This window comes from Xiphias gladius, chromosome 3 (genome assembly GCF_016859285.1).
Source record: "Xiphias gladius isolate SHS-SW01 ecotype Sanya breed wild chromosome 3, ASM1685928v1, whole genome shotgun sequence".
Taxonomy (NCBI): Eukaryota; Metazoa; Chordata; class Actinopteri; order Istiophoriformes; family Xiphiidae; genus Xiphias; species Xiphias gladius.
The window spans coordinates 6,498,337-6,612,202 of NC_053402.1; the positions used below are offsets into that span (position 1 = coordinate 6,498,337).

Genomic DNA, 113,866 nt, shown 5'->3' on the forward strand with positions numbered 1-113,866 from the left:
ATAGTCATCAGGGATCTGGACACAGGTTACAAGGTTATTTATCTGTATTTGCATTAGCATCATCACCATATTCTGTGGGGGATATATGTATACTCTGTCTTGCACACACATTGCAGAAGAGAATACACGATATATGATAATGGTCCATTAATGAGGTTCTTTTACATTGCCTGTGCATCCTTCTATACATGTTTCCTGTCAGTGAGTCCAGAAGCAACCTGCATGTTAATGATATGCTGTGCTGGCATGTTGTGCTCTTTAGGGAGTCCATGTTGTGCAAAACAGCCACGCTGGCATGTGCTAACCTGTATCTGCCTGGTATTCATTCACACATGCCACTGTTTGTGAGATAATAATATTTGCGTTATTAGAGTTTGAACTGTAATGCATGGTAATTCCTCTGGTGCATTTTGAAGCCACTTGTGCTAAGAGGGGTTTGATTTGTGAATATCTCTACAAAAAGATGGCGACTGTGTCTGATGTGATGGGTGTGTCTCTCTGACTAGCAGGAGATTCAGACCTCTGTACAATCTGACTGTACATAATGAGACAAAGAGAGCATGCCTGTATCTGCTGCTACTTAAATAACTAACGTTTTGTGTAAGAGTTTGTCAAAGGTAGAAGACCCCTGACTGGAGGCCAGGTTTTGTGGCTTGACTGAGTGCCAGCCCTTTTGTGCTGTGGCTACCCCAGCTGGACTGTGGGCCAAGGGGAAAAAACAATGAGATAAATAACACAGGAACTGTGCAGCGGGGTACACAGCTCTGCCCCTTCCTGTCTCCGCTGCCACGCACCACCGCCTGTGTGAAAAAACACCTTCCTCTCTTTGTTGTGCCTAGTTGACCATGCCAATACGTCCATCAGCATCAGGCCAGCAGGCATCGAACTCTCCGGAGTCCCCACCCTCTTCCTGGTCTCCTTCCATGTCTTTCACACACACCTGCATGCATACTGCATGATCATGTTTACACAATGAAATCCACTCACAGCTACAGTGCAGTATGTGGGTGTCATTTTTATATTTGAATAACTTGATTATATTTTAATAACTTGTTTAATCCTGCAGATATTCATGTGGGTATGACTTGACCTTCCATTATGATTCACCAGCAAGACAAGTGGAATTGTTGAACAGCACTGAGCAATAGGAAGAATTAATTGATGGGAGGTGCAGCCTTCTAAGCTGACAGACAGAGTAGTCTGAAGTCAGTCCAATTCAGAGAAGCACAAGCAAAACTACCTATGGAAATCTGACCAAGAGAGATAAAGAGAAACCAAGAGATAATATGTTTTTTTTCCCAGTCAGGTGCATATGTGGTATATGTTTTCAGTTTTGCACCATATATTTCCACACTGAGCTCAGACAAGTATTGCAGGGCCAAATCTCCCCTCTCCACCATTTGGAAAGGGAAGAGTGCACCACAGACTCGAAATGAAAAGAAGCCCATCCAGAACAGACCAGTACACAAAAGCCTGGCTCATGTAGACAGGGGCAGGCGGCTGATGGGAGCTGAGCAGCAGCGCAGCAGACAGACAGGCAGACAGGCAGCATGCCCACCCAGACTATCTCTGATGAAAAGCCCCGTTCTGGTGAGGAGCATGGCACACAGAAACAAAAGCTTTTAAGCCATGAAACAACGCCCCTCAGTGTCTATTTGTGACTGAGTGAAAACACACAACTTAACCAAAAGGCTCGCATACTTTATCTGCTACTCCTTGCTGTCTTAATTTCTTGCTGGCAAGCACACGCTTTTCAATTACTTTCTTCATATTTCAGCTCTGTTCACTCATCTCTGTGACAGACTGAACTTGCAGGCAGGTGTACATGTTAACCTTCGTCCATTCTAAACAGCCTTTAAGGTTTGATGCTTGCAGGAAATTTGAATGTTTAGACTAATAAACAAAAAAATGTGCAAGGCCCTCAATCTTATATACATATTACTAGCACAATTACATCCTAATTTTGAAATAACTTGTCAAAAATAACATCAAAATAATCATAATTACAATGTTGCAATCAACAGGTCTGAAATGTCCTGAGAGATATTAAATTCTTGATGCAACAGTCACTTTGAAGGCAGACAATGCCGGCAAAATGATGCATGTGGGGCAGCAGTAATGCACCGTTTAAGTATGTGTGTGTGTGTGTGTGTGTGTGTGTGTGTGTGTGTGTGTGTGTGTGTGTGTGTGTGTGTGTGTGTGTGTGTGCAGTCGTGCATGGAGAAACGAAGAAAGGGGTTTGAAGAGGAGAGAAAGAGGGGTGAAGGGGCCTAAGAGGGAGGGCAACAGACAACCAGGAGAAACGCGGGCAAGAAAGTAGGGTGTCTTGCAAGAGGTGACATCATCCTTAATTTGAATAATCCCCCAGCCTGCGAGGTGATTGGCTGCTCTTAGAGAAAGCAGAGTTCCCCTGCTATTCGCTATTCACCCCTTTCAATTTCAGCATGGCACGCTGTGGTGGTGAATGTTGCCTTCATGGACTCGTAGCAAGCTCCTATTTCTGAAGTTGGAATTAGTAACGAAAAAAAATAAGGTATTTTTTCTTTATTTTCCCTCAGAATATGTAGTATGAGGGTGTGCTAGGCAATATTACACCAGGCATAACCGAACCACCATTCATCCATCCATTTATTTACTTTAAAAAGACTGGTGGGGAAGATAAAGGGCGTAGGAAACAACCTTAATTAACATTATGAAAATTATTGCAGTGTTTGCGCATCTTACTGGAATAACAAAATTTGGTTTGTTTTTAATCATGCCTCTGTTAAAAATGAAATCGATCTCGATTTATTTTTCAGTATTTTTAAACCCAGGACTGACCAGCTTTCCAGGGCGGATCTAGACATCATACAAAGAGATCTATAAAGGCTGAAAATTAGACCTGTCAAACAGGTGTAACCGATAATATAATTTAATAACAGCTGCATAGCTGCTTGGCAGTACATATTCCTAAACAAATTTGCAATTAAAGAGGAACTCTGCAAGTAACGAACTCTGTCTCTCACAAGTGCCCCAACTTTATGGGAGTAGGACACTAAATTCCTGGAGTACACCTTTAATTATGATATCACAAACCAACTGACCAGGGCTGCAACTAATGATTATTTTAATGATTAAACTGCTGAATATTTTCTCAATCAACCATTTAATTGTTTGGTCATTAAAATGTAGGAGAATAGTGAAAATGTACATGACTCTCTCTTGGCTGGGACCACTACCTTCCTGCAGTCTGCGCTTGATGTCTGTCAGCCAAGAAGTAGTCTGGTACATAATCCGAGTAAGACTTTGAATAGTCGTTTTTACGTTTGGACAGAGCCAGTTTAGTCGTTTCCCCGGTTTAAATTCTTTATGCCAGGCTAGGCTAAGATAATTACCTGTATCTTCATATTTAGATTAATGTTACTTTACAGCTATGAATATTGAATTAATCTTATCATCTAGTGTTAACTTTTGCCAGGAAAGAGACTATGCATAAATTTTCATGGGTCTTTCGTGTGTAGACCTTTCATTATTCCGACATTTCCAGCAGCACCTGAAGGCAGCGGCAGTCCTCTTCTCTCCTCCGCCTGTCCATCCATCCGTTCACCGGTGTATTATCGTGTATGTGTGTGTGTTGAGTGGGGACTGAAGCGTCATTTTCCTCCTTTCTTCCTTTCAGTGAACGCGCATCACTTGTGAAAAACGGCACTTCAGACCCAGAAGTTTATTGTCACTTCGCTCGGCTCGCTACGCTCTCCCGCGATTTTCTTCCGTACTTCCCGGTTTCATTTTTATACTCGTCTCACTTTCTGTTTTTTTTTTTTTTTTCTGACTCGAAGATTCAGTCGGGGCGTACTGGCTAACACTGGGCGTAGCTGGAGAGGATTTTAGCTCGCCGCTGCACCAACTGGTAAGGGTGAGATTGTTTTAGCTGTAGCTAGCATGCTAGCGTCAGTTTGTAACTACTGTTTGGCTAATTAACCTTTATTAAAACTGACTCTTAAAATTATAGTTAAATCTTTCGTCCGTTATAGACGTTCGAGTCTCAGTTGTATTTACCATGTTATTACTTGGGATTCTTAATTTTAACACCAAACGTTGCATCGGAATTATGGTGGCTTTTTGTGTAAATGAATTTTCCTGCTAAACATGCAGTTTAAGCTGTTTTGTTTTAGTGTCGCTGCATCGTTTTGTCGATGAGCCACCGTGCTTCAGATTCACTTTGATTCCTATGGAAAGGGGTTGATGGGGCGGTGGCAGACTGCATGGTAGCTGGAAGTGCCCAGCCGATCTGTTATCTAAAACAGTTACATTGTTTTAATTAATGCTTGTTTTCGTTTATTGGACGTTTTCCCTCTTTGTGTGACCATTTTGTCTGCCTTTCCCCTCCCTACACTTTTAATTCATACCTCCCCTCTTTCTCTATCCTCCATCGCTGATGCCCATTGTTCTGCGATGGGCCAAGTGGAGTGTGAGCGCTGAGAAATTTTTCAGTCGCCTAATAATTTTGCAGATGTCCACTTAGTTTTCTTGTCAACTAAATAAAATAACATCGAGGCATTTTTGGCATGTTACAGCAATAATTTCCTCAGACCTTCGAGGGAGTGTGTAAAGCTGAAATATCTTTGAGAAGGTTGTGAACAGACTCAAGCTGGCATGTTATCAGATGTGATTAATGTCACCCCCAAACGTGATCAGCTATTGTGGTGTGAGAGTTGAGGCTGGAGGGGCCTGTAGCTGCTCCTTCACTGAGTCTTTTCGGAAAGTGAGTGCAACAAGACAGATTACAATCCCCTCTGTAGAACAATGGGGAGGAGAAAACACTGCCAGTTCCCAAAGCCTGGCCAAGAGCATTTAATAACGATGAACATGCAAGCACTGAAAATCTTTATCCTTAGCCCACAACACTGTTCTCTTCCCATGACGCAGACAGCGACACAAATTGTATAAAGCTTTGTGGCCACAGTGGGCAAGGGTTGGTCAATAACGTGTGGTGATTGACCATGACTTATAGATGTCATCCTGAGTAAATTGCATCCCAGGGCGACTAATATGAGCACTTGTAAGGCGCTGCCATGCAGGGCTTGGAGACACTCCAGGACTCTTAAATCAGAGGTGGGCTAAGCCATCAACTAGTCCACCCCACCCCCAGCCCCCCTGGTGCATGGATGAGAGAATGGCTGACTAACAGTGTTGGTGGATGAGGCAGTGAAATGGAGGACAGTCAGGCAGTCTAATGCAATCATGTGAAATTAAATTTAGCTGCTATTAAAACCACACTCTGTTTTATGAAGTTATTTTAGATGGTCTTAAAAAGATTATTAGATGGAGGATGAAGATTACTGCCAGAGGCATTCTGTGTGTGGTTAGGATTTGTCTGAAACTATACTTGAATAAATGAAGCTGATTATTGTAACTGAAAGAAATATATATACAAAATGCGCACAATAATCTCCTTTCCATTGTGGAGTGGACTGCAGTTAGTTTCGTCTTTGCTACTGTGGGGTTTTATTAGGATGTATTAGCAGACCTGCGCTCTGTTGGAAGGGTTAGAATCAAGGATGTGAGTGTTTACAGTGTTAGCTGCTCCGTGTAACAAGCCTGAGAGTGCACTGCCAGTGTCTGAAACAATCCTCCTTACACAGAGGGGCTATACATTTATAAATATAACAACTTGTGCTGAAATTGTGATTAAATTAATTTAATGAATGGCTTGACAAACTATTAATCAGTTGCAATTTTAAAATGATTAATTATCAATTGTAAAGTAGATTTAATTAATGATATTCAGAGTAATAATATCTAATAACAAGCTCGTAAACGCAAAGTGTTGTTTGATTTTCTTTGTTTTATATAATTTTGAACTGATATTTTGGTTGTTAAAGCATCAGTTTGGGCTCTGCTAACTTAAAATCACCATTTTCCATCATTTTTGAGATTGACATTTATGTTCCCAGTGATTTATTAATCATTAATAGTCAGTTAGTGGTTTCAGTCATTTTTCATGCAAAAATGCCGCACATTCAATGGTTTCGGCTTCTAAAATGTATTTTCTGCTTTTCCTTGTCATTTATAATAGTAAACCGAATTTTTTTGTGGTTTTGGACTGTTGGTTGGTTAACACAAGCAATTCGAATATGCGACTTTGATCTCTGGGAAATATTGATAAGGCGTTTTTGACTATTTTCTGACATTTTATAAACAAAATGATTAATTGATTAATCAAGAAAAGGATTTGCAGATTACTCAATAATGAAAATAAGTTTCAGCCCAAATTCAATAAGTTAATAATGATGACAATCCTTAGTTGCAGTTCTAATGGCTGCACAAGGATGAGAGCCACCATAATAATTCAGATGTCCATTTAAAGTACACCAGCAACATGCCTCTTCTGTTGTGATTATTCTATGCAAAACATACTTGCTTATAATTTTCACAGAATAATTACACATAGAATGTCTTTCATAAGCTCGTGTTTTAGGACAATTTAAATTTTAGTGACCTATTTTGCTCCTAGTTGGCCACTCAACCAATGCCTCCTGAGAGGGGACATGATTGTAGCATTAATAAACTTGTGTGTCAGCTTGCCCTTAGCCTAAGGACTGGTGTTGGGGTGGGTGTTTGACTCAGTATGAAATCCCCTCCCGAGCTCTGAACTTCTTAATTGTGACAAGGGCAAGCCTGTGCCTCTGGTCATCCTCGGGCTGGCCCCATGACCCTTGCACTTTTTGGCGTCATTAAAAATTGCAGCCATCATCTCTAGCCCTGGTTTAAGCCATGGCAACAACTGGACAATAGTTTCTTGTGTTGAGATTATCAAAACACCAACAGAAACTGTGTGTTTGGATGAATTTCCTCCTCTGTTTTCTGGGTGATTGAGGCTTGAGGAAGCTGCCAGGGGCACCACAGTGAATTTGCACAGTGAAGATAAAGCAGAGATAAACTTTGCTGTTGCCTGTGCTCCCAGTCATGATAGTAGCCTCGGCTGGTGGTGTCACAGTTGTCAGGGCATGCAGTTGGCAACTGGCGACGCAGTTTTGAGGCTGTATTTGCCAGCAGCTGCAGTAATTTGCTGTGTTTGGACGCTCTGAATTCCTCTAGTGGGAAGCTGGATAATGGACGTGGTTCATAGCCCTGTTGCTAGGCTTCAACACCAAATTTTTCATGGCACAGTGTGTTTGCAGTGCCTGATTATTTGGTGTAACGCAACCTCGGAGATGGTAAAAATGGGGCAAAAAATTACATTTGCTATGTCAGTCATTATCTTTGCTCTACCACCTCAAGCCCAAAGATATTGATGTCAACGGGTCTCTCTTTACCTTGGCATCGGTTTATGTTTGCTGTTCTGGCCCTGTGGCTGATGTGGCCAAGATGAATCCAGAGGCTACCGAGTCTACCCTCACCATAGCCGTGTGTGGAATGATAAGCAGACTCCCTTAGACTCCCTTTACCATAGGCAGCTGTAGGGGCTAATTTGTTTCTCTGTCATATCCATTTCTGCTGGTGACAGTTAAATCTCACTGTGCCTTGTCTCAGTGGATTTGTTTGCTGCTGTAAAGATACATCATCAACTCTTTGTGAAGTGCTAAATGTATGTCTTTTAGGGTGTTGTGGATGTGGTCAAAGAGTGGCGTTTGTAAGACTAGTTCTCTGGTGTGTGGTTTAGTTCTTAGAAAGCTGTAGTTAGTAGATCCTGGTGTGGTCAACCATCCAACCTATCAGCCATCGTGCGAGGGATCAGATTCCATCTTGAACATGCCTTGTTCTACTTCAAACAGGAGGACATAATCCTCTTACGGACACAGTCGTTCCACTTGTACTTTGCATGCGTGTGTCCTTGTACCTCGTGCAAAATCCAGAGAGAGCGCCAGAGCCTCTCGGGTGTGTTTCTGCCATCCTGTCCAGATGCCTCGGTTCTGCCCTCTTCCTCTATCTCTGTATCTGCTCTATCTAGTGTCAATGATTCAGGCCACCAGCTGGTCCTGGGCTGGCCTGATCTCATTTACCCCCAGAGAGGAGCTTGTTTGTGGGCATACGGCCCATTATGGAAATTATCCAACAGCTCTTCAAGTTAAAAATTAGCCTCAGTTTCTCTGTAGAGTCCTCTATCTTGCCTCTTTTCTTGCTGTTTCTTACTTGTTTGCCCTATCTCTAACCCACACCACCCCACCCCCACCTTGTCTTCTGTCTTTAGTCCCAAGGGGGGGGGACTACCTGCATCAGAGGAACCTACCTTATTAATGCACTTCCTCTGTTTGTCGGTGTGTTTTTCTGTCCTCCCCATCTGTGGAGCTGCTAGCTTCTCTACCCACTTTCTCCTGTGTGATCAATATCAACACAGTTTAGCTCAGTGAGGCTCAGCCAGGCTGTAGTAGGGCCCTCGCTGATGGGGCCTTGTTCGTAGTCACGCTCTATCTCAGCTCTAATTGTTTTGGGGCTGATGGATCCTCTAGCCCTGCCTTCCCACAGTATTGTCTAGTTTCGGGGACATACTGAGGCCACTGTTACTGCTGCGTATTCCTCCCTGATTCTTTCTTGCCTTCCTTGGGCTTTTCTCTGTTCCTTTTTCTCTCGCTCCCTGTAGCTGTGTCTATGTACTTTTTGAGGACAGTCGTTGCCGACTGTACAAGATTATCATCTCTCTTTGTCCAGGGTTAACAAACTCTGTCATGTGTTAATCTGCCCATCCCCAGGGGGCCGAGTTTCTCTGAGATTGAACGCACCATGGGAAAGACAGGGTTTGAGTATTGTATGTGTGTGATGTGTGCATCAGCTCAGTTTGTTGGAAGGAGGGGAGTGGTGTGAATTCAGACAATGTACAAGCCTAAACTGTGATGGGCATTGGAATTCTCTATCATCTGTGGTGGACCGACTTTTTTTTTTGTTGTTTCTTTTTTCCCAATACAATGGGAAACTTAATTAACAAAGAGGTATGTTTTTATATATGTCTTGTTATCCCTTCATTTCAGTTGAGGACATTGTAAAATCTTAGTGTGAATCTCCAAAGAGTCCTTAGGATTAGTGCCGACCTTTCTGATCGCGTTTGTGTGATGCAGGTGTCTGTCACACAATCTGCTGCTCTCTATCACACACGTCAGCAGCCAAGTAAACAAGACATAAACAGAAAAAAACTTGTTCCTTCCTCTCAGCAGGGCCTTTATTCGGCCCAAGTTTGTCTTATTGAGCATCCCAGTAGCCAACTGACCCACTGGAAATCATTGGGTAGGAATGACTGTTAAGGAGTTCACTGAAGAATCAGCAGGGGAGGAGACTGCTGTGTGTGCTTGTTGTGGCCTCACTGTCTGTAAGAGGTAGGTCTGGATAACTAATGGCACTGGCGAACATATTTTTACAGGTTTGTCTTTAGGTCTTCATCCCCAAGTAAGTTTCCATCCAGTTGTTTTATATGTATTTGAATTTGAACATAAGAAGACCTGATTGGAATTGTCAGTACAATGCTAAAATATCACAATTTTTATGCTTAGCTAAGGTGTAAACTTGTCATAAAGAGAAAATGCAAAATAGTGTGACAGAAACCCACTGTTTTGGTTACGATGACAAGGGCATCCTTTCCACTGCGGATCGCGTTGACATGTCCCCCTCATTTTAACCTCTTCTGCTTGTTTTGTAGGGAAAAAAATCATTAAACCTGTATGATTTGTCACAGTTAATATTTTTCTAAATGGATGCTAGAATAAAACATAAATCCGAGATAAGTCAGCAAAGCACAGGGCTCTTTTTAGTAAAGATGCAAATACACATTAGCAGAAACCTCTCTATCAAGAAATTTAACATGATTTTAAGTAAAGATAGTGCGTTAACAATACAACAGAGGTTTATATAGCATTTGTATTTTCCTTATACTATCATTAAAAGCACAATAACAATTTTAATCATAATTTCTTATTTGCTAAATTGATTTAAATGCAACTAAAAATACAGTTTAAATGATGTATATTTTTACCCCAAAACATGCTACGGAAAGTAGATAAGGCAGGAATAATGTACCTTGATATTACAGTCAAAGTAACGACAATACAAAAGTTGCAGCAATCTCAGTGTCGAAAAGGGCACAGGGTTGCAATATAAGCCAGATTTTTGACATTTGCTCAAAACACTGCACAGTATTTTGATCGAGGCCTACTTTCTGTCTCTCTCTCTGTCTCTCTTTCCCTCTTGGTTTCTTCTTCACTCTCTCGCACTTGCTTGCTCAGCCCTCCCACTTTCTTTGGGGAATGCCATAGAGACCAGCGGGCTTTGTTTTGAGTTTATTTGTATGCAGGACAGAGGCAGTTTCCTGACATCAGGCCGGAGGTGTTTGGGGAATGCGTGAGCTGCGAGTAGCATCAAGTTGATGGAGGCAGCGGCAGATCTGGTAACCACCGGCTACATTTAACTGGGAGTCATGTACCTTCAGCACCCCTCATCTGACCTCCATATATAAACCCAGCATTTCTCTTCCTCCATCCCTACGCACAGGTTCAGTAAACCTCTTTTCTCATGGCTGGCTCGTAGATGCTTCCTGTGGAGATCAGCAGTGAGCCATGATAAAGTGTCTTGAAGCTGAGGAAGAGACGGTGACCTTCTTCAGCAACTTTTTATTTCTTGTTCTCTGCCTTTTCAAACAGTGCATGCCTGTCACTGATGGTAGATTTGCCTGAGAGTAAATGAAACATGTTGCGGTGGGGAGTGGTAGCTGTACATCATTACATTTGTAATAACATTTATGCCCTTCTGCAAGCCATCTTCCTTAATACCGTTCTAGTTGCTGATACTGTACTTTTTTGAAAGATCTGTAGAGCTGCAACAATTAGTAAAGTGATTAGTCGATCGACAGAAGGTTGATCAGCACATATTTTGATAATCAGTTAATCATTTAAGTAAATTTTCATGTAAAATTGCCAAAAATTTGATAGTTTCAGGTTCACAAATTGAGAATTTGCTGCTTTTCTTGGTCTTACATTATAATAAATGGAATATTAGTGGGCTTTGAACTGTTGGTTGGTCATTTGATGACATCAACTTGGGTTTAGCGTTTTTGTGATGGTATTTTTAAAAGTTTTCTAATGTTTTTAGACCAATCGATTCATTGAAAATAAATCAAAACTAGTTGCATTTTAAATATATTTTTATATTTTTAATATATATAATTTTTGCTTATTTTTATCTGGAGTTGCATTATATTCAGTTAATAAAATTGAACCTATGGGTCTAAATAGGTCTAAATGGGGTGGAAAATTGACTGAGAGTTGACTGTTGTGATTTAGAGTAGGTTGAATAGACAATCTAAGGCCCCGTGCCAGCGCGTGGCGTCTTAAATATGACATTCTTCCCTTGCATAGAGGGGGAGTGATATACACACATGAAAATATACAGTACATTCCACTTATTTTGTAATATTTGGTCACAGTCACAAGTAAAGCTGCATCAAATCTGAGGCCACTTGCATCAGCCCACTTACCCATGAGCAGTGATGCCACAAGCAAGAGAGCAATAAATTATTGAGTTGAGAATTGTGCTTCTCGCAAAGACAAGTTCGGAGCTGTTGTGCTACTTTAAGAGAATATGAATCAAGACATTTTTCTAAATAAGGACTTTATCAATTTATTACTGACTATTGAATGAAATGAATATTCACACAAAGAGAATTAGAAAAATCTCACCTTTAGTCTTTTATGGTTTGATTGATGACAAATAAATAGAGATTTTACCCATTGCTGGAGTCACAGCGGGCACACTTTAGTGTCTTGTTGTATGAAACCAATATTCCTGTATAAATTTGAAAAATAAAGGAACACCTGTTAATGCAAAGACGGTGAAGACAGTGCTTGCATTTTCCAGCTTTGACATTTGTTACTCTACATTATGAGACGTGCTTTGTAAATCCAACCTTGGCTGTGTCAGAGTAAGGAGGACAGTTTATTAGCAGTGTCAGAGAGCAAACACAGCAGCTCAGTATCTTGTGTTTGCTGCTTGTGGAGATGAAAGCATGTCAATTACAGGGTCAGAGGCCAGTGAATGCTCATTAAAAGTGCCTTCAAAACCAGACCCGACAAACTAACATCCTCTCTCCTCACTGCTGCTGTCTCTGCTCAAACCTTCTATCCCCTTATGGAGGCATTAGATATGTCCAAAGTAATTCTATCGAGCTTAGAGTTCATGTGAGCATTAGCTGAGGGTTACATCAGCCACAAAAGCTCACTTTCTTTTTGCATCTTTTCTGCCATCTCCCCTACCCCTACCCCACTGCCACCATGGCTTCCTTCCCCCACAATCCCTCTCTTTGACTTCTATTTAGAGTAGGCCCCGGGGATAGAAGAAGGCTCACAGAATGCATATGTGTGTGAGTACACAGTTGTGTACTGTGAAAGCAGAGCTGACTTTCTACCACAGCAATTCATACATGCTCTTAAACGGTTGGTTGACTAAAGTGAGGTAGTGAGTGGGGATACTTTGATTCAGGTCTTTGTGTAGAGAAGGCAGAGAGTCTTGTTTCTAAATGATAGTGGTTGTCATTAGACAGGAACACACACCACAGCCCAAGAACAGATTTGACATTAACATTTAGCTTAATAACCAGCATTGTAGCTTCTTAATTTAAATCTGCATAATGAATCACAGCTACTCATTGGACTATTTTTTAAAAAAGGGTGTAGAAATTTGGAATTTTCCTGTGAGCAGTTCTTTAAAGTAAACTCCTGCTGTATTCAAAAAAGACATTGTTAATGCATGGGCACCCCCCTACACACACACACACAGAAGTAGTAGGGGATCAAAGTACCACTTTTCTGTTTAAATATGCTGATGACCTGATTATTCAAAAACACCATGTTAGTGTCTAGACAGTCAGAAAAGCTTGGATCCCCAGCGGAGGTGGATGCCTTCCAGTTATTGACAGTATTGGCCTAAACACTAGTGTGCCAGGGATACACATAAACATTTGAGCGCACACACATTTTGTTTATGTCTTAGTGTGGCTAGTAAGAAGGGATGAAGCCTAGGAGGATGATCTCACCTTGCAGTGCTGGCTTTCCCATCATTAGCTTACTGCTTGAGGCCTATTAAGTGTAATTATAATGACAACAACAAAAAGAGGAATAAACTACACAGCATTTGGCTGAAAGTAAACTTTGCAAAATGTCTTACATGTAGAATCTGTGTAATGATAAAGATATAAACACAACATTAAAGGCACCTTATCTATAATAAAAAACAACAATAAAAAAATGTAAACTGTATACTGTACTTGTATATACACAAATAACACACAAAATAATTATGAGAATTAAAAACTAGAAACTAGAAACCAAGGCTGTTACATTAAATCTAGTCAATAAAGTGAATTTAAGATATTAGACCAGATCTAGCTGAGGTTTAAACATGATCAACTGATGCATATGACTGATGAATAATCGTACAAAGAATGTAAAAGTGTGTGTGTCTGTGGAGGTTGAGGATGAGCCTGTGCTCAATTTGTGTGGGTTTCCTTTGTTCTCAGTTACTGTGTAGCTCATCATTGAGGCTTGCAGGGAATTTGGAGTGGGATGCTGCTTGGAAGCTGCAACCACAATACTTGGACACACTGTGAAGGCCAATAAACACGTTTTTGCAAAGTCAACTACATTCAGATGTTAACAGTGAAAAATCTGCCAAACCTAGAGAATACCAGGGCAAAACTCCCACTCTACTCCTATACAACTCTGTTCTATTCCCAGCTATTGTTTTTAGCTGAATACTGAGGATAAAAATCCCATCCTGTTAAAGTAGTTATTCTGCTACAGATCCTTTGTATGCATCTATGTGTTGCTCAAGCCACAGGAGGTCAGGACAGCTGATAGATACTGTCTAGCTGCTTGGTCTGAGGTAGGCTGACCAAAAAATCTCTTCAGATTAAACCCTTTTATGCGGTAGACATTTCACACAGTGCAGGGTGCCCACAATTAAACATGTTTTGAAATGAACTTAATGTAGCTGACATAGTCATATGTCTTGAATCTGTTCTGGAAATGTGCACTAACTCACAGACCATTATGTCTCAGGTCATTGAATTCATTTTGCCCCTTATGGGTTGAAAATGTCCGTTTATGTATTACAGCCTGGGTTGTAGCTTTGGCAGGACCAAAGAATGTTGTTAGAGAGGATTTCCCAGTGCCCATCTGGGTTTTTCCTTGGTTCTCAGAGGAAAGCCTAAGTGTCAAGACAGTTGGATGTAGAGTGATTTTACCTGGAAAATGATGAGTTTAATGCCATAGCCACACTTCATTCTGCCATATATTTTAGGATTATTCATTTCAGATTGGTAGACTACATTTGAAATGCATGGACTGTATTGTTTCCCTCTGGTCCTGCTGAAAAAAAAAATTGCAGAGTGCCTTAGCAATGTAACCCCAATGTAATGTTACATATTTTAACGTAATCCCATTGTAACCCCTTTTGAGTAATGTAAAACCACCTGCAACAGCTATAGTTGAGGTGCCAATGCACCAGTGAAACATTTTATCTCCAGTTGATTTATTGAATCAGCTTTGTCATTAATAAAGAAAGCTTGCAAAAACTTTGCTTATGTTGAATTTGCCAAAAAGCTCTATATCCAGATGTGTGTAACTATGAATGTGACACGGGAAAGAAAAAAGGAGGATTTCTCTGCAAAATCATCCGTAGATATGATTATTGAAGAATTAAACTTGCTACTTTAACTTTTGTAGCCAGTTCTTAGAAAACATGGTTCAGCTTTGCAGTGTTTAGTAACATTGCCACTGAAGGCAATCATTTTACAGCCTGAAAATATGCTTATCTATAACTCACAAAAAGTGTGCCCTTGTAGCAACAGCCCAGTCAGTCAGTTTGAAAATGAGTAATTACATTCAATCTGTGGGTTGAAGATGTTTCAGTTGGGAGTGCCGCAGTAATTAGGGATGAAATTCAAGATAATATAAAGCTGCTGCGACACACCAGATTACCGTGCGATAAAGAATTATATGTCAGTCCAAAGCCTTACAAAAGGGAAAATATACATTGTAGATAATAAATTAGTTCAGATTTCTTTTTGTTGTTCAAAACACTGAAGCCCAAGTGTTTAGTAAGTAGGAGATTGGTAGGGAAAAGATGGAAAATTTAAAAACGGGTCTCTGGATTATACTATAATAGTGAAATAGTGAAATTATCTCGATTTATTTTAGAGCCCCCTCATCTTCAGTTTCTGTAGAGAGGAGATGAAAAAGTATAATGCTGCCCTGGTTTCTGGCTTGTTTATGCTTACTACGTACTGATGGTCCTAGTGACGTAGGGCTGGCTAAATGAGCAATAGAGCCAGAGAGAGAAGTACAATCTCACAGCTGTCTGGAGACTTGCAGGAGAGAGAGAAATGTTCCTCTGGCAGTGGCTGTGCAATCAGGATTTATCACTCTCTCCAACACACATGTACACACACACACGTACACACACACACACACACAAGCACAGACACACCACTAATGCAGGGTACTTTGGAGAGGAGCAGTGAAATGAGCAGCCTAGACAGATGCTTTAGTCTACTGTGGGAAGACAAAAACACCAGAGTCTGAAAGATAGAGGAGGGAATGTTGATTGGACACGGTCTTGTTTCCTGGTTCACTGCATGGTCGAATTAGGTCACACTGTTGATAGCTATAATGGGTCTTAGTCAAACAGTGTTGTGCTTTTATTAGAGAAATTGGAGTATCAAGTAGGTGGAGTTTGATGTGTAAAAACTTAGAAACCTTTATTCAGTTGTCACAAAGACAACATCTGGTGCTATGTAGCAGTTTGCTCTATGCATTGTGTGCTGAAAGTTAGCTTAAACTAACAACCATTATTTGACCTGATTTTGGCTGTAGGAGTATTGGAGGCAAAGAATGAATAATTTTCAGGACATTTTAAGAATATATTAAGTGAGAAGATTGTTACCACTCTCATGGCTATATAGTAAATATGTTCTAATCTAACTCTCTGCAAGAAAGTATATACTGTATGTATAGTTCCTAAAATGTTGAACTTTTCCTTTAAGTGAAATAACAGTGCAGAAGATTAATAAAACGCAGTCTCAACCACAGGTTGATCTGAAACAAAACTAAAAACTGTGTGGTACTCAAACAAATCTTTTACTTTCCATCTTACTTTCTCTATTCTTCCCTCCTCACTCCCACCAGTGCCCACCCTGTCCCTCTCCTAAAAGCTGTGACTGGCTGTAACATAATCAAACCAACTGTCCCCATTATGTAGCCACACTGGCATTTTAAAACCTCTTGTGACTGATGGGTGCGGCATGAGTTGTTTCTCACAGCTACCCGTCGCCTCCTTTTCAGCCTCTTCGGTTGCTTTGGATGGCGGCCTGTTGCACTAGCTGTCTGTATCTGTTCTTATGTGTTGTTTGGGATGCATGGATTTTTTTTTCTCAGTCTCTCTACCCCCCCAGCCCCCCCCCCAGCCCTACTCAGCTGCTCCGGCCATCTGTTCAAAGGCAAACAGAGAACAGAGGGATGGAAGGAGAATGGGAGCTGTGGAGGAGGAAAGAAATCGAGGAGGGGGAAATGGTTTTGAGAAAGGGAGAATAAGTAGAAAATGAAAGGCCTTTTGACATGTGAGGTTTAGTTTAGAGAATGAGTAAAGGGTGACCAAAGAGGAAAAGAAAGAAGAGGAATTGCCTCCGGGAAGCTAGCAGCATAGAGATGATGTCTGTCATCTTCTAGAAATAGAACAGTGAGTATGTACGTACAAGTTTAGGTCAGTGGAAACTAGGATTACTAGTGATGTCTGGATTGTAAAGTTTGACCAGCAATCGTCAGCCAGTCGTGAGCTCATTTTACATCTTGTTTTTTCTCTGTCTCTTTTTCTCCCCCTCTGTCCCTCTCTCTCCCACCATCTCTTTCTGTTCCCATGCTCCACAGGCCAAGCCTCTTCCTCTGGGCTTGCCTGTGCGTTGCCTCAGAGTTTCTTTCACCACTTAGCCTCCTGCACAGCCGGCCCTTTGCTCTGTTTGTAAACTTTGACAGACCAGTTTCCTGCTACTCCCCCCACTTCCCCATCTACTTCTCTCAAACTTGTAAAAAAAAAAAAAAAAAAAAAAGGTCCTTTCCTCCCATCCTTTCATTTGAAAGTCACTGAGGTATTAGAATAAGGGAAAGTTGTGTAATATCGATGCAGAAAATGTATGACTATTTATGACAGATGGTTGCCCTTTATCATGCCTCATATGCCTCACGTCCCCATCTCTTTTCCTCAGGTGCTCATATCTCTGAATGCTCTGTTTAGGACCCATGAGTCAAACTGTCTCCCTCTCTTTGGGTTTATTGTTCATGCCTTGACATACTTTTCAAATACACCCAAGCTTGTTTCCCACCTCACCTTACTTTTCCTTTCTATACCCATTACAGTCTAAGAGTTAAGAGTGCGTTTGGTAACATTATTAGATGCATGTGTGTGTGTATAGTTTGCTTGCTAAAGCTTTTTGCACTCCCTTAAGTTTAATATAAGAAAACGAGTCTTCCACACTAGTGACTCTCATGCTATTTTGTACCAAGGAAAAAAAAGAAGCCAACCCGTAGCTATTACACTGGTCAAATGTGTCACTGAGCTTTTTAGTGTCACAGAGGGGACCATTTGCCATTGCACTACCGTTGGCATTGAAATTGATGAAGGGTATTTGTAGAATATTTTGTTCCACACATTCAACTGATCATGAAATTTATTGATCTAATTGTTTATTTTGAGGTTTCCTTCCGAGCATGACTTATGAAGCTGTGATCTATTTTCTTATATGGGCGCCTGTCTTTTTATGTGTGCTTATGTCTTTCTCTATTTGTTATATTGTCCTATATACACGTCAGTCCCCTCTTGGGTTTATACAGCAGTTCAGTCTCCTATACATTATTATGACACATCCTACACTAAATGGGCTTGTTAACTCTTACATGCTTATATAAAAATATTTCTGGTGTGTTTGTGATGCTGAAGCTGCAAGAAGATAGAAGCCATTGGTTTATCTGATTCCTTTGGCTAACAACATTCCTGGGGCTCTATCTGCTGATAGCAGAGACAGCAAACTGCTTTTCATGTCTGGTCTTGCTTTTGAATAACTGTGTTGTACTGTATATTATCCTGTCTCTTTACAGACCAGACCTTGCTGTCTCCAGAAAGCCTGTAGACCTGGGGCCATCTTGTAAAATTTAAGTCAATCAGCCCTGCCCTGCAGAGACGCAAATACCACTCTAGTGGAGATGAAGCCGGATGGGGTTGCCACGGCAGCGTTGGAGCCAATGGAAACACTGGAATCCAATCCAGGAAATGAGGCAGCACCAGCTGTGGGACAGGAGCCCAACCAGGCAGCCAGTCCTGTGGAAGAGGAGATGCCACAGCAGGCTGTAGGAGAGACAGGCCAGGTTGAACCCCAACCACAACAGGCCAAGGAAACCGAAGCTGCCAAGACCAGCAACACGATCTCAGGAGACGCCAAAGCCAAGACTACCAACAAGGGCACAGCCAAGACAAAACCTACCACCACCAGCCCAACCAAGACCACATCTGGCTCACGGTCCAACACATCCCAGAGCCGCCTCTCAAATGGCGTGTCTAAGCCTCAGACCAATGGAGTGGCTAAGAAATCCACACCTGCTCTAGACAAAAAGAACACCTCGACCTCAGCTTCCTCCAAAAAACCAACGGGCACGGCTGGAGCCCCAGCCTCCAAGAGCAAAGTGGGTGAGAAGAAAGCCACAGGAGCTGCCCCGACCACCAATGGAGCAAAGTCGACGACTGGACCAACAGCAGCCAAGAAGACACCATCCACAACTGCTAATGGTGTCAAAACCAGCATCACTGCAGCTGCTGCTAAAAAGCCCCCAGGTTGGTGAAAATGTCCTCACAAAACAACTATTTGACGTCAGTGCAAAAGTATAATTCAGACTGTATGGTGTATGGTGTTTGAGACAAACACTTTCACAGTAAGTCTAGCATAAAATGTTTTCACAGCTCTAACTGTAATGAGAAGTATTCATTGTATTGTGATGACATATGGATAGATGTACATAGGATGGATTCTGCACATATGTTAGACATGCCAGAGTGACTGTTGCTGATCTAGAAATGCATTTGCCCTAGATCCTTATGACATACTGTATGAAACAAATATGTGCCTTTATCTATGATACAGTATATGTTACTACTTATGTTACTACTATATAATACAGTACTTATCGTCTCACATATTTCTTTAATTTTCTCTCCCTCCTTTCCTCTTCTCTCCTCTCCTCCAGCTCCCAAAGCTGCCTCTGCAACTCCCACCAAGCCTAGTTCTGCTGCCTCACCTAAACCTGAGAAGCCCCCTATTTCCAAGACAACCAGGTAGGTGTGACATTTGTATAGAGCTGAGGCCTAGCCTTTGCTGGACTCTGAAAGAGATTTTCGGTGTGTGTGTAGATAGCAAATGCAGCTGTCTATAAGTGGTCCTGTTCTCAGGCACCCTCCGGGAAAAATGTTCTAACTGGGCTCCTTCTATTAAAAACCTTTCCAGTGCTTTGCTAGCAAATCAGCACATTTACAGCAGCAAATCCAAATAACTTCGTTCAGCATTATAAAGCTCCTCGGTGCAAAGTGAGATGCAGTTGGTTCAAAAGGCTTCACTTGGCTACAGGTTCAAAGAAGACCCTGTTAAAGGAAAACACCCTGAAGGAATGAGGGACAATGATCCCCCACATAGAGGCTTGGAAGGGCCGGGCATAAGTAGGGCAACAACCAGCGAATGTCAGAACAAGCCTTAGAGGAATGCCTCGCAGGGTTCCACCAGAGCAAAATTATACAGTATTATTAATAAAACAAGTTTTAAGAAGGAGTAGTTGTTAATGAGTAGAGGAGAGGCAGTTGGAAGAATTAACTGAGACAAATAGTGGGATATTAATTTTTTGTTTCTTTAGAGTGAGTGCTTGTCTGCGTGTGTGTACACCAGAGTGTCTGTTTGTGTGCATTCAGGTCAGCATGTGTTCCTAGCCTGAGTCACACTGGGTGCATGGTGTTGGGCCCTGAGGTGACTTGGTGATAGACTAGGGGAGGAGGCTGAAGGAGGCCTTTGTCTGAGACAGTGAAGATCATGATCACATAGAGTCTGACTGTTCTTTCAACAGAATGTTATCCTTTAGCCTCTTCTTCTTGTTTATTTGTTTGGGCAATAGCCTCTTTCTTCTTTACTTTGTTGCTTCCATAGTGTATGGTATGATGTGTTATGTCACCATGTTGGCAATTCTGTATGTAAACACATTGTTCACACAGACACACGCTCAGATTGGACCATTTGTAGCCAAATTGTCTTAAGAAACCAAGAGAAGAAGCACATACTATAGGCAGTCCGAGGGAGATGCTTTAAAGGATATTTTGACATTTTTAGGAAATTGGCTTTACATACAGTATGAAGGTACCACCAGCAGCTGGTTAGCTTAGCTTATCTTAAAGTCTGGAAACAGGGGGAAACAGCTAGCCTAACTCTGTCCAAAGGTAATTGCCATGCCAAATTAGCTGGCTTCTAGCAGTAGCTTCATATTTAGCATACACACATAAGAGTGGTATCAATATTATTATCTGTTCTTGGCAGGAAAGCAAGTAAGTGTATTTACAAACTTCTTCTTTAAGACAGATCTAAAGCACATACTGTGGTAGTAAAATTAAAATGAAGGTTTCTGCATAGTTTCTCTGTTGCAAATTTCATTTTTAGGGATGAACTTTCAGTCAAGGACCCTCTTGAGAGCATGGGAAACACCCAGTGCTTATACATTTGTATTGGGTGGAAAAGGCTCTGCTGTTGTTGTTCACCAGACAATTACAAGAGATTAGGCAGGGAGAAAAGAATCCATTACTCCATCCACAGTAGAGCTAGGCTGGTGTTTGTTAGTTTATGGCAGATATATCAGTGTCAGCATATACATACTGTATAAGATGTTGGAGGTCATTTATAAACCGTGTCGCAGTTACATAATTTGTCCACCTGAGAGCTCTGACAAGCCAAAACCAAATGATGCTGATATGTTGTTACCAGATTCTCTTAACTCTCAAATACCAAAATTTGTATTAGCCTCAAAAATTCTGTATTTGCTGGGCTCCAGCTCACAGGAAAAGAGCAGAGCAGGAATGGAACCTACATACATACATAACTTTTTAGCATGTCGGCCTGTTTTCTCCTCTAGTTATTGTCAATAGACTAATATGACAAACACACCAAGTTGCCGGCAGTTACATGTCACAGGTAGCAGGTGGACCTTAGAGATTAACCTCAGAGTACAGTTTTATACAATGGTTGATGTGCAAACATCTCATTAAAATGTATAACAAGGGCATGCTGATAATCGCCAGTAAGGTACAGAACGCTCATTGTGCAATCTTTATGAATTGTCATGGTGATTCCATTCATAGTTTCTGACAACCATTACACCTTCATGATCACCTAGCTTTCTGTTGAACATCAATTCTCACCCCTTCTTTGCATATAAAATACCTCACAGCAAAATCAGCAAACACAAATTGAAAGTATCAGAGTCAAGTTCCAACACACAAAAGTGTCTATATGGGTCCACAGTCTTAACATTTTGTGTGTTGATATTATAACACTGTAATAGAGTAATTATTGACTCTGTGTAGTTTAAATTTAACATTCCTCAACACTTACCAGTGATAGCTGTTCTCAACACTAGTATGCAGTAGGAACTGAAGTCTCTCACAATGTCATTGTTAACTATACAGGTATTTCCTCCATATTAAGACTGTTAGGTCTAAATATGGTTATATACAAATATCTCTTATATACCATGTATTATGGGTATACAAATATTAGGAATTGGTTCATCCAGATAAACAGGTGGTTGCGCTAATTCAACAATCAGGCACCATTAAACCATTGCAGAAGAAGAGGGCGCAATGAGATGATGTACTTAAAATGGCACTAGTAAAACCTCAGATGATGGAAAACCATGTGAAAAACGAGATGGAATTATAGCATATTGTCTATATGTCAACATCAATGATGTATTCAGTGAACACCTTTACACATGCTGTATTATTCACCGTGTTTGCTAAACACCGATTTTGAATCCAAACATGTAGCAGGCTGCACTGCATGTAGCCAGGCTTTTAAATAACAAACTTATTGGGCTAAGTAGGAAACATGGTTGAATTTATCAAAAGACTGAGCTGAAATCTAGCTGAAGCTATTACTGTAATCAGGTTAAGATCAGATTATTAGTGAGTATCTAAGTGCACCTAAATTGCAGTATTCTTCGTGAGTGTATGAGTCAGTAAAATGTTTTTCATACAGTGGATGTGTAGCCCAGAGAAGGATTTTGCTGCACTAGACCTACATATCAATCCCCATGAGAGTGGTATAACCATTACTGACAATAAGCTTATCTGACAGCACCTTGTATCCTTGTAGGAATACTTTGTTAAGTGTGTGTGCGTGCACGTCAGCATCTGTATATGTGATGTGCTTTTAGGGCCATAAATTTCTACTTTAATTAGACTTTGCCCTTTTCCTACCTCACTCAATCCTTAATTCAGGCCTGCTATCTGCAGAGTGGTGGAGAGCTTGACGGACACATTCATTGCCACATCAGACATCCCCTGCTTCCCCTGTTGCTGTCATGCACACACACACACACCTGCATTGGGTCTATAATTTTACTCAGTGTTTTACTCAGTCTTCTATTCAGCCAGAGGTTATATCAAAATTAAATTAGGTTTTTTAGTTGTTCCTGCTATAGTGGCTGTTACAGCTCATTCTTTTGCTGTTTTTGGGACATTCTGCACAGCCAAACTTTGAAAACAGACTTTTGACTGGTCTGAAAGCTCAAGTGCATAATATTAAAACTTCAGTTGTTCACTCTAAGTGGAAAGAAAGATATCTTTTCCTGTGTAGAAGAGTCTGACTGTCACAGTTTTTCACTACCCAAGAATCAGGCTCCCTATACACTGCACTTTACCTGTCTACACAAACAGCAACGGGTCAGTGAGGGTGTAGAACCTGAGTCGATGGTGATATGTTGTTTATGCACCATAGGTTATGATTGTGAAAGTAAAGTGTGTGTACAACTAAAGTGAAGATGTTGGTGTGTATATGTGTAGAATGTAAGGATATATTTGTGTGCGTGCAACATGCACGGAAATGCCTATACTAGTTCCCTTTACAGTATGTTAATTTTTTTCCAGTATTAATGCATTTTTTCATGGGTAGGTTGTATCTTTGTGTTCGTTTTGCTTGCATTGGCACTCTTGTTTTCTTTATGAAGTGTGTATGTGTGTGCATGTTCACCTACTGTTTGAAGCTGATTGCCCACAGCACACAGCCTACGACAGGAGACATTAGAGCCAGATTAGTGTGCAAATGGAGAAAGTAGAAGTCATTATGGGTTGCTTGAACATCGTGTCTATGCATGTTGAAATGTATGCTAATAGTTTATGTGTCAACTTCTTTGCATGAATATGTACCAGTTTTTGGCATTCTTGGGCAGCTGCAAAGATGATTCGTGTCCAGTTTTGCATTGATAATTGGGGACTGGTATGCTGCATCCAACCTGCTCAACAGGATTGTGCATATGCTATATAGGTGCTTCAGTGTGTGCAGGTACTGTATGTGTTGCTCCTGAATGCCTGCATAGTAGGAGCAGCATGTAATTAGAATGCAGAGCATGCGTTCATTTGCCCGTATATTACTCAGTATGATGTGAAGGTAAAGGGGGAAGGGAGGCATACATGCTGGCTTGATGGATACATGGTACATGCACACATACCACTGAGCTGTTTTCTCCTTCTGGCTTTGCTGTCTGCGGATGAAGCAGAGTGAAGTAAACCAAAAACGGCGGCAGTGGAGTATGGAAGCTACATGGCTGAATAAGTCATGTGTTCATACTGAGCTCTGATAACTGCTGCCAGAGATACATGATGAGTGTGAGGGCTTTGCTTGCAGAGAGTGTGAGTTGTCTGCATGATGTGTGTGTGTGTGTGTGTGTGTGTCTGTGTGTGTGTGCGTGCGTGCGTGCGCATGCGCGCGTGTGTGTGTGAGAGAGACAGAGAGAGGTAGAGCTGGAGAGAAAGCGTTATCGGGGTATCTCTGCATGAAACAGAGGGAAATATTGCCCTTTTGTGGATCAGAGGACAGAGTAAAGGTATTCGGTCCTTATTGTACAAATTCAGAAGAGAAAATGAGACAAGCTCACTGTTTGTTGATCAGTTTTCTATTTTTCCTGCCATCAACACAGCCTCTCATTTTCCCACATTAGTCATACTGTTTTCCTCATTGACGGTCCAACAGGGAGGATACATTTTTACTGCAGTGGGTTGAATGCAACCCTCTTCATGATCAAACAAATTACTGCTGATGAAATGGTCCACAGCACTGGTCTGTGTGGCAAGCAGTAGTCAGGGTCCTTGCCCCAGACACTGTTCAGCTGTCCAGCATGAAGCAGACAACATGTTGCGCAGGCTGTAAATCTTCTGTTCTGCTCTGGGTGTGGTCGATGACTCTGTGATGCGGTCTTCTGCTGCCATGATTTTATTGCCGCAAGAATGAAGCTGCAGAGCCAATTATCAAATGGATTTAGTGGGAATGAGTCGGAGGGAGGGAATGGGAGAAGGACAGAAGCAGGTGTATATGTCTGAGTGTGGCGGATGTAATAGATATATTACATCTGCTCTTTGTGGAAATTGGGGTTTTTTCTCTGTACCAGAACCACATATTAACCACTGTATTTTCAAACATCGCTATGAGCGTAAAAAATAGTTATTCTCCTGATACTGAGGCAACCTTTCTTGAAAAATCCCTATTTTTAATGTCTCTACTCCTCCTTCTCTAACTAATTTAGTTCATTGTATGTACATCACTTCCTTTGTGACTGATGTAGATTTAATAGGGATAATTACTGGATTACAATTGTAATGTCCTCAATACTTTGTACAGTATATAGAGACAGCTCTGCTGATACTAAAGCCTTATTTTCTGCCCTCTGTTTTGTTCTACCAAACAGAACCAGTTGAAAGAATGTGACAAATTTTTAAAAAAGTCAGAAGATCTGAGGGCTTTTAACATTTTAAAAAAACTAGATCCTGTTAGTATATTATTACATTTAGTTCATAGATTTTCCTTTGGTAGTGGAGGGACAGAAATGATAGATAGAGAGATGTGAAATTTGAACCTATTGCATTATATCTAAGTTTAAACCATAGAGCCCGAGGGTCCACACATCCTGCTTTGCTCCTGCTTCAGAGCAGTAAGACAGGCAGGCAGGCAGACACCACTGTGACTTAAGGCTACCACAGTGAGACCCAAGGGGTCGCTATTGTCCCATAAAGATATCTGGGAAAGGGAGAACAACAGTTGTGATAACATTTAGAGAAGTGAGTTCTGATCAGGTTAATTTTACAGTAAAATTTCCAAAGCACCCTCAGTCACATGACTGCATCCTTCCTGAAGTGGCTGAGATCACTTTGACCAGGATAAAGATCCCGCCTCAACATTTCTGCAACTTAATTAACACAGCATCATTTTTAATTTACTTACTTACTTAATTTACTTACTTGTCTTAAGAAGAGAGAGGTCCTTCTACCATAGATTGTCGCCTTTGCTGCAGGCAAGATGTTTGCCTGCATTCTTGGTTAGCTCCTGCTAACTCCTTTGCCCATTTCATGGTGCATCTTATTATTTAAATCAAAACTTAATTCTCGTTGTATCTTAATAAAGCAGCACCGGCAGGCAATCATGTTTTTATACACAGTAACCCTTTCTCAGCTGCAAAGATTGAGAAAATGTGTAGCTGCAATAAAGCTAAGGTGAACTTTACGTATTTTGCTGTGTACATCAGTGCGCTTGTAGCAACAAGCCATCAGTGATCTGACTTTTCAGCTATAGTGCATTTCTGGGTTATCTGTTGAACATTTGCTTTAACCCCAGTTTATAGTGTTATTTCTCTCAGCAATGCCTGTGGTGAAATATGAACAATGAACATGTTTTTTTTTTCCTTTGATACAAGCTGCACATTGAGGTAAATATAGACGCGAAGTGGCTTCGTTTAAATACTCCAATAACCAATAACCAATAACAGTCTTCTCTGTCATTCAGAATGAATGCGAGCTTAAAATAATTCAAGCATCAATGCATCACTCTATTCAGACATTGTCACCATAGCAAAGTGTTGTAAAACAATATCTAATCTCAGAACACACAAGATCTCATTGTATTGTGGCCCAGTTTCTTCAATACTGAGATAGTAATAATTTCACCTGTGTAGACTGCCTTCTCCAATAAGACACTAATATAAGATAATGTGTAATCAGATGAATATTATTTGCCTCCCCTTTCCCATCTCTCTCCCTCTTGCATGGTCTCTATCTCCCTCTTGCCTCTTTCTTTCTCAGAGGCCTGGTTCATTTCCAGTGCTGTTTAAAGTACTCCTGCCGTTTTGAATGATCCATATTTATTTTATCAGACAGATTATTGTGAGTACTCTCTCTGAATATCCCCTCAGCATACTCCATCTCTAATGTTAGTCTCTGTATCATTTAATTCTCCTAATTTTCCTTTACTGTAATTTCTCTTTATCTTTTACTCTCTATTTCAAGCACCACAGAACTTATTCTCATTTCACATTTTGACATCTTGTTTACAATTTTAAGCATAAAATCTTAGCATCTCAGTCACTATTTCCCAATTTAAATTTAGGAGATAAAGATTTGTGGTAGAGCATGTCAGGAAAAGGAATTTTAGATTCAATTTATTTGCTCAGACTAAACTTTCCTCAGCCAGCTCTGCAGTTCAGACAAGGATTTAGTGCAGCCTTTTCTTACATTTTATCACTACTTAAGCACATTTACTCACAAATTTCTTCATCAGCATTTTCTGATTTTCAAGTAGACACAGTCTCCCACAAACAGTCAATGCATCACACGAGTCTATAAGTGGTTTTGTATAGCCGGAAGGGTTTCATATTAGTAATACTGACATGATCCAACAATGTCAATATCAGTAACACACTTTTTACTACCCAAAATAATGTGGATCAACTGTAAAAGCTTGTTTGAACTTCTGACATGACCACACCCCTATTGTGTTGCCACCCGTTGCTCCCTGGTTTTAATCTTATTTCATGTTATGAAACTGTATTCCATTAAATTTGCCAGGTATGGATAGCACGCACTACTTCACAAAAGTTATTTTTATTCTCCTTTCAGTCTTAAAGATTAACATGGTCCTAGCCATCTTCACTCTCCATCTACCTCTCTCTCGTCGACTGTTCTCTTTCTGCCAGTACTAACTCAATTCTTTATTTAGAAACAGGAAGTTAGTGTAGCACAGGCCCAGGAGATTGAACACCACAGCCTTGTCAGAACTACTAGATGTAGATTACTTTGCTCAGACGTTACATAGAAGTGAGATTCTGGGCCAGGCAGGCTGCCAGAGCAGCCAGGCTGATGCATACTGCCCGGAGTGTCATTCCCTTGTGGGGACAGGGTATATGAGATCAGGGACAGGGTTGACTTGGGTTGGGACGCCTCACTGGGATCCTCTGTGACTCACCTTCAAAACTGCATCACTTCATAGGTCCTCATGGGAGTTTTTCATGAGGTTGTTGAAGACTGAGCTGGGCATGGCCCTGATGTTACCAGTGTTTCAGATACTGATACACTAAGGGCCAGGTTATGCTAGAAAAGAACTAGTATGTACGACGTGTTGTCCAAACAAGTCTGAAGGCAAAATAAATTTATAGCTGTTCTGATCAGCCATGCTGGAAGGCAGGGTGTCATACAGAGGGGCGAGACGTAGATGTGAGCTGATGCCGCATCAGTGGAAAGTTATTTAGGTCAGGGCCTTGCCTGCTCATTTACCCATTAAGAACGGTCTGCACTCTCCTTATGAGGTGGAAAACATACATGCCCATGTATTGTTTTAGTCCTGCAATCTTTACAAACTGTGCTGTTTCTTAGAGTATCTTCTGGCAGTGACTAACAAGTGAGACGTCACAGTCTTGGTCCCTGTCTTGCTAACTCTGAGACACTTACAGCACAGAGCTGACCAGCACAAAGTTGGGGTGAGATTTGATGTTTCCCCCTACCTGTGAGTGGCTTGACAACTCAAACGCTTGATTCACCCTCAATTAATCTTCATCCCTTGTATTTTGTAAAAAGGGAAATCATTTAAATATGTCCGTCTCACAGGGATTTTAAATTATCATACAAGTAAGCCTAGAGTGGACCAGCATAGAGAAATCCATGATTTAAAAGAACAAATACACATTTAGCCGCCTTTGTTTCTCAGACCCAGAAGTCTATGCTATACTATGTCTCTCTTAAGCATGTTCTTTGTCTTGTTTCTTCAGGCCCACTACTGGCACATCAGCATCATCTCGTCCAGCAACAGGCTCAAACCGGGCACCCACTACCAACACAACCAAGAGCTCCCCAGCTACAGCCAAACCTGCTACCCCTAAAACCCCTTCCAACACTGCCAAGCCTGCTGCCTCCAAACTAACCTCCACTACCCCCTCTGGTGGCAAACCGCCGGCATCACAAACATCCAGAAACTCAACCCCTGTGAAAAAAGGTTTAAAAAATAAATAGATAAATAATATCATGAGCAGGAATGCACAAGCACATGTATCGCATTTTAAAATTATGGATTATAAAACTCTACGTTTCAAATCTATGTTTTCATATTTAATGTGAAAGCAGTTACATATTACTACAGAGAACTTAAATGTTAAGTTTTGGTCTTTTGTGTGGATTATAATATGCTGTTTTATTTTCATTATAACATTGTTTAACTATTCCTTGTGCTCTGTTTTCCTACAGATGTTACCAAACCAGCTACCCCAGCAGCCAAAAAGTCAGTAGATTCTGCCCTTACCCGCCCTTCATCCGCAACAAAGTCAGCAAAACCTGAGACCCCCAAATCAGCTTCAAAATCAGACGTCACTGCCAAAAAGCCTACTACTATTACTAAGGCTGCAGACACAAAAATACCTAACCGGTCCAAAACACAAGAGAGTAAGCCCACACCTTCCAAGGATGCTTCCAAAACACTTGGCTCCAAAGCAGCTGTAGCCAAGACCTCCAGCCCCAAGAAAACTGTGGGCAGCAGCACTCCAACTCCTGTGAAACGTGGCCCCAAAGCTGCAACAGCTGCTGAACCTGGAAAGGAAATAGCCGCTGCTTTAGCTGCAGCAGCAGCTATCGCTACTGCAGCAGCTGCCATTGCCGGGCCAGAGGAACGAGAACCTCCTGCAGAAGTACCTGTGGAGCCACCCGCTGGAACTCTTGAAGCAGTACAAGAAAAAACTTCAGAGCCCACACCAGAACCAGTCTCTGCACCAGCATCAGAATCAGTGCAAGAACCAACACCAGAACCCATAAGTGAACCAAGACCAGAACCCACACAGGAACCAATGCCGGAACCTATACGGGAACCAACTCCAGAACCCATACGTGAACCAACGCCAGAACCCATACGTGAACCAACGCCAGAACCCGTGCGACAACCGACACCAGAGCCTGTACGTGAACCAACGCCAGAACAAATACTAGAACCAACACCTGAGCCTGTACGTGAACCAACGCCAGAACCCATACGAGAACCGACACCAGAGCCTGTACGTGAACCACTACAAAAACCAACACCAGAACCTGTACAGGAACCAAGTTCAGACCAAGTGCAAGAAACATCTCCAGAACCCCCTGTAGAACCACTGTCTCAGCAGTCAGCAGAGCCAGAAGTAGGAGCTGAACCAGTCCATGAACCAGCCTCCAATGTTCAGATGTCAGCCCAGCTCAACCTTTTCAAATTCGAGGAGTCTGCGAACGACTCAGTTCCTTCCCTGGGAACTACTGTCATGTCTCCTCCTTGTTCCCCACCAGGCCCTGTTTCTCCGGTTAGAGAGCAAGAGAATGCCTCCTGTCTGCTGGAGATGCATATCCAGGCTGATCCCTGGGACAGGAACGTGCCCCTGGCATCATATGATATTGCTTTCCAGAGTGCAGTCAATATGATGAACTTCCAGACAGAAGAGGAAAAGGAGAATAAAGAACACTTTGAGGCACAGGGATTGAGGGAGGAGGAAGAGGAGGAGGAGGTAGAGAAAGAGAACCTCTATATGCCTACTTCTGCAGCTCCATCTGAAGAGGCCTTTAATATGATGAAACAACCTCACTTGTTGGGTGCCTCATCCATGGATAATTTCATCCCCAGGGACCCGATCTCCCCTCATGAAAAGGAGGAGGCTGTGGAAAAGGCTGATGAAGAGATCAATGAGGATGATGAAGAGGAGGAAGAGGATGAAGATGAGGAGCAGAGGAGACTAGGCCATCGGCCTTCATCCATGATCACTGACATGAGCAAGTCTCAGCCCTCTGAGGAGTTCCAAGTAAGGTCCTCAACCTTTGGCATTTCTGTAGGATGGCATGGTGACGAACTGCTGTCTGGGATGGACTCGGATGTGAGCAGCTGCACTAGCAGTCAGCAGCAGGGAGTCTTTGACCTCAGGAGCACCCAGCACACCGCAATATTGGAGGGCACCCAGAGCTCAGACGCCCTGGTCAACTCAAGCCTCCATGGCTCTGAGGGCGATGGTAATCTCACGGGTTCTCCCAACGTGGAAACCCTGGCCAACGAAGAAGAGAAGGACGAGAATGAAGAGGATGAGCGGGTGGACGATATGGACTTGAGTTCAGAGAGAGTAGAGGAGCATCACAAGGTGTTCCAGCAGCAGGAACAAGATGAGGAGGATGATGAAGATGTAGAGATGCACAGTGAAGGTGTGACAGAGAGCTGTGGGAATGTAGATGAAGATGACTTCAATGAGGAGGAGCGTTTAGACAACCTCAATCGCTCTGTTCCTCCGCCTTGCATGCCCCCAGCCTCCTCCTGGGGCCAGACCAACCCCTTCTCTGATACCTGGGGTCAACCAGCCTCGCTGCTCTCTGTCTCCTCCCCCAGCCCAGTGTCTGACCATGATTTAGCTGAATCTGAAACACCAACTCAGTCAGCTGCCCAGGCATGTTTGGACAGCAGTGCCCCTTCCTTTGCTCCTCAGTCAGAGCAAGAGCTCCAGCAGCACCAATCAGTCCATGAGGAGATGAGGGGTTCAACCGAGGACGTTCATGTCCTACTTGCTGCTCCAGCTGTAGGCATGTCTCAGTCCAGCACTCTGAGTGGCACAGGTCTGAATGCCCACAGCAGCAGCGAGACAAGCACACCAGAGGAACTACGAGACTACGACAGCAGCTCTGGGGTGGAGTCCCGTTCGGACAAGCAGCAGACCCCAGTGCCTGCTTCAGTCCAGCCTGACATGGAGCAGGACCTGGGTATCCACTTGGAGAAAGGCGATGGAGAAGAGGAGGAGGCTGAGACACTCCCTGCCGATGAGGTCCTGGGAACAGGACCCCCAACTGCTCCAGCATCCGCTCCATCTTCCCCTTCCACCTCAGGAGATGAGGCCAGTGATACAGAGGGTGAGATGCAAATAAACGACCCAGATAATCCAATGATGATGGATGAGAGTGCTGGATTTGAAAGCCCTCCTCCCACCTGTAATCTGCCTGCTCTTGAGGAGGATGAGGAGGCAGCAGACACACCCGCCGGTGAGGGTGAAGAGGACGGAGGCGGAGCCACCCCTCAGTCAGCCAACTCTGTGGCATCTTACGGCTTCGACTGCACCACATCCAACTCCAACGCCCACTCCATGGCCGAGAGCTGCGGAAAGAGCCCAGGGATCTTCTCCCTAGAGAATGAGGAACAGCTGCCTGAGGAGGCCAAGGACCCGTCCCTCATCAAGGAGCTGACCCTGCCATCAGCTGCTGCTGCTGCCCAGGCAGAGGACCTGCTGGGTAGACCTGTGGACCTGATGCCTTTGGGCCTCCCGGGAGACATCCAGCCCAGTCTAGATGAGCATCACTACATGCTAGGGGGAAAGGTTGCAGCAGACCACCTGGGGGAAGTCGATCCGTTGGAGCCCAGTCATCACCTTGGTGCTCAGGGATCTGGAGACACCAGTGACAGCCAGCCACCATACTACTCAACCATTTGTGATAAGACTGATAGTTTTCTGGCAGGTAACGTATAAGTCCCTCCTATTACCCCCAGAATGCACCTTTTCCCTGAAACCCTCCCCTTTTACCTGTTGTTTGTTTTCTCTCCAGTTGGGTTAGATGGGATTCAAAGAAAAAAAAAGGAGAGCAAGGAGAGCAAGATTGTAGGGAAAGATTTTAAAAAATGAACAAAGGAGACTGGAAAAATGACTGTAGCAAGCCTCCCTCTTTCATACTGTTATAGTCAAGTTTATGAGTGTATGGCTTAAACTCCTTTATGTACAATAGCTACTACCATTTTCTAGTAGAATGTTCTTTTTAAGTAACACTGCATATTTGTAGCTCCTGATGGGGTATTGACTGATTGGTCCAATGTGACTGAGCTTTTAAACCGAAAAATCCAAAAAAAACACACAAAAAAACAGATGGAATGAAATGGACTTATTGTGTATTTATCCTACTGTTTTTACCGAACAAATGTCAATGATTTTTTTCTTTTGTTTTGTATTTGCTTATTTGTTGTTTTTTTGTTTGTTTTTTGTTTTTTTTTTCTGTTGAAACCTGGTCCTTCCTACCCTGTGTACAAATGCTTCATGTTCAACAGCACAATAGCAATAGTCACATGCTCCTTTTTAAAAGGTTGTGTTCTTGTTTCAAGACTTTTAGCTATCAAAATAAAGGCTAGATATTAACACGGCTGTTTGGCCCTTACAGATTTGTTGAGGTAGGTATGGAAATATTAGATTGCAGTTGGTGAAGTTTTTACTGTGTGCTTCAAGAGGTTCTGCGCTCTTTGCATAGGTCGTCAAGGTATATAACGTGCAGTCACGTACAGTATGTGTTTCAGGCGTTTGGTTTTAAGTGGCTAAGCTTCAAGCCTCAGTTAGCTGATCATTTGTGTTCCAGAAGAGAATAACAACTAGCCTATTATTTGTGATGAGATCCTGCATTGTCCTACATCACTATCACAGCTTTACACTCGCTGAAACGTTTTCATAGTGGGCGTTTGGTTTACTATTTCAACAGTATATTGCATGTTTAACTAACAAAAAGACTGTGTACTACCTTGAATTTGAAACAGCTCTACACTGGACATGTTCATAAATGAATGGTTCACACTAGGTTATCTTTCAAAATTCCATTAAAACATCATTGCAAGGCATTTTGTTCCTGTTTCTTATTTTCCCTATGGATCCAGCATGCCTGAACTTACCGTCCCTGTGTTTGACTTGCTCTGTATTTGTATGTTTGCACAACGAATTTCCCATGGCATCTCCCATTTTTCACCATGGGAATAACTGGTAAACAGTTACTGATTCAACATTGTACAATGTTGTATCTAAAATAGAATTTTGGTCGAAATCAAAGAGGTAATCCAAATGGTGTCCCAGTGCCCTGTTTTCCAGCATGCTTATGCCTTTATGAAATGTTTCAGATTCAGCACTAGTTGAATAACATCACATTGAAAACACATGCTTGGTAGGTGAGGCTCACTTAAAGGTGCCCGGTGGAGTTTTCGTGTGTAGAAAAACATGTTTACAGTCAGTGTTTTTTAGCAAAACACAGTATGTGTATCCTTGAGCTCTAACAAACGTGTTGAGGTATTTACCTTCTCACAAAACATTTACAAAGCCGAATATTTGAAATTCTACATTGTTTACATCCACGTTTGCTAGCTAGCAGTCTTCTTCTTCACCATTGTTGACACATTGCTACATTTGTTCGTGCATTGTCACCACCAACTGTCAATTTAGAATCACGTAAAACCTGCAGCCCACATACTGGTACAAACAAAATAGGGACCCAATAGTAAAAATACTACTCCATAGCACTTCTACTGGTCCAAAACTTTACAGGGTACCTTTATCAGCAATCAGGCAGGTAATGCACCATACATCTTACTTGCTTTGTTCAAGATTTGTATGCACAGGTTCCTCAAACACTCAAACAAGGTGGAACCTGCTCAGATCTGTCTGCATCCTCCTGAATGTTCCACTCACACATTCAGCACATAGACAAACACGACACAGACATACTGGACCATCTCCGCTCTGTACAAGCCACATAAATGCATCTGAATGTTGAAACTCAAGAAGACCAAACTCTGTTCTCCCTTTCATGCCTTTTTCCTCAGACCTTCCCACTCCTATTCATCAAAACCCTAACATGGAATCACTCCAAACCCCTGTATCAAAATCACACACACCCCTCTATCTGAAACTTCTCTAATTGTGCAGCTTTGATTGTTTTCTAAATGGTAATATACTGTATTCACGACAATGATGTAAACAAAAACCTGAAACAGGGCTTACACCAGTAAGCCCTGTTTTAGGTTTGTGTTTTGGGACATAATTTCTTGCCCTTTGAAAATACACAGTTACATAGGGGCACCCAAAATAAGGTGAATCAGCTGCATCATTTTCATGGCGTCGTGATTATGCATGGCACAAGACTAGTTATTCAAACAGGTGTAAGGTACATTATCATATTTTTATTAACATAGTATAGTCAATTCTGTGTGATTTTTCTGTCTTTTTTATTTCCTATGTGTTCAATTTTCCCTTCAAATACCTGTGGTCTGTAGTGTACTGTGTACTTATGACTGCTGTCTTGCACAATAGCCAATGTATACCAAGAGCACAAAGCCAAAGAGTTTTGTACCTATGTACTGTAGTTTACGTTATTAAATCAATCACAGCGAAACATGGTTATATTAAAGGAAATGCAACTTTAGAGGGAAAACATTTTGCAGTAACTACCTTATGATGTGTTCCTGTTTCATGGTTTGTTGATACAGTATACAGTATTCCTGTGTCATGGATGTCACTTTATTTTGAGAACCCCTTTCTTTTTGTGTCATACATTCGCCCTCTTGTCAGATCTCTCCTGAACCCTCTTCTTCCTGGCCCCTGTTGTTACACCCGTTCTGTTTGATGCATGCATCTCTAATGGATGCACCAAGTGATCTTAACTGTCTCGCAGGAGACGAGAAGAGAGATGAAGTGGATGGAGACCACAAGCTGCAAACAAACTCACAGGAAGACAACCAGAACCAGAATCACACTACCACTGTTTCTATAGCCAATGGACACTACTTGGCATTGGTTCCAGGCAACAGGAGACCCATTAATGTGACTCTTGCAGCACATTTTGCTAAGATTGCACCCCCCCCTCCTTTGATAGAGACCAGCGTCAACAGTCACACTGGTGGAGAGCAGCTCAGGAAGCTGGAGCATCACCAACAGAAGCTGAGAGAGATGCAGCACCGTAAAGAGCAGGAGAGGCAGAAGAGGCAGTGGCTGGACGAGGAGCGGTTGAGGCTGGAGCAGCAGAAGCAGCTGGAGAAGCAGCGCAGGGAGCTCCTCCGGCTGCAGCTGCAGCAGCAGCAGCAGGAGCACTGGCAACGCAGGCAGGTTCTGCAGTGGCAGCTGGAGCTGGAACAGCAGTACCGTATGCAGCAGAAACAGATCCAACAGCAGCAGCAGCTGAGGAGGAGCCCGACTGGAGTCATACTCTCCCTATCCTCAGGGCTCTGCACCATCTATGAAGCCATGGAGACCAGCGATGAGGAGGAAAACGCCAAAGGAGAGCAGAACAGGAACAAACGAGTAGTAGGGAAGAGGGTGCCATCCTCCCAGCGCGTCACACAGGATTTCCACAGGCATCTGTGTCCAGTGCCACCACAGGAACTGGAATGGAACAAGAAGTTGGAAATGGGGCAGCAGCTCATCAACCAAACCTTAATGCTGTCTGGAGATGGGGGGTGCCCACCTCTCCTCCTCCTCCCTCTTGGGAAAGGAGGCACCCTAAGCTCTTTGGAGAGCAGCATGTGGCCTAACATGCTGCCACAGTTCAGCCCTCCTGCCGCTACAGTCACCTCCGTCAGCAGCTATTCCCCGGACAGTCGGGGCAGTTCCCCACCTGGACACTGGACCGTGGTGGAGGTGGAGACCCAGCACTGAAGACAACCCACCAACAGATTTATCAACAAGACATTTTGGGAAATACGCTTTTTCGCTTTCTGGTAGAGAATTAGATGAGAAGAATGATACCACTCTCATGAATGTACACTTAGTATGAATCTACTGCCAGCAGCTAGTTAACTTTGCTTAGCATTCAGACTGGAAACGGGGGGATAGCTAGCCTGGCTCTGTCTAGAGGTAACAGCATACGCCTACCAGCCCCTCTAAATCTCACCAATTAATATTTTATATCTTGTTTGTTTCAGCCTTACAAAAACAACAAGTGCCCATTATATTGGGGGGGTGCTTATCTAATAATGTATTGGCCAAGAAGTAGTTGGGCACATAACCCCCCATAAAACATGAAGTTACACTTATGTTTTCATACAGATTAAGAAATAAGATAAAATGTGTTAATTTGTGAGTGTTAGAGGAGGTTGTTTTTTGTTACCTTAAGACAGATCAACACTAACTGTTTCCCCATTTCCAGTCATTATGCTAAACTAACAGGCAGTTATGAGAGTTGGATTGATTTTCTCACCTAAGTCTCCACCAGAAAGCCAATAAGCATAGTCTCAAAAATGAAGAGCCATTCCTTTAATTGTAAATATGCAATCCACCCTAAGACTGAAATTGGTGACAGATTTGTATCTATACTTAAAACAATTACAAAAAAACATTACTGTAAAACATATCACACAACGCAGTCATATCTTAGGCCATACAGGGATTTCAATGATAAGAATAGTTATCACTTCATAAAGTTTTTAATCCAATCACTAATTCAATCCAGTCAGATAATCATATGACCACACCAATCTGACTTCCAGTTGATCCAGGACCAACATCCTTATTATTAGAACAAATACACTGTAGATACACTGTGTCATTGATTACTGTTACCAATGCAGATCACATAGCCTACTGTAACCTCGCATTAGAGCGTGTTTCCTTACCAGAGGCACTTAAAAGCACTGTCTTACTCTGAAATGCACTGTAACTGCTTTAGAAACACTGTTGTCATGTGTTGTGTGGAGCAGCGCTCCACTGTTAGTCTCTTTTATATAACATGTGACACAACCAGATCCTGAGACCAAATATTGGTCACCCTCTTAAAAGAGGGATTGAGCTATGACAAATTGCACTTTTTTTTTTCTTATATTTTCTGTGTGGGCCAAAGAGTTTAATCAGGTAAGTGGCAGTACCGTTAACAGAGTTACAGTTTGTGGACTCATAAACCCAAAATCCTCATGGTGAAGTGTGAAACAACCTATTGAGTGTGTAGTGTGGTAAGCCTGTGGGAAGATGATGCTGTGATATAACCCCCCTTATCACCCAGTCTCCGGTCAGTACATTTGACTGTGACTTCACTGGACAACCAGGTTTTGATGGACTAATAGAGATGTCAGTCATGGAGGAAGAGGGGGGCCATGACGGACAAGAAGACCTTCCTTGTTCTGCTGCAAAGCGAGGGAGAAGGGAGAGAAGGCGAGGAGGGTGCTGGACTGGTGGGGGTGAGGGCGCTGGTCAAGGGGGTGGCGCTGGTGGTGCATTTGTTGTCTTCCCTTTCACATTCCAAAGTTTTAATCTCATTTCCTGGGTCGGCCAGTATTCAGGGAGTCTCCGAGGTTACCAATGATGTCATGGTGGGAGAGAAAGGAAGATGTCTGAGAGGAGACAATGTGCCAAGCTGGAAAGGCAGTTGGTAGGGGTTAAGGGGATTGGGCAGGTGGAGGGTGGAGGGGGGTAGTCAAGTACCAACAATCAGCCCATGTTTAATACTTAATATATGTTCACGATAATATATGACTGTTAAGAGTTTCTGCATAGTCCATATATTTTGCTGTTTTGTGATTTTCGCAATATATCAGAAAGATGTTTGATACTCGTAACAGTAAAAATCAGGTAACCAGCACATATCAGGATATCTTACATCAGTCACTATGATTTTAAATGTCTTGTGTGTAGAGAAAAAGCACCTATGTATTTCTTTGTGTCTGTACAAGGTAAGTGAGGTCGGTCTGAGATCCTAGAAAAAAAAACACTGCCACCTGTTGGCTGCATGAGTGAGATACTGACCTTATGCTCATTTTACAATGTCACAATGATGTTGATTTACAATAAATCATTAGATCTATGTGTTTTGTACTCAGATCTATAATCTAATACCTTTTACTTTTATTTACTGCTACTATTAGTAAAATGCACATTTTAAATGAATCTGAAGAGTTACATGAATCCCAAATGAATATTTATGACATTTGAAAGCAGCATGTGCAAAATACATTTTCCTACATTATTTATACTGCAGCTACACTATTCATGTTCCATCAAAATATGTTTGTGTAAAAACAATCAATGTAGGCACTGCTGTTCTATGCTGCTATATTATCATATCTAAAAGTTTTTACTAATTTATTAGGAGGTATATCATTATATGGAAGCAAACAAACCCATTCATCCATTACCTATACCGCTTGTCCTGTGAGGGCTGCAGCCAATCCCAGCTGACATTGGAGTCAGGTCACCAGTCTATCACAGGGCTGAGCAAAAACATCTACCAATAATAATGCTTGCATTTATGAGTTTGGACCTATACAGTATGTGAACCTATATTGTTTTATATAGTCTGTGGTGCCTCAAGTTCCTTTACATTGATATTTTTTATTTAACTTTGCAATTCATTTTCATTAAATACAATTAGTATACAATATGAGTGTTTACATCATTAATATTTTAATTTTTGTTTTGTAAATGTTTGCCAGCATCTTCTCCTGTATTGCAGCAATTTTTGGTGTGGTGTTGTGCCAGTTCCCAAATTATTTTCAGTGTTAAATATGAAAAATCATTGCAAAGTGTATGAAATAAAATTGTTTGAAATCTGTTGTCGATGGTGGTGTTACAGTATTTTAGACTATTAATGCACACTTAACTGGGAAAAATAAGGGAGGAAGAGCTCCAGAAACATTTTTTCCGTCTGCTTCATAGAGAGTATCATTTGAGTATTAAAGCAGTGTTAATAAAGAGCTTCATGGAAGAATAGTCAGAATAAAATAAATAGTAGTACCAGTCCTTCTACTGTCAGGACTAATGCCATACATACACAGAGAATAATATAGACATGTTAAGATTTAAAGAAACACCAAGTGGCAACAGCAACTAACTGCACATGTTTTTTTCACACTACCTAACATAAAGAAAGGAAAAGGTGACACTCTATAGATTTTTTTGCTGCTGGTTAAAATATTTCTGGAAAGTTATACTAATGATGGGAGTTTGTTTTAGATATATTGCAGGAAATTGGGGCCAAACTCAGACAGTTCTCAATGGTGAACTGTGAACTGAGTGACAAGTAAAGTACATGATAATTCGAAACTGGTCTCCTGCAGCGATGTGTCTCAGATGTTGAGCAGCTCAGATGATGCTCCGTGCTTTCTGAGTGGCTGAGTACCTTTACATGCATTCCTCCAATGACACATACCTGTCCTCCTGATACACCTCTGAGTAACAGTCATCAGCTCCTTAAACACTGTTTTTCAAAAAAAAAAAAAAGCCCAAATCCTCTCTCAGGAGTATCCAAAATTAGACTATTTGAGCTTGGTCTGTTTAACCAGTGCAAGAAAGTAACTAAGTACTTTATTCACTCAAGTACTAAGTACAATTTACACTTCTTTATACTTCTACTCCACTACATTTCAGATAAAATACTGCACTTTTTATATTCCACCACATTTATCTGACAGCTATAGTTTCAAGTTACTGTTCAGATTAATATATTACACAAAAAACATAAATTCAGTTTATAAAATACAAAGCATTGTTTAAAATTAAATCAATAGCTCCCAACCTTTTTGGCCTGTGACTCCTTACAAAAAGTAGGGTTAATAACTGCTCAGTCACAGGAGCATTTTTTCTGCAGAACCAGTGGTTCTACTTTTGAAACTGTAAGTGGGCTACATTTTATGAAAATATTTCTGTACTTTTTCTTAAGTAGGATTTTGAAGACAGGACATTTACTTACAATGGAGTATTTTTATATTGTTGTATTGGTAATGTACTCAAGAGAAGGATCTGCAAACATACTCTACCACTGTGTTGAACAAATTACAACTTTATTTGCATTTGGATACTGACACCTTTACATTCAGACATTTGGTGAAAATATACCGGTAATGATGCTGCTGCACAGTACTGACCCTCTGACAGATCATCAACCTCTAATGCACACTACAAAAACCTAAGATGGTATATGATAGATTTGACAGCATCTAGTAGTATCTACCTTATGGGGTCAGAGGTCAATCAAATGCAAGATCCCATGTATCTCAGTTGAATTCAGTTGAATACTTTGTTGTTGGATACGGGAAATTTAGTTTGTAGAGAGCATGACCATGGACCAGAAAAACACACAATACACCAAAAAGCAGAAAAACATAAACAGCATAGAGAAATCACATCAAACTTTGTCAAACTAATTTTGTTAATAGTGTTAAAGGGTGAGAAATGTGGCATCTTCAAGCTGCTCCTAAATGACAAATACTGTCAATATGTGGCTTTCTTGGCAAAAGTCTGTTTTGGTTTACTGACAGTGTAATGAATGGATGTTAGTGGGTGATTCAGTGAATTTCCTCTCCCTGCATATGTTTTGGGGCATGTCTCCCTTACGTCTGAGAGAATCCGGTGATACAGTGGTCATATTGTTGCTGCAGGCATCTTATGCATGGCAAATTGCTCTTGTGGCAATAAGGCTTTCATTCATCCATCCACTGTAGTAATGTGCAGTGCAGGCTGGTTGAGTTTCCTCTCTCGTGCTGATTTACTGATCGCAGTTGAGCGCCATCTGACACTGCAGAAGAGAACAAATGCAAGAGTCTGATATTTAAATGTTATGACAGCAGACAGGAAAGATTTATCTGCCATTAGTAAACACCAAACCCCCAAAGAGAAAGTGTTCAGCCTGTGGAAGTTCTCTTGAATAGAACAACTTACCTTATGACATCTTAAAGGGGCACTCCATCAACTTTAAACATGAAGGGGGCCCCTGTGTGGGTTCATCTGGCCCAGTTCTTTCTCATTCATTAAAAAAAAAAAAAACAGGAAATTTATTCCCTTGAATGTTTACTTTGAAATTAAATTGTGCCTTTTAAAATATACATGAGTAAGCTGAACAATACAGTAAACTGACACCCTCTTTAGTAGCAGTGAAGCTAAAACATTCGCTAGCTTTCGTCGTTTGCTTTCTCAACAGGCCAATATACTGTACGGTTATGTTCAAATGCGATCAACAGGTCTCAGGTTGAAGCAGGAGGGCGCTCGGCTGCCGCAGAGATCTGCGTCCATTTACATGTATCCCATCTAAATCAAGCTACCTACAGAGAGCCGCAATAACAGCACGGGAAGAAGTATATTGGTTTCAAAATAAGAGTATTAAGTCCACCTGCCAAATAAAAGAATAGGCTTTATGGGTTGTTATAGCACAAATAATGGCCAAACTCCTATAAGACATCCAGAGAAGTCAATTACACTAAGTACAAAAACATTAATGCTGTTAATTGTGTAGAGCTGCAGAAGTTTACATAGTCTGCACAAATTTGCAAAAGCCAAAATTATCTTATTGCATAATTCAGACACAGCAAAGATACTGAGAGTGCATCTATGTAGTCTTTTAATCCAAAACACAATTAAAGTTTGAATCTCATTCACCCATTCTCAGACCACGTCTTCCCTAAGGACTCTGGACCGGAAGCGCTAGGGGTTCAACCGCTAACCCTGAGAATAGTGGACCGTGAGTCCACGAAGAGGGGTATGAGTGTGATGCTGGTAATAGAGTCAGCCTAATTCCACTTGTCAATAAGTATATTTCATTTACTTTTACTCACTAATTTGCATGACATACATTATGTAATGGGTTGTAAAGAGTTTGTATACTAATTTCCACACCGTCTGTTTGTGTTTAACATTGCTGCCTTCTAGCAGGGCCCCTGCAGACTTCAATGGTGTGACCCAAACTGTATCACCAGTCTGCTATAATGTTATATCGTCCCTGTTGTAGGATGAACTGTAGTTTAGTTCTGTCAAAAATACTGTAACCATTTTTTTTAAGTTGAAATGTGTTATGTATGTTCGAATGACCACAAAAAAAAGCTCCAGTCAGTAGCTGTTTATCATGTGAGTATTTGTTGTAGTGGATGAGCACCCAACAGTTTCGTGGACTTTGCTAACTTGAGCCTTATGACTCACATAATGTTAGCTCATAAGAACTGTGTGTGCCGTAGCTTGCTAAGCAGCAATTTGCCAACAGTTAGCATTAAAATATTTTTTTTCTGGAGCTTACTGTGTTAATTTCATGTTAACTGGATAAAAGTATGGTCATAGGTAAAAATGTGGTTTGTGCCCACACCAGAGATCATACACAGCTAGACCTATGCGTCTATTACTGGACTACCGGTATATCATATATAGCCCTATGGTGAAGGTTTTTTTTACTTTGAAGGTTAGAACCGGAAGTCGCATTTTTTATTCTTAAACTAACATGACACTTTTTCCCTCCTACCCAGCAGCATCACCCACCGGCTCTCAGCTCCCCGTAGAGCCGAGCAGGAGTGTACCGCCGCGGGGAAAATGGCCTTAGTTTCCCCTAACAGTCAGGGGAGAGTCTGTTCGTGAGTCCTAGTGGGTTTCGGGTTTCCTCACAGTGTTTTCCACAACTGAGGATGAGAAGACAGCCTGCAGCAGCGATCGCTCTCACACTACTACAGGACACAGTGCACTGTGTGATGCAGATCAGAGTCCAAGAGTTGAAATCCTGCTTTCAGGAGGTGATGGTCTCCTCCTCTCTCCTCTGCTCACCTGCCCCTCCGTCGTATCTGCAAACGTCACGATGTTAACATTTTATTCATTTGCTCTTCCTGCAACTCGGTACATCACAGTCTGCCTTCACCGGGACAGTTGAATGTTTTTTTGTAATTATTATTTTTCAGGACATTCATCCTTGTATTTGACCACTGGATGACTTTAGCTGTAATTTCTACAATGATCCGACGGCCGTAAAGTGAGACATACATTGATAGAAGTCATCTGGATTCGCCATCTAATTGGCTGTCTGCGAAGCACATGATGGCTAATAACGAGCTACAAGTGAGTTTCACAACTTTTTTCATTACTGTGTTAAAGCTGCCATGTCAATTTGCATATTAGCGCTCATGTTCATGTAAAGATGCAATGAGGCAAACATCTGGAGATTTGGAATTGACTCTTGTTGATATCTGTAGTGATGGGAGTATGTCTGTGAAGTAAATAATCTTAAAAACTTTCCTTGTTGTTGATATTTGATGAGTGATATCGTTCTTTAAGGAGTTAATCCGGCAATTTTTCGTTGCCCTTCCATTACGATGGGGCATTTGCAAAAGACACACTTAAAAAAAAGAATGATCCATATTGAAGTTTCATATGCTCAGATATCCTCACTTTTGGTCCCTTGTATGGGTTAAGTTCCAAAAATGCTAGATCCTACAGTTCCCATAATGAAACTGCACAATGCCCATGTCTTTCAGACTTCACACATAAAATTTTTAACAGATCTGTCTTCAATGCCACACTCATGTGGAACAGAGGGTAGAGATGGGAAAGATTTCAACGTTTGTGATTGGTGGACGTTAACGTCACTCAACAACTCAAGCCAGTTTAATCATTTTTAACAGACTGACTAAAATGTTTGTGTGCTTTTTCAAGCTCTTATATATAATTAATTTCAAAGCCGGACATATTAGAGCTTCTGAAAGAAAGACATTTTTTCAATCTTAATTTCAACTTGCTTGTTGACATGAACAGCATTTACAAGTCAGAGACTGGTAATAACTGAAACCCAATTGCCATGAATGCAGCAAAAGCTCAAGCCAGAGTTTTCACAGAAGACAGTATACTAATATTTTCACAGACTGAGAAGTACTACCCATTAGAGCTGTAACTAACAATTAGTTTAATAAAAATATACATATATTATTTTTCTCAATCAATTAATCAATATAATGTTGGAAAATTGTGAAAAATATCCATCAGAAATTCCCAGAGTCCAAGGCGACACCTTCAAATGTCTTGTTTAGTCTAACAAACAAAATCTAAAACAAAGAATATTCAGTTTACAATGATACAAAACAGAGAAAAACAGCAAATCTTCACATAAGAGAAGCTGGAATCAGAGTTATAGATCATCAGAATATTTGCAGATTAATTTGCTGCTCATCAACTAATCGCATCAGCTCTATCTCCCAGGGTGAGTAAACTGCTCTTCATGTGTAGATGGCTGGATTCCTTTAGTGACCTTCCACTTTAATAAAAATATACATATATTATTTTTCAACATTATTGTTTTCCAACATTATATTGATTTCCACTCACAGTAAGTTAGACTCGGTATGACACATTAAAGGCAGATGCACACATTAAAGTGTTTTGGAGTAAATGGATAAAATATCAGACTGTTTGCCTCTGCTGCTGCCTCTCTAAATGTCTGTGCCCCTACTGTGACCTCCAGTCCGTGATCAACATACATAAAATCAGCCAATGGACAAAAAGAAATAAGTGGTATTTTCAGGACAGAAGACTGTAGTTACATTATTAATGTGACTTTATAACATTTCTATTTCACAGACAAACGTGGGTAGACACTATTTCACAAGTAAAAAATCCACTACAGTCTCTGCTCCTACTGTAGCCATGATACAGATATAGATTTCCCAAATTAAATGAAATGATTTCCCATTTGTGATGCAGTAGTTGCCCTCAGGTAGTCAGGGGTGAGTAATGGAGGGTGTTGTGGTGTCAGAGCGTCAGGTCTAATTTAGATGGGTTGGGTTACAGTTACCCTGGTGTCAGTCCAACCCAGGACAAATCTGAGGAAAATGTTAAAAAATAAAGGCTGAGTGCTGGTTCAGCTCAGCTCATGCCAGGAGACTCTGTGGTTAGTAACCCATGTTAAAAGGTTAAACTGCTGCAGAGAGCATACGCACTGGATATTGATACTATGATACTTCAGTTTGGTACAGGTCTACAAAGCTGAAATAGTTACAAACAAGACTGGTGATTGGTGTGTGACAGCATGTAATTACATCAGAAACCACCCATATTTCTTGTTTCTATCTACAACCTGTGTGGTTTCAGTTTCACACAAGTCATTCCTGAAGCCAGCAGGAATGACTTGTATGAAAGTGTAGCAGTGGCAAATGTTTTCCCCAGAAATTAGCTCACTCACACACCATCCTTTATAGATTTCATTTGACACTGTGAAACTGCTGAATCATTTGTTGTGAGTGAAAACTGACTTCTTCCTTGACATTTATTAGTTTCCCTGAATAGGGAAGATGCATGCCATATTTCTTGGAAAGCCACATTGCATGAGGATCAACAGTAACAGATAATATGGGTCAAAGTGCATCATCAAGTCTTGCATTATACCAATGGGTATGTCATAGAAACACAGTTTTGGCCTTAGTCTAAAAAGGGGTTTGCCATTTTCAAATTCCATTCCTCAATAGTGTAAAATGAAAATTGTAATAATTGAAAATATTTTAGGTAACTAAACCAACATCCTTGAGTTATTCAATATTTATCTCTGTCGCTTTAGAAATATTGAATAATAATAACTTCTGGCTGGGTGCTAATACCTACAAAAATAGATACTTCATGCGTGTTGACATTTTGGTAAAAAAAAAAAAAAAAGAACTTGATTCATTATAGTGCTGCATGGCTGTGGAATGTTTGCTGGTGTAACTGACAATTTGACACTGTAACTGTTATAATTTCATTGCATTTGTACCATGTGTCTATCTTGTACCAGAGGAGCTTACCTATTAGTACACTAAAGTGTATATGTATCATTCAACAGTATTTTGTTTTTATTCATATTTCCAAAAATCTTCACACATGAGGACAAATTACTTCAGTTTACACCTAGAAAACATGAAACATTTATTTTGCTATGAAGTTTTCAGACATGTTTGCTTTTTGTATTATTTCAACAGCAGGATAATCCTTGAAAAACTTCCTGTAAATAAGAGCAGCACATTTGAAAGAACACTCCAGCAATTTAGTGTTGCACTTCCACATAGTTAGGGGACTTTCAAGTGACATATTAATAAAAAAAATAATCAAAATAGAAGCAACACAGGATAAGTTATCCCGATTTTTAATCTCTAGTTGGGGCCAAGATCCAAAAATATTTCAGAATGCATTTCCCATAACACTGACGTCTTTCAAAATCCTTGCACAAGCTTGTAATACAGACAGAGACAAAAAAAAGACAAAATGTTCTCCCTGATTGAGTAGTTACCAGAGTTGATGAAGTATTTAAATGTGTTTATGGCCTCATAACTCAATCTATAATGCCTAGATGATTGCTTGAGCTGCACTGGAGCAGGTCTGATTCAGCTTCCATCTGTGGCGAGGACAAGGGTTCAGTCATCATTACTGCTTGCCAGCAGACAGCCGGTGAGCGACAGCTGATTGAGATCAAGGGGCCATGTTGGTAATGATGGTAGGCTGAACCTGTCAAAGTGGATCGAGGCACATTGGTGTGGTGACTGAGCTCGCTTGATCACTCTCCTCCCTTTATTCCTCCTGAGTAGCTAATTAAGGCTGTACTGTTGCCGACACTCATCCTATTGGAGGTCACGACTGCTGAATTCACTGAGGAAAATAACTGAAATGACCCTCTGTTCTTTCTCTGTTCCTCCATCGCTGCTCCCTCTGACACATTATCCCTATATGCATAGAACAAGGCCATCAGTGTAAAATGCAGCTTAACTGTTGCCCTCGCTATCCTGTTCCTGCCACTGACGCTCCTGCATTAATCGATTTCCAGCCTGTTTATTTGTTGGCCCTCTTTCTCCTTCAGATGGCTTTAAGGAATGCAAATCAAGCCTCCTGTGAGCTCTGTGCTGAGCTTATAACATAACCTACACTTTGAGGTAGCTATACACTCAGCAGCTGCCCTCTCTTGAATTCTTTATTTCTGTTGGTTTCCTGTCGTTATCATCTGTAAGAGTTCTGCAAGTCAGAGATGCTGCTGCTTCTTCCTTCGGTGGTCAGGAGCAAAGGCAACACCAGATTAACTTTTTATTGATCATCCGAGAGAGTGGAAGCAACTTGGTCCATTTCTTTAATGGTATCTGAAGACTTTTGAGCAAACTCATATAAGAGGGCTACTGGCCAAGGTCTTTTGATTGTCTCACACGTGTTATAATACAGAGTGATGTCTTTCATCATACTCACAATAATGTGTGTCTCCAGCTGCCACGGCTATGGATAATAGGATTAGGAGACTGTGGACTTCACTGCATCTCTGACCTTCTAGGAGGGTAGCATTAGTGCCCTTAGTCACCCACACAGGCTCACACACACATATGCTACCCCCCAAAATCCAGTCACTCCTGCTTGAATCTGTCTCTCCCCCAAATACCAGAAGACAAACATATAACTGCTGCATTACAGCTTCAGTGCACTGATGGGACATCGTAATGGCATTAATTAATAAAGGCAATGGTTGCATCTAGCTGTAAGCTCACTCATTAGGGTGCAGTCAAGCAGTCCCAATGAGTGCCAGGGAGGAATGCGGGTAACTTAAATGCCAATGCTGAAAAAAAAACACAAAATTTAAAGTATCCCTTCAAGTGTGGAGCCATGACTCCCTGTGTTTCTGTGTCACTCTAAGGGCCCATTTCTATTCAACTGACCAATGTGAACACCAGCTGTTACTGCTATATAGCTCATCACCCACTAGGCTTTCAGAGGATTAGTTCTTAATGGTACCATTCCAGAGAAGGAAAAAAAATAAAGAAAAAAAATACAGGGAAACAGGTGAATGATAGACTAACTGCTGGTTATACTGGTTACTTGTGTCCAGCTACGTTTTGGCATTTTCTAATCTGGTTGTGCGAGTGTTTTAGGGCTTTAAGGGATTGTTGGTATTACAGGATTGAAAAATGTGTTGCTAAGAAGGACAAGTTAGAGAAATGGTGTTACGTTGAGAGAGCAACATATCCTAATTCAATCTGGAAATGATAATTCTGTCAGTATGACTCGGGGATAGGAAGGTCAGAAAGGAAGGGAGCCATTTAGGAGCCATGTGTTTGCCTGAGAAGTGAGCATTGATTGGTTGCTAAAGTAGTTTTGTAATGCTAGTTGGCATTGAGGCTCAGCAGTGCTTGTGAAATAGCTTAGACTGTAGTTTTTAGCCTGTGTTTGTCATTGAAAGAACTCTCTGAAGTAAAAGAGACAAACAAGAAGAAGCTGCACATTGAATCAGCAGAGCAAAACAGAAGTATAGCGGACTGATAGTGACAAAATCAAATGGGATATTTTTGATTTAGAGCCTTAAACTGAAAATGTGATGATATTTTTTTGGATATTGACACTTTCAGACATAATTGATTTGATTTAAAATTGGGGTAGGTGATTAAGTATCACATGATTTAAAAAAAAAAAAAAAAAAAATCTCACCACAAGGTCCATTATAAGTAGCTATTCTAGAGCTTTTTGATTACATCACATGATTTTCATCAGCAGATGGAGTTTGTCCAGTTGTCACAGTATTGTAGATTGTAAATTTTCATTTTTTTCAGGACTTTTGATGAAATTATTTTCTCAGCTGAAACTTGAACCTTAGCTATTAAAAAGTAGTAGTGTGGTTATGATCGTCGAATAGGTGCAACTAGAACAGTCAAATACGAAAGACAGAAAATAAGTATATTGTATTACAGCCTTTAAGGACAAGAAATACATTACTGGAGCAATATTATGATATTAAGTAGGTAAAACTATTTTTATATAGTTTTTACCTGGGTTAAACTTGGATGCACAGTGCTTCACAATTTATTAGAATTGAAGGAATCGATATGGAATTAAGAGATTGATTAATTTCAATAAACAAATGAATCAGTGAATGGGTGAACAAAAAGAACATATAAATAATCCTTTGACAAAATTATATTATAATATTGACACTGCTGACCTTTGGGGGAACGGAGACCTTGAGAGATCAAAAAGCACTAAACTATCATAGCCAGCTAGCAGTGTGTCACCATACAGTTTTATTTAACCTCCTCTTTCAGAATATAAACTGCTCCACAAAAAAGCTTGCCGACGGTTATGAGACAGGAGTTGATGGTACAGATACATCTTTTGAATTAAGTGTGAGAACCTATACCGACGAGTTAACAAGCTTGTTAACTGACAGTTAGCAAGCTTGTGAGCTGTAATAGCTTTTCCCCCTCTTCAGTAAAACTCTTTACTCAATAAGACAATGTGCAGTCCAGAAAAGAAATGCCAGGGAGGGATCAGCACAGTACAGAGAAAACTGAAAGAAGCTAGGTGAGCTATTGTGACTGGTTGTCATTTTAGCAGTTTTGCTTACCAGCTACCAGTGGCTCACCATGTGCAGATTTTTAATTTTTAATTTTGCTATGAGACTTTCTGGTGTGACCAGGCCTTCATTTAAGGAGGCAGCAAAAGAGAGATGGCAGCACTTGGTAGCAATATAATCTTGTGTAGCAAAATTATGTACAAAGTAGAAAGGGTGAGGTTGACACAAGCTATTTGAGTAGAAACTGAACTAGAGAAAAACAGAAGACCCTGGACTGTGTGACCTGATTGTGGTTACACCTGAGGCATTTGAGATGAGTTATCCCGCCACCGTACAGAGGTCATGTGATAGCCTCTGTGTTGTGCTGCGGGAGTGGTGTTGGGTGTAAGGGGAGCACAGGCCTGAGGCTAAATGGGAGCAGTGGTGCACTTGGCCTCGATATAGCCCTCAACAGTGAACTGTCTGGTCTGTCAGCCCACAGACCATAAAAGTGAGAAAGACAGGGAAGAAAAACAACAATTATTACCTGCTTGAGAGGGAGATACAGAGGTAGTAGCAAGGTAGCTGAAAAACAAGCCTACCCGTCAGAATGTAATCCAGACTGCAGCCATTGTTGCTACAGTCTCTGAGGCTGAATTTGTGGAACAGTGAGCTAGACACAAGACACAAATAGCAACCAGATGCCACTGTGAGTTTTGCTTTTTTTTAACCATCGTCCACAATGAGCGAGAGATTATGAGAGTCATAACTGGAGTATAAATAGTCTAATGAATAGGATGCAACATCTAAAGAAGGAAAGTTCAAAGAAGAGACAGAAAAGAGAAATTTTTGCAGAGATGTGTGGCTGGTAGTTTTGCCACTTGAACAGTTGACATAGCCTGTCATCTTTGCAGCTGCTGCCATGTGTTTCGTCATGGGCAGTGTAGCAGTTTTATGAACACTGTCTTGATCCTCTTCTTCACATGACTCTAATATTTGGCCCATTACAAAATGTTTTTCAACTTTTTTCTTATTAATGGAGAAGGCTTCTATATTTTACTTAATGACAACTAATTCCATGAAAAAAACAGGACTCATTTTGAATTGATCCATTGACAAGGATTGTCTGTGCCGCCAAAGCTTGACATAGCTTACTCCTCTGTGCTATAGAGCTCCATTGTTGTCCAAAACTATTGAAACACAGCAATGAGTCTACACATTTGCTACTCACCATAGAAATGTGTATTAATCTGTGACTGAAAATAGTACCCAAAAATTAAACTATTAACTCCTGTTGGACAAATTTTTGCTAAAAGCTACTGTACCTAACTGTTTGAGGAAAATTACCTTTTTGAAAAATAAAACTACTCTATAACCTCTTTTTAAAGATCTACTATATAAATGCAGGAGGAAAAAATAGGCTTGGGGCTGACAGCCACAGACAGGGTAGGAAAGTCAAAATATATTCAGACTGAATACTAGGAATGACTAACGCATTGTTGTTTTTGGTCTTTTTACTGGATTTGTTGACAATAAGAAAATGGTTCCAGCCTTTTCTCTTAAACATTGCATTGTACCAAATTCTGAATGCAGTGCAGGTGCACAAACCTAAATGAGTAACTGAACAAATCAAAAACCTAAAAACTAATGGGTATTTGCAGATGAGCCACTACAGTCTGTGAACTCCTGCGACCTTAAAGCACATTGCCTTTACTAATGGGGTCGTGTTTTCATTAGCCATTATACTGTTATTAAAATAACACAAAATTTGTTAACATTTGTGCCTCTTGTGTGTTTTTCCTCTTCTTGTCCTGTGTTTATGAGTGGCATGATATCGTAATCAATGGCATCAGTAAAGAGGGATAATCATCTGCATTATGGAATGGACCTCTTATCCCCCTCAGCCCTTCTGCCATAATAATTTTTAATCTGCTTTCCTTGTCCATTACCATCTTTCCTGCTCAACCATTCCATTACATAGCAAGGCTCTCAGCAGACATCATTGCCCCCTCACACAGCACCGTGCACTTTGCCTCAGGTTTAAGCTGGTAACAACCAAATTTGAAAAAGCTGGGCATCAAACATTTAACAACTTTTTCAGACTACAGCCTTTTCTATTCAGGTTTCTGTTTTTATTCAGCTCACACTACTAGGATTGCGTTGTAATTAGTTCAGTTTCCAGTCAACAGTCCTTAAACAATTACACTGCAAGATTACATATGGCATTTATTCATTGCAACCTTCCCTATTTGTCATCTTACACTTTTATCTTACACTTAAACTTACAGTTAATTTTTCCTCTTTATATACTGTATAGCCTGTACTCTCCCACATGTATTGTCTGTTTTTGTATGTATCTTCCTTTCCACCAGAGAGGTGACGTTGCACATTCTCAGAACCAGTCTACGATATCAGGGGTTGTCATGCCTAGGTCCCCGCCATTGCCTGCTGCCGGACCTCCATTGCACCTAACCCTGATGCCTTTTTTTGCAGGTGGTGGGCCCACAGTGTGGCAGCTCCATGTAATTTTTTTGGGTCATGGGTCAAGGCCCAAGGCCCAACCACCAGACACTCGCCGGCAAGCACCCCTCCTATGTCTGGCTCCAGGAGGGGGCCCCGGTACAGGCAGATTGGTGCGGCATCAGCAGTAATGCAGGCATTGTACCGGACCATTGTGATGAAGAGGGAGCTGAGCCGGAAGGCAAAGCATTTATCAGCTAATCTCTGTTCCAATCCTCACCTATGGTCAAGAGCTTTGGGTAGTGACCGAAAGAATGAGATCGCAAATACAAGCAGCCAAACTGAGTTTCCTCCCTAGGGAGGCATCCAGACATCCAGAGGGAGCTCAGAGTACAGTCTCTGTTTCTTCACTTTAAAGGAGCCAGTTGAGCAATCCTTCCATTGGAAGTTTTCCAGGTACTACCAAGTGGTAGGAGACCTTGGGGTAGACCCAGAACATGCTGTAAAATTATATCTCATCTGGCGTGGGAACACCTCAGGATCGCCCATGGAGGAGTTGGAAACCATTAGTGGGGAAAGGGAAATCTGGACTACCTGGCTTAGCCTGCTGCCACCGCAACCCAACTCTGGATAAGCAGCAGAAAATGGATAGATCTTCCTTTCTGACACCCACCTTCCCAATCTGGAAACATAAAATCCAAAGCATGACAGTGGTTAAAGTAACTATGAGAAGTGCCTCATTAGTTTTTCTCTAAGTAATACGCTTATCCAGGTTGACTGTTGTAGGTAAACAACTTTGCTTACTTTTTCATATGCCGGTGCTGCTCATTGGAGCATTCAGAGAACAGTGGGCTATGTCTGTTGGATTCAAGTCCCAGGACCCTTTTACCTCTGAGCTGGTGAATGGCTGCTCTCGAATGCTGTTTGTTTTTTTGAGACACATTGGAATATACCAGCTCCATTTCTTGCTTGAGAAGATAACTTTTCGGAAACTTTCTGTTTTTGCTCAATGTACAAAATTATGTTTTTTCATTTTGTTTCAGTGTCCCTCACCTGTCCCATTTGTCTCAAGCTTCTGTTACATGAATGACAGAAGTAGATTAACTACTGTATGTGGACTACAGAGCTTTTCTCATAGGGGGGTTATACTGCCTTATTCCTCAGGAGCCTGCACAGAGCAACTGTTTGTTGCAGCAGAGTTCACAATGGACAAAGCTGGGAACACAAACACATAAGCGTTTACTGAAGTCTCTTGAGAAGATCGACCCTTTAACAAAGACGCCATTCATGCTGATCTGCTCTTCCCCAGCTGTGGAGTGGACACTGCTGGAGCACTTACACACACACTGCCTTAGACACATGCATGCAGACAGATTTGCACTGAAACACACACAGAACACTCTTTCTCATCTAACCAGCACAGTCTTTCCCCTGTTTACCTAGACTGGGAGAATCGTCTACCATCATGCATGTGATGCCTTCATCAAGCTCTGGTTGTACAGAGGATATACTACATACTGCCATGATGCACTGTAAAACGGCAAAATGAGATTTGGCAACAGAATTTCCCCTGGAATATGAGGGATTTTAGGGATTAGCAGGAAACACACAGAGTCCAAGGTACATTCTGTAAACTGCTAACTCATTCATAGAGGGTCAGAGTTGAATGTGTAATACAAGACTGGATCAGCTGGGAATTTGGATTTGGTAACTTAGTGATTTTGTTTAAATTTGTTGCTTGTTTAAATAAGGCCCCTTGATACAACACTTGGTTTTTAAGGGGGCTTCGTTTTTTGTAAGGATTAAAGTAAAGAAATATTATATGGTCAATTAGTGATCTTTAGAGATAATTGTATATAGATTTTGTTACCTTCAGACTGAGCGAGGTTAGCTGTTTCCTTCTGTTTCTAAGCTAACTGGCTGTACAAATTAAAAAACACCCATGAATCACTAAATTGTTGTTGATTGAAATATTACTTAACTCAGCTACTCTGCAGTTGAATTGTCCCACTTACCCACATAAGAATCTGCTCACTGAGTGAAACAGTGTCCTGAAGTTAACTCTGCAGTCTGTTGAACACAGACTTCCCTCTGATATGCTGTCTTGACATAATGACGAGCAACATTTCCTTCTGTTAGTACTCACAATATCGAGATGACATTGTCTTAAACTGCTGTTTTATTCATTACAACCAGTTACAATATACACCGATCAGCAACGACATTAAAACCGGAAACTGGTTTTAATGTTGTGGCTGTGTTTGTGTGTATACGGTATGAGCGCTCCATCACTTTATTTTATCTGCTTTGCAGTGGCTTGTGGACAGGAGTGTTTAGAGAGATTAATTGGAATTCCCTGTTCACCCGCCCCACCCCAAACTCCAAACAGCCCCCCCCCCAACCCAAATCCTATCCACTGTGTGCTGAATAAGGCTGTGTACAGACATCAGGATGTGAGGAGAATTTAAACTTGCGTTTCTTCTCCCAAGTTCTGTCTCATTCTCTCTTTCACAAGCTGCGTTTCAGTCTGTGGCATACAACCCAGCACACACACACACACACACACACACACACACACACACACACACACACACACACACACACACACACCATTAAAGTGATGAATGGCACAAATAAGATAAATCTGATGTCTTAACTGTACTCTTTCTCTTTTCCTTTCTCCCGCTCTGTCTTTGCTCCTCTTCCCACATTGTAGCGAGTGTTCAGTTTGGGTCACAAAAGTCATATTTTCCTTGTCACTTTCTTGAACAACTACAGTCCAAGGATCACATTTGTCCCTGCAGATTCCAACTAAATGTGGCACTTGCAGCATCTTCAAGGCGACACATTGCAAAACAGGGCTGCATCCACACACACAAAAGCCCGCGCCATGAACTTGCCCCCGCTTTCCTCTCCAAAAATACCCCTCTGTGCAATATCTGGTTTAGGGTACATTTATTAAATGATGATTATTTTTGGCAACGCTATATTAATAAGTAGGTTAAAAGTCCACTCCCAAGCCCCTTAATTATTATTGCTTCGTGTGAATTGCAGTTGTCAGTGAGTAAGTGAATGAATGTAAGCTATGTAAGCTACAGTTAGTACAGTTTTTTGACAGCGCTACTCCATTTTCTCCTGCTTTTATTTTCCTCTCTTTACACCTTTACCCTTTTTCTCTCACTCCTGTTTTCTTCATCTTATTGCCAATCTGTCATGCATTGTCCTCTGTCACACATTCTGGCTAATAGACTTCTGCCCAGTGCTGCCGGTGGGTGACAGAAAGCCATCCCTTTGATTAAGTTTTAATCGCCAGTCAGCTCATGTTGCCATGCCTGTGCCTATAAATAGAGAATAAGTCCATTTTGTTGTGGTAGAGACAGTGGAGGAATGCTCCAGTTGCTAGCCACGACTCTATCATTTTGTTGCTCATTCATTCATCAATTATTTGCTCGTTTCAGCTTGACCTACATATCATTTTCAGTCAATGAGAGAGACGTGTGACTTTGTCTATCAGGCAGTGCATTTAGTGCAGCGGCCCAGGCTCCCATGAAAACTCATGAGGCAGACAGCTATTGTAGTGCTGATTTTTTTTTTTTTCACAATCGAATATTAATTTTCCCATTGGTATGTCTGGGTTTTTTTTTTAATAAATTGATTATATAATTTGATTTAGATTATTCGTTGACAGACTTAAACTGGAGGCTGCAGAGTATAAGAGAGATGTGAGAATAGTAATCAATCAACACGACAGACAGAAATAGTTTTGTTTTCATTCTCCTCAGCAGCATATTGTCACCTGAAAACAGAAAATAAGTTTACCAGCAGACATAGCAGACCACAACTTTGTGTTAAAGACAGTAAGGCTGCATGGTTTCATGCAGTCATAACATTTCAAATGCAAGAACAAGACTGCCATAGCTATGAACTTTTGGTCAGACATGACTGAATATGTTATGACCTTTAAGGGCTGGATTTTGCTAGAGATGAACAAGTTTGTTTAACCTGCTGTCCAACCATTTTGGAAGGCAAAAGTGTTTATAGCTGTTCCAAACAGCCACACTCTAAGATGGAGTGAAAAGTGTACTGTCATAGCAAGGGAGGTGATATGCGGTAATTGTTTAACTTTGGGGGTAACAGCACACATATTCAAACAGTCTCTCCTGGAAGGCATTTATAGTGTTGCACTGTCACAAAAGGTGACAGAAGTAGTACAGAAAGGTGTGGGGGATCATCTGACAACCACTCTTGATAAATTATTGCCTTAAAACGAACACTTAAGATTGTTCATGTACCTATTGTATTCACTTGTTTCTCTGGTCTTTTTGAGGTATAAATCAGTGGTTTCCAAAATTGGTGCCACACTGCAAAATTCCATTATTTTATCATGCATTTAAATACAGATTACCAGATTAAAAATGAGGCGAAATTTACTTTTAACATTTTTATATTTGAGCAGCTATGATCATATTTTATATTGATGAAGGATCACATGACTATTTGTATGTGAAAGGAGTCACTCCTAGCAATGAACCCAGACAATTACCACCCAACTCTGCTCTCATCTCTCCTCATTTCCACAGAGTTTTTCGGTATCACTGTTTTCGCCTGCAGTAGGCAGCTGTTTTCAGCAAAAAATAAATAAACACACCGTAAGCAACCTGCCCAGCAACAAATAGCAGACAGACTAGCTGAATAGCGATGCGTTTAGCAGTTAAAGCACCAGATGTTTACCTTAAGAGTTGGTGGAGAGCAAAGCAGCAAAAATATATAAATACAGCAGGAATATAGGACTGACATTAACCAGGTGGCCATTCCAAAAAAATAACAATGTTATTTCACTCAGCGTAAACATGATATAGCTTCAGTGAAGAGCTAGAACGACCTTATATAGGATATTCATTATAATGTCAGACAGTGTGGATTAAGATGATTAAGGGAAATAAAAGGAGAAAATTGGATGTTAACAAGTTAATTACACAATGTACATGTGCTGTGGGTCAGTCCTAACCTGGTGAACAGGATAAGACTGTAACTTTAAGAGATTTATAAACCCATATGATCTTAGTTCCTGATATTGTAGTCAGCACAGTTTTAGTAACTGCATCTATTTCACTGACACAATGAACAAGACTTTTTGGTACTACAGGCATCACTGCAGCTTTGAAGTTATGAACGCAGCTAATAGTGAGAGTTGAGCCATATTTGTAAAGGTGAGGAGCAGTAATGATGCATGGGGGCTGCTCTCGCTGCAGCCACCAGTCCCCATTACACAGGAAGCATTGAGAGTCACAGCTGCTCGGTAAGGAAATATTTTACTACCTGCTCACAGATATGGGACACAGAGCATTTATATGTTTTATAAAAATTATGTCAGGCATGAGCAGCTGCCTGTATTTAGCATATTTTGGCTTAACTTCATGTTATTTCACTTCCTTTTCCCCTGTATTAGTGTGAGTGAATAAGGAGAACTAGAAATGCTTTGGGGCCTTTTTTAATGCCATGCTGTGTGTGTGTGTGTTTGTCCCACACCTTCTTTGTCTATGAGCATATATCCTTTTGTATAAGCATGTGTGGTATGACAGGTACAGATAGGAAGCCAGAGAGGACCATCTGCCACACAGTGAGTGCTCAGAGGGTCAGTGACCCCCAGTGAGTTTCTGAATCAGATGAACCCATGGTCCTATGTGGGTCTTACTGACAGGAATAGGACAGATGTCAAACAGCAATGAGGCTGCCATCGGAAAAAAGCTGAGGGTCTGGGATCATTCAGTGCTGCCTGTGTGTGATCTCTGCTTGTCTGTACCTCGGAGATGATGACTCAACTTTTTGTCCTGCTTTTGGGGTGAATTTAGATTTCATGCCAGCCTGTAAAAATTCAGTTCATCTTCCAGTCAATTTACACAAAGCAGGTGAACGTCTGTTCACCTGCTTTGTGTCCATATGCCATGGTGTAGCATCAAGGGGACACAACAGAACTCAATGCAGAAATGCTGCATTTTTTGTGAAAATCAAAAAAAGCAAAAAAATGTTTATTCATGAATTGATGTTTATGTGAGTACAGGTTATCTAGCTCATAATATACCTATTTATGAAGCCCTATCCTTTTTACAGCTCATTTAGGTGTCAAGTTCCCTACAGAAGAAGATCCATCTAGTGGTTCATAGTGGAATGTTTTGCCCTCTGACCTCTTCTCAAATTTCTTAATTCACAACTTGTTTTGACAGTGTGTTTTCATGTACACGCAAACACAGACCTGCAAGTAAGAAAATAGAAATAGCACTGCACATGTATGCAGACATTTACTATATTGTATTTCCACTGGCACACACACACATATACACAAAGATACTTTACACGGTCTTATAGTCCATTTAATATGACCAAAATCTATCACAACAGCCTGTCTCTCAGCATTGGGAACCCTGGAGCAGGAAGCAGAGTGGCTGTGAGCTCTCTCACTTACAAAACCACCCAAATGTGTGTATGTGTGTCTGTACAAAGTGCATGACGCCTCAGTCTCTATCTGGCAAAGAGCAGAACAGGAAGCAGTGAGGTGGGGCTCAGTGTATGCTGTTCTCTCTTCCTCTCCTTCGCCTTGTTCACTCGCTCCGAATTTAGACTGGCTTTTGATTCCTGGCGGGAAGGAAATCCTGGATTTTGAGGAGGCAGGAATAGCACTCAGTGTTGCCTGATTGGCACTGCTGTCATTGCTGAGTGTGTGTGTGTGTGTGTGTGTGTGTGTGTGTGTGTGTGTGTGTGTGTGTGTGTGTGTGTGTGTGTGTGTGTGTGTGTGTGTGTGTGTGTGTATGTGTGTGTGTGCGTGTGACAGGGGACAGAGGGGAGGGGGCCCGGTAGTGAAGCCAGAGGGAGGCCGGACATGGCCAGTGAGGACGTACCTGAGGACCTGCCAGGGGATCAAGCAGTTGATTCCCCAGTACCTACTGAGCAGAGTGACACAGAGTCTTCGGTAGGCAGCTGGAGCCAGAGCAGGCTTCAACATGGCTGACTTTTTCTTTCCATCCATTACTATGACCCGTCTCTTTTCTGTTGGCTTCCTCGTTCACTTCCTGTAAAAACATTTCCCATCTGACAGCGAATCACTTGTGAGTTTTCATTCCTGTGTGTTGTTGTGATTTCACCCCACTGTGTGAGCTGTCTTATGCCTCGCTCCAGAGGTTCTTTGTTGTAAAACACCAGGGATTAAGTTGTATTGTGTTGAACAGGAGTGCGTCACAGTACAAACTCTCTCTTCCTGTCGTTCATGGTGTGCTACTGCCTCTGCTCTCTCTTCTGCCTTGAATGGCTATGGCCCCTGCTGCAGCTGCTCACACTGAGAACTTTTCAGGCCTGCCACATCAAGGAGGATATGTATATATATACATGTGCATGTGTACATGTTCATGTTGCTTTGCTTGTTAGTAGTGTCAATATCTGTTTACATCTTTAAAAATATGATAGATATTGCAATGAGTTTTTTCCACATCAAAGTATTGGACAAAATAATACAATTCTGCAGTGTTATTCCTCTTTATGACCTTGTTGTAGTACCAGTTTGAGAAACATGTTCCATTACATTGCTTCAGAGTTGTGTAGTGACATAATATTAGAAAAGCGGCAGTTAAAATCCTGCAAGCACTTGTTCCATGTGGTTTGGTTGGCTGCTCGGGCCGTGCCTGACTGTTGTACTGTATTGTGTTGCAGATGGATTATGGCTTTAATGAGAGCAGAGCACCAGCCTGCATCTAGCTAGATGGACACAGAGACCTAAGAAGTTGTAATCAGATCTGTTAAGCTGGATGGCTGGCTGCATGGTGCAGTGAAAGGCCCTGAGCACCCCGTCATTATACTCTGTCAGAGGGGAGGGAACAGTCCTCACTGTCTGAGTGTGTGTATGTGTGTGTATGATCTGATGAGATCCAATGTCACAACATAAAATGAATGCATGACATCTCCAGGGTTTCGAGCCCTTTTCAACAGGTTTATGAAGAATATATGTGGTTATTTTTATATGAAAAAATATAGAGCTCGTGCACACATTAACATGAACAACTGTTACAGTATATTCTTTTATAAAGCTTATAATGTTCAGTTAAGACTGTGTCAGAGAGGTGTTGACTGTAAAGACCTGTAGCATTGCGATGCTGCTGGTGTTGGTGTTCACATTATTTGGTCCCCTGTCTTGTGTTCAACCCCCTGTGCCTGAGGACTTTATGTCTGGGGTAGCAGTGACAACAGGAAACCGTCAGTGCTAAGAGTTATTTTTAATGTGAATATTAGGTCTATTTTTTTGGATTTGTTTTTTAATTCAGTAATCCAGTAAACTGGATTTTTTAGAATTTTGTTTTGGCATTTTGCTCTTATTTAACAGTTGACAGTATAGAAAGAGACAGGAAACAAGAGTAGAGAGAGAGAGGGGGGATTTGACATGCAACAAAGGTCCCCCAGCCAGGAATCAAACTGTGGGCGTTGTGGTTATGTGATATGTGCTTTAAGCACTAGGTCACTGAAAGCCCCGAAAATTGGATTTTAGATTCAAACTGAAATTTGAATTCTGCTCACTTTCTTTGAAGGACATATGAACAATAATGATAATGCAGATATTGTGCATAATTTTTCAGTTTTTAAAATTAGAACTCCCATTACTTACTGGAGCATATCATAGGTCTTTATAGCCTACCAATGTTGATTCAAGAACTGTATTTTTTTTTTTTTACCACTTTTTCAACAAGCCAGCAGAGCTGGTTATGCATTGTTAATGATTTAAGACATCTGTCCTTTTTACAACATTCGGCACTTGTGAGGTCGTATCAAGCTGTTACGTCTGTATTACACTAACTTGGCATCACTTGGCACTGATTTCCACTAGATGTTACTTTTGTTTATATTAACATCCACAAGAGGGCGTCTAGCTAGCATTAGCTGTGTCAGTTTTATGGGTCAAGTTGTGATGATGACAAAGGACCAGACTATCAAAACTCACAGCAATGACTAATTCTCTAACGTCAGCCCTTTGTACATTACTGTTTGATTCAGATCACAACAGGGAGTAATGTATCGAATCACAGAATAAGGCAGGGAGTGCTGAAATCACAGATGGAGCTTACAGCTAAAACGATGGCTAGCAATGCTAATAACATAACCTTGGAAAACACAAATAAAAGGAGTGCTGCCACAGTAGAAAAATAAATGAAATGTAAATTTCTTTCCTTCTTTTGTAATTATGATATTGACCAAATGGGTATCTTATTTGTGTATTCTCTCTTTTTTCTTCACGTCCATTAATGGAAGCATCTCTGAGCTGGATTTGTAGTTTACTTTAAACTGCAAGTGGTCTTACAGCAGAAATCACAACTATTTATAGATAAATTGAGTCATAAAATCTGGGGGAAATTAGTTGTGAAAAATATGGGTGTTCTAGGATGACAATAACACTGCATGCAACACTGCATACACAACTTTGGGTGATTATTTTTGCACATCAGTGTTAGATTTTTTATACATATACACTCTCTGTGTGTTTCATTGGGACCCATCCAGAAGCAGACAAGACCCTGATTGATTTTAGTCTGTATTAATTCTGTTCTAACCTGTTCTAATCTGATTAGTGTTGATCAGTAGGAGAGCTGATGTTAGCACTCAGCTCTTTACGTACTTAAGCGCTGCTTCTGCTTTGATGCTGTCTCACAGTCTCAGCTCGGCAGGGTTCACATGCTGTCGATGAACTCACAGAGTTGCTGTTTTCCCCTTCTTTCATCCCACAGTGCTTTACATTTTCAGAACTGTGCAGGGTGACTTTTACCAGCTTTGTCTGTCGTAACCTCAGCAGCTCTCATCTAGAAAGGATGTCACCTTTTGAATCAGTTTCTCTCTTTCAACTCAAATTGAATAATCCCCCTCATACACAGTGGGCTAAATAAAGTTTCATATTTGTACTATTTCCTGCATATGTAACAACATCTCCCAAAACTCCTTCTCATTTACTGCTACCACCTCCTTCTCATTTTGTGGCTTCTCCTTAACAATCTCGCTCTCCTCCTTTTCTCTTTCTTCAGAGTGATCCAGGTGGGCTGTTGGTGCTCCAGCAGCTTGGTTTGGACCAAAACTCTGACTTCTCAGACTCCAGTGTGCAGCAGCGCCTGGACGAGCACCGTGAGAGGATCCGCAGGGAGATCCGCAAGGAGCTGAAGATCAAGGAGGGTGCGGAGAATCTGCGCAGGGCCACCACTGACAAGAGGAATGCCCAGCAGGTGGACTCGCAGCTCCGCAGCTCCAAGCGCAAGCTGGAGTCCCTCCATGCTCAGTTGCAGGAGCTGGACGCACACATTGTGGTCAAGGGCCCTGATGACAACAAAGGTACAGTATCCGCCATGGAGAAGTGGTTTACAAGCTACTTTGCCACTGTGTGATGTACCAGTTGTCATCTCTGAAGCAGTTAGAACATATTTATAACACCATCATCATTACATACATGTTTCCCGTACTAGGTCATGTGAAATAATCTATTCATGTTTACGCCAAAAGATTATACCAGTGGTTTTGCATGTTTTATCTCATCACTACACATCACATGTACTAGATTTATTTGCAATCTCCTCAGCAGACATTGGTTTCGGTTCATTGACAAAACAGCAGGTTGAAAACCTGCTTTAAATGAGTAATCCATGCCAGTTAACCTATAGTCACATTAACATTTTTGCTTTACAGTTACCAGCAGAGACTGTCTTGAAACTCTTAATTGATGGTATGTTCATTCTTGTGGGAAATACTGAGATTTACTTAAATTAAATAACATAAACAGTCTACAACCATGGTAGCAGCCTTTTGAGGCCATGATTAGGCACAGCGTAGCTTTTATAAACCAAAGCACTGACCAGAAATGCAAACAAATTAAAATTTTGACCTGATAATGGTGCAAGATGAAATGTCAGGGGTATCATCAAGTTATTACAATTCATCCAGGCAGGGCATAAAACACTGTACCGAATTTCTTAGCAATCCACCCAGTAGTTTTTGAGATATTTCTTGTGAAACCACAAATGCCACCCTTATGCTGGCCCTAGGAAAAGCGAAGAAATCACCAAAATGCAGATAGCATGGCTAAAAATAGATGCAATGTTTGCTGCGATGGTTTACCAATCTAAAGCAAGTGATTTTCATAACATACTGTCAGACGTTCAAACCTATGGCCTACTTAAAGACAGGAAATCAATCTTAAAACCTATTGTGTATTTTATCAGCGCACGAGATTTGTAGTGAATGGGCTAGAACATGTTAAATCACTGGTCTTTAGCTTTATGTGCTACAAGAGAACAACAACAATGTGTTAAAATCTGCAACAATAGTTACCTGTTCTCTTACCAATCAATGATTCCTCTTTCCCAGATACCCCTAAGTCTCCAGGGTCAGTCAGTCGAACGTCAGCCAATCAGCACCGAATTGCAGCTTTGGAGCGGCAGCTAAACATTGAGCTGAAGGTCAAACAGGGAGCAGAAAACATGATTCCAATCTATGTCAATGGCGGTACCAAGGTACTCAAACGTCAGCTGTAACTCATATTTACTGCACTGACTTTACTATCCACATATTTTGTAATATTTGGTCTGTGCTCTTTGACTCCTAATCTCTTCCTGTTTTTTATATCTCTCAACAGGACAAGAAGCTTCTCCAGACAGCTCAGCAGATGCTTCAGGACAGCAAGACAAAGATCGACATTATCCGCATGCAGATCCGAAAGGCCATGCAGGCCACAGAGCAGTCAGAGGACAACCAAAGTATTGTTCCTTTGTTTTATGCTCTTCCTATCAATTCTTCTTTCATCCCACCTGCCACTCTTTCAGCTTTTAAACACTGCATATTTTATGATGCAGGTTGTAATTGATCAATTCTTGCTTTAGAACTTAACGGTGTACAGTCTTCCAGGCTCATACACACACACACACACACACACACACACACACACACACACACACACACACTGACACATTGTCCATTACAGCCCTCTCACTCTCCCAGGTTAGAGCCTTATTGATGTTCCTGCATCCCCTTGATGTTGCCCAACAACTAAAAGCCATGCCTCACTTTACAGAGGTTAGAGAGGAGGCAGGTCAGATGGGAGCCAGGAAGGGAATGAGACTGAAAGGACTGAAGCAGAGATGACGACAGAGTGAAGTGTAAGGAAGGAAGGAGTCATAAATGAAAGAAAGAATAAACAGGGAGGCAAAACAAAGCTCTGATCAGTAGAAAGAGCCACAGTGCTCCTGGAAAGGACTATAAGACACTAATTTAGACATGTGCTTCTTTCTATTCTCCTTTATTTTTCTTCACATGCTCTCTATTCAGCCCTGTGCTTTAGAGCTGCTGTAATCAGTGTTTTTATATTAACATGGATCACATGGCTACTTGTTTGTTCATTATTTTGTTTTTACGATCCGCAACTTTACTATTTTACGAACCGCAACTTTATTCTCACCGCTCTCATTAGCATTGTTCTTGGCTGCAGCAGGGAGCTGTTTTCAGTGAAATAGCTCTAAAAACCCACTGTACACTACCTCCCTTGCACCAAACGTCAGACAGACAAAAGTCAGCAACTAACTACTGAACATAGTGACGCATTTAGCAGGCGGCTTAAGAGCCAGATATTCCCCTCAAGAACTGGTGGCGACCAAAAACAGAGCTAAAAGAGAGTGAATATTGGACTTACATCATTTGTCAGGTGTCCAGCAACATCCAATGGATTTTTGTGTTGCTTCCTAACTGTTGGATGTGTATATAGGCAAGTGCTCGCCATATAATCATCAAAGACTAGATATCAATGTTGTGTTCACACACAACACAGCTTAGTGAAACATTGCCCTTTACACACACAATCATTAAAAAAGACAACTTCAAGACGACTCACTATGTGTCAGTGAAGCAACAATAGTTAGTTTGTATTCTACCCATTAATTTCTTCTCCCAACAAAAACAGCTTTACATCAATATGGTGCCAGAAATTAAAGTTATGAATACCTAACAGTTAAAATGAATTCTCTTACCATGAACAATAGTCATATTTTTGACATACATCTTCTCTGCATGTTGCTTTTTTTCATATGTTGTTTACTAAAACTGACACTGTGTACCAGGTAAGCCAGACTTATGTGGCGTGGAGCTACGTGTGGAGGAGCTGTGGCATCACTACCGCGTGGAGCATGCCATGGCCGAGGGGGCCAAAAACATGTTGCGATTGCTCGGTGCAGGAAAGGTCCAAGACAAGAAGGCCATGGCTGAGGTCAGAGAACGGAGAGGAGATTACATGGTTGAAAACATAATAATTTCAGTCTGCTGTTCTAATGTAGCATCAGTTATGCTTTAATAAATGCTTATAAAATGTAGGGCTGTCTTCTCCCGGTCAACTGGTCGATAGGTTGATTGATATGCTCTTGTCTGACCAAATTCTCATTGGTTGTACAATCGCCAGTTTTAGTTTCATCAGGAGAAAGGTGCTGCATCAGTAGCCTTCCAGGATTAATCCATTATTTACTGTGGCAGCAGGATGGGACAGACTACCTGTGAAAATAGTGACAAGTATGAAACACTGTACATAGATTGTTGTAAATTTTCATAATAATTTAATAATTATTTTTATTGATTTTACAATTCTATGTATTTATTTATTTAGCCTTACATTTGACACTTTGCTCTGAAGTTGCATACATTTATACATAATTGATACAAGATTGATACAACTGTCGTGTCTGTACGGTAAATATGATGCCACAACCAGAAACCTGTCAGTTTAATAAGACTGGAAATGGGTAAACAGCTAGCCTGGCTTTAAAGGTAACATAATCTGAATGAGATATATTGTGTTAATTAGTGAGCTTTACAGGTGCAGATAGGTGGATTTTGTTACCTTTGGACAGAACAATGCCAGCTTTTTCATCCTGTTTCCAGTCTTTGTGCTAAGCTAAACTAAACAACTGCTGGCTGTAGCTTCATATTTATCATACAAACATGAGAGTGGTATCAAATCAAATGGATTTTTGTAACTCACATTATTAATTTTTTCTTAATTATACTATCTCACATTGTTTCTGATGCATATTAGCACATTTTAATTGTGTGCCTGTTTAGTCCTTTTTATTGTTAGCTAGAACGAAAGAATGAAAGAAGAAAGAAAGAAAGAAAGAAAGAAAAAAACCAAACAACTATCCATAATCCTCTTCTCTTTGTGCTCTGCAGGCTCAGTGTGGTCTGAGCGAGTCATCCCAGCGTCTGGACCTGCTCAGATGCTCTCTGGAGCAGAGGCTGCTGGAGCTCCCCGAGGATCACCCCAAGGCTTGCCTCATCAAGGAGGAGCTAGTGCTGGCATCGTCCCCTGCTTTCAGCTCCCGTCACAGCACCCCCTATGTTCATAACCAGTACAGCACCCTGAGCAAACCTTCGCCTCTCACAGGTAGACACAGAAACCATACACAGATGTCTCTGTTCCGACCGTAGGCAATTTGTCTATAACAGTGGAGGTATTAAATTTGGCTTTTATTCTCTTTCCAGGTACTCTTCAGGTGCGTCTTCTGGGTTGTGTTGGGCTGCTGGAGATCATCCCAGGGCGGAGCAGAGGGACCCCCGTGGTTCTTCCCTCTCACTCTCCGGGAGACGGACGCTCCTCCTTCAAACTGAGTGGCCTCTACAGCCGCAGCACCAGCAGCATGAGCCTTAAGATCCCTGGCAAGACCGATGAGCTCTCCTGTAAGTGTTTCTGTTCTTATTTTGAACACCCTCAAATATACTACATTTGTTGTAGTTTATATGTATCATAATGTGGACTAATCAGCTATATGCATGTTGTTAAAAGTTTATTACAAGTCAGAAGCTTTATCTTTCATATAATTTAAAATCAGATTATCAAATTATTTCACTTAGCATTATCTTTCTGACCATAATGAAGCACATTTCTGATATTTATTGGAAACCTCTTGAACAAATCAGATCCAAGGATTCTTTTAAAAATCTCCTTTTCTCCTCCCTCACTCAATTCCTTTCCATGCTTAAAATGATTTCCACAGTTTCAATCAATAGAGGATTGTAGCTCTTTAGCACTGCCTGTCTGTGTGTTTTACAGCGGAGGTGAGTGCGGTGCTGAAGCTGGAGAACACAGTGGTGGGTCAGACCATTTGGAGAACAGTTGGAGAGCAGGCCTGGGATCAGACCTTTACTGTAGAACTAGAGAGGGTAAGATGGAGAAGACTTGCAGTGTGTTGTATGTCTTGTGAAACTCACAGAGAGAATGTAATTCAGCCTAATCTTGGGTGGTGTTGTGTTACCGTCTCTTTGAACAAACAGATTTAAAGTTGCTCCAAGCATCACTGTTGTCGCTTTTTTTCCAATTTTCACAGAAAAATACCTGGATTTTTTAAAAGGAGCAGACACATTTCTTCCATAGACTTATGTCCCCACAAACCCAAAAGTAGTTGTGTTTTCTGCTCCAAAAAGACATTGATCACTATAGTTTAGAAGAGGGTCTTCTATCTTAGATCCGGTTTCTGTAATTGTAATCTTGACAGAGAACAACAGACTTAGCTCGACCAGTGAACAAATCTTCATGTTACATTCCTGGTGTGTTTTGTGCGATTAGTCCAGAGAGATGGAGATAGCGGTGTATTGGAGAGATTACCGCTCCCTGTGCGCTCTGAAGTACCTGAAGCTGGAAGAGTTCCTGGACAACCAAAGACACCAAGTCCAGCTGGAACTGGAGCCACAGGGTGTGCTGCTGGCTGAGGTACAGGAAACCTACAAAAACATTAAACACACACAAACTGGACCTACAACCCAACATGAGCTGCATCAACCATATAAACATGGGAAAGGATATCTTATATGTTATTTTATAGGAATAATAAGTCAGAAATATTTAAAGTTTAGCCTTTATTTGCATGCAGGCACACTAACATCCACAGTCTGTTTTTGACCTCAGACATACATTTACTATAGTTGCAGTTTTTTGTTTTAACATATTGTTTTTGTTTCAGGTGACTTTCTTCAACCCAGTAATAGAGAGAGGCCGACGACTCCAAAGGCAGAAGAAAGTCTTCTCGAAACAGCATGGTATGTTCAAGTGTACACACACAGCCAATAAAAAGAAATATAGTGTCTAGCCTTCTATCATAAAGGAATGAAAATTTCAAAACGTAAATTCTGACTTTAACGAAAGCTAGCTAGCTTTATTTTAAAATTCACTGCTGAAATTGTTTCCAGGGGCCTGAGTGTCTTGCACGGTTCCTTCTTGTCTCATTCAATTCAGATGATTTGGTAAATTTGAGAAAAATAACTGTGGACTTGAAAGGTATTGAAAGTGGAAAGCCTTCAAAAATTAGTGGAATTTTAAGTCAAATTATTGACATTAATGAGTTTTAACTAAAGTAAGGCAAATTAAAAACAAATTGTTAATCAATAGGCTTTCACATAATGGTTCGTACTCTGCCATGCCATGTGTTTGTGGGAAAGGAGCAACAATTCAGTCGATTAGTCAGCAAAAGAAACAGATCAATGTCTGTGTAAATGTGTGCCTGTAGCTCAGATGCTTGAACGGCTCGCCCATTAATTATCGGGTTTGCACTTCAATTTCAGAATTGAGACATAGTAGCAGTAGTCACTGCATTACTATTTGACCTTTCATTTATCCAGTTATATTCCACTGTGTGTGTTTCAGGTAAAGCTTTCCTGCGTGCTCGTCAGATGAACGTGGACATTGCTACCTGGGTCCGTCTACTGAGGAACGCCATCCCCAGTGGAAGCAACACACCTGCCTACACATCCAGTTTCACAAGCAACACACTCACACACAGCACAGGGTATGTAACCTATGTGCCTGCTGAATGGCAAAAAAAAATCCAAAAAGTATATAAAATAATTTTTTGAATTTGAAGAACATTTAAGTATTTAAAATCATAAATTCAGGCCCCATTTTCTGGTGAGAAAAAAAAACTTGTTACCTTTAGCTTTAACTTTTAAATCCACAACACTGTATTTATGATATTAATGAGTTAATCGTTCATGAAACACTAATTTACCTTTTTTTTTTTTACACACATTTCCTTTTTTTCACATTGATCATTTTCCTCCACAATGGTAATTGATTTTCACTTTCACCAAAGGGTTTTCATTTGTGCCTCTGCAACACAAAATAAAAAATGTTTTCTTAGTTTTGTGTTTGTTTGCATTACAGAGAAATCTCAGTGGAGAAGCTGAATCTGGACAGCGAATCTCTTCCCAAACCTGAGATCAGGAGAGATGTAGTGGATGCACCCACTTCCTTGGTGAGTGAGATGGGAAGAGAGGGATGAAGGCCAAAGAGGAAGGGAAGCAGACAGAGGATTTTCAGACAGGGGGAAGATTAACATCTTTTCACAATCATGTTACTACTTTGCTCACTTCTTACCTGCAGCCTTTAGCTTGGAAACAGTGCTTTACTCATGGGCCACTGCACTGTGAGCTGCAGTGAACTCTAAGACAGGCATAACAGGGGCCTAACAGGAGAGAGAATGGAGAGGACAAATAATTAGAGAAATGGAGAACTGAAAACTCAGGGGGACAGGTTTAATGAGACATAATTGGATGGAGGGCAGCTTTAATTTGATCAAGGCCAAAGCTGCATCACTTGCCCAGTGTGAAGAACACTATCTGCAGAGGGTGATAATGTGAGAGGGAGGAATGTAGAGATGGCATGAAAAGAAAAAGATATTTCAGAGTGAGAGAAAGAAAAGGGGAAGAGGAAATCGAGAGAAAGGTGAAACGGACAGAGAAATTTGGGATTAAAGAAAATAAACGTAACAGCCAGGGACTAACAGTTATTCCCAACGAAACAGTATTACAGAAAACAATGCAACATGGAAGAAAGATTTTTCTTTCTACAGACATGAAATGTATAAGGTGAAGCCACAGTTTATGAACGTACCCTGCCTATTTGATCTTTGAAAATTTTATTTCCCTACTATACTAAATGTCAGTATGCCATTCTGATCATACTTTTTAAAAAATGTTTCCTTTCAGTGTGTGTGCTCTGCATTTTTAGTTCCTCAATACAACTCTAACAAGAATTTTTTTTTTTTACATTAGTCTTACCCTTTGTTTCTTGTATATTCATAATCCTTGCAAATTATATCATCCTGACTTTTTCTCATTCTAAACAACTTTGTGATTTGTATTTGAAAGTATATTTGTTTTGTACTGTTTTAAAATCTTACATATCTCTGGATTTAAAGCCTCTTATTTAATTTTAAAAAAGTGGATTAATTGGTTTTTGACACTTAGTTAAAAATATATTTGTATTTACTTTATATGTGTTTCTCCATATCCCTATATACTAAAACACAATAAATATGGAAGAATAAATGGCCAGTACTAAGTGAATAATGAAGCTTCATTTAAGAAGTTCATTATTCTGTACAGTTTACAATAGATTTTGACGTCTGTGCTTTGACATAATGATTTCCATTATAATTTATTATCTATTATCGCTCACAAAAATTTGATTTCAGACACTATTCCTATCGCTTTGATTAATTTTGTAAATTTGTTACACAGTTGCCAAATGTAGAGAAAGTCTGTTAAAATCAAATCAACCCTTTAGAAATTTTAAGAAGTTTCCTTTTTCACCCCATCCGAAAGATGTTTCAAATTCTTTTGAAAAAGTTTTGGAAACCTTACATATGTAATTTATTTACAGAATAATGTGCTTAACACTGAGCTTAAATAACATTCTTAATTATTACAGTTACATGATGTACCTTGTGCAACATGCTTTGGCAATGCAATGCTTAATTATGGTCATGCCAATAAAGAAAATTTGAATTTTAGAGACCAGAAAGGCAGACAGACACAGAATTAGAACAGTATAGAGAGCGTCGGAGGGGGAGAGATCCTGTGGCAGATGGTGTGTTCAACAGGGTTGAAGCATTATGGGATTAATTACTCTGATGTTTTTTGAGAGCCAATTAGCAGTGAGGAAGGAGTGGATAGGACAGGATGAGGGGAGGAGTGAGGCTGTCTGCCAGCAGGGGATCTGGCAACTGGGCATAATGAGCTTCAATAACTGTCTGTTTGTCTGCTTTTACTGAAGGTCACAAGGTTACAAATATTAGGAATCATTTTGTCTTAATTTTTCCCTCTTCTTCTGTTATTCCCTCGTTGTTGTGTTCCCTCTATTTTACTGGTATCCTCACTTTTCCCCTTCCTTCTCATTCCTCTTCGTCTCTTCGGTGTTTCACAGGAACAGACACCAGTCATTGAGCCCCCGTCCACACCGGGTGTCCCTGTTCGCGAGCAGCCAACCAAATCGCTGTCCCACAACTCTTTACGCAGGTATAGAAACAAACAAGGGACTGTCTCTCTCTCAAACACACATGTACACACACATTGAAACCACACCTAAGCATATCTTTTCGCAATATGGCCAACACAGCTTGACACTAGAAACACACCCCCACACACAATATGGTCCTGTGTTGTAACCTCTTCTTTAGCACCTGGTAATGAAGCTAAGTCATCATTAATGTGGATTATAGCATATGTCAAGAAATATTTGACTGTGCTGGCTGCTGAAACACAGAATAAACACTCTAAGAGTCACACAATGAACACTATTAGCCCTTTTCACAGCAAAACACTGCATTTATCCTATGGACATTTGGCATATATATATATGTGTGTGTGTGTGTGTGTGTGTGTGTGTGTGTGTGTGTGTGTGTGTGTGTGTGTGTGTGTGTGTGTGTGTGTGTGTGTGTGTGTGTGTGTGTTTCTGGTGCTGTCAAGCAGATGAGGCACATTTAAATATGGAATCATGTTATGTTATGTTGCATGCACTGCCTGTAATCTGCCTATAATCTCTCTTAATCTCAGACCCAGCAGAGGCCCTCTTTGCCTGCTGGACTTCAAACTGATAGCAGTACTCGGCAGGGGCCACTTTGGAAAGGTACTCATGCTTCATTTTTCCTAACAAGATGAACAAAAGCATTATGCTGCTAATTTAAAGGGCATGTCGGCCTTCACAAAGTAATACTGTCTTCAGTGTATTTTATGCAATGAGAGTTTTATTCTCTTAAATCTTTGTAGCAAAATATTTCAAAATGCAGAAATCTATATTTTTTAACAACATTACATGACTGTAAATTGAAAAGAGCTGCTCTTTGTGATGAACCCACAGAGGATTATCACCCGACTCTGCAGTTCCCTTAAGTAATTCAGAGGGTTTTAGCATCTTGCAGATGCAACTTTAATGTTTTGATTCATACTCACAGCTCACATCAGATAGATATTGCCCTCAGGAGTTGGTGGAAACCCCAAACAGAGCTAAAACAACAATGAATATTGTTAATGTTGCTCCCTGTCTGCTGGATATGCTGCCTCCAAGTGGCCAAATAATTAATGAAGGTTTAAATATTATTTCCTGGAAATTACTTCCTTACCATTACATTCATTATACCATCTCAGATTGCTGAATACTACTTCTCCATCATGTAATGCCAACTGACACTGTGACAATACACAATGAACACAGTAGACGTTTGCCCTCAATAATCCAGTTTCCGTTTGCTTTAATACCAGATCAGATAGAAATAAGATACTAAAATTTCATCTCATTATTATTTAAAGGATAGGCCTGCTGATATTTTATGTTTTTATTAACAAATTCCATGAAAAGAAGAAAAACAACAGTGAACTGATCCTACTAACAAGTATTGTCTTGGTATACAAAGCCTGATATATCTTATTCCTCTGTGCCATGGAGCTCCATTGTTGTCCAAAAGCTGTAGAAAACAAATTGGTTAGCCACACTGTTGCTGTTCCTTCATGAAAACGGCCACCCTTTGTAAATATTCACTATCAAATCAAATTGTGTATTAATCCACCACTGAAAATAGTCTCAGTAATGTTTGCTACAGTGCCCAGCTGTTTTAGGAAATAGCTGAGCCTTTTTTTGAAATGAGACTATATATTTGTGACTTCATTTTAAAGAAAAGGAATAAACTGTCTTGTGGCTGACTGCCACAGATAGGGTAGGGAATTAGAATAGTATCGAGAGATTGACTAATGCGTTTTCTTCTTCTCATGGGATTTATTGACAATCACAAAACTATAGAATTTGGCCAGCCTTACCCATTAAACATTTCCTCATATTCATTCCATTTGCATTTCATTATTCCAAGCCATGAATTGATTAATGAAGCTTTCACTGGACTCTTCAGGTGTTGTTGTCTGAGTACAAAAGGACAGGCAGCCTTTACGCCATCAAGGCCCTGAAGAAGGGAGACATTGTTGCGCGGGATGAAGTGGAAAGGTAACTGTATTTTATGGCAAAGTACTCCTTTACCTCAACCAAAGTCTCTGCTGCACAACAGGAGTTCATTCACCTCATAATTACACCTTGTACTGTTCAGTAATTACTGCCCCCCCCAATCTGTCTCTAGTCTGATGTGTGAGAAGCGGATCTTTGAGACTGTCAATGGCTCCCACCACCCCTTCCTGGTCAACCTGTTTGCATGTTTCCAGACACCAGAACATGTGTGCTTTGTCATGGAGTACACGGCAGGAGGAGACCTAATGATGCACATACATGCTGACGTCTTTTCTGAGCCACGTGCTGTGTGAGTTCTGCCGTGTGTGTGTGTGTTAAAGAGAAGACACATGATGTGTGTGCCTTCTTGGAAAGTTCCATGTTCTATGTGTCTATGCCCACAGCTTCTTGAACCCATTAATGTATTAAGTGTGAATATGTAGTACTGTGTATGTTCAGTTCTTCATCTCTCTGTTCATCGTATATCCGACAGGTTCTACTCAGCTTGTGTGGTCTTGGGTCTGCAGTTCCTTCATGACCATAAAATTGTGTATCGGTGAGCAGCTGGATTGTGTCCAACACATACTCCCTCTCTGTTCTCAACACTCAATATTTGGCATGAATCCCATTCCTTTTCTTTTTCAGGGATCTAAAATTGGACAACCTGCTGCTTGACATAGAGGGTTTTGTGAAGATAGCAGACTTTGGGCTCTGTAAAGAAGGTGGGTGTCCATTATTTATTTAGCACATTGGCACTCTACAGCACAAGATGAGGAATGGTTCCATACAATAAGGAAAACTGACTTTTTTACTTACTTATTTTTTTATTACTTTTTGCACTTATGCAATAATTTTTTTTCTGTTCTCTTAACTTCTTTCTCTTACTAAGGCATGGGTTTTGGGGACAGGACCAGTACCTTCTGTGGGACTCCTGAGTTTCTAGCCCCAGAGGTGCTGACAGACACATCATACACCAGGGCAGTTGACTGGTGGGGGCTCGGTGTACTCATCTATGAGATGTTGGTTGGAGAGGTGAGAATACAGAGTTAGAGTACATATAAATTATTAGTTAATTAAAATATTATAATTATATCAATTAAGGATTCTAAAATGTATTTTGATCTCTATCTTAAATTGTGAGTGTAATTAACATTCACAAACAAGATCATTGCCAAGACATTTGGCAACATCTGCATGCTTAGATTTTTTACATCACCCAGACTAATTAAAAGCAATAATATGACATTTTGGGAAGTACTCTTACTATAAGACTATAAAAAAGAATTACAGAAACACTGGCACTAAGAATACAACTGGTGAGAGACTAATGGTCATCTTAACTCAACTGTTGACAGTTATTCTACAAGGATACCCCAGTTAATATTTAAATGACCTGCTATTCTAAAATGCTTAGTATTGTTACATGTAAATACTGTACTGTAATACATGAATCGTAGCTGTCCAGCTGAGTTTATACAATTTTAAGACTGTGCTGATTTCATAACTAGACTGAAGTGAAAACTATGATCACTAGTTTTAAACCTTCAACATTAATTTCAGTCAATTTTAGCCCTCCCAGTTTAACAACAAACAGTGGGTTCAAAGAACTTGATTACTTGAGCTAGTGAGGAAGGAGGTGGACAGGTCTTTGATCATGCATCCTTTCCCCTTAAGGAACCCAAACTCCTTTTGTCCAAATTGAACTTCAGGTGGTGCCTTATGTAACATCCACTCTGAGATAATGTATCTGCCAGGCAAGCAGTGATGTGTGCCTCCACACATCACAGTGTCAGATGTGGGGAATAAATATTTGAAAGAGTTGTAATATTTGACATACATTATTAAAGTCACCGTCCACTCAAAACGATGTTTTGCTCATTGTTACTTTATTTGGATGTTTGAGATTCACTGAGCAGAATGATGTATGTGCAGAATTTGACACTAGAAGGCTGTTTTCACATTCAGCTGCTGAAGGGGGAAAATTTCTCTCAGCTCACCTAAATCTGAGTTTAAAACGTGGACGTACAATATAATTTTGTGACATCACAACTAGTTTAGATGCTGATCCTGGTTCAGTATGCAGTTTACAAAGAGTGACGTGGAAACTTGAACACTCTAGTGTACACTGACTGAGAATGGACTCTTCAGGGAAGCAGGAGACGTGTCTGGTAGTGAAACTTTTGAAAAGAAAAATTTTTGTATATTAATAGTGTCTGGATTTTTCAATGATGGAAAATAATTAACAATAAATTAAGACTTCTAACAAGGAAAAACCATGTCAGACACAAATTATTATACATAGCAGAGTATTTTTATACGTATGTCTCAAAAAGCGTCTAGGGTGGATCTTTAAGTTGAGGCAGTTTGGACAGATTTGAGTTATAATATAAATGCAATGCAAAATACAGCGTCTCTTTCTTTCAGTCGCCGTTCCCAGGTGATGATGAGGAGGAGGTTTTCGACAGCATAGTGAACGATGAAGTGCGCTACCCTCGCTTCCTATCCACTGAGGCCATAGGCATCATGAGACGGGTAGGACTCATATTCTGCTCCTGGCTAACTTAAACTCGCTATTTTATTCTTACTTTCTGTTGTTTCTTGTTTGCTAGTTGTTGAGAAGGAATCCTGAAAGGCGTCTCGGCTCTGGAGAAAAGGATGCTGAAGATGTCAAAAAACAACCTTTCTTCAGGGTGAGTGTTTACTTTCAAAACTTTTCTCATTATTCCTGCCAAACATTGAGACTGTTTGTAATGTTAACGATAGAGAAATTTCATGTTAATACTGAACTAAATTTGGTATTTAGGGTATGCACTGGGAGGAACTTCTTCAAAGGAAAGTCCCACCACCATTTGTCCCGACCATCGGAGGAAAAGAAGACATCAGCAATTTTGACATGGAGTTCACAGCCGAGCCTCCTGCCCTCACTCCACCCCGCGAGCGCCGCAGCCTCTCCCGCAAGGAACAGGACTACTTCAAGGATTTTGACTACGTCTCCGACCTCTGCTAGGGTCAGGGGTCAGGGGTCATAGGGTTATTAGCGGCCCACTGCCAGCCACAGACTCTGAAAGGAGACTGAGAAGTAAAGGCTGACTCTCTTTCCTGCGAAAGCAGAGGAACTTGATGGTGATGAGAGGCGAGGATCACTCTTACTCTGTCCCCTTTCTCTCCCTGTGTTACTGTGTTTGCGACAGGATGAAGGACTGGCTGGGCTGAGTGTGTGTGAACGGAGATCAGTGTAGTGTGATCGTGTGTTGTACACATATGCAGTGCCACGGATCTGCTGATCTCCAGACTTTCTGGAATGGCTTTTAAAGGAGGAGGAAGTTACGAGGATGACAGAAAATAATCCAGATTATGTAACAAATGGAGGATGAGATGGATCCTGCTGTTTGTCCTGCCTGGCAACACAGTTAAGCATAAAAAAAAAAAAAAGAATCAGTAATTGTACTGAAATGCTCTAAGAGCCTCAATAAACACAAAGTCACACAGTGAAAAGTGATTATTTTGACAGGAAGCAGTTTGTCTCTATTCTTCCTGCACTTTCGCTAATCTTTTGTCCCTTTATCTCTGCTTTTTGTTGCTGCTAAGTGTGTATTTTGTTGTGTAAAGTTTCCCTGGCTCAGTCATGACTGTATCCACGTCAGCTGCAATCATGCACCACCTGTACATGAACACATGGGGGAGTCAGAGGAAAGAGAAAATACTGCTTATTTTTGATTAGAGCTGCCTGTGAATTTTGTTAAAGAAAGTCAGAAGAAAAGTGGGGAATTTCAACAGAGAGGGAGGGGAGTTAAGTGCTGTTTGTGTCTGTATCTCACAAAGGACACCTCTTCATTGTCTTATCTTTCTGTATTTCAATACAACACTGATTTTTAACTTCAATCATTTCTTGATGACAAAAAGCCTTTACAAATTTTGTTCTATTTTGTGATTTATAGTTTTCCTTTTTTCCCCATCTGTTTCCTCCTCTGTCATTTGCTGGTGAAATGTGTTGGAACTGTGACTCAGTAAAGATGTGAACCCAACACAGAAGCATTAGTCATTTATTGTCATAGGTTGTTTTTCCATTGAAGGTTTTTTCTTTATTTTTTTTGTCAACAAATCTTTTTTCAGAATTTCAGGTACAAATCATTCAGATTGTTTGCATACATGTATATCCTGATGTGCCTAAGTACAGCCTCACAGAGCTGCTAGCTGAAGACTCTTAGTCTTGTTAGTGTTTACCTGGCAACACTGCAGAAATTCTTGTCTGTGAAGATTCTCAAGCAGAAATTCTTATAACTAGCATACTGTATGAATTTAACAGATAGAATGTCTTTTACTTTTTGGGCACATCTACAGTATAGAATTACTGTTTGAGAAAATTGGAGTAGAAGTAGTAGATTTATATGCCAGCTTGTGTAAATTGAGCTCGGATCTTGCACAGTATGCCTGTAGCCAATTAGCACCTTCTTCAGGCAACGTTGCTAGCAAAGCACAGCACAAAATGTCAGATACCTGCTGAAATAAGTAGATCAGTGATGAGGAAGATGACAAGAGAACAGGATATTATCACAGAACAGCTGGGAAAAGAAAGAATTATTTTTCTTCCAACCCAGTTCATGTAAGTCATATCGATGTTGAGTGTGAAAGATAAACTGTTGGAAAGGTCTTCTTATGCATTATTGGATTATGGTGACAGATCTGTACAGCATATTTTCATGACCAGAAGTTAAAAACCTGGAAATTTCATTATCCTTACATACTAGTTTTCTTTGTCACATGATTAGGCATGACTTATACTGTTCACATAACATTTATATAACCCAAAGAGAAAAACAAGTTTTACAGATTGAACAGACGTTTCTAACGTTCTTTGAATGCATTAACTGAAAAGAGTTTTGGCACGGAACAGCAGGCAACTGTGCATATAATTTTGTCTAAGGGTCATACTGACACCAGGTCAGTGAACTCAGTTCAAATCCATAGCAGCTGACGTCCACATAACTTTTCCAAAGTCACAAATGCTCAAATGGATTTTGCAGACAAACAGGTAACATTTAATATGTGGGCTTAAAATTTCTAGCTAGTATTTGCAGCAGTGGGTAGATAGTTAGATGGTGTACAGGAAAGTGCTTGTGAATGAAGTCTCATTCAGAGCCAGGCTGGGCCCCAGCTGTTATTATTAATAATGTCCTGAAATGGTCATAAAAATATTTTTGGTGGGAAGGAAATTGGACATAGAGGAAATGAGGACATGCAAAAACAGAAGCATACACATACACATGGTTTAAAAAAAAAAGTCTCAAAAAGAAAACAAGAACACTAAATTGTAAACCAGTTACATGAGTGGTATTTTTTTGTTATTTGTTAAAACAAATTTGTTCTGTAGATATTACTGAAAAAGCCCCTGAAAACACAGAAAATAATAAAATGTAATTTTGTTAAATGTTTATTGAATTCAACTGGCATGTTTAAAGCAACTATAATCAATATTTTTACAATAACAATGTATCAAATGCCATGCAGTTACAATGTGAAAACAATGTAAAAGGAGTCTCTCGTAGTGATGAACCTACAGATAATTATTGCCTGAATCTGCAGCTCCTCGAGGCTTTCCCAAGCTTTATAGGGAGTTTTCAGCTCATTGCTCTGATAGTGGTGTTTTCAGCCACAACTGGCAGCTGTTTTCTGTGAAAAAGCTCTAAAGACCCACTCTACACTACCTGTTGAGCACCAAACAGCTAACAGACAGAGTTAGGGACTAGCTGGTGATTTTTCCCTCAAAAGTTGGTAGAGACTAAAAAACAGAGTTAACAGAGAGTGAATATTGGGCTTAAATTCCATTGGTGGACAAATACATGACTCCAAATGAATGATAATGTTGCTCTGAAACTGCTGATTGTGTAGACAACTGCTTGATAACAAGTTTGCCATATCGAAATAATCATGATGATAAGTCAGTGTTGTGATTCTGCTGCCCCCAGGTGGCCAAAAAAATCTCTGTAGGTTTAAAATTTGTGTAGTGACCCATTAAAAGGTTTTGAAAATCACATTTGAAAACTTCCCCCATCCAAGCACATATAAATGTGTGACAGAAAAAAAATGTGTGAATATAAATCTGGTTACAGAAAATGAAGCTGCAGTGTATTTTGTTTCTTTTATTTATGTCCTATTCAGAATGTCTATTGCATTTTGAGCAGGATGTAAAAAATGTAACATCTAAACTCAAAGGCAGAAAAATGGAAAATGATCCATGTCATGAATGTCCCAAATGGTCCGAGAAGACATAAGTGTGTGTGTGCGTGCGTCTGCCTGTGTGTGTGTGCGCACGCGCGTTACTCCTGACTACTCCCCTCCCTGCATCTTCCCAAATAATCCACCTGCCAGTCAAACTCCTGAGGTCCACCATTCTCCTCCTTTATCCCTCCCACCTTCCCTCCTTCTCTCCTTCCAGCCCTCCTTCCTGTTGCCTTCTACGCTTGGAGACGTTTTCAAAGCCTTTTATTCCTCTACTCGCCATCTCTCTCTCCACTCTGTCACACCATCCCACAGTCCCTCCCATTGCCCTTTTAATTGTCTCTTTACAACTGCTCTTCCCTTCAGTCCCACTCAGTGTGTAAAATGAATTTCCCCTGAGAAATATTTCTCACAAGTCGCACCTCAGCTGGATAAAGACGCCTGACGCGACACGCAGCTGAGGGTTGGGTATTTTGTCTGGTTCAATATGTGGAGGGTGTGTGTGACTGCTTGGTTGTGTGTTTAGGAAATGAAAGGGGCGTGTGTTGGGTTGTGAATGCAGTCCTCACAGTGAATTCTAAAACAACAGCTGGATCAGCAGTCAGCCTGTCCCTCTGTGTCGTGCCGCAGGTGAGTTCAGTTTCTCTTCTCATGTTTGGACCAGACAATGTTTGCTGAGTTTTGGGATTCCTGAGATGAACTTTAGACAGACGAATAAAGACTAACACAAGCTATACATACCTTATGCATAGCTTATTTAAACCAGCTGAAAAACTTGTGATTTTTGCAGGTCTGATTATATTGCATGATTTCCCTTGTTTGAATTCAATATATATTTTTTATTTTTCAATTCATAGTTCATGAGACAGATATCAAATATTGTTGCTTATAGTTGAGCCTCCTTGGATTTCTAAGAAGACGCACAATTCTGTTGTTGCTGACAATATTTTCAATCATTTCTTTTTATTAATTAGACCTCAAACTTTTTTGAAACATTTCATAACACAGAAACTAATTCTGACTTTTTTACAAATTTTTACAAAGACATTTTTTTTAAATCAACTTGAAATCTTTTTTTAATTTTTTGAGGTGCTTACAGAAATGATGAGAAAGGCTGCAACTAAATTATTAACTTTTTTCACTGTCATTGTTCTGTTGATTATTGTCTTTAATTCTTGAATCGCTTGATAATTTTATGTATGAAATGTTAGAAAATAGACAATCAGTCCAAAACCTAAAGATATTCAAATCATAATCAAATGACAAAGAAAGGCATCAAATACTCACATTTGAGAAGCTAACTGTATCAACTAACTGTAACAGCTCTAATAATGAAACGAATATCTTGATAACTTTACTGCCTTGGTACATAATGTCCTGCTTTATGCTGGATAGCTCTCACAGACCTACATGCTATAATAACTCAAAATGACATTGACTGAGCCAATTTTGAATGCACTGATTAGCTAATGTATAAACTGTATAATCATGTTTCTGTTTAATAGGCTGTTGCAAGGGGGCCCATCACATTAAGTCTAGTAGTAAAATATTCATGATGCCTTCACTGTCAGGGATTGGAGGGACTATTTTCTGTCTCCTTTTTCTCTGGAAGAGAACAGAAGGTAAGAGCACAAGTGGCACTTGTCGACTTTGCATCCGTTTGTCTTTAGACCAAGAGAAGTGATGACTGTGTTGTGAAGAAAAGAAAAGTGTCAAATGGGACATTTCCTCTGCTTAAGCAGCCAAAGGTCTTTAATTGAAGTGTCAAAGCGAATGTGAAAATTTTTACATAGTTTTTTGGGGGAATTTTTCCACTGCCTTCTGGCAGGGGTTTAAGTTCAACATGCACTCATCAGACTGTCTATTGTGTAACCCACACATCATAGAGAGGAGGAGAGAGATATAGTGAAAAACAACAGAAAACAGAAGGAAAGTTATGACACTTGGCTCAGCAAACAGCAGTCATGTACGTTTTGGACCAGTGTAGATGCATGTTGAAACAGAGTATTGATCCAACTCATAACTCATGTTATTGGTTATTTTACAAAGATGAATAATGCTTTTTTGACTTTTATCTGTATGCCTCCCTGTGCTGATATTTAGAGTTTCAATTTTCTCACACTTCATGGTCACACATCTGCTGTTCCTCCCCAGCTCAAAGTGAAGAGGTGCGATGCTCTGTGGCTGGTCCAGTGGGGGTGCTACACCCTGTTCAGGGTCTGCTTGAGACGTTTGAGGCAGGTCCAGGCTGTGCTGCAAGAGAACGTGGGAACAAGGAGACTCATGTCATTGCACTAGGGAGAGTGACAAACAGCCCTGACAACAAGGTAATGAGCTCTTTGCAAAACATCAACACCCTAGACCTTTAAGGAACAGGGTGAACAGTGTTTCAAAGTTTGTGATATTTTATAAAGGCCTAAACTTTAGCTGCCCTAACCACCTGATTTGAAAAAATGAAAGGATGAGATGGTTTGAAATCTGTAACTCATGTAAGAGTATGGAACCAAAATGTAACCAAAGGTTGTTATATTAGAAGTCAAAAATATAACAGATTATCATACTAAATAATGTTGTTAGTGAAATAATTGAAGCAGATTATAATATGAAAAGAAATATAAAGCTCCATACTTGTCCTTTAACCACCAGTAAGTTGATCAAATCAATTAAAAGATTGAAATTTATTTTACTCTTCTATGTGTCTTTAGCAAGCTCATTTTATTTCTCAATCCTTAGTTTTCCTAATATTTTGGGTCATTCATCAAATTCCTATTTTCCCCAAGCACTTTAGCTGGCAAACTAACGCTAGTTAGCTAATGCTACTTGGAACTTAGAAGTTCACAGGCACCATACTTCTGTCTTCATGACATTATCTTCATCTGTAGGTGCATGTCTCTTCTCTTTATTCAAACCATAATGAAAATAAGTCACTGACTTTATTAAATGCCTTGATTCTTTCTCATAAAAACAAAATAAATAATAAAAATATAATAACATAAAACATCCTAAGTGATGTTAGATAGCTAACTTTGTCAGCGTTTGCCTGCTAGCCAAATGCTTTAGCTACTTTTACTAGTTGATGTAGTTTTATGACTAAAGTCAGGTTCAGCTAGGCAGCTAACTTTAGTTGATATGACTGGTACAACTGGTACTCAATGTGCGTAGGAACCAGTGTTTTCAGTTAAGCTATCTAGCCTCACAGTTTTCTCAGTTGCTCCACTGATGTTAAACACAAATGCACCAGAGGAATCCCTGCCTTCTCATTATCACGTACACATTAGGAAAATTGGAAATATGTTGAGGAAGACATGAAATATGGAAAGGAAAAAGAAAAGGGTGAGGAAATGGAAACTGTTGCATGGGGTAATAAGGAATAGATAAATGGTTAAATGTATACTAAGACCCAAAAATAGGACAAATTGAAGAGTATAATAAATAAAGTTTTATTTTATTTTAATGTATTAAGTTATATTTTTGGCTTGTCTGATAAACTTTTGCTACATTTTGTCATTTTCAGTGCTCCTTATAAGAGTATAGCTGCGTAAAATACATTCCCTCATCTGTTATACGTACTGAACATGTAATAATTTAAAACTGCATAACAACAGAGGAATGCCTTTACAGTTTCACTCAATTGCACCCCTTAACTCTTCTGTCTATAGGTGACTGTGTTGCTGAAGCCTTTGTCTCTGTCCCATTCACCTCTCAGAGCTCTCCACCTGCTGCTCAGTTCCAAGCTCCCAGTCAACTGGTGGCTGGAGGCTGAGAGACTGCCCCCCAGCCTGCCAGTGCTGGTGCAGGTCAGTCAGAGTGTACAGAAGAATGTATCGATGATCCTCATCTTAAATATGAGTTCATGATTGACGGCACATTTAAAGTACATGCTGTATTTTTAAGTTCCCTCCAGTTCTTTCCCCTGAAATTTCCCTGTTTGTCGACATCTGCTAGGTATCCTCAAACTCCAGCGTACAGTCCCACACACTGCGTTTGACTGTCCAAACAGTGCATTTGTTACCTTTTCGCCTACGTGCACTGCACCGTTGGGCTCTGAAACACCACGGCAACCTGTCCTCTCTAACACACACAACACATGGCAACCGAGTCTATGTCCGACTTGGAGAGGGTGAGCCACCAAGGAACCAAACATCATTGTGATGTGCAATTTTATTCAATTTTCAATGGTAGTTTTGTACATAAGCTTTACAAAAAATGATAAGTGTATGTAAGTTAACATTTTATTCGCAGTGTCGAACGGATAATGTGTATCATTTTAAGAGACAGTCTTCAGAGACAAGTTTACTGCATAGTAATAGAACAATAACTGTGAAAATAAAATTGAAAATACAAACATTATCTTTACTCATGGGTACAAATGCTTAACATAAACATCTGTGCACTGAACTGGAACTGGGGTTAAAATTCAGGTCATCCATAATTCTTGGCTGAGGTCAGACAGATAGTGGAGAACGATCTTGTGAAACTAACTTCCCTTTCAAAATAAAAGCTCTTGCTTTGTCTCCATACTACAGATCCAACCCTACCTGCTGTGTGCCAGCTACAGTCCATGTTCCTGTCTCACAACTACTTGACCTCTGACCTGCAGCCACAGGAAGTGCAGGGCTGTGTCCACACTCCAGCAGGTGGGATCAGCCCTGAAGTCCATGTGATCAAGCTCCATTCAGCAGGATCAGGGCTCTGTGGGTAAGAACATGCGGCCTCCTGGCTAGAGCATATATAGCTATTGTACAGTCATGCAAAGTTAAATCTTGTTTTCTCTGTGTCTCCTTTAGCTCTCTGCAGGTAGAGGTGATTGTCTCTCTTGTGCCCGCCGTAGACAACTCAAAGGCACAGAAGGTTGCACTTATTCTCAGCAGCTCACTGCCAGTCAACTGGGCTATTATTGCTCATGGTGTCAGGGGTCATATTTCTGTTCATGTAAGGGCCACACCCTTTCTGTGCTTTTTCGGACGCCAGTTTAGGAATTTGTAACTGAATGTGTCATCTGATTTACTGATTTATTTTTTATGCAGCCAAAGCCTGTAATATCTTATTCCTCTGTTTCATAAACTCCATTGTTGTCCAAAAACTATTAAAACACATCATGAGCCACACTAATGGACTGGGTGACTTGTTCCTTCATTGCAGTGAACATGGGTAAATACATGTAATCATGTACTCTTGTTTCAGCAACTTGTGCTAAAAACTGCAGTGCCCTGCTGTTTTAGGAAATTAGTATGTTTAGGAAATTAGTAGTTTAGTATGTTTAGGAAATTAGTATGAAATTAGTGTGCTTACAGCCACAGACAGGGTAGGGAAGCCAGAAAAGTACTGAAACATAGACTAACACATTGTTGGTTTTGGTCTTTTCAAACCTGGGGCTATGTAATGAAATACTGTGCATAATGCACAAAACCAAGGGGGTATTTGGGCCCTAGCAACTTATTTTTCCCCAAACAGGTTAATGCAGCTGCAAACAGATATAATTTTAGTGATTTTCATATGTTGCACATCTGTTGCCCTTTACTGTACTTTGATTATGTACTTCTTATTATGTGCACGTATCTGTCTTCTGTGTCTCTCCATAGTCCTCCAACAGTGTGTCCCCACCCTACCCTCCTGAGCCAGACCTGACCCTTTCCAGTACACTTAACCCTGACCTGTCCACCATATCTGACCTTCTTGTCTGGGCAAGTGAGAGCGGCTACACCAAGGTGACCTCATACACTGAGGCTGACCTGGCCAATCGCTTTGTGATCCAGCTGGCTGGGGGCGGGACAGGTCAGGACCCCTGTGTGTCTCTTGTTTCCATCACAGTGTGAGTGACCTGATCATTTCTGTTTTATTTTTTAACCCACTTTAGTTAATTTCCTTTATACTTCATTTATATTTGCTTTGTCTTTTGTGTCACTTTTAAAATGGAGAATGAAACATGAAAGCAGATTATTTCCATGAGCACATAAAATATGCATACAATGTTGAATGAAGGGGTATTAAAGAGTAAGTGCGAGTATTTACTTTCTCTGCATGGCTGTCTCAGTGTCTCCTCTCTGTCTGTACCACAGATGGGCTTGCAGTGATGAATCCTCTGGTTGTGAGGCCTCCCTGGGCTGAGGAGCACAGGCTGAGACAGTGGCTGAATAGTGGAGGCAGAGCAGGAGGAGACCAAGAGAGTTTCACAGTGCAGTGTGAGGATGGACGTCTCAGCGTGACCGTCGACCAACACATCCTGCAGGTTTTCTTACCTAAGTATTTGATGCAGTGATGTATGTAAACAATTCATAAAGAAAGAAGGTAGCTACCACAACTTCATGTACGAATCCAGTGATTTAACAAAGCCCATCTTTGTTTTTCTAGTTTTAACCTCTTAAATCTTTATATCAAAATATTTAAAGCTGCATAAATAAATATTTTCATGTTAACAATGGATCAGATGTCCATGTTTACATTTAAGAGGTGTTCCTATTTGTGACAAACCCACAGAAAACAAAACTTTTATAATCTTTCAGGCCATTGTTTTGGTTTTCTGGCCCACGACTGTACTGTTTTGGTTAATTCTCACAACTTTCATCAACCTTGTTTTCAGAAGGCAGCTGTTTTCAGAAAACAAGACTAGGTCAAAACCTAGTATATGGCTGGACTGCCCCTTATCTGTTTGCTTCTCTCCTACTGTCTTTGCTCACAAATATATTCAATTCAATTCAGTTTTATTTATATAAATCATAACAGTGCTTATCTCAGGGCACTTTTCATATACAGGAGGTCTAGAGTCTTTATAGCTCTATTTACTGAGACCCAACATTCCCCCATGAGCAAGCACTTGGCAACAGCAATGAAACACTCCCTTTTCAAAGGATGAAACCGTAACAGAACCCTGCTCACAGTGGGCGGCCGTCTGCTTTGACCAGCTCTGTGTGTGTGTGTGGGGGGGGTACACCGGTACCACAGGTACCACAGCAAAGATGTATTATAATAATGAGACTTATAATAAAACTAATAATTATGATAATAGGGTGAATAAAAATACTAATAAAACTAAAAATAATAATGATAATCATAATAATTGAAGCAGTGGGTGCTCAGCAAGATCATGGGGGCAGTGGGTGGTTTGCAGTCACAGATCCAGACTCTGCAGCACCAGGAGCAGAAATACCTTCAGAAAGCGACAGGAGGAGAGAGGAGAGAAATGAAAAAGCACAAAACTACGGGAGAGAGAATAAGTCAAGTTAGTAATGAACATTGATGGGATATGAATGCGTACAGATGGAGAGGAAGAGGAGGAGAGAGGGGCTTGGTGCATCATCAAGTCCCCTGCCAGTCTAGGCCTATAGCAGCATAATTAGTGGGGGGTTCAACCAGAGCCTGAGCCAGCCCTAACTATAAGCTTTATCAAAAAGGAAGGTTTTAAGCCTACTCTTAAACGTGGAGAGGGTGTCTGCCTCCCAAACTGGAAGATAGTTCCACAGTAGAGGAGCTTGATAACTGCAGGCTCTGCCTCCCATTCTACTTTTGGAGACTTTAGGAACCACAAGTAAGCTTGCATTCTGGGAGGGCAGTGTTCTACTGGGGTAATAGGGTATTATGAGCTCTTTAAGATATGATGGTGCCTGACCATTAAGGGCTTTGTAGGCGAGGAGGAGGATTTCAAATTCTATTCTGGATTTTACAGGGAGTCAATGCAGAGAAGCTAACACAGGAGAAATATGATCTCTTTTCCTAGTTTCTCTCAGTGCTCACGCTGCACCATTCTGGGTCAGATGGAGAGTACTTAAAGATTCGTTGGGACAGCCTGATAATAAGGAGTTGGAATAATCCAGACCTAGAAGTAACAAACGCATAGACTAATTTTTCTGCATCTGTTTGAGACAGGATGAGCCTGATTTTTGCAATGTTACGTAGTTGAAAAAAGGCAGTCCTTGAAGTTTGTTTTATGTGGGAGTTAAAGGACATATCCTGATCAAAGATGACGCAGAGATTCCTAACAATGGTGCTGGAGGCCAGTGCAATGCCATCTAGAGTAAGTATATCATTAGATAATGTGTTTCTGAGGTGTTGGGGGCCAAGTACAATAACTTCAGTTTTGTCTGAGTTTAACAACAGAAAATTGCTGATCATCCAGGTCTCTATCTCATTAAGGCATGCTTGAAGTTTAGCTAAGTTATTGTTTTCGTACAACTGGGTATCATCTACATAACAATGGAGTGTTTCCTAATAATATTGCCCAAAGGAAGCATATATAAGGTGAATAGAACTGGTCCAAGCACAGAACTTTGTGGAACTCCATGAGTAACTTTTGAGTATATGGAGGATTTATAGATAACGTGCAAAAACTAAAATTAATCTGATAAATAGGACTTAAACCAGCGTAGAGCAGTTCCTTTAATGCCAATGAAATATTCCAGTCTCTCTAATAGGATATGATGGTCAATGTTATCAAATGCAGCACTAAGATCTAACAAGACAAGTACAGAGCCAAGTCCTTTGTCCGATGCAATTAGAAGGTCATTTGTAACTTTCACCAGTGCTGTCTCTGTGCTATGATGCACTCTAAATCCTGACTGAAAATCCTCAAATGAAATATTATTATGTAAAAAGTCACACAACTGGTTGGCGACAGCTGTCTCAAGGATCTTGGAGAGAAAGGGAAGGTTAGATATAGGTCTACAGTTGGCTAAAACATCTGGATCAAGAGTAGGCTTTTTAAGAAAAGGTTTAATAACAGCTGATTTAAAGGACTGCAGTACATAGCCTGTTAATAAAGACATATTGTTTATATCTAGTAAAGATGTGCTAACTAAGGGTAAAACTTCCCTAAGCAGCCTAGTTAGGAAGGGGTCTAAGAGACAAGTTGATGGTTTAGATGAAGACATTGGTGAAGTTAGTTTGAGAAGGTTGATGGGAGAAAAACTGTCCAAGTATAAATCAGGTTTTACAGCTGTTTCTAAAGTTTCTGTGTTTGAAGATAAACTGGTGCTGGTTGAGGGCAGGAGGTGGTGAATTTGGTCTGTAATAGTTAGAATTTCATCATTCAAGAAGTTTGGATCGATACAGCTGTGACTCTGTCAGCCTGGCTACAATGCTGAAAAGAAACCTAGGGTTGTTTTTATTTTTCCTCTATTAAAGATGAGTAATAGGCTGCTCTGGAATTACAGAGGGCCTTCCTATATGTTTTAAGACTATCATGCCAGGCTAAGTGTGATTCTTCCAGTTTGGTAGAACGCCATATCCTTTCAAGTTTTCGCATAGTGTGCTTTAATATGTGGGTTTGGGCGTTAAACCATGTACTAAACAGCCTGTACTAAGGACTCAACTTGATAAAAGCGCTGAGAGTTCAGATAAAAATTCAGAGTATGGGCCAGGAGCACAATACACCATAACATAATGGCCGTAAAGTTTTCCATGATGGATGTGTAAGACTAAGAACCAGGCTTTCGAATGAGTTATAACTGAGTTTACATTTAGGGTTGATTATTAGGCTTTCGTTGAAAACGGCTCCACCTCCTCGGCCGGTACCTCAAAGTATGTGAGTATTAATATGACTGGGGGGAGCGGATTCATTTAGGCTAATATATTCATCATGACCCAGCTAGGTTTCAGTGAGACTAAATATATCAATATGATGATCTGATATTAGATCGTTTACTAATACAGCTTTGGATGGGAGCGATCTAATGTTTATGCGTCCACATTTACTTCTACTATTTTGTTGTACTTTTGCAGTGGTGTTCTTAATTTTTATTTTTGTGTACAACTCCTCTTCTGTTTATTTTTGAGTTAATTAATTTAGGTGGTTGGGGGGCAGACACAGTCTGTATTGGGTTTTGGTTGGGTGACTGCTTTAATGGAAGCACAGAGAAGCGTGTAAGACCGCAACTTTGCCTCATGGTCTCAACTCTGGGTTGTCATGGTTTTTAGGTCTACAAATAAACTCAAACAGATTTCTAGATATGAGAGCTGTATGCCGTCTCTCCTAATCGTACCAGGTCTTCCCCAAAAAGTCAGCCAATTATCTACAAAGCCCACGTCGTTTGCCGGAAACCACCTTGACAGCCAGTTGTTAAATGATGACATGCGGCTTAACATGTCATCGCTGGTCAGATTAGGCAGGGGCCCAGAGAAAATTAAAGAGTCCGAAATTGTCTTTGCATATGTACACACCGACTCAACATTAATTTTTGTGACCTACAATTTACATAATTGGGTGTCGTTACTTAAAATGTGAATAACAATTTTACTGTATTTGCATATATCATTAGCCAGCAGTTTAAAGTAGGATTCTATGTCACCCGCTCAGGGCCCAGGAATACATTTGACTATGGTCACTGGTGTTGTTAACTTCAAGTTTCTCAAAATAGAGCTGCCAATAACCAGAGTTGGTTTCTCAGCGGGTGTGTCGCTGATTGGGGAGTATCTGTTTGAAACATGAAGTTGTCAATGATGAACTATGGGCTTCTGCTTAGGGCTACACTTCTTGTTACAGTCAGTCACCCATCCGCCCTGGCTTCCTGGCTGCTCGGGAGCTGCTCGTGGGGGGATAGGAGTTACGCTGGGCCTGCTCTCACCAGCTACTAGGGGCTGGCTAACGGTTTGGTTTCCATGTTGGTGAGCCGTGCTTCCAATTCACTGAGACTCGCTTCCATCACTGCAAATAAACTACATTTATAACGTGTACCATTATCGCTCAAGGACGCATAGTTGTAAATAAACATAAGACACACCGAGCCAGAGAGAGCAGGAGATGCAGAAGGAGAGAGAGAAGCCATCGCTAACTGCTAAGCTAAAGTACCTGGCTGATCTAGCGTGCAAACAACTATGAAGTAGCGAGAAAATCGCTAAAAGAAGGAGAGAGCAAAGGTAGCTTAAGCAGAACTAATGTATGTTTTATTGTACAGTGGGTAATTAGCCACTGTAATGACGAAAATAGATAAATTAACTGGGTAGAGGCAGAGCAGCAGAACTCGCTACCAGCCACACAAACGCCAGCAACCAGAAATGACACAATACGCTTACCTCAGCACGTCAGAAAAAAACCAATATGGTATTTTTATGCAGCCAAATTCCAAATAAAGCTTTTCTCATTTACATGTCTTTCTGTTTCTGTTGTCAAACGATGGAACAAGTGTGAAATAGTGACTGAAACGTGGCAGCCCATTAAGACTACGTGTTGACCAGCAGTCACTTCCAAGCCGTTTCCAAGCTGCTGTTCTGCACTACTAAAAACCTGATTCTATAACCACAACGTCGTATAACAAAACCACCATACACATAAGTTAAAGACCACGGCTGTGCTATTCGGCTATATATACCTGTAAAATTATCACTCAGAGAGAGAACGTGGCAGGCCCCTGCCTGTGAACACAGTGTTTACTGTAATGCAATAGAATCTGTGCTTCAGCACTTTGTCATGCGGCAATCAGCTGACTATTGGTGTAACTTTATCACGCACTCACTCACAGACATTCATGTTCATAGGGTTGGCCCTGCTTTTGCAGTCCAGCCAAAAAAACAAAAAAAACAAAAAAAAACTTCGATGTACCTATTATATGCTAGCTGCCCTACACTAAGCAGCATACACTGCTTTTCTCAGGAGTTGAGGAAGACTAAAACATTGCTAAAGGAGAGTATCTGTTTGACTTACATTTGTCAGGTGGTCAGGAACCTGACTTCAAATGAATGCTAATGCTCCTGGGTGTGAAAATAGGCAACTGTTTGCTAACATTTTAGCCATAACAACTTTAGCTGGTAATATGTCAATTTTTTTGTTTGCAGTTTTTTGCAGAAAATCAATTGGCGCAGATTTAAGAAAATAGCAATGAAGGAAGTTTGTTTCATTGTAGTTACTGATGTATGATGTGATTAATATTTGGTTTTATGTTTGTCTTTCTATATGTGCTGAAGTAGCACTATTTTGACATGTAGCCTGCTGTATCTGACAATGTTTAGTTTTTACGACTCTAGCAGTAGGAGTTATTGATTTACCAACTACTTTTTGGTTAACTAGATTGTTTCAGCGACACAGAAAAATGATTCAGTTTGGAAGTTACACAGTCTCACATTAGTTCTCTGCTTCAGAGCATGTCTGGCCCAGTGGCTGTTGTGACTCTGCAGGACCCGACATGCCAGGCTCAGTCCAATGGGAGCCATTTCCTGTTGGTGTTCCCAGTCATTTCCTGTGGGACTGAGGGTCTGCTCCTGGGACAGCCCAGAGGGGTGCAGTACAAAAACATGGTGAGATAAGAAATTTGTACAGAAAGGGAGTAGGGATAAAGAAAATGGTTGTATCTTTAATTTTTTCATCTCTCAAATCCTTCATATTGCTTTCTTTGTCTTACTACTTATGACTTTATGAATTTACTTCCTTTTTAATCATTCAAATGTAATTGAGTTTTAGGAGTTTTAAAAGGTTTGTCATTTTTAGGGATATAATGAACATTAACCCAAAAGAAACAGAAGCAGAGAAGATTAAAGAGGTAGCATGAAAAGGAGAAAATATCGGGAATAGAATGAGTGAAGCTTTCAGAGCACAGAGGGGGAAATATCTGAATTCAAAACAAGGTCAAAGTCTATCAGACAGTGGTAAAAACAAAAACACTTGGCAAATAATGGACACTTGCAATTTTGGTAAGTCGAAGTTGTCCCTGGTAAGACTCATGACCTAGGTCATCATGACCAGAACGGTGTTCATGCAAAGCCTAAAAATTGGATTCTGCACAGAGGCAAATTAAGTGAGAGAAAATAAACAACAGAGGCAGCAGGTCTATTGGATGAAATACTGAATGAAAAATGTGTCAGAGTATACAATATGTTGAAATACATGCATTTTTCCTCTATCTTGTTGACTGTAACAACCATGTTTTTATGCCAGATAATAATAATTTAAATAATAATCTCAATTAAAAAAATAACTTTATTTGTACAGAATTATTCATAATAAGAGTTATAAAGTGCTTTACAAAGCACAAAAAATCTATTTACAAAAACATAATGATAAATAAAACAAAGATAACACACATTAATATACACATGAAAGGAAAAAATAAAATATAAAATCACACTAACAGATACAGTTGCTAATAGCAGGCTGAAAGTTGTAAGTATGAAAATGCCTGTCTTATTCATTGGCAAGGATAGGGATGATATGGTCATGCTTCCTTGAATTTATTGTTACCTTATTTGGCACTAACTGACGTTGAGAGAGAGAACTCTGGCTTAAACATGAATAAATGGAGTTACAGTAGTCCAAATGGTATGAAATAAAAGCTTGGGTAACTTTTTCCAGGTTAGCAGACGATAGAAAAGATCTAATTTTTGATGTTTCTAAGTGGAGAAAGCAAGTCAAGCTTTCTTGAATTGAGCATCAAAACTGGGTTCAGAGTCGAATAGGATTTCTGGATATCAAACTAAAGGTTTAACAAGGTTTATAGACAGACTGCCAAGGTTATCACGGATGAGCCGAGTGGAGCTGGGAGGACTGAATAATATGATCTCTGATTTAATGTCATATAGCTTCAGGTGTTATTGGTAACAACAAGTAGGTGATAATGGCGCAAAAATGAAAATTAATATTTGTGAATGATGTCTTTAAGAGGAAGAATGTACACAGAAAACAGAAGTGGACCTAAAACTGAGCCTTGTGGCACACGACAATTGTTACCAATAGCAATAAAGAGTGTTCCATGTTATTTTTAACCTGTAATCTCCTGTTGACCATTTATGACTATACCTGTTTAAGGTGAGAACCTATGTAGAAGACTGGGCTTACATAGTTGCAATGAATTATCCAATACAGTGTATCCTCCTGTTTCACTCTTTTCCCTTATTTCTGCCCAGATGTTATTATGGAGAGACAAGCCTCAGATCATTCTGGCACTTAATAAGAGGGAGTCCAAAAGTCCTCTTGGCATACATGTGAGATATCTGACTAATCTGTCTATATTTGAGTGTATGTCAATCTCATAAATGCAATGTATGTTTGCCATTATTCATTCAATACTATTCACCATCTAATTTTGTTTATATGTTAATTTTTATATGTTTTTCCTCTCAGTTTAGCTGTTTAGCTGCTGTTCCCAGCACCTCTGGCCCTGCTGCAGATAATTTTGATGAAGTAAACACTCCTCAGACTGGGCTCTTCCCCTGGGCACCAGGGGATCCAGGGCCCAGTCCAGGACTAAGCCACTTCCCAACACCCAGACACAGATCTGGACCTGTATTCATTTTAAGACTTTTTGTCACTGAGAATTATGAGCAGAGGCGGATTGGCCCCTGTGTCATCACTGCAGACCACCGTGTCTATGTTGAGGTCTGTCTATGTGTATGTTTATTTTGTGCCTATTTGCCATTTTGATGCACACTGTCGATGCTTAGTTCTTCAAAGAACAGATTGTGGATTTTTTCCACATTATTCTAACATCTAATAAACATCTTCATCAAAGCAAAATATTTGTATGTGAATAAAAGATGACAAACTAACTTCATTGTGCATCATTAAATTCTTGATCCTGTTCATATCAAAATTCTTTTCCAAAAATTTTACTGCAGTTTGTCTTCTTCATAATAGTTTCGCTATTTGTCATACTGCAGATTTCAGCCAAAGGGCCCCTCACAGATGTCGTGGAGGTGAAGTCATGTGTGGTCTCCCCACTGTCAGACCCAAAAAAATCTCCTTTCTGGACTGTCATAAGTGAGGGCTGTTCCTCAGACCCCTCACTGACCCTCAGCACAAAGACAGCAGATGAAGAGGAGGAAGAGGCTGAAGGTAATGGCGAACTGGAAGAGGAAAAGAAAGATATAGAGGGGATGCAGAAAGGCGGAATTTATCACAGAGATGGAGATGTCTCACTACGACACAAAGTTGAAAGAAGAAGAGAAGCACCTGTAAGGATGGAAAAGAGTAGCACAAGCATGGGAGCAGAGGAGATACAGCGCTTGAGATTTAGTTTTATCCTGCGGCCAGTTCATAATGACTCTATGCAGTTCCTCCACTGCAGCCTTCACATGTGTGTCTCTGACTCTACCAGAAGAGAACCCATTAAGGAAACAGCAAAGAATGACTGTCAGGGCAGACTGCGTATTCCACCACTTGTATCTAAGTCACCCAGACATCAGGTACAGAAACAAACTACACACTAGAGTTATGTTTTTAAAAAACAAATGCGGGATCAATCATCCCACCAGTAAATTGCAGTAAAGCAATAGTTAATTTTTAAAGCGACAGTCATTTTGGGAAACATACCCATCTCATCAAGATTTAGATGAGACGATTGATACGACTCTCATGTGTGAAGGCTAAATATAGGCTATAGCCAGCGGGGGGTAAGCTAAGTAAGTTTCAAGTCTGCTGTAGGAAGTCAAAAAACTTAAAAAAAAAAAAAAAAAAAAGAGTTCAGCAGTATGAAAAATATAAAGGATTTTTAGGTAACTGCCAAAATTGAGAAAAGTCACCAGTTCAAACGTTTTAATTTGTCCCGCCCAGTTAATCTTTAAACCACAATTTGTACTTTGTAACACCCTCATGTTCATCTGCTGTTATTAGAGCCCTCTAAGGTTGTAATGGCATTCATTAACATCTAGCCCTTCTCTTGTATTCGCATCTCAGTGTGAGATCAGAAACCTGTCCAGGCCTATGGTTGTCACCCAGTCTATCAGTTCACTGGCACCTAAACTGCTGAGGCCCCCTGCTGGGCAAAGACCTAAAAGACTGAGTGTCTTTCCACTGGCCAGTCCAGATCCAAAGCACAGCAGTGAGTATCATTTGTTTTGTCATTTTTTGGGTGTTCCTGTCAGACTATGTAAATCATAAACATCATGTACTCATAAACACCCTGTGTCTAGGCTCTGTGGTGCAGTCAGGACCAGTGATGGGAATTGTCTTTGCAGCCTTTGTGATGGGTGTCAGCCTGATGGGTGGGCTGTGGTGCATCTATAATTTTACAGGTAATGAGATCAGCTTCCGTCTACCACTGAAGAGTTATGTTCTGAAATACATAATCTTATTACATCCATAAATATCTGCTGCTGTTGATCACTGATTAATATAACACAGTAGTGATTTAGCACATAATTGATTCATAAAAGCTTTTGCATTTGAATATGAATTTGGTGTTTTTTCTGGCTACTTATCCAGAGTCAGACAAATGCATGATGCCTTTTTAACCATGATATAGGCGTGGCTCTACGTATGGCAGTGTCAGGCGACCCACCACTTTGATCCAGACTGAAATGGCTCAACAATGGATTGCCATATGGTACAAATATTCTCATCCCCCTAGGGATGCAATACCTTTTAGGATTTCTTAGCTTTTCATCTAGTGCCATCATCAGGTCAAAAATTTAATTTTTCCAATACTTCTGTGTATGAACAAAATGCAAAACTAATGACATTCACATCAGACTCAGCTGTACTGTGTTTTTATTGCCAGTTAGCAAATATTAGCATGCTAACATGCTAAACTTATTAGCTGACATTATAACATTATACCTACTAAAGATCAGCATGCTAACATGCTCCCAACATTTAGCTCAAAGCAAGTCTGTGCCAAAGTATAGCCTCACAGGGTTGCTAGCAAGGCTGCAAATTTAAAGGCATTTTTTCTATCTTTAAGTGGAGCTGTTACTGGTCTTGCAGACATACAGTAATATACCAATGACAGGGTCAGCACATTTCAGTTTTTAAGCGCAGAAATGAATTTGATTCACTCTGGGGATGGAGACAATTATAATCTTAGTTAAAATAGTAAAAATAAATCACTGTAATTAGTAAGTGAAGTACATCCCTTATAATATAAAGTATTGTTTCAACAGTAAATCCAACACAAAATACATAATTGTTATGCTTTGACTGTTCTATCTGGGAAGCAGAGCAAAACCACATAGCAACCAGTAGTTAGTATCAAAGATGAAACCAACATTTTAAAATGAAATAAATTAGGATCTTGCAGATTACCACATGAAACAATATCATTATTTTGTGTATTCTGGGGTTCTGTGGAGAAATTATAAAGGAACTATAAATTTGTGTATTTATTGAAGCTGAACATCCAACATTACTTGGAGGAGAAGGTCATTTAACTGACCAGACTCATGGAGGCCACAACACCTTGAATCCACCTCTACTGTCGGATCAGTCCTCCAGTTCGGTGTAGAGGTAAGCTCTGATGAGGACAAAGGTTTTTTAAAAAGGAATCCCCAAATGTGTTATATGTCCTTTTTAAAACATGCAATGTAGCCTTTATTTTATATGTTTCCATTTTTGGTACAATGATTTTCTTATACTAATTATTATCAAGTTATCATTAGTCCATCATTGTTCTTCAATAAGAAAGGGCTTCAAAGGCAAACACGTCTGCACTTCAGGATTTCCTACAGTGCCAGGAGGGTTTTAGGTGACTGGTAAGGCCAAGGAGAGCATTAGATTAGTGTTTTGAAACTACTCTTGAATTTGTGCACCTGTGTGTATGGAGCAATTTATCATACTGGAAGATGGAAACAACATGGTCTTATATGTGTCGGCTGACTGCAGAGCAGTTAGTAGAAACTCCAAGACTCCTCATCTGGACTGTGGAAAAAAGTGTTAACATGACTTCTCAGACCATACTTTTTTCCTTTGCTCAGGGAAGTTATATGCTTCTTATACATTAGCTCATATTAAACATTTGCCATCAATAGCATGGATTTGATACATCGCAGCCAAACCTTAAATAAATGTAAAGCTTACATTGCGCAGTCTTAGGTCTGTAACCTTAGGCTAGGTCACAGATTAATTTCTTAAAATCTATGGTATTTCAAAGGCTATTATTTTGCTGGTATATTGTGTCTGTCAGTTTAACAATTTTTTTCTTTGGATATGAACAGATATGTACATTCACAGTTTTCGTGACAGATGTGCCTAATCAGTGTCCAATTTTTGGACCTCTGTTATGCTGTTATTTACCTTATGTTGCAACAAAACCTTATGTATGAAACTGGTGATTGAGCAACATCATAGTGACACTTGATTGAAACCAATTTATATAACATGCCTATGTTTATGTGGCTTACTTGTGTGTTTGTTATGATATTGTAACTTTGTTACAGATTTGTATATACTATATGTAGTATTCCTCATTTCTTGACATCTGTATTTACTTTTATATTTAATTCCAATGCTGCCAGTTGTTCCAGAACTTATAAGTTCTGTGTTGTACTCTATTTTGAGGCCAAAATAACAATAGAGCATTTGGCCAATAAAGGAATACTCAAAAAATGCATACTGTAGAACATCATAGCATACTACATGGGCAAATGCATGTAAAGTCACTGTCAGTTGGTTCATTGCCAGTCAACCAAAAGTCTGCTTCTATCCCCTTTGTTCAAGTTAAACACATTTACATAAGCTTACAGAGTAAAACTGTACAATATACTCCAGCTGGGCAGCACAGAGTGAACCTAATGTTAAAGCTGTATATCAAAATAAACTGTGGTGGTTAGAAGCACTGACAGTTTCAGAAAATATATCAGCATTGAGCAAGCACCTGCAGATTTCAACTTGGATATGTCAGATAGATCTGAACAGTTTTATTTTTTTTTATCTCTGTCTCAGGATTTCCTCCTGCAAATCTGAAAAATAAAAACTGGGACAGAGGTTCCAACAGCTTGTGTGTGAGCGAGCACAGCTGCCTGTGTGTGTGCAGAGCCATGTTTGTGCAGTTCTTCTTGTGAGTATCGTTCATCGCTTTGCAGCAGAAATGCAAGAAGACTGAAACCATGTCAGATGTTTGATGCTGAGAGCCATTCTACATCAAGTCATTTCAAAACTGGCATTGAATCGCCACATGAAGAGACATTTATCTGGATTCATCAGGATCTAAACTTGGTTGGAGTGACTCAAACAGAAACCAAATCATCACTGCCTTTAGAGACAGAACACAAGGTCAAACAGGATTTGAGAGGTTACTGTGTATGCCTGTTTGAAGAGTGTGTTTTACAGAGTCATTTTCCCTATTTGTATTGTAACTGTGAATTAGCTAGATATCAAACCTGCATCTATCTGTATGTGAATTCTTTTGTGTTTATGTTGCAAATAAAGTGTTTTAAATTGAGCTATAAATCCACTTGGTCTTTTGCTCTCAAATCATATGACCCAAACAAAACAAATTAAGTTAATGTGCTATGAATAAGTCAAACATATATTGTACTGTAAAATATATTAATTTATTTGTTTTAAGCAATAATAAATTATTTTGGCTTCTCAAGGGAGGCAGAGCAAGCTGTGAACCCAACACAAGCATATTTCCCCCTTATATTGTTGATGTGGCAAACGCGTTAGTAATCAGTTGCTTTAACAGAGCAACATTAATTTGGATTCATGTAACGGTTTTTGGTCTCCACTAATTCCTGACAAAAATGCTCTTTAGGAGCTAAATAGGATATGATATGATATGTTCACCAGCCACTTGCTAACCATGTCTGTCTGCCATTTGGTACTGGACAGGTAGTGTACAGTGAGTTTTTGCTAATGTTTTTTGCTAAAAATATCTGCCTCTTTGCTTGAAACAAATCAAATGAGAGGAGTAAGAGTAAACCAAAACATTAAAGTTGTGTCTATAAAAAAAGTAGCTGAAAGATGCTAAAATTGAGCTGAGGGGAACTGAGTTGGGTGATATTTTTCACATCTCAGTCATTTGATCCATTGTTAATATAAATATATTGATTAGTGCAGCTTTAAATCTCTGTATATTTATGTTACATTTACCATATCTACGGTAGAAATGGTACTGAGAGTTCACATGTACTCATGAAACTTTTATTTCTGGAAAATAATTTCAAAATAAGCCTCCTGGTAGCAGTCGCAGTACATCCTATGAATAATATATCATCATCAGATATCTCTGTTGGGAACCCAGCTGCGGTGTATTAAGGATGCCTGCCTCATTCAGTAATGGCAGATTCACTCAGACACACATGCACACACACAACAATCACATTCACACAACTTTCTGAGGAAATTAGTTTCTGAAAATTACACAACGTGACTGGATGATGTCACTCTAACACTAGCACTGCTGCCCGGCACATACTAGGAAAATAAACCAATTATCATCTGTAAATGAGTTTTGGTGATGAGTTTCCTGAGGGCTGTGTCATAATTTTTATTTAACTGAAAAAACTATTAACTGAAAAAACACAAACCAAGAGGATAAAATGTTTTTAGGCAAACAAATCCAGTTTTATTATTTATTTTTAGGCATGCATGTCATTACTTAATATTCATTTTTTTTAGACTTTTACAATTATGACTGATTGAGTATTATTTACAAATTCCATTTTACCCAGTTTCGCTATCACTTCATTGCGCCGTGGCCTCAGTTTTGAGTGTACATATTTCCTTAGCTACACTGCGTCTCTTGGTGGTGCTGTAGGTCAACCCTGCGCTGGAAGGTGCGTTGACAGCGAGGACAGCTGAATGGCTGGTAGCTGCTGTGCTTTCGGCTGTGGGTGATGAGGTTGGAGCTTTGACTGAATCCTTTACCGCACACCTTGCACACGTGTGGTTTCTCACCTGAGGGAGGAACAGAGTGAAAAAGTACTCGAAGTTTGAGAGTAGGAGTTTGAGCATTTAACAGTATGGTTTATTTACTGTTGTGTTGAATCACCTGTGTGTATGAAAGTGTGTTTCTTCATGTCTGACTTCTGGTGGAACCTTTTACCGCAGTACTGGCAGGGGTAGGGTCGTATGTCTGAGTGGATGAGGAGGTGTGTGGACAGAGTGGAGGAGCGCTTGAACACCTTCCCACACACTTTGCAGCCAAAGCTACGCTCCTGGATATACGTATACAAGAATAGATGCACACACTCATATACATAAGGATAATGTTTATTTCACAGATCATGATGTGTTTTTACTGAAAATTATAAAAAACATTGCTCATATAAACATTCTCATTGTCTGCTGTACCTTAGTTCTACTATAGCTGCCAATTGCTCTGAAGCCGAAGGGCATGTGGGGCATGTCTGTGGCTATGGGCGATCTTGTCAATGGGACATAGAGGGGTTGGACATGAGCCTGCAGGCCACCTGATAGTAGGAATTCTGAAAGAGACTGGGGGAGACAGAGAGAGTGGCAGCAAGTGAAAAAAGAACAGGGTGATTTAAAAAGTTCAACATTTTGGGAAAAACATTTATTCTGTCAAATATATATTATGGCCACAGCTAGCAAAATTGGGAAACAGCAAGCCTGGCTCTGTCAAAAGGCAAATAGCACCCCTAAAGCCTAGTAATTAACATGTTATGTCTTATTTGTTTAATCTATACAATAAAAGAAGTCTAAAAAACACAGGTAGCCATTTTATGATGGGTTATGTGCCTTACAATTTCTTGGCCGCTACTATGCAGACTTTGTTACCTTAGGACAGTGCCAGGCCAGCTGTTTCCCCACTATTTCCAGTATTTGTGCTAAGCTAAGCTAATCAGCTACTAGCTGTAGCTTCATATTTACCGTACAGACATGACAGAGGTATCTATCTTCTCATCTAACTGACATATTTCCCAAAATGTCAAATTATTCCTTTAAGAGAAGAGCTAGACTAATATTAATTGGCCTGGTTGATTTATCGATCAATATTTTTTTATTGCAGATATATCTGTATATTGATATCAGTGTATATGTCAACCAATAAGTAACAAAAATGGCAAAGATGTTTGAGGCAATTCGGAAATAGTGACATTACCACATATTTTGTCCACAAGAAATTTATATTCATTTTTATTTTTACTTTTTATATAACTATTTTTCAATGCATTGTGGTCACAAAACATTATGTTTTTTGTAATGAAATTTAGCTGATTGTAGGATTTTTAACCCCCCCCCCAAAAAAAACAAACAAAAAAACAAATATTGACTATCAGCTTCAAAAATCCAGTATCAATTGGGCTCTTTTAAGAGACTGGGGACAGTTATTACATATTTTAATTAAAGCCAAAATACAGGTCTTTGAGGGAAAATGAAGTCTCAGTGGAAGGAGATTGCATTGAATAACATTGAAAAAATGGCAACAAAATCTGTAAAGCTACATCATCTTGCAAATTACAATGCAATGTAAATAATTACTTGTAAATAACTACCAGCAATCACAATTTTTCCTCTCCACAAACACTTTTAAATTTTGAGCTATATTTTAGATAAAGATTATACTTTTGTTTAGAGTTTTTTTTTTTAAACAAAAAAATTTACCCTGACAGAAACAACGTATTTCATACTAGTTATCTTTTTGAAATTACTACTCTGTTCACAAACAACAAGAAAATTAGCAGTCATACTCCTTTCTAACAGCACTCACAGATATTATTTTACATACAAAGTCACTCTGCTGTCACCCTCCCACATGACGATTGTGATTCATGCAAGTAAATTTTTCAGTTATTGATTTTTTTTCTTTTTCTATTAGAACAGCGGATAAAGACAGAGAGTGTAAGGACATGTGACAATTCTCACAACCCGCAGGTGTCCTACCTTTTCACAGAGTGGACATTGGCTGACAGGGGATTTAAGGTCAGTGTGTGATGTGTGGTTGAGTAACAGGAAGACCAGTCTCTCCAGTTCCCTTTCTCTTTCAGATGTCTGATGTCTGTCTGGTGACCAAGGCGAGACAGGCAGAGGAGTATCTCTGTTCTCCACAGGGACTTTTGCTAGAATATGAAAGGATAACAACGATGGCAACGTCTTTAGTTTATAAAGAATGGCTAAGAATGTGAATGATTTCTAGCTCTTTTCTATCATCTTTGCATAGCATTTTGTGACCTTTATTGTACAAAAAATAATCCAGAATATTGAGTTTCAATCTCATTTAAAAGTATAATTTCTCAAATAAATCAAGGCTTCATCTTTTCATCTTCATCATCCCTTTATGAATGAGTAAATATAATCACTAACCCTAACCCTAACCCTAGCATTATTTTCGGATGCCATCAAAAGAACACAATTGTATGCTTGCTGTAGTCTTTCACTATTTTCAAAAAATAGACACAATTTCACTGTGTCACAAAAAATTAAAATTTCAAATCACAGGGAAAGGGTTGTGTACCTGAAGTCCAAGGATCATCTTTGGGGCCAATGTTAAATGGCGAGCAGGCTTCAGCCAGAAGGTCTTTGACCCCTAATATGGGGGACAAAGACTGCACAGCATCTTCAGAATGCCTTCTGGCCTGTCCCATCACATGCTGCAGAGACTGCTCAGCATCTGTTTGGAACTGGGGGTGTTCTCTAAAGGATTCCTTAGATGTGAGTAAATTTGTTTTTTTACTCTTGATCAGGAACGACCGCGGCATAGCAGAATGGTGACTGACGAGGGAGTGATTGGACACGAGGTAAAAATCCTCTGGAATAAACCTGCAGGAGACTGAAATGTCAGGTCTTTAATGTCTGTTCTAGAGCCTTACACACTCAGATGTCACACACCTGCTGGTACATGTTCAGTTACAATGCCAAAGCTTGAGGTTTCCTCAGCAAATACAGCCTGCCACCTGTACCTACGTTTCAGGGCTTTCAATGAAGATAACCCTGCTGTGGTATTGTCAGACAACTTCTAAACTGACACTGTTGTACTGCTTTTTATACCATTCATTAGAATTGCATATATTATTATTAGAAATTTAGAACAACAGCATAATGATTTTAAATTTGAAAATTTCAGTTCAACATTACCAAAAATAAGCAAATCAATAAAGTATATTTACAAAGTGCTTAATTTATTAATTTATCATGAGTTATTTAGCAAGTAATTGCATAAATTCCATGCCTTGGAATTAGTTGATTGTGACATTATATTAGATCATAAGGTAAACAAGAAAGAGGAGAGCCTAAAACTACAATTTGAGAGAACGTAGCTGCAGAAGAATTAGCAAATTTTCCTAATCTGGTGTTTCTCTAAAAGGATATCCTTCACAACCTGAAGTTGCACAGATGAAATTGTCGTGCAACAGAAGATTGAATTTGTCATGTTGTTGCTACATAAGAAAATTGAAAGTAAAAAAAAAAAAAAAAAAAAAAAAAAATTAAATATAACCATAATACCATAACAGTGAGATTCCAGCTAAATCGATGATCTTACCTTTGTACTGCACAGCTGAATGTTGAGAGTGTTTCTAGTGTCCTCGTTGCTGACAATGTCCTCCTTTCTCTTTCTCACACCCATCAACTGTTGACATGACACAAAGAGATTTGATTTGATTTTGAAAAGCTGCTGAGTATTGTGGGACTGGAGGCATGGGAGGGGAAAAATGCCCCAAAAAGTTCATTACTATTATTGACTATTATTTGAAAACAAATATCTTTCAAAATATTTTCCATGTTTCAATTAGTTTTGGGGTTTTTACCTCTGTTGCTACTACTTTTTTTTTTACAAGCAAAGCCTCTAAAAACAAGACAATTTCTCTTTGGGACCCACTGTAAATAAAGGTGTCACAATACCAATATCAAGATGAAACCTTGTTTACTGTGGGACCCATATGCTTGTATCGCTGCTGGATTCACCATTATAATGACTGCTCATGTGGGTGGACTTGTAAATACACATCCTTTGGAAAGTTTGAATATCTCATCGTTCTCATGTGAACATGTGGGCCTTTACTACAGAGGTGCCAGTTAAACATTACATGGATACCTGTCTGCCTATGTGTGTGTGTGTGTTCGTGTGCGTGTGCGTGTGCGTGTGTGTGTGTGTGTGTGTGTGTGAGTGTGTGTGTTCTCATGCCGTACCCCGCCATCCCACGGAGTTACATCTGTGAGCAGAGGGAGATTTTTTCTTTTTTCACCACCTTCATCTCAAACATTAAATAACAGCTTGTCTAATTTTTTTCTCAGGAGGATATTGAAAATAATGGCATCAAAGATATTGTGTTTAAAATGATTGTAGATTTCAGGGTAATGCTTTCTAATGATAATCAATTATAAATCATTTATAAGCCCTTAATTAATGATAAACTAAATGTTAACAAATAATTTGTCATTTTAAAGGAATAGTTTTAATTTGTTATATAATTTACAATATATTAGAATTAATAAACAAGTTACAAACTATGAATCATTAATTAATTATTATGTGGTGACAACATTTAAAAAGCTGTAATTGCAAATATTCATTATCATTATTGCTAGTGATGAGTAAAATATTCAAAAAAATAAATATTTAAAAATACATGAAAAGATTTAAGATCATGTATGAAGAGTTTGTAAACTTTAACCCTCATGGCAAAAGAAAAAGTTCCACATGATAAAACAACATGGTAAAGACAGTGAGTCATTGTGCTGTGAGTGGCTTGTTAATACAACTTGCAAAGTTCTTCCTTCTTCCTAACAAGATATGAAGCGCCCGCCCCCTGAACATGTTTACAACATCTTTGCATTAGCTGCAGCTAACTCTGCAAGCCAGCACCTAAGGAGCCCGACAGAAAAACAAGGCAATTTCTGCATCATTTTTTCTGCATGATGTTTGCCTGAGTGTACTTGCATTTTTCAAAGCCACAAGCTCACATTCTCTTATAGGGTTCAACTGATGCTCAAAGATGCAGAGAGGAATCTAACAACACAGCCAAATACAATTAATTAATGCCTCTGATCATTTTGGATAGGTTAACTGTAAATGGTCCTTTTGAATCTTCACAAATGATCTCTAGTAGATTTTTTAGATTGTACTGGCATTATTTGTAAATTATTTGTTAAATGTTCATTACAAATACCATTATCATTTGTAAGTGTTTTTGCAGCCGTTACAAATGTGTGGTGTACCATTTTCAGTGCTCCTTACTAGTTACAAATTATATGGAAATGTATAAATGAATAATTTGTTAACAAATTACAAAGCTTTTTCCACACCTAAAGCTACAGTTCTGCACTTCTAATAAATAATCTATACACCATAATCAAAGCCATGAAACCATTTTAATCTTAAAGCCAAATTTGTGATAGGAACAGAAAAAAATGACATTGTATCCAATACTAAAAGAATTATAAACCATTGCTTACATAAGAGAAAGGAAATACATCTTTAAATTGATCATACCACTATGTAACAATAAAACACAACTTTAATTGGGAAAAACTGAAACAGAACAGAGAAATAATCACTTTCTAATGAACCTTTACAACAGGCCAAACCTATTCAGGTTGCCAAATGCCGGATGTATGCAATCTCTATATCTTGATATATGGTAACACCCATTCATCACCAGGAATGCATATCTGGTTTAAATGAAAGAACATAAATCCATCCATATGCAGATGACATTCCCCATTACCTAGCAAATCCAGAACGCTTGCTTAGTCAGGACTATGATATGATGCAGGATGTATCTCTGGTTGCTCTGTCAATTAGTCAAACTATGGAATACAACAAAAGTCTTCCAACCTAACCTTCCATATATGTTATTTTTCCCTACCCTCTAATACAACCAATAGGAGCATCTCCTGAAATACTGCAGGAGACAGGCCACGGATAAACTATTAAAAATTATTGTTGAAAATGAAATACTTTCATGATGTGACAATGCTACGGTAAAGATTTAGTTAGGTAAAGGGAAAGATTATGGCCTGGGTTGAAATAAGTACTTTATTAAAGTTAGAGGATATTCATGGTTACAATAATAAATGTGTGGTTAAAGTTACAAAATGAATGTCGTCATAGTTAAAAGAAACAACGTTCACTGTTGTTTGAAAATGGGAAAAAGTGGTCTCCTGTGTCGAAGTCCAATGTTTTGTCAGCCAATCCATCAACCCTGACCTCCTCTGTCTAGAGGGTTTTTTCAATTGAATGTAAACATATAATTTTAGGGCATTTACTGAAAAGACTGATGCTGTCCACACGACCACTAGATGTCATAACAATAAAACGTAACTATGATTCGTAATAAGCTGCTTGTACAAAAACCTTATGGGATTTTTTTTTTATGGGCGGACAGTCCCTTGAAATACTAATAGCTTTTAACCATATGGACCTTGTTGGAGTGCAAACAACTCCTTTCAAGTTCACTCAGAAAAAGCTAGAAGGATTCCACATCATATAAACTCTAAACAACTTTTCTTTCAAATTTACACAATTGCTGAAAATCACAGCACCCACACTTTCCCTAATTTGAGGAACTGCAGCCATAAAAATGAATACAATTGCTTCAAGAAACATTGAGAAAAGCTGTTTTCTTAACTTATTAAAAAAGTATTTTGCAAATACGTAGCTGTTGTCAAGTACTTTCAAGTAATGGGGTCTGAATCTGATTGAAATCAAATCACTCATGGCTGCATATGAACTGAAACCAAAGCATCTCAGTGTGGCTGTATTTTTGAAGACATTTCATTTGGCTCCTGGTATGAGCAGCATAGAATGGAGCTGAGTTCATCTTGAACTCAGTTCATCTTGAACTCAGCTCCATTTTACGCTTAGGCAGAGAGGCATGTCAGAACAGTGTGGTTGATGTGGTGGGGGGCATGCAACCTTTTCCCAGGGGCTCAGGGAGAGCAGACGAGAGGAGTGCAGGGGGCTGAGATGGGCTGGTGGGTTCTGTGGCTTTGTGCCTCATTTGTTTTGGGGGATTCAGGGGCTTCTTGTTCTCCTGATGGTGATAGAAAACTGCCTTTCTAGGAACCTGAAACTTGGGGAGGAGTGGTAGGAGTGGAGGAGTGTAGTCAAAAGATCATTTTCTTATTGCTTTGTTTTAGGTGTTCACTTCCTATGACTTTTTAAATCTTAATGTTTTATGGTAATCGATGTGAGTAGCCTGAGGTGTTAAAAGTATTCATGAACAAATGCTTCTTATAACTCCCAATATTTCCTTTTTGTTTTTAGAATATACATTTTAAGAAATCCTACAAAATGTTTTGCAGGTTTAAATGAAAGTTGTTTCCAAAACTATAATATTGTCAGATATAATGTTTCTTTTCAGTACTAACATTTATGAAACAAATACTAGCTTGTGAATTCTATTAACTTTTGCTTTTAAATAACTAATAAAACAGCAGTAACCTCGTGCCTTTAAATGATCTCAGAGGACTTAGTTGAAAATAGTCTACACAGGCATTTTACAGGCCTGTCTTTTTAAGGGGGCTCTCCACCAATTTTATACATTTAGAAAAATTTACTGATATGGGGAGTACTATTCAGCCTGTGAAAAGAGTATAGAATGCATATAATGTGAAACAGTATGTCATATAATGTACAATGTCTTCTGTGGGTCTGTGTCTTTCCAAAGTCTTTACCAAAACCTCAAATAAGCCTGATGATGTCATGGGTTAGGGTTTTCTCTATTTGTACTTGGAGACAAAAAAAGAAAAGACAGAAGCTTGGGTTCGAGGCTAGAGGTGTTTAGCTTGAAAAATGTGGGTGTTTACCAGGCAATGAGTCTAATGAAGAGACGCTGTTGAGTTGCATTATGGGGAAAGGTAGATCCAGTTTTTTTGGAGCTTTGCCCATACTGCAGACTATAAGTCATGATCCTGTATCTTGAGCTCCACTGCTTTGAATTGACCATTCTTTTTTTAAATCTGTCTCTTGCAACTCCCCCAACTTTATGGAATTGAAATAATAAATTGCTGTTATAAATCTTTTCTCTGTTGAGCTGATCAATGATGCAAGAAGATTATTGATGCAAGGCATAATAGTAAAGTAACATTTGATTTAAACTGGCTATAACGGATATATTTATAATAATAGTGGATCAAATGACAACGCGTAATGTGGAAGTCTTTGCTCATATTGATGAACCCACAGATAACTGTTATCCGACTCTGCAGTTCCTCTCAATTCTATGGAGTGTTTAAATGTCTCTCAGCTTGTTGTTTTGGTTTTCTGACCTGCAACTTTACTGTTTTGATTCACTTTTTCCAGCAGCACCAGGCAGCTGTTTACAGCAAAGAATCCCTAAAAACAATCTGTAAACTACCTTTCCAGCAAATAGACAAAGTTAGCACCTTTAGGGTGAACATAGTGGAGCCAGATATTTCCCTCTGGAGTTGGCGGTGACGAAAAACAGAGCAAAAAGAGAATGAACGTTGGACTTACATTCATCAGGTAGACACAAACAAGATTCCCCATGAATGCTAATGTTACTCCGTAACTGCTGTTATCTAATAAGTGTGCCATATCAACTTAAAAAAATGATAATATATCAGCATAGTGATTCCACTGCCCCCAAACAGCCAATTATTGACTGTTTAAAATAAAAACTCAGTTGCAGTTCAGGCTGTGCAAGATTTTTCCCCTCATTAATCTAACACATCATAGAACTCACCATAAAGATGGAGTCACAGTAGGTGAGGATGCACATGTATATATTGTATGCATGCATACAGACATTTTTGCAGTAGACAAATAGTCCTAAAAATCCATAAAAAATATTACATGAAAGTAAAAAGAGACGAGAAGATAACTTGCTTAAAAATTACATCTTGAAAGGAATTACTTCAAATTTAATATACTGTTCAGACCTAGAAGGCAACAAAGCATATCTGGGTGATGTTTACTTTTACATACATGAAAACCTAAATATGTACCCATTCACGTATTTTCTCAATGTGTCTCTCATGACAACAATGTAGGTGTTTCGCAATACATTAAATTACCTCCATACATCAAATTAATTGTCATCAGTGATCACAGAAAGAGAAACATCACATTACCAGGCAGCCTCAGGGTCAGGCCGCAGTCTCAGCTCTTTGGTGTTTATCTGTGTTGCTGCTGCTTACAGTAGTTTCAGTTAGGGGACTTGACGAATGAAGGGCTGTGCCACTTTCTCACGGCCAACAGCTTCTCTATCTTTCTGTCACCAGTTTACCCCCACCCACCCATTTGACACTCATTTCCTCACATCTTCTCAACTTTTTCTCACTTTGGTTGGGAAAAAAAGCAAAGTTTACAGACAGTTTAGGACTTTCTTTTCCTTTTTAGGCAAGGGAAAGGAAATCAAAAAAGGCAGAGAGCGTAATGAGATTTTGATGTTGATGGTGGTAATGTTTAGATGTGCTAAATGTGTTGAGTCAAGTGATATATAACAAAAAAGAAGTAGGAGTGAAAGAAATAAGAAGACTTGCTTTGTAGTACATGATGTATAAACAAACAAACAAAACAAAACAATATACTATAGCAATGGGAACTGTGGACTGTACCTGCTCTCGATATCACACTATATCACAGGGTCATGTATTAAAATAAAGCCACACCACTCTCAACTACGCCTGTGCCTGCCACTGAACCGGAAACAAGTGTTTTGCTAGGTATTTTACCTTATATTTTACAGCATATCTCATCCTCAATCAATTTTTTCAGATTGAAAACAAGACTGATTCAGATTAAAACCAAATTGCATGGTTTTCCATCAAAGAAGTTACTGAAGAAAATAATTTTTTGGTCAGACTAAGCACCCCCACAGTGGTATCTATGAAAATATTATCCACTCTAGCTATTATCCACTCTAGCTAAACAACCGTCACAACACCATTTAAGTATGACAGTGAAAATGATGGTTGGTAATATTGTTTATGATAATGATGATAATGACAACTTCTCAAACTGAGCCAACAGATGGGTTTCCCCACTCCCACACATGCAGCCAACATGTATCACTCTGACATTGCAGGGTTGTAGAAAGGTAAGCGGGTGTGAGAACTCCAAAAAAACTTGGTACCCAAGACAGTCACTGCCTACAAAATTGGTGGTGGTATATGTAAAGAGAGCCTTAATATGTAAGAACAAGCCTAAATAGTAAATAAATGACAATTAGGGTATTACATAATATAAAATTATGTAATACTCTAATGTGAGGCTGTACCTAGGTGCAGCAGTGCCTTGAGCTAAATGCTATTGTTAGCATGCTAATATACTCACAGTTACAATGCTAACATACTGATGTATAATGTTTACCATGTTATCATCTTAGTTTAGCATATTTGCATGCTAATATTTGATAATTACCGTAAAACACATAGTACAACTGAGATAGTATTGCACAAAGGGAAATTTTGAATTGATGACGGTTCTTGATGAAAAGTTTTAACCAGAGGGAGACATGAATGTTTGTACCTAATTTCAGGGCAAAAATGTTAACCTCATGATGGTCCTAGAGGAAAAGTCAATCGAACATCAAAGCTGAACCAAAGGTTATTGTGATATTACAGTCTAGATCAAAGTGGTGGGCCAACCGACAGCCTAAGAGACCGACATCGCCATTCCTGGACCCATGCCCATAGCGTGGCTAAAAATGAGGCCTGATAATTTAACATTTCGGGAAATATGCTTATTTGATTTTTGCAGAGTGTTAGATATGAAGATAGATACCTGTATGGTAAATATTAAGCTACAGCCAGCAGACAGTTAGCTTAATACAGAGACTGAAAATGGGGAAACACCTACCTGCACATCTAAAGTTCACTAATTAACATCTTGTTTGTTTAATCCATTCAAAATCTGAAGTTTAAAAACAACACATAGTGGTTTTACAGAGAGATATGTGTCAGACTAAATTAATCTTACAATCTCATGTTTTTTTCTATGTTACTATATTGTCTTATTGCCTTATGTTTTTATTCATGGTCATGTGCGTTGTCTGTCATTTGGAATAAAAGGCCACTCCTGACAAACACTCAGACAACTTTAACTTCACACCAATTTCTCATCTAACTTCTGCTTCAAAGTCCTTAAACATTTAGTAGCAAACATTTGTTAACCTTGCTTCTTTAATCTTTTTAGTCAGGGTTTATTATAAACCAGAGAGGGAGTAACATAGTGTGTTTAATGTATAAACTGTTTGCTCAGATATTAGAAATTTGATAAGCTGAGGTCTGCAGCAAGCTTGTGATGTTTCTTCACAACATGGACGTGTGAATCCTGTCACATAACACAACCCCACCCAAAAACATCCCTGCCTATGGGCATGATTGTGTGAACATGTCAATCTTTGTGTGTGTGTGTGTGTGTGTGTGTGTGTGTGTGTGTGTGTGTGTGTGTGTGTGTGTGTGTGTGTGTGTGTGTGTGTGTGTGTGTGTGTGTGTGTGTATTGCAGCTAAAAAGGTGTGAAGCCACAGGCCTTTTCACAGCAGAACCTTGAAACCAAGGGTGATGATAGGATATTGGCCCCTTGTGATGTTGAGTTTGCCACACCATAGCCCCGCTGTCTAAATTTAAAACCATATTTCCCTGAAAGGAATGCAAAAAGCTTAATCAGTTTCTCTTGCAATGAGATCATGGAACCTTAATGTCCTCTTGAAAAACAATCTAGTGACAGCAAGAGAAAAAACAAATCTTCAGGCACATTATATAGTTATATAGTGTATATATAGTGACCCCTACAAGATGTAATGAAGCATTTAGTTTGAAGAAAAAGTTAAACATTTTGGGAAATACACTTATACACTTCTTGCTGATAGTGAGAATATCAATACCACTTTCATCTCTGGGTGCTGCCAGGAGGCAGTTAGCTAAGCTTAACATAAAGATAAGCTTTCGCCAAGAAATTTTTTAAAGCACGCTCCCTTACTAACGCTAACTTGACATTTTTAGATTTTTGTGTACCAGTTAAGTAAATAAGATATCTGGTGTTAAATACTGAGGTTTATTTTTGTTGGTAGCATATTTGTAGCCAAGATAGCAGCATGGCTCTAGGGATGACAATATTATCTGGTGGATGTGTAGATGGGCAACTGATGGTAGATGGGCAAGTGTTAGCATGGTTTGCTAACACTTTACCCATAACAACTTCACAAGCTAATTATATGTCAGTGTTGTGTTTACAGCTTGTTGCACTGCCCCCCAAGTTGACAAAAATGAATTAATGCAGATTTAAGACAATAGCATAATTAAAGGAGGTTTGGACTTAGAGTTGAGTTTTATTAGTTCACAGAAATAAAATATCTTCCTTTCTAATCCAAGGTAACGTTGTAGTTGTTGATGTCTGATTTGATACATGTTCTATATTTACTGTAATAGCACAATTTTGTTGTGTCCCACTCTCCATCCTCAGTTTTTAGCCACGGTCCATCCATCAGTTTGCTTCAGACTGAAATATCTCAACAACTGTTGGATGGATTACTATAAAATTTTGTACAGGCTTCATGGTCCCCAGATTATAATGCGTAATGACTTTGATGGCCTTTCCTCTGGCATTACCATGAGGTTTTGTATGAAAGGACTTGACTACGATTGGATGGATTGTCATTGAATTTAGTTTAGACATTTATATCCCTCCTTCACGATAAATTGTAATCATTCTGATGATGCCTTCCAGTGTCATCAACAGGTCAAATTTTTAATTTGTCCACTACTAGTTTGTGACCAAAAACGTGCAAAACTAATGACATTCCCATCAGCATCAGCTGTACTTTGTGTTTAGTGCTAATCAGCTAAATGTTAGCATGCTAACATGATAAACTGATGAACATGGTAAATTTTATCAAGACACTTGCCATGTGAATGATATCATACACAAAGACTTACAGATTCAGAGACACACAGGTAAAGGCTGTAAAACAACCTCAGAACAGAATTAAACGCAGTTGTTGCAGCCAGTGCGACCCTGCACTGTGATTCTTTATTCCTTTTTATCAGATAATGAGGATTCCACTCGGTTACAGCAGGTGTCCTCTGTTGCTGATTTTAGATTTAACAAGTTTCAAAAACACAGTAATCCAGAAACAGTAAATGGTGGCCTTGAATGGTAAGGGGATGGTGGTTATACGTTATCTAAGGAACTGTCCTCATCCCTCACAGTTACACCTTCACGCTTTATCTGGAGAGTTTTCTCTGTAGCAAATGACAGTTTCACTCACAAGTACAGTTTTTCCACCACACTCTGCACTCACACACAGACACAAACACACACACACACACACACACACACACACGTACATTTAGCACAGCATACACAGTAACCAGCTGTGTAGAGTAGATCACAGTGTGGTTCACTGTCAGAAGGAGTTGAGTGGATGACAGCCTTCAATATATCTCTTGGCCACTTCGAGTACCTGTTGATAGCCTTTGGTTTGACCAATGCTCTAGTGGTTTTCTAGGCGCTGGTCAACGATGTGTTAAGGGACTTCCTCCATGACTTAGTTTTTTTGTAGCTTGACGACATCCTCATCTTCCCCAGGAACATGACTGAACATGTCTCCCACGTCTGTCAGCTGATTCTGCTTTCAATAAGCTTAAGAGCCTCTTCACCTCAGCCCCTTTCCTGGTTCAGCCCAATCCCTCTTGTCAGTTCATTGTGAAGGTGGATGCATCTGATACTGGAGTTGGAGGAATCCTGTCTCAACCTTTTGGTCCCGACCAGAAACTACAACCTTGTGCCTTCTTCTCTTGTCGCGTTTTCCCTGCTGAAAGAAATTATGACATGGGAAAACAGAGTTGTTGGCAATCAAATTGGCTGTGGAGGAATGGAGGCACTTGATGGAAGGTACTAAACAACCGTTTATGGCCATAAGAACTTGGGATACATCCAGTCTGCCAAATGTGTAAACTCCAGACAGGCCTGTTGGGCACTGTTCTTCAGCAGGTTTAACTTCACTCTTACTTACCATCACCCAAAATG

General features: G+C 39.9%; 4 protein-coding genes and 1 long non-coding RNA gene across 12 annotated transcripts; 3 read left to right on the plus strand and 2 right to left on the minus strand.

The window, feature by feature from the left end:
* The first annotated feature begins 3,815 nt into the window (after positions 1-3,815).
* wu:fb95e10 (nucleolar protein dao-5) lies at positions 3,816-32,192 on the plus strand. The gene is made up of 5 exons (XM_040123700.1): positions 3,816-3,889; positions 18,108-18,837; positions 19,248-19,335; positions 28,338-28,561; positions 28,810-32,192. The coding sequence occupies exons 2-5, from the start codon at positions 18,213-18,215 to the stop codon at positions 32,073-32,075; spliced, it is 4,203 nt and encodes a 1,400-aa protein (XP_039979634.1). The 5' UTR covers positions 3,816-3,889; positions 18,108-18,212; the 3' UTR covers positions 32,076-32,192.
* Positions 32,193-40,119: 7,927 nt separating this feature from the next.
* LOC120784849 lies at positions 40,120-41,776 on the minus strand. Its single transcript, XR_005706514.1, has 3 exons — positions 41,706-41,776; positions 40,992-41,068; positions 40,120-40,848 (listed from the first exon to the last, which is right to left on the minus strand). It is a non-coding gene; the product is annotated as an uncharacterized LOC120784849 (long non-coding RNA).
* On the plus strand, positions 41,739-78,619 carry pkn1b (protein kinase N1b). Of its 7 annotated transcripts, none has more exons than XM_040118952.1 (23): positions 41,739-41,856; positions 42,563-43,139; positions 61,851-62,151; positions 63,181-63,326; positions 63,449-63,569; positions 64,923-65,068; positions 66,022-66,235; positions 66,334-66,528; positions 66,902-67,011; positions 67,415-67,558; positions 67,809-67,884; positions 68,489-68,630; positions 69,005-69,095; positions 71,048-71,139; positions 71,677-71,749; positions 73,023-73,114; positions 73,245-73,421; positions 73,605-73,667; positions 73,757-73,833; positions 74,001-74,143; positions 75,536-75,643; positions 75,721-75,801; positions 75,915-78,619. In XM_040118952.1, the coding sequence occupies exons 2-23, from the start codon at positions 43,116-43,118 to the stop codon at positions 76,116-76,118; spliced, it is 2,820 nt and encodes a 939-aa protein (XP_039974886.1). In that variant the 5' UTR covers positions 41,739-41,856; positions 42,563-43,115; the 3' UTR covers positions 76,119-78,619. The 7 variants fall into 7 exon arrangements, with proteins under 7 accessions (XP_039974886.1, XP_039974904.1, XP_039974897.1 ...); XM_040118970.1 differs by having other exon boundaries at positions 41,782-41,822; positions 42,560-43,139; XM_040118963.1 differs by having other exon boundaries at positions 41,783-41,856; positions 42,560-43,139.
* A 2,266-nt stretch (positions 78,620-80,885) lies between these two features.
* Positions 80,886-98,378, plus strand: engl (endoglin, like). Its single transcript, XM_040123327.1, has 16 exons — positions 80,886-80,952; positions 81,485-81,657; positions 82,990-83,127; positions 83,276-83,450; positions 83,857-84,028; positions 84,118-84,262; positions 84,913-85,105; positions 85,390-85,559; positions 91,397-91,552; positions 93,155-93,232; positions 93,372-93,626; positions 93,908-94,432; positions 94,923-95,067; positions 95,159-95,260; positions 96,356-96,470; positions 97,905-98,378. The coding sequence occupies exons 1-15, from the start codon at positions 80,886-80,888 to the stop codon at positions 96,466-96,468; spliced, it is 2,607 nt and encodes an 868-aa protein (XP_039979261.1). The 3' UTR covers positions 96,469-96,470; positions 97,905-98,378.
* A 1,168-nt stretch (positions 98,379-99,546) lies between these two features.
* On the minus strand, positions 99,547-109,047 carry LOC120788200 (zinc finger protein Gfi-1b-like). Of its 2 annotated transcripts, none has more exons than XM_040123777.1 (7): positions 108,966-109,047; positions 103,411-103,497; positions 102,385-102,689; positions 101,814-101,989; positions 100,260-100,403; positions 99,958-100,123; positions 99,547-99,863 (listed from the first exon to the last, which is right to left on the minus strand). In XM_040123777.1, exons 3-7 carry the CDS (start codon positions 102,626-102,628, stop codon positions 99,691-99,693), a joined length of 903 nt encoding a protein of 300 aa, XP_039979711.1. In that variant the 5' UTR covers positions 102,629-102,689; positions 103,411-103,497; positions 108,966-109,047; the 3' UTR covers positions 99,547-99,690. The 2 variants fall into 2 exon arrangements, with proteins under 2 accessions (XP_039979711.1, XP_039979710.1); XM_040123776.1 differs by having other exon boundaries at positions 102,385-102,699.
* Positions 109,048-113,866: the final 4,819 nt, after the last annotated feature.

Bases quoted from the DNA above. Each gene is read 5' to 3' on its own strand.
- wu:fb95e10 (XM_040123700.1), top strand. From the start codon at position 18,213: ATGAAGCCGGATGGGGTTGCCACGGCAGCGTTGGAGCCAATGGAAACA. The intron at 18,838-19,247 runs GTTGGTGAAAAT...CCTCTCCTCCAG, and splicing joins TGCTGCTAAAAAGCCCCCAG to CTCCCAAAGCTGCCTCTGCA. The intron at 19,336-28,337 runs GTAGGTGTGACA...TTGTTTCTTCAG, and splicing joins CCTATTTCCAAGACAACCAG to GCCCACTACTGGCACATCAG.
- pkn1b (XM_040118920.1), top strand. From the start codon at position 58,676: ATGGCCAGTGAGGACGTACCTGAGGACCTGCCAGGGGATCAAGCAGTT. The intron at 58,766-61,850 runs GTAGGCAGCTGG...CTCTTTCTTCAG, and splicing joins AGAGTGACACAGAGTCTTCG to AGTGATCCAGGTGGGCTGTT. The intron at 67,885-68,488 runs GTATGTTCAAGT...TGTGTGTTTCAG, and splicing joins AGTCTTCTCGAAACAGCATG to GTAAAGCTTTCCTGCGTGCT.
- engl (XM_040123327.1), top strand. From the start codon at position 80,886: ATGCCTTCACTGTCAGGGATTGGAGGGACTATTTTCTGTCTCCTTTTT. The intron at 84,029-84,117 runs GTAAGAACATGC...TGTCTCCTTTAG, and splicing joins GCAGGATCAGGGCTCTGTGG to CTCTCTGCAGGTAGAGGTGA. The intron at 93,627-93,907 runs GTCTGTCTATGT...GTCATACTGCAG, and splicing joins ACCACCGTGTCTATGTTGAG to ATTTCAGCCAAAGGGCCCCT.
- LOC120788200 (XM_040123777.1), bottom strand. From the start codon at position 102,628: ATGCCGCGGTCGTTCCTGATCAAGAGTAAAAAAACAAATTTACTCACA. The intron at 101,990-102,384 runs GTACACAACCCT...TTCATATTCTAG, and splicing joins AGATGATCCTTGGACTTCAG to CAAAAGTCCCTGTGGAGAAC. The intron at 100,124-100,259 runs GTACAGCAGACA...ACGTATATCCAG, and splicing joins GCAGCTATAGTAGAACTAAG to GAGCGTAGCTTTGGCTGCAA.